The sequence below is a fragment of the Oreochromis niloticus genome, linkage group LG3, assembly GCF_001858045.2.
Source record: "Oreochromis niloticus isolate F11D_XX linkage group LG3, O_niloticus_UMD_NMBU, whole genome shotgun sequence".
NCBI lineage: Eukaryota > Metazoa > Chordata > Actinopteri > Cichliformes > Cichlidae > Oreochromis > Oreochromis niloticus.
Window position 1 is genome coordinate 7,997,790 of NC_031967.2, and position 144,179 is coordinate 8,141,968.

General features: G+C 40.4%; 3 protein-coding genes and 3 long non-coding RNA genes across 8 annotated transcripts; 2 read left to right on the forward strand and 4 right to left on the reverse strand.

The window, feature by feature from the left end:
• The first annotated feature begins 360 nt into the window (after positions 1-360).
• Positions 361-3,938, forward strand: LOC109196169 (uncharacterized). Of its 3 annotated transcripts, none has more exons than XR_002057636.2 (5): positions 361-403; positions 1,527-1,638; positions 2,373-2,522; positions 2,916-2,974; positions 3,913-3,938. It is a non-coding gene; the product is annotated as an uncharacterized LOC109196169 (long non-coding RNA). The 3 variants fall into 3 exon arrangements; XR_003214911.1 differs by lacking the exon at positions 361-403 and adding an exon at positions 1,182-1,441; XR_002057637.2 differs by lacking the exon at positions 3,913-3,938 and having other exon boundaries at positions 2,919-2,960.
• A 3,439-nt stretch (positions 3,939-7,377) lies between these two features.
• Positions 7,378-9,147, reverse strand: LOC109196166 (uncharacterized). Its single transcript, XR_002057635.2, has 3 exons — positions 8,616-9,147; positions 7,799-7,960; positions 7,378-7,557 (listed from the first exon to the last, which is right to left on the reverse strand). It is a non-coding gene; the product is annotated as an uncharacterized LOC109196166 (long non-coding RNA).
• Positions 9,148-19,497: 10,350 nt separating this feature from the next.
• LOC109195270 (up-regulator of cell proliferation) lies at positions 19,498-52,551 on the reverse strand. The gene is made up of 2 exons (XM_019347243.2): positions 52,130-52,551; positions 19,498-22,313 (listed from the first exon to the last, which is right to left on the reverse strand). Exons 1-2 carry the CDS (start codon positions 52,224-52,226, stop codon positions 19,498-19,500), a joined length of 2,913 nt encoding a protein of 970 aa, XP_019202788.1. The 5' UTR covers positions 52,227-52,551.
• Positions 22,978-24,203, forward strand: LOC112842886 (uncharacterized). Its single transcript, XR_003214926.1, has 2 exons — positions 22,978-23,323; positions 23,937-24,203. It is a non-coding gene; the product is annotated as an uncharacterized LOC112842886 (long non-coding RNA).
• A 60,207-nt stretch (positions 52,552-112,758) lies between the features above and the next one.
• On the reverse strand, positions 112,759-118,149 carry LOC102083136 (up-regulator of cell proliferation-like). Its single transcript, XM_019349502.2, has 2 exons — positions 118,109-118,149; positions 112,759-115,953 (listed from the first exon to the last, which is right to left on the reverse strand). The coding sequence occupies exon 2, from the start codon at positions 115,859-115,861 to the stop codon at positions 113,729-113,731; it is 2,133 nt and encodes a 710-aa protein (XP_019205047.1). The 5' UTR covers positions 115,862-115,953; positions 118,109-118,149; the 3' UTR covers positions 112,759-113,728.
• A 2,904-nt stretch (positions 118,150-121,053) lies between these two features.
• LOC109195269 (tenascin-like) lies at positions 121,054-128,288 on the reverse strand. The gene is made up of 5 exons (XM_019347239.2): positions 128,146-128,288; positions 124,737-124,994; positions 124,100-124,357; positions 121,604-121,861; positions 121,054-121,217 (listed from the first exon to the last, which is right to left on the reverse strand). The coding sequence occupies exons 1-5, from the start codon at positions 128,219-128,221 to the stop codon at positions 121,054-121,056; spliced, it is 1,014 nt and encodes a 337-aa protein (XP_019202784.1). The 5' UTR covers positions 128,222-128,288.
• Between the last annotated feature and the right edge of the window lie 15,891 nt (positions 128,289-144,179).

Below are 144,179 nucleotides of genomic sequence, written 5' to 3' on the forward strand. Positions count from 1 at the left end.
GTTGTTCGTATATTTATACATTTCCAAAATCACATTGTAGTGACGTGTACTGAACACAATATAGTACATAATGTAAACAACTACCTGAGAAACAGCAGATACAGCAGATAAATTAATTATAGGCCATTACTTTTGTATCGTTTATTGCATTTATGGAGGGAGAGGTGTATGCTGGGTAATGGCACAGCTAGCGACCGGGTGACTTTATTCACCCGCTTCGGCTGTTATCAGTCCATACAATGGGCGTTATTAGCAGAAATCAGTCCCATAGATGTGGGCCATCCACCTGCTAGATTGTTCAGAAGGTTGTTATCATCCATCCAGATGGAGGATCAGTAACAGGAGCGTGGAAGACTCCAGAATCCACTCTGACTGGAATCCGGTGGATACAGCAGTGTTACAGGTAAGACCATTTAAACGGACGGCATTTATAAAATGACTATTAAAAGTCAGCGAGTGTCAATAATGTTAATGTGGTTATGTTAGTAATACAGCGAGTGCTAATATAACAGCTTTAAGATGCATTTGTAGATATTATTACGTGTTTTACCGTCTTTATGGTGCTAGCTTAAAGTTACGGTGTAAACGTTAGCTTATATTGTAGTAAAGCTGTTACTGTTTAAACGATGTTGGGACAGAAATATTAGCTTCTGTCATGACTGATGAAGTTACTAGTTAATAAAGTTTCCAGTAAAGTGATTAATCGCAGCCACAGATTGACAGTAAATATCTCGATTAGCTTCAATGCATCTGTAATATGTGCAAGTTTCAGTGCTTCGTTTAAACTGTATGATACTTATACTGACCCAGGGTCAGTGTAAATACAATCCTAGCTGTGTGAACAAAGTCTAGCTCCTTTAATCCTGCATGACAAACCTCAGGATGCAGGTTCTTATTACTCTTTCCTGCTGGCACACCTGTCACACCTGAGAGTCAGCTAGAAACTTACAGTGACGTGGACATCATGCAAAGACTGCCAGACTCTGTAATACTGTAAATGATCAGTGACTCAGGTTAACACTAAACTTTAAACAGTACCTCTGTGTCTCTGTGTGTGCTGAACATCTAGGATCGAGTCAGGCTGCATTGACTGTGGGACTTTTCTCTGTTAAAAGCAGGTTGAAGACGGCTCAGAAACATTTGAAGATTAAAATTTAGCATTATGGCTGCTGGTGGTTTGTAAAGCCTCTACTCAGCTGTATTTTTGTTACTAATTTATGTTTGTTGTTGTTTAACACAGATTTCAGAAGAGCAAAGATGAGCACTGTTGCTTAATCCTTAATAGTTTAACTGGATTGGAAATCAAAAAAATCCAGATTCTTCTTCCACAGAAGTTTCATTTGTCAGTGTGGGACTGCTGAGTCACCTGAAGAACTCATTTCAGTCTCCACATGATGTTCATTTACAGAAATGTTTCACAGGAACTGATTCCTCCCAAAAGGTGAACTAGTGTGTTTCCATAGATTATCTCTGTATGAATGTACTTCTTAAATGAAGGCAAGTGTTTGTCCTTTTTTGTTCCTCAGGTACAGTACGTGATATTAAGGGCAGGCGGTCATCACTGGGGGAAGACAAGAAGCAGACGTACTTCCAAGAGGGAGCTGCAGTGAGGACACAGCCTGGTCACTGAGGTCAGAGGTCAGAATCTGAAACAGCTCAGGTTTATATTCTAGGGGTTATAAAAAAATCGAAATGTATTTATAAAGAAACCTTTAAATAATAGTCATAATTATGATTATTATTAGAAATATCAAACATTTAAGTGGATTTTCTGTTACACGTATTGTCTTAGCCCTGCGATAACTGGCAGCCTGTCTTTGTCCTGTATCAGCTGGGATAGGCTTCATCCTCCTGCGACCTTGAATTGGGTACATTAATTATATTGAATTGTATTCCAATTATGTAATCTGATCATTTACAAACTCAAGGTATCCAATCAAAATGTAAGTAATAATGTTAAAAATGTGAAAGCAGAAATAAGTGTGACATGAATGTAAATGTGTTAGCTGACATAGAGGACAGCTACATGTAGTCTGAAAACCTTTGTTGTCAAGTTTGCAGGTCTATCACGAGACATTCTTACATAGAAGAGACTGTTAAAGTCTCTAACTCAGTGAAGCATTATTGGTCCCGTCTGTTTGGATAAATATAGTAAGCTGATGTTTGTGCATTTATTGACACACTTTCTTAAGTGCTTATCCAGTTCAGGATCACAGTGGAGCTGCAGTTGGATATGTTCAGTAAAGAAACCTTACAAAAGTTAACATAAACCTGCATCTCTGTACGTTGTTGTCCACAGGATGAGAAAATCAAACTGGAAGACTGTGGAACATGTTAATAAATGTTTGTGTTTATGCCTGTGTCTTTCACAGGAGGCGCTGAAAGGTTTCCCTAATAGTTCCTGGTGAATCAAAGCAGAACCATAAAGGTTGCTGGACTGCATCGTGGCCTTACCCCTGAGCAGTCATCCTGTTAAAGGAGGAACCAGTTAGAAGCTGTTTTCAAAGCAGATTTCATCTCGAGTAAGCGATTAACTGTTTGTTCATTTGTTCTGCCACTTAAAGAGCATTTAAGGACGTCTTTTGAGTGTCCAGTTGAATTTATTCTGGTGACTCTCATGGTCATTTGTGTTTATGTATATTTAGTAATATCTGTCAGCCATAAAATGTAATATAAATATAAAAATATCTAAATATCTCCTGCCCGTTATATTTTAATGATGTAAGACCAGATGTCTGTTATCGTGTTACATTAGCATTCCTCACATATCAGTGAGATGCTGTACAGTACAATCCTACTGACACAGCAGAGGGATAAGGACGGCTATTTAACATCGTTACACAACACATTCGAGCTGCATGATGCAGACAAAGTGACTAAATCATCTTTTTTGTGGTCTATTGTCTTCAAACCAGCAGACAAAGCCGATGGCAGAAGATGTTTGGAGAAGAACTTCAGGCCGTGTACTGACAAGGTATTTTTTTCTTGTTATCAAAAGACATTTGGAGTGACGGCTTCTACAACTGTGCTGAAGTAAAGCTTACGAGAGGAAAGAGGAAAGAGAAAAGCTCACTTGTTTGAATTTATTTACAATCATAGTTTTTATAAATTCTGACTGTAAACAGCTTTTACAGCTTTGATATTGTTTGACACTCGATATCAGGTGATGGGATTTAATTTAAAGGTTTCTATGTCCCATCAGCCACTTACACTGACCAGTGTCGGTTTGACTGTAACACATTCATTATTTAGATCCAGCATTTCTAAGAGAAATAACTGAATGTAAAAATGGCAGCACTCAGACCAGGTTTAATTGATAGAGATATATGCATGCATTATGAAATGTATGTATCCCAGATCATTTTTATTCATCTAGTCCTGGCAGACCCACCCCTTCCTCCCAAGTAAACTGCAACCCAAAAGAACTAGTGGGGCTATTTACACACTCACAACCAGTGTGGGGTAAAAAGAGCCACCAAAAACCTGTCAGCCTGCACAGCTACAGATGTGCTAAAAGCCATAAGAGTTAGAAGCTGTGCTTATGGAGAAACTTTCTAAGCCTAACAGAGGACAGGTACTCCTGCCCAAATAACATGATATAACCCCACATACAGCCCAGCCATAAAGTGAACCAAGTCATTTAGTTAAAGACAGCATGGGACCAAATGCATGTAACCAGCCTGCACCAACCTGACATTTCTTCCTCCTGAATTAAATGAATGAATGGATGAAAGTTAAATGACTACAAACCTAAAGCCACTAGTTCCCACACTGGAGTTCCCTGACACTGTGTGTTAACTGTACTGAGCTTGTATCAACAGTTGTAACAGGCTAAGCTACCTGAGAGACTGCATTGAACGATTGTTTCTATCTTAATGGTTTCAGCTCATATGTTCTTTTTCCTTTCTGTAGATCAAAGCAGCTCGTGCTCTGTCTGCTTCCATTTTGATGGCAAGAAGAAGAAAAAGAAGAAGAAGAAGACTTCAGCGAAGTGGCGTTCATGGTCTCAGTGGACAGTCATGGTCACACACTGCATGTGGTTTTAAAAGCAACATGTCTGTTCACCACAACAATGGAGATGTGTAATATTAGTGCAGCTACGGTTTGTTCTTGAACATCAGTTCTGTTTTCTACTTTGACCACTTAGACCAAAAAAGTGTTGTTTTCAGATTCTTTCTTATAAATCTGTAAATCACCTGTTCATTTTTTATTACAATTAGTTTCACATAAATAGCAGTGTTTCCTTTATGGTATTTTAATGCTTACACTAGACTGTACACGTCTACATTAGAGACATTTCTGTTACCTATGTATGAGACTGGGCTGCTTTACTACAATTTGGAAATGGATGCAAAATCGTGCTATTGTTTGTTATTTAATATGATTCAATTCAATTCAATTCAATAAAACTTTATTGATCCTGAAGGTTGACCCCGAGGGAAATTTGGGTTAAGGCCAACACAGGACGTGTCTAACTAAGCAAAGATTAATCTGATCCCATTTCTACCTTTCTCTACTGTTTCAACTGTAACTGTCAGGATATATATTTATTCCAGCTCTCACAGGACAAAGGAATGACTCAGACTTGTCAAATATTCTTTGACTTGATAAACAATTTGAAGTTCACAATTTTCTTACAAATAAAATTATGACAAACATGAACAGCTGTGCCTATTTCTGAGACATGAGTTTTTTGAACGTGTTCACATTTAGACAGTCTGCATTTGTAGGCTGAAACTGTAATGGTGAACCTGAGGTGATGGTCAACAGAAGGCAAATATATATAAATATAAAACAATACTGAAGTAATGTGTTTACCCTCTGCAGCGTGTGGACGCTGTGCACACAATCACCTTAATCACTGTAGTAAACGTGCACCGCTAGCTCACGTGACTGACTGTCTCCATGGTTACATCGTATATTATTAGCTATGCAAATAGCTTCCAAAGATACCGCCATAGCTCTCTGCAGCTGTAACACTTTCACACTTTGCAAATCATTTCACGTTTTTGATAGTTATGATGCGAAATATGTTTTTAAAGTCATGCTAGGCTGTTGCTATGGTGGTTGCTGTGGACTAGGGTGGACCGCGCGTCCGATTCCTGTTATTAGCTGTCCGCCGTAGGAAGGCTGCGTTCCGTTTAGAAGTAGCGCCAGGCTGCCGTAACTCGAACTCAAACCCCGCTTTGGTCTTTAATGAAAGGGCTTTTACAGCCGTTCATGACACACACGCACACACATAAAGCACTTTGCCTCACCATGAGAATGCAACTTTACTAAAACCTTTAAAGTATCTGATATAGGATAGAAACATGAAGCAACCAGAGATTTAATGATGAAGACTCTGGGTTCTGTAGTTCACGTTTTACAGTCCTGAATGACCTCACTGCACATCCATATAATTTATTGAAGAGGAGTTTAGAATGCACTTTATATTTAGACTGTTGCTGTTTAATTTTTTACATTGTTACTGTGTTATGTCATGAATAAGGTTCACCTGCTGGGGTTTGATGGATCAGCTGGACAATACAGTCAAAGACAGACTTCATCCATCATATGCAAGAATCCTAGTTGGATTTTTGTTTTCACTCATATTTTAGAACCAAATATTGAAAACAACTGTGACAGAGTGGATACCTGGTCAGGGTGTACATTACCTTGTATTCAAGCATCCCAGGACAGAGCCCTGCCCCACCATGAGCCTGGGTGGATACATGGTTATAATATAAAATGACTGATACTGAATATGAATATTTCATGAAAATCAATTTATAATATGAATTGCTAGGTGTTTGTTATATCCAGCAAGAGTAATATGTCAGACATATGTCTGAATTGCTAACCCTAACCCTAGCTCAACAGACCACAATGCCCTGGACCGTCACTATTATTACATGCTGTGAACATAAGTAGCTTTGATCACAGTTCATGTTGTAAAAGAGAAGGAATATTGAAAAAAAGATCAACATTGTGATATTATTTCTTCCAAACTGACCAGAAACATGCTTGTCAGACTCTCACAGCACAGGATCAGACTCACTGTGCATGACAGCTCAGGCCAATGATGTTTGTTAGATTGTCAGTTGTTTAGTGCTTCTGTACAGTTATGGTCACCATCTCTATTTCAGTATAATTAATATGCAGAAAACACTAAAAGTTGATTGTCTTCCAATATTCTAGCATAATTAAAAAACTTTGACTTACATATTGTTACAGTCCTAATGCCAGTATGATTCTTCATAACTCCTGCTTTGAAATACTGAACTTTAAAATTGACCTGATTAAAGATAATTTACAGTGGCAGTCTGTCAGGATAATTCTGACCATAAGATCACTGTATTAATCTGAATCGTTCTGAAATGTGCTGTGAATGAATGCTGATGCAACTCACTGTGGGAAAGCTGTTAATAAAATGAATCTGTGACACATGCAACACATTCACAGAGGAAGAGGACACAAAGGGAGGACACGCAGAGGCTGTGTTAAAGTCAGAAATCCAAATCTTTAGTCAAAAACAGGCAGCGGTTACAAACAGGAAGACAAGCAGTCCATTAAACAGTCTACAGGGTCAAACATGCAGAGAATTCAAACAGCAGTAAAAAATAACTGGACACTGAAAAACTTAAAGCAATGTTTGACGCAATAAAAGGAAGCAGCGCAGTATATTCACTGAATTACAAAATTACAAAAGAGAAAAACGACGATTTCTAAGGTTTGTTTTCTTAATGCAGGCAGAGTGTGGCTGGTAAAGATGGAAACATACAGAATGTAAACTGTGTGAGTTTGGTGAACTTTGTTAGTAACAAATGAGGTAAAAAAAACAACCCAAAACAGACAAAACACAGAAAGAGGCTCTCAGTATTCATTCATAATTAGAAAGCATCTAAACATTCTGGTCGTGGATTTTTACAGTCTTAGTTCCGCTCGCTGTCATCATTATAATCATCATGATCAATGGCGAGGTCCTGAGGTGGGCGGGGCTGGCTCTGGTGATGTCACCATGAAGGAACAGCATCTGGCACGTGTTGGTGAAACAGCCCAGTACACTGGTGTAGTTTCCTCTCCAGCTGTTTGACATTTGACACTTCAACATTAAGGGGAAGAAGAAGAAACAGTGTTAGGTCAGGTGACCACATGGTTTCTAAAGTAACTGACAGGAAGTAACCAGGCTGTTAGAAATGGATATCATGTTTTTATAGTTACTGTAGTTAGGTAACTCTACTTACCAAAAGCAAAGCTGCTGAATGTTGCAAGAACATGCTCATGTGTGGTGATCATTCAGTGCTGCTCCGGCAGGTTAGACAGTCTAATAGTGATATCCTTCCCATCTGAGAGTTTGAAAACACACATGCATAAATTTAATTGTATTACAGTCAAAGTTGGATGTTCGTTTTTGTCCTTTAAAAATGTTTGTGTATTTGAAAGCACTAACATTTAGGGATGACTTGGATCGTCTCTCTCTAAGAGTATCTCCTTTAAAGGGGAGACAAGTGTATCCACTGATCCACGTCACTTTACCTGGATGATGACTCCTCTCTCCCTCACCCAGAAACACTCCTAAAATAACCAAGCAAATAAATAATATTGAAGATTTACTCACATTACAAAAACATCAAAAACATCTCCCTTTGATTCCATTCCTGCTAAACATCAGGCAACAAATGTCCCAGTAAATCACAGTAAAATGTAAAGCACATGTTTTCTCTGCTTAGTCTAACCTCTGCAGAGCCTCTGTCAAGAAAAACATATCTGTAAGCATAAAACAAATATATATTTCATAACACGTCACTGGACAAACCTCGATCAGTTGATTTCCTCTGTGCAGTGCAGACGAGCATCAGTCAGTAAGTCAAGGTGGTGAGATGGACTCGTGTCCTTTGTGACTCTGCTAGTTCTTCTGAGGAAGCACCACCGTCTCTCCACACCGTCACCATCTGTGAGAACAAACTGCCGCTCTGCTCTGCCAGCATGTAGGAAATCAGATATCACACACACAAGGGTGAAGAAACATTAGAGCTCAACTTTGGATACTTTAGATCAAAACAGATCAAACTAGCTCTTAGTCTCAGCAATCAAACAAACAATGATACCAAACTGATTCTGTATGAATACAATATGGTATTTTCAATACAGGTGTCAAATTAATTAGAATATATATATATATATATTCTAATTTTTTTATTTAACAATTGCAACTAAAAGAAATTAAATATTGAACAAATATATATTGCCACATTCTGCATTCTCAAATACAAATTTCACAAAGTAAATTTTTGATTAACAGAAAAAAAATGAATTACAAAAAATAATTGTATATTATTAAAATATTATGCAACCGTGACCAAAGTCAGAATCATCATTGCAGTATCGTGGACTTACTGCTTGCCTAATAGTGATAAACTTCAGGGGAGATAATTGATGACAGAAAACTGTAAACAACACTGTGAAGCTTCTTTTCTTGTTTCTGTGACCTCAGCACGCTGACAGACTTGAAGTTGCTAAAGATTTTAAAAAGTGATAATTACAGGGAAGAAACTTCTCTTTTTCATCCGTTTAATCAAACATTTGATGCCTCAGCTGTCTCAGTCCTATAGCGTTCTGCAACTACAACTAACCTGAGGAGGCTTGGATTTGGCTGCAGGTGCTCCTGTACATCCTTCTCAGCAGCACACATGTGGGTACCATTTAATCACACTTCGTCCTGAGCTTTGCTTCATCACAAGACTAAAGGTGGCATCCCGTGTCACAGTCTTATCATCATCCAATTGGAGAAGAAACATTTACAGGTCTCCTGGTTTTGTTTTCTGATCCTGCAAAAAGACTGAGGACAACAAAGCCCAGAGAACATGAGATACACAACATCCAACATTCAGACTCAACAGCCTCCATAAATGAAGAGCACCAGGTTGGTTCAGTTATAGTAGATATAAGCATACTTCACATTACTGTGTATGAATAATAATCAAGAGACAAACTTTGAAGATGCAGAGCATGATGTCCCATCATCAGACTGCAAACAAACATCCAGCAGGCTTCTTTGTTGGCAGAGGTGATGATTCTCCCATCAGGGATCAGTAGAGTGTATTAACCTGTGATATAAGCAGCAGTCACTGAAATATTACTGTTTCAGATAAGAAATCTAGCACATAAAAGCCAGGGTGGGAGGGATCTCTACAAACTGACTTAAGTCTGCAAGTGTAAGGCTGTTCCTCCAGCTTCAACAAAAATCTGACTCTCCAGTCACAGACAAACAAAAAACTCCAGCTGGGAGATAGAAAACGGTGTCTGGGTCTTGCTGGATGTTGCTGGTCAGAGTCCACACATTAGCAGAGTGCTTCTTGGTCCCACTGACCCATGTGGACAGCGACTGTGGAGAACTGTTCTGGAAAATGGAAAAGAGAATTAAAATGACAAAAAGCCAAACAGGATTTCCACAAAGACTCTCTTAGAATCAGCAATCAGAAAATCATTGGTTCATATTACAATTAAATATGACCAGGCTCCTTAAATGTAAGCAGTTAAGATCTGATTTGATTTACATCCTTCACACAGCACATGTGTCCAGGCTGTCAGGTAAACATAGAATTAATCTCAGGTAACATGACTCAGAGTAGAGATTCAGTAAGAAAGATTGCCAGCTCTAATATTATTACCACACAATCCAAGGACACACCAACAGCTCAGATTTCTAGAAGTATTTAAACAAATGTCAGTCTATCCATTCATTTTCTTCTGAATATTCAATTCATGTTCACGGTGGGGGGGGGGTTGTCATGGAATTTTGTAAATAAAGTCTGCAACACAGAAAGAGCTGTGATCAAGCTATTTATTACTGTGCACAGGAGAGCCAACACACATCAAATATCACAGTTCACAGTCATGTCAGCTCTGCCAAAGAAGTTGTGCTCCTACTCCTTTATGCATTCCAAGGAAGAGGGAGGACGTTACAAACTGATCATACCACACTTCACGCGTCTCGTTATGAAACCTAACGGATCAATGGTTAAGCTGTTTTGTGCCCTTGGCCTTATCAGCACCTGTAAAGGGAGTAGTTTTCTCAAACTGCTGATGCTGAAGTAAGTTCATCTAGTTTTAGAAACTTTCACTGAACAGTCTATAAGAGTGTCACAACTAAGCATATGCATAAGCACTTAAATACTTTAAATGAGAATAATAGAACATTTCTATTACAGGAGCCAGAGCCTGTCCCAGTAGTCATAGGGAGAGCAAACCTGGACAGGTACCAGTCTGTCAGAGGACTAACAGAGAGACAGACATCAGAGTAACAAATCGATTTAAAATTAATGTAAGCTTGCTGCAGCTGTATGTATGAACATGTGTTTCTGTGCTCACAGTCCACCTCTCAGGAACCTGCAGTTCATTTTTAGTCTACTTTAAACAGACCTCACAAAAGGCTGATGTGGCTGGATCAGTAGTCTGATTTAAGTACGATACCTTTGGCCAGGGATTCATCTGGTACATCGCTTCACTGCAGTCTTACATATTATCCCCACACCTGAATAAAAAATACTGATATTTACAAATAACAGATTCAGCTGATGCAGCCTGACTCAATCTGATTCCAGATGTTCAGCACACACAGAAACACAGAGGGACTGTTTAAAGTTTAGTGTTAACCTGAGTCACTGATCATTTACAGTATTACAGAGTCTGGCAGTCTTTGCATGATTTTCCACGTCACTGTAAGCTTCTAGCTGACTCTCAGGTGTGACAGGTGTGCCAGCAGGAAAGAGTCATAATAACCTGCATCCTGAGGTTTGTCATGCAGGATTAAAGGAGCCAGGCTTTGTTCACACAGCTAGGATTGTATTTACACTGACCCTGGGTCAGTATAAGTATCATACAGTTTAAACGAAGCACTGAAACTTGCACATATTTATTACAGATGCATTGAAGCTAATCGAGATATTTACTGTCAATCTGTGGCTGCGATTAATCACTTTACTGGAAACTTTATTAACTAGTAACTTCATCAGTCATGACAGAAGCTAATATTTCTGTCCTAACATCGTTTAAACAGTAACAGCTTTACTACAATATAAGCTAACGTTTACACCGTAACTTTAAGCTAGCACCATAAAGACGGTAAAACACGTAATAATATCTACAAATGCATCTTAAAGCTGTTATATTAGCACTCGCTGTATTACTAACATAACCACATTAACATTATTGACACTCGCTGACTTTTAATAGTCATTCTATAAATGCCGTCCGTTTAAATGGTCTTACCTGTAAACACTGCTGTATCCACCGGATTCCAGCCAGAGTGGATTCTGGAGTCTTCCACGCTCCTGTCAGTGATCCTCCATCTGGATGGATGATAACAACCTTCTGAACAATCTAGCAGGTGGATGGCCCATATCTATGGGACTGATTTCTGCTAATAACGCCCATTGTATGGACTGATAACAGCCGAAGCGGGTGAATAAAGTCACCCAGTCGCTAGCTGTGCCATTACCCAGCATACACCTCTCCCTCCATAAATGCAATAAACGATACAAAAGTAATGGCCTATAATTAATTTATCTGCTGTATCTGCTGTTTCTCAGGTAGTTGTTTACATTATGTACTATATTGTGTTCAGTACACGTCACTACAATGTGATTTTGGAAATGTATAAATATACGAACAACAGGCTCTTGCGCGGAAATCTCTTTTCGTCGATAAACAACGTTTAGGGAGCTCTATAGTATTCAATGAGAGGACCCTGCACGTCAGTTCTCGACGCCAGGGGGGTACCCTGCGCGTCGATAAGTGAAGCAGAGGGAGCCTGACCGTGCGTCACACATTTGACGAGTTGGGAGTGAGAACGTGTTGGAGCCGCAGGTTGCCGACCCCTGATCTAAAGGGTTTAACAAAAAGGGGGAGCTTCCTCCTCGAAAATGAAATGTCCCCATTTTATGGGCTCGGGTGCTTAACTAGTTAAAAAGAACAAAAAAACAAACAAACATCTGTCTCCTATTTTTTTGTGTGTCACACAGGAAAGAAGCATCAATATCTGATGAGAAGACATTAATTTGTTGGTGTTTGTGGTGTTTGGTGCAGTTTTCCTGTTTTCTGGGTTGTTGTTTATTTACAGTGGAGATGAAGATCTCTAACAAGTTGATTTGTTCACATTTGCACATCTTAATTTTTAAGAGGAATGTGTTTGTTGAGTTTGTACACTATATGCATGTAAGGCAACCGTTTCCTTTTTCACTATTTTTGTGGTGCATTTTTCTCTTTTAACAAAAAGGGGAACAAAAGAAATTTAAGTCGTCCTAAGATGATTTGTTTAAATGTTTACATGGTCTTACTGAGGTGATGCAAAGTGAAACATACTTTCTCTTTTTTGGTAATGTGCTGGAAAAGCTTGAAAATGGACCTTGAATGTGCTTAAAAAGTGCTTGAATTTGACCCTGAAAAATGCGTATGAACCCTGCATATATTGCAGTATTCACAGTTTATAGTAGGAATTTCATGCCAACAGCTATTCTTTATTTTGTTTACTGGGAAATGAAATGCTGCCAATTCCCAAAGCTGGTTTTCAGCTGCACTTCTTGTTGTAGACTTGTGATGCACACAGGCTCTGTTCCAGCACTCAGCATGTTCTTCCTTTTTTTCTCCACCAGGGGGAGTTCCTAAACTATGACATCCTGATAGGAGTGAACCAGGGAGAGGGGCTGAAGTTTGTGGACGACAGTGAGGACAACGACGGCATCTCAGCTGCGGCGTTCGACTACACCATCTCCAACTTTGTTGACAACCTCTACGGATACCCAGAGGGTGAGGACGCCACCTCTGTACACTGCCACTTTTTCAGTTATTCCATTTTACAGCCTCCTCTCACTTAACTGCGTTTTGCAGCAGCATCAGGTTTTGTCTTATTAGGAGCCGCATTAGTTGGTTTGTTAGTTTTTTTCTTTTTGTTGTATTCATTAAAATAAACAGATAATCGTCAAAATGACAAATGTGGGCAATTATCAAAGCATACATTACAGTTCTGACAGCTTGAGTTCACATGAATTTTCAAAAGAATATCAAAACCTGTGAAAGTGCTTTAAGCGTTTAAAACCTGCGAGTAGAGAATGGAATCAGTAAAATGTAAAATGTGAAGTGAATCAAACAAGACAAGCGTGCTAAAGAGAGCCACCCATCCACATCACGGCGTGTCTGCGCCTTAACCTTTGAGGCTCTGTGGGCAGTAATGCTATCATCCCCCAGGTAGTGGGCTCCCAATCTCAGCGTCGTTGTTTCTGACAGATCGGCCTGCGAACCCCTCACAGCCGGACCACAGTCACAGTACAGACATGTTTGGATAATGCAGCCATGCTTCCTCTCTACTGCCTGTCACTCCTTCTGTTATGTGAAAGACTTTTTTTTCCTCTCTAGATTTTTCACTCGCTTCCTGGCTGTTGGTTCATCTCACCAACGTGTGCTTTGGTTTCATATCTTTCGATCAGACCGATCTCTTAAAAAATGTCTCGCACTGCTGTTACTTTACTCTTAGCAGTTTTTCACTTTTATCTTTCTTCCCCTCCTGTGCTTCTTCACCAGGCAAAGACATCCTGAGGGAGACCATTAAGTTCAGGTACACAGACTGGGCGGACAGGGACAACTGCGACATGCGGCGGAAGTAATAGCAAATATATTTCTTGTAGTTTTTAAAATCATCCTTTGAAAGGAAATTGAGTAAAAGTGAATACTGGAAGGAGTTCTGTGCCCTGAACTGCTCACATGTCCGCATTTCATCAGTGATGTCATGTCCCAGGGATCGACGGATAAAATCTTTAACAGCAGGCTTCAAACACTGGTTGGTGAATTCTTCTGCCTTCTTCTGACACTGGTCTTGTTTATAAAACACATCTTTGAAATCATCACTAAACCTTTCTTTGTTTTCAATCAAACATCTGTATGGATCATTTTCTTCATGCACTTTCTTAAACTCTCTGGCTGCAAATCCACAGATGTGCAGTTTTAGGGAAACTTCAAACTCAATGTCTGTTGCAACATCCGGATTGTTATCAAGGTTCTTATCAGTGATGTGTAGGATCTCCTTCATGTATGTGTCACAGTACATTTTTTTCCTCCTCACTTTTTCTCTCACCAAGTGAGTGCAAGCATCTATGATGCTGTCAGCCAGTTTTTGTGCAGCCATTATGTAATCTTGAATGTTCAAAAACATACTTACGTCCTCACCTCTATTTGAGTATCTTTCAGCTGTATATCTGAAAGGCCCCAAACCACAATCCTCCAGCCTTTTTTCTAAGAGTTCTTGTGAAACATCCCCTTTGTGTTTCAGGCTCTCTCTCAGATAAGATGATGCATTGATGAAAATTTGTGCAGCTTGCTTTTCAGAACAAGGAAGTCCCTTCAGCATGTCGTTCCACATTTTGTGAAACTTATTTTCAAGTTCTATCTCTTCCATCTGAACATTATTTTTCCAGCATTCATGAACCAGTCCCCAAACTGCATTTTCACTCTCTTTTATGTGATTCTCTTTGATTTGATCAATTTCTGCCATTCCCCCTCTGATTTCTGCTGCTGCTGTGAGCTGATTAAAAACAGATTTCTCTATTTCTTTTTGAAGGTTTTTTACACTGATTAAGAATTCCTCTCTGTATCCTTCAACCAGATAAACATGACCCTCTGTTTGCTTGAAATACTGTGTCTGTCACGGTTTGCCGGGGCAAGCCGTGTGGAGATAAATTAGGACCCTAAAAGCAGCAACTCAGGTGCAGGTGAGTATTTATTAAACGGGGGTGGTAAACTGAAGTGGAGACAAACAAAAGCGACGAGGGTGAGCATGAACTACAAAAACCTAAACTGGGAAAACTAACAACACAAACCAGAAACGAAGAAGCAGGGAGGTCCGAGGAAATCACACATGGAGAGACGCAGGGAGATCGAGGGGAAACAACACAGACGAACCAGCAATCACTAAGACAAAAGACACGACTAAAATACACTCAGAGAACACAGGGAGATTACACACAGGTGGGGGACACAGCTGGGAGAGATTAACATGACGAGACAAGGGAGGCAAACTGAAAACACTCACATCAGACGCAGACCTTCACAATAAAACAGGAAACACATACACACAAAGACACAGACTAGGAAATGCAGACTTAACACAGGAGTAGACGGCAGAACGGAATAACACTAAACAGGAGGAAGAACAGAACCAAAATGACACTAATAGAAAACACAAAACGCTGGGTCAAAAGGACCCAGGATCATGACAGTACCCCCCCGTCAAAGGCTGGCCCCAGACAGCCCAACAAGGAAACAAAACAGCCAGAAAAAACAACAAACAACCCGACCAGGGCGGGCGGTGGGGGTCCAGGACGGAGGGCTCGAGGCAAAACCAAAACAGGAGCACAAGGAAGCACTAAACAAAACACAAGTCCCAAAACCAAAAGAAAAGAAACACACCAGAGCCCAAGAAAACAAGTCCAAAAAAGAACACCTCAGGCGGCCGGCCGTGAGGACGGCAACGTGGACACAGTTCAGGGGGCCGGCCAGGGGGGCCGACAGCACCGGAGCCCAAACAGTTCAGGGGCCGGCCGTGCGGAAGGCAGCGGCGGCCACGTGGAAGCAGGTCAGGGGGCCGACCGTGAGGACGGCAATGGCGTCGTCGTTGGCGAACGACGTGATGGAGCCGGTCCGGAGGCCGACCGTGCGGAAGGCAACGGTGGCGACTCAGGCGAAGGGAGTCTGGGGGCCGCCCACGACGGTGATGGCGCCTAGCCAGAGGCCTGGAAAGTGGCCGGGTAGCTGAAGGCGAAGACACGGAGGCTGGACCAGACGGGGCTGAAGACACGGAGGCTGGACCAGACGGGGCTGAAGACACGGAGGCTGGACCAGACGGGGCTGAAGACACGGAGGCTGGACCAGACGGGGCTGAAGACACGGAGGCTGGACCAGACGGGGCTGAAGACACGGAGGCTGGACCAGACGGGGCTGAAGACACGGAGCGGAGGCTGGACCAGACGGGGCTGAAGACACGGAGGCTGGACCAGACGGGGCTGAAGACACGGAGGCTGGACCAGACGGCGTAGCTGATGAGGCTGCTGCAGCTGGCGTGGACCAAGAGGCTGCAGGCGACGGCGTGGAAGCCGGAGACGGAAGCGCTGCAGGCGGCGGCGTGGAAGCCGGAGACGGAAGCGCTGCAGGCGGCGGCGTGGACGGTGAGGCTGCAGCTGGCGGCGGCGTGGAAGCCGGAGGCGGTGGCGCTGCAGGCGGCGGCGTGGAAGCCGGAGGCGGAGGCGCTGCAGCTGGCGTGAATGAAGAGGCTGCAGGCGGCGTGGAAGCCGGAGACTGAGGCGCTGCAGCTGGCGTGAATGAAAAGGCTGCAGGCGGCGTGGAAGCCGGAGACGGAGGCGCTGCAGCTGGCGTGAATGAAGAGGCTGCAGGCGGCGTGGAAGCCGGAGACGGAGGCGCTGCAGCTGGCGTGCATGAAGAGGCTGCAGGCGGCGTGGAAGCCGGAGACGGAAGCGCTGCAGCTGGCGGCGGCGTGGAAGCCGTGGATGAAGAGGCTGCAGGCGACGGCGTGGAAGGTGAGGCTGCAGCTGACGGCGGCGCGGAAGCCGGAGACGGAGGCGCTGCAGCTGGCGGCGGCGCGGAAGCCGGAGACGGAGGCGCTGCAGGCTGGACGGATCCCTTGGACCCTCCAGCGAAGACTGATGACGAAGGCCGGAGCGGTCCCTCGGACCCTCCGGCGGAGACTAGAGACGAAGGCCGGAGCGGTCCCTCGGACCCTCCAGCGGAGACACGAGACGAAGGCCGGAGCGGTCCCTCGGACCCTCCAGCGGAGACACGAGACGAAGGCCGGAGCGGTCCCTCGGACCCTCCAGCGGAGACACGAGACGAAGGCCGGAGCGGTCCCTCGGACCCTCCAGCAGAAGCCAGGACCAAGCCAGCAGCCACGAAGGCCACTAGCAAACAAGAAAGCAAAGGGTGCTGTGCTGAGCACTGGCTCTGCTCAGACAGCGCTGACACGGAGTTATTCTCTGAGGGCTGCTTAATCTTCAGAGGTCCAGAAACAGCTGGGGACTGAAACCTAGCTTCTGGGGAGGCCCTGGAGTGCATATCGGTGCCTGAAGCAGCTAAAGTGCGAGAAACTCCCTGGCTGGAACTTAGACTTTCTCCCTGCATGGAGTGAATGAGTGAAACTGGTAATACTGGAACCTGTACTGCAAGTAACGGTGACACTGGAGGCACAGGGACCTGAACTACAGGAGCCTGACCTACAGGGGGCACTGGAGACCGAACTGAAAGCGATACTGGAGACACTGGAGGCACAGGGGCCTGGACTACTGGAGGCACAGGGGCCTGGACTACAGGCGGCACAGGAGGCACTGGAGACTGGACTACAGGCGGCACAGGAGGCACTGGAGACTGGACTACAGGCGGCACAGGAGGCACTGGAGACTGAACTACAGGCGACACTGGAGCACTGGAGGCACTGGAGACTGAACTACAGGCGACACTGGAGGCACTGGAGACTGAACTACAGGCGACACTGGAGGCACTGGAGACTGAACTACAGGCGACACTGGAGGCACTGGAGACTGAACTACAGGCGACACTGGAGGCACTGGAGACTGAACTACAGGCGACACTGGAGGCACTGGAGACTGAACTACAGGCGACACTGGAGGCACTGGAGACTGAACTACAGGCGACACTGGAGGCACTGGAGACTGAACTACAGGTGACACTGGAGGCACAGGAGACTGAACTACAGGTGACACTGGGGGCACAGGAGACTGAACTACAGGTGACACTGGAGGCACTGGAGGCTGGGCAGCTAAGTGAGGCACTGGAGGCTGGGCAGCTAAGTGAGGCACTGGAGGCTGGGCAGCTAAGTGAGGCACTGGAGGCTGGGCAGCTAAGTGAGGCACTGGAGGCTGGGCAGCTAAGTGAGGCACTGGAGGCTGGGCAGCTAAGTGAGGCACTGGAGGCTGGGCAGCTAAGTGAGGCACTGGAGGCTGGGCAGCTAAGTGAGGCACTGGAGGCTGGGCAGCTAAGTGAGGCACTGGAGGCTGGGCAGCTAAGTGAGGCACTGGAGGCTGGGCAGCTAAGTGAGCTACTGGAGGCTGGGCAGGAGTGGCGGAGCGAGGCTGGGACGAGGAGGTGGGGAGTTTGTGTAGCTCTGAACGTGGAAGTCCCAAGAACAAAGCAAAGGATTGCAGTGGAGTAAGCCCAGTGTCTTCCACCACATAATCCTTCCTTCGCCGCTGCTTGCTCCTCCTGCAGGGCCTGACTTCTGAAAGCAGCGGTGGAGTGACACCAGAAATCTGAGCTGAGAGTGAGTGAGCAGCTGACACTGGTGACTGAGCTGAGAGCGAGTGAGCAGCTGACACTGGTGACTGAGCTGAGAGCGAGTGAGCAGCTGACACCGGTGACTGAGCTGAGAGCGAGTGAGCAGCTGACACTAGTGACTGAGCAGAGGCATAGCTGTTCACTTTAGTCTCTGCCACACAAAACACAGCCCCGGAATAAACAGTTCCACAGTCCGAAAAAGAAACAGAGTCCTCACTCACCACAGCCGGCGATTTAGAAGTCCGAACGTCCGGCTGTGGGGTGGCGCGCCAGCGGCGCGATCGACGTTTCCTCCCCGCAGATGGCTCCGACGGGCCGGGCAAGATCACCTCCGACGAGTCGGGCAGCGAGGCAGGGGTGGCGGAGAGAAGGTGTGGTGTGAGGTGGAGAAAAGCTTGCATGGTCGGGGAAAGAGACTCCAATAGCCATGGCAGGCCGGAAAAGAGCCGTTGTAGCCGGCTTTCCACTGCGCGGCGAAGCTCTTCTGGGGGATGCTCCAGCCACAGGCCGAGAAGATTCTCCACAGTGTAGGTGATGTCGTCCCGAAGCTCCTCGGACGGATTTGTTGCTGCTGGGTCCATGGTGGCTGGTTCGTACTGTCACGGTTTGCCGGGGCAAGCCGTGTGGAGATAAATTAGGACCCTAAAAGCAGCAACTCAGGTGCAGGTGAGTATTTATTAAACGGGGGTGGTAAACTGAAGTGGAGACAAACAAAAGCGACGAGGGTGAGCATGAACTACAAAAACCTAAACTGGGAAAACTAACAACACAAACCAGAAACGAAGAAGCAGGGAGGTCCGAGGAAATCACACATGGAGAGACGCAGGGAGATCGAGGGGAAACAACACAGACGAACCAGCAATCACTAAGACAAAAGACACGACTAAAATACACTCAGAGAACACAGGGAGATTACACACAGGTGGGGGACACAGCTGGGAGAGATTAACATGACGAGACAAGGGAGGCAAACTGAAAACACTCACATCAGACGCAGACCTTCACAATAAAACAGGAAACACATACACACAAAGACACAGACTAGGAAATGCAGACTTAACACAGGAGTAGATGGCAGAACGGAATAACACTAAACAGGAGGAAGAACAGAACCAAAATGACACTAATAGAAAACACAAAACGCTGGGTCAAAAGGACCCAGGATCATGACAGTGTCAGATTTTCTAGAAACTTTTTCTCCCATGTGGACAGCAGTGTTGAGGCTTCACTTTTCAAACATTTGAGAAATTCATTGATGTCAGAAGATTCAGATTTTACAGCAATTGTACCAAAATTGGAAATTCTTGTTTCTGCGTTTGTTACCCAGGTGTACATTTCTTTTTTGAATTCCCACTCCCATTTGTCCAATTCTGCACAGAGGCTTGTGTATGCATCAGCTACAAGGCTGTTTCTGAAGCTGAAGATGAAGTTTTCATGTTTTACTGCAGTCCACAGACTTGTCACCCACTCTTTAAACTCCATGATATCATTAGCAGATGACTCACAGTTTCCCAGCAGTTGGATGATGTTTTTCTTGAGCTCATATACAGCCTCACTGTACCCTACACTGACTGGTGCCATTGGTGGGTTTCCATTCCAGAGTCCAGGAATGTACCAGTTCCCAGTGTCTGGACTGTACTCCATCACATCAGTGAAGCTCTTGTTCTCCTCTTTCTTTTCCATTCTGGCTGCTGCCTGGGTCGTTTCATTTAACTGTTCCAGGAGCAGTTTCCTGTTTCGTAAGTTCTTCTCATGGGCTGAAACATCGGACACATTCTGGTGAACAAACACACATTTAGGCTTTTTGCCCACCTCCTTCATCCTGAGAAAGGCATGCACAACTATTTGTAGGATGTTCTTCATTTCAGTTGAATTTTCCATTGTAATATTGACAATGGTGACATCACTCAGCCCCACAACAAGTGTAGCAAGCTCATTGTCGTGCTCAAAGCTGTTGTCTAGTTGTGCAAGTTCTGGTGACTTTAAGCCCTCAGTGTCAATGATCAGCATGAAGTCACAGTTTAGGACTTTTTTCATGTCTTCATTGATTTTGATGAGCAACATAAAGGCACCTCGAGTACATCGACCACTGCTGACTGCAAACTGCACTCCAAACATGGTGTTAAGGAGAGTGGACTTTCCTGTGCTCTGAACTCCAAGAACTGTGACTACCAGGATCTTTCTGTTTGGAGACACCAAGTCACTGAGCTGAGAGAGAACATCACTCACCCATCTGAGAGGGATGTTGGATGCATCTCCATCTACAAGCTCAAGAGGAAATCCATCAAGCAACAGTTTGGGCAGATGCTGCAGCTGTTGACGTGCTGGATCTGTTTGTGGAAGGGACAGTGAGGCTTCATAGATCTGACCCATTTCACGGAAGAAGTGTTCAGTCCCCAGTGAGCTGTTGGAAATTTGTCTGTCAATCTCATTTATCTCCTTCTTGTTCTCAGAGTTCTTGCATTTTTCTTTATATTTCTCCTGAAGTTCAGACAGTTTTATACGAGACAGGTTATCCAGGTTCATTCGCATCCATTTCAGGAAATAAAACCTCTTTGTTCCTGGGCTTGATATTGCATTAATGAAACATGTCATAGCTGTCGACATCTCATAAGAGTTTTGTTTTTTTCGTAGTTCTTTTTTCCTTTTCTGAAGTTCGCTTTTGTAATCTTGTATATTTTCAGACCCGATATGTTGAAGTCGAAATTCTTCCTTCTCTAACCAGGTCAGTTCTTTCCATATTTCACCTTGCTGTGGAAGCTGATCTTCTTTGAATCTATGGATATGTTGAATTTCAGCAGTGATGGCTTCTGCATTTGTCTTTGCAGTCTGACACTCTGGAGATTCTTCATCAACCAGGATCCCCAGTTCATGGGCAATGTCTGCCATCTGCTCTATTGTCATCTTCATCTTTGAGTTCCTAACTACATCTCTGACTGTTTGTCTCAAACTTTTCACAAAGTCTGCATCATTTCTTTGTTTTGTCTTAATAATGATGTTGGTTTTGGTCAAGCCCATTGTCTGCACTAGTTTTTTCAAAGAATCTGTACTGTTGTGCTTGCTCACATTATTACCCACTAAGAAGATCTGTGCCTTGTGTTGTTGGTTGGTAAGTAGACTGAGCTCAGATTCAGAGTCTAAATGGTCAAAGAACACAAATATTGCTGCAGATGTCTGACACAGAAAGGAGTATTGTGTTTGAAAGCTTGCAATGTCGCCACGAAGGTTAGCTACAGCCACTGGCTGACTGACAATATCAATGTTTGCTTTTCCACCAGGAAGATACCAAGTAATTTCAGTCAGTCCATTGGATGTTCTTCTTGGACTGTCACCACACTCCATGTTGTAGTGAACAAAGGTGTCATGGTACTGCTGAGAATTGCTCAGAAGCTTATTGAGAATCTCTGACTTGGACAAGGAGCACTCACCCAGTCTGACAAAAGAGATCATTGGAAGTTCAGAGAGAACGATTCTGTCTTCAATGAAGCCCTTGGACTCTGACAGAGACTGAGGTCTGTACTTTTTAACAATGTCTCTCATGGCCCACAGCATGAGTGTGCACTGATTGGTGTCACAATTGGGAAGCAGCAGAGGAACAGAGAACTGACACATGGACATTTTTAGTGCGATTTCCTGCTGCAGAAAACCATCAGAACACAGAAAGAGAGCAGTGATGATGTCAAGAGAGTTCACCTTGTCATCTGTGTTTGTACTGTTAAATAGATTTTCAAAGGATAACTTTGCATTCCCTGATGTATTGTCATTGCATGAATTACAAACTGAGGTACATTTCACATTCCTAGCTGTCACATTAACCATCACCAGTTTCCTTAGAAAATACCAAGGAAGGTCTGATTTCTGATTCCCAGGTTCATCAATAAGAGTCTTCTCATCAATCTCAAGTATTTTTCTCAGTTGTATCTTTTTTCTGTAGTACTGCCCCAAGCCCAGATCTTCCAATAACCTCGCCAGCTGTGTCTCTGTGGATAAAAAGATGGTTGTTATTTCTGGAAAAACAACCAAGTCAGCTACATTGGGATTGGTTTCATGTAGTTTTTGTCTACTATATTTGAACACTCAAAGCGCTTTATACAACATGCCTCGTCAACACATATTTATACAATCACTGTTTTCTACACGTAAATGCGTTCTGTCTAATCTTCACACTCTAATGAACACAACAGAGAGCAACTTGAAAGTGTGTGTCTAATCATACATTTCAGTTTCACAGTTGCTACAATGAACAAACCCAGTTAAAACGTAACTACCTACTCTGTCTACTATCTACTCAGGTTTTACTGAATACACAGGTCAACAATTTATTTGTTTTTGTAATTATCAGAAACCACAATTCAGTTTTCTAAACCAGTTGTTCATGCAGATTTCAGATGTGCTTTCAGATTTTTCAGTCACGTCAACTTTTAAAAAAAATTAGTAATATTAATTTGCAATGGATTTGCATGTGTTAGGCGCACACTGACGCACACTGTGGCATAGATATAATGATCATTGTCAGTGACTTGTGGATGCCAAGAAAGTTTTCACAGAGCCACTCTGAACTCGGCTGCTGAGAGAGTTTGTTTGAAGCCTTTATCCTGCAAAACAGACTTGATCTGCGGACCTATAAATATCCCTTCCTACACAGCAAATTCAAAAGTGTTAAATGTATTGGTGTTAGTAGTCTTCTTGCAAAAGTAGAGTTAATTTTACTCTTAGTAGAGTCACATTCCTTTAATGTAACTCTGAGGTGTAAAATTATAGTAGTTAAAACCGAGTGTTAAAAATGAGTGTTTCTATGTCAAATCTGGAGGTGTTACAATGGAAACCTTAACTCTTGAGCTCTTAACTCCGAACTCCTAGAGGGGCTATGACACTAATAGAGTAAATTCACAGACTCCGCCCCCAGCACCACAGATTCTGATCCAAGCTTAAGTGAAGCCGTTTAAGAACATTTTTGCTCTACATATTTCTGAGTTGTTTGCCATGCTTGGTAAGTCATTTTTTCAAAGATTGTTTCACTTATTATTATTAGCTTTTACTTCTGTGGCTCTTTGGAGTTGAGACAAAGCTGTGTGAAAGGCATTAGCCATGTTGCTCGGTGATAGCATGATATTCTGTTTTAGCTAGCTGAAAGGTATTGTTTGCGGGCAAATACTACAGCCTTGAAAAAAGCTTGCATGTGAATTTTCAGTCAAATTTTTGGTCAACTTAAATACACCTAAAACAATGTCTAGAATGTGAAATGTTGGTATAATGGTGCTACTTGAAGCCTGAAAACAATCTCCTATAAAAACAAAACAAAACGAGCAAACAGCAGTAGCTGCTGTTTGCTCGTTTTTTTCTATATATGTCCTGACTGGGTTCTATGTTAGCATTTAGATCCCTCCAGAGTTTTGTGCACACGGTTTAGGTAAAAATGAAAAAGGTTGACGTTTTAAATTTGGTTCGGTATTACCTGTTGTCTGTGTCCTTGTCTTTTGGGAAAATACTTTACACAAGTAATGGCTCAAAAATGATTCCTTTTTCTACAGTGCTGCAATTGATTACCGGATTATTTGTGCAATTAATTAGTGTCAACTAATTTTTTATCAATCTCCACACAGAATATGCCGTGAATATGAAGGTGGAATATGGGGGAGAGCAGAAGTGCGTTCAAGTTCCACAAAGTGATGAATGAAGGACATGCATATTGTATTGAAGAAATGAGTGATGAGAATGCTGTTATTTATTTGCATTTACCAGCTCACCTATGTCAGACTTTTTGATAAACAAAATTCTAATGAAAGTGAGAACATGTACATTGTTACATCTTTCAGTAAATGTTTTGAAATTGTGGTGCACAGTTCAGAATAAATGTTTTTCAAAAACCATTGCATCTTTTTAATGTTTATTTCCAAAGGAATTTCTAGAATTTCAGAACAGTAGAATTTTCACTTTTTAGAATTAATTAGAAGATAACTCCTATGTAGTTAAACTAAAATACTCTTTGAGAGTTAATATATAAACTCTTAACACCTAGTTAGCATTAGTAAGTGTTAAATTATCAACTCCAGATAGATTTGGTGTTTAACACTGAATCAGAGTTAACTGACCAACTCTCCAAAAAGAGTTAAAATAACACTCTCTGGTGTGGACCCATATAGACACTTTAATAGTGTTGAAATCAAATCTGATAGTGTTAATTTGGACATGCTGGATTTGCTGTGTACATTTTTGCAGTGCTTATGTCTGACCAAGAAGCAGAAACTTGACACTCCTTTTTCATGGCTCATAGGCATCTTGTGGCTGTCAGTTAGGCTTGACATAATGTTCTGCAGTAGATCAGCTGTCCCACAGCCAAAGGAATCAGCAGAATTTGGTAAATCCTCCTTCCATTCCCACCAACATACCAATCAACTTCAGATCACAACAGATGTTCCACTCATGAGTTTTATACACAGCTGACTCAAGCAGTGTCTTCATGTTGTCATAGCCCAGATAGCAAGACGACATTGAATCTATGTTGATTTTTCATCCGAACCGTCGTATATGGTCGGGTTTGAAATGCCAATGTTGTAACAACATTGAAATACTGTGGTAAACCGACGGTCTTACTATAGGGACGTTGTAACGATGTTGATTCACCTTGTTTTTTTGTCATTGATATTTGATCTATTTATAGTCGACCAGGTGACAACAACAACGTCGAGAAAACGTCTATTTATAGTTGACGATCATTCGGCTCCGGTCACCATCAAAAACCATCGATTTGTAGTTGAGCATTAAATTGCACTGCAACTGATCGGGTATAAAGTACCAGAGAAAGTAGATTTATTGTTCATTTGTTATCAATGACTTGGTCTAATTCACCAGCTTTAAAAAATCGTGTCTACGTGCAATTTATGTATAGTTGACCGGGAAATTAAAGCAGCGATCACTTGGACTATTCCGCAGCACCCCTCTCACATTGGTACATCCCCCTCAGGTATTCATTGACTTCTACAGTAGAGCGGGACATTTGATTTACTCTCAGCGGAATTGACCGGAGAAGGCATCAGGTCATGCACTGCACTGGCCTGCACCACGATTAGTATAAGGTAAGAATGAATGATTTTTTTTTCCTACTCGTTATTTCCATGTTTGCATTTGAATAACAGTAAAAAACTCGTTAATGTTGTACATTAACGAGTTTTTTACTGTTATTTACGAGCCGGAAATTGTGTCTACTTCTTACAATCCGGCAACAAATAAATTGCACTGCGAACAAAGTATATCAACACAGAAAACATTTTCGTTTCATAATTTCTTCGTTATATTCCCTTACAAAGCTAGCTTTAACGCTTCGAGGTTTCCTTTGTTCTTGCCGTTGCCTCGGCGCTTGACCCAGACTTTCGCTCTGTAGTTGCTTAGTACTACAAAAAATTCTAAATCTGTGATATATGATTGATAAACATAAAGTTAACTGTATAAACGTGTTCAATGACTTTGTTACTTTTGATGATTGGAGAGCACTCGCTTCAATTCGCACACGAAAACTTTAGACTCAGTTTGAATGCTCACGTGACTTTACGTTGCACGCGTATATGACTTTCCGTTTGTGCCTTGAATAATGAATAAGGCTACGTCCACACGTACTAGCGTATTTTTGAAACCGCTGATTTTTCTATGCGTTTGCACCTTTTGTCCACACGTAATGTATGTCTGGCCGTACATTGTGTTTGTATTTCCAGGCACATTTCACGAAGCAGAACGCAGTCTTCAGAGATATCCACGTGAACGCTGTGATACGTCTGACCTTCAGTCCGAAGAAGAAACCCAGACCAGTCTTAAAAGAAAGCACAAGTAAAACCCTTTTATTCACAAACATATCTTTGATTGTTAAGAATTTCTGATCTTGTCTTTTATACATATCTGTGGTGCTTGCATACTGCAATATCACCACATAATATAGTCCAAAAAGTGGAACTCTGTAAACTTTTTAAAAATGCAAAGCCGTGTACACTTGTGCACTTCAAAAATTCATTGTATACTGTACCTTCTTGCACGTCTCTGTTTCCTGTGTGTGTTGTTAGAAATCAAACTAACTTTAGGAAACAATATGCCAAAAGCATATTTACAATTACTTAAGACCGTTTTTAATTTCTTTTCTTTAGACCAAATCCCCTGTACACATATATGGACTCAGAGGATGAGCAGCCTACAAAAAAACGGTTTCCCCAGGCCCCTTGAGTGAAAATACCAGGTAATAAAATACTGTCTAGTGTCTGTGTACATATCTGTGTCTGACACGAGGAAACTTTTTTGACAAGTTGTCTGTATTCTTAAATACTTAAAAAATCATCTTTTTCTAAACAGCCCTCATCACTCCAGTCTGCCCCCCAGCCCACTGATAGCAACCATCATAATGCCCCACCCAGCTTCCGGCACCTTTCGCCACTCCGGCACAAACCGACACAGCTTTGCGATCTCGCCAGCATGCAGAGTCTGATGTCTTCCCTATAGATGGTATGCTTTTAAAAAAGCTTTAAAGCTGCATCACAATGTCATTGTACTCTTATCTAAAAAAACCCCCCAATTTATACTCCTGAATGTCATCTTGTTGTGATTTTATTTTTCTTCTGTAGATTCCAGAGACTCTGTGAGGCCACTATTACAAGGCAAGTTTGAAAATCTTGGAATTTCACAGTTTACATGGTATAACAAATATATGTGACAGGCAAAAACTAGTAAACACTTTTAGCAGTTACAAGAACTAACAAATGAATATCCAACAAAAGGGAATAGAAATACATTGTACTGCCAATACTTTGGTTTATTCTTTGTATGACTTGAAAATCAGGCTTTAGGGAAAACTAAATGACATGTTTCTATCATCAATTACATGAAGTAAACACACAAGCACTTGCATACACATTTAAGACATGAGACACGCTAATTCCATCTCATAAAATGTGTCTATAGGTGAGACGCTTTGCGTTGATTGGTGCTGCTGGACCACACTGGAGGTGCGAGTCCGCCGTGTAATGGTTTATGCCATTACAAAGGAGCTGGCCTCTGTACTCAACTGGGCAGGGGGAAAAAAACCAAGGACCAGACAAAGCAAAAAAGGGCATTTAAAGAGACAGTGCTGTGCAGATGCATATTTGGTAAGTTTTAACATTTATTGTAGTTTTATGAGCCTAAAGTGAACAATAAAGGGATCAATTGATGTGCTGGGTGCGTTTCACATTTCCTATGTCTGTTTTTTGCTATATTACTTTGTCTTTCTTAACAAGACTTTCATGTCCGGTTAATCTGGAGATAGTCTTTGGTCTTCGGCTTGTTTTGTCCTCGGGTTGTACACTTTGTACAGCCCGAAGACCCCATGTTTTCTTTTCTTTTTCTTTTTTTTTAAAGGATACACGGCACACCATGCTAAGACATATCACATTTTCAGCTTATAGCTCTTTGGGAATCAAATGCGGCAGTTTGCTGATTTCCGCCTGGTGACTTTCATGTTTATCAGCCTAGGAGTTTACATACTTTCTCCCTGCTGAAGACAATTAACAAGAGCTTATTCATGTGCTCTAATTCCCTTTTTTTGTGTGTGTGTCTATTTTTGTCCTAGATGGCCTGGCACAGCAGGTAGGGGCGAACTCTATGTCTGAGTTGGTCTTTGCTCAAGCAGTCCAGAAATGGCTCAGATATGCTCCAGATCGTACGGGTGGCGCGCAGGACACACATCATCCATCCCCATCCCGGAGTAAATAATAAAAAGTGACGTGAAACATAGAAATGTAAATAGGAAACTTTGTCTTTTAATAAAGTATTTTGCAAATGATACATGTCTATTGACCTTTTTTGTTTTTTTGTTTTTTTTTTTTCAATAAAAAGCAACTGTACGAAAGAGGTGGAAAATCAATACCATAGCTCAACAGTGTTTCAATATCAGAATCTGACATTGTTTCAATGTCAACAGTGTTAGAAAATATAACGTCGAATCAATGTTAGGTTTCAACATTGATTCAACATCAAAACCTGACGTTGTTTCAACGTTAAAAATGGGTGCAAGAGTGACGTTGGGTCAACGTCACACTTCAACGTTGCTTCAATGACGTCGCCTGATATTGACTCAACATTGTTTCAATGTTTCCTTGCTATCTGGGAGGACTCCTTTAGATGAACAGAATGGGCATTTGGGACACTTGGTTTGTCTTTTCCGTTATGAAGTAGGACTGCCTTCAAGCTTCTTTGTGAAGAATCAATAAAGAGATGACATTGAGCTGGAAAACGCTCTTGTGACAAACTGCTGGAGAGTCTGTTGATGTCATGACAATAGCACAGTGAGCCGTGAGCAGTGAAGAACGCTGTCAAGTTATCACTTTGACTTCTGTAGTGAGTTACAGCAACACCCTTGGCCAGCAAATGCTTCTGCTTAAGCCTCAAAGCAAGAAGTTCTGCTTTGTCTTTCATCAGATTTTGATCACAAACAACTATCAGCTCTACTTGTGTCAAAGTCTCTTGTTTGTAAATCTTGGTTGTAAATCTACATCGGGCACCTAATCAGGATCTGATGACCCTGGACTTTAACCAGATGCACCTTGACCGTGTTCCTCGTCACCTTCTACAGAAGCTACTCCATCATGTGGTGGTAAAGGAACAGGCAATGAGTCATCATGAAGAACAGGCCTTATTGCAGAATTCAGGCTGCAATATACAATTTTGTTCTTATTTTTGGCTGAGAATCCTGTTGTATTCACACGGCAAAACTGGCAATCAATGAGATGATTCCTGCCACACCAGGATTGCAGATGGCATTGCTGCCATTCAGTGATTTAGCCAGTCACGCAATCCATTGGAACAACTGTTGCAGATGACATGTGGAGCCCAAGATTTATCCTGGTCACCCAGCAGACAGCCAAAGTACAATTTGTGTATCTTCTTGTATGTCTGTGATAATTGGGCAATGTTGTGCTGTCATTGTAAATCAACCACACACATAACAGAATCTGTCTGGATGATTAATTTTTAGGCATGTTAACAACTGAAATCAATCACAATTAATGGCCTTTGTAAAATAAAACACAGGGAACTGTTGTTAAATCTGGGAATACGCTTAGGCTAATTATACCAACTATCATGCAATATATAACTAGCTTCATCACAAAACCTGCACATGCCAGGGAAAACTAAACACAGATTTAAAATTAACATGAAAAACACTACAAAACCCACACAAATTTATCTGTGATGATTTTGAACTGTTGACCTGTGTTATCAGCTTGGTTGGGTGCTGGTCAAACCCAAACACAAGGAGGTGCACATGTTCAGTGCTATTATTTGTGAATAGCCTGTTGGCCTTTCATACACTGCACAACATGTGTTTGCATGCAAAATCACCATCAGATTTTTATGATGTATTTTTGATGTATTGGCCAATTATTACCATGCACATGTTGATCACTCATATTCTAAATCAACAAGGTTGTGCTAATATACAGCCTGAATACAGCCACACCTCCATTTCTCTGTACAGGGAAATACATTTACCTGGAGGTGAAGTTATAAGATTGGTTACTGAGCTATAAGCAAGACTCCTGTAATTTAAGGCAAAAAGGAAGGAGAAAGTGTTAGATTTGTATTGTGATTGTCATTTATGCTTAGAAATATCTACTTATATATTCTTAGAGTTTTATAATTAGGTGTAGATTGGTAGAGGTTTGATCCTTAATAGTCTGCAAGCTTTGTGTGCATTCCAGAGCTCTCTGACTTTCACACCCACATTTTAAGAGCATGGGAGAGGTCGTACCTTGTCTTATTGTTTTATGGTAGGATAAACTGTTTTAGGCTAAGTGCCTTTTGTTTAGATGGACGGCTCTGGGGAGTCTTCCTGGGGTCACAGTTTGACCCCCACACACAGATACACACACACACACACACACAAGGTATTCTTTATTCACATGTATACCTATATAAGATGTCATATGTTAATGAACCTATGCATATTCATGTAACCACAATAAAAGAGCAGTGTTACGGGGGAGCGGACGAGAGCAACTGGGGTCAAGCGAAGGAACGGCGCCTGTCCAGTTCTCTCCCGTGCACGAGAAACATAAAGAATGTTGCCTACTCGTGTCTTGCTTGCTGTGTAATTACATTGCCTTCAACGTTCCGGCAAATAGGGTTAAGCTATAAACCTATCATTAATTGGTCCTTCAACACCGGATCCCTGGAGTCGGCATTCACCGAGGAGAGAACCCTGACGTCAGCGAAACGTGAGAATTTGTCATCGGGCTGGTGGATTAGCTGTCTGTTTTCTCTCTTCGATGAATGACGATCGGCGGGATCCGAGGCTGATATTACACGCTACGCAACACCGAGTAAGTTTCAAGTCTTTGCCACTGTGTGCGGCAAAGCACGCATCCACTGTGTGCGGTTGTGTTGAAAGTCTTTGCCACTGTGTGCGGCGAAGCACGCATTCACTATGTGAGACTGAGTTGAAAGTCTTCATCACTGTGTGCGTTAAAGTGCGTGATCACTGTTATGTAAGTCTTAGTCACTGAGTGCGGCAAAGCGCGCAGCCACTATGTGAGACTGCGTTGAGAAAATAGGCCTAATTTTTGTTGTTTGTGAGCGAGGATATTTGTTGTTGTTGTGTTTGAGTGTGTTTGTGTGAGTGAGTGCGGAGTAAAAGTAATCTGCATTAAGCTTAGGGTTGCTCAAATTCTGTACAATGACATATGAGATGAAGTAGAGCTGGGCGATAAAACGATAACGATATGTATTGCGAAATAACTTTTTCTCAATAGAAAAATTAAACTATTGCGATAGGCCTCATCTCTCTTGTCCTCTTTAAAAAAAAAGAAAAAAAAAAAGAACAGCCAATCCAAATTAAGTAGCGCAGAGCCGAACCAATCACAGCCGCAGCGTCACGTCACGTGACTTGTTACGTACAGCACAAGTGCCAAGGCGCACATGTGTATTTGTTTTTGCAGCCGGGCTGCCCGGGTAATGAAGGAAAGGAGTTTGCCGACTAGAGAAAAATCAACCGAGAGCGTGAGCGAAGGTTACCGAAGAAAAAACAGATGATGGTTCCAATGCCGGAGAGCTTGTCGGAAGGGCCACAGAAGTTCCGTAGTGTGAAGGTATTTCGGCTATTTCAAGTCTGACAAAAAACAGAGTAGCGCACTGTAAATTGTGCCGAAAGCAAGTCTGGAAATACAAAATGCTCAATCTCTGACTGAAAGCGCTAATTCGTCATTCGGCTTTTGTCAGACTAAAGTCACTGTTAAAACTGTTTGAAAAGCTAAGCTATACAACAAGGAGAGATTGAGAATTTCCTTTTAGTTCTCAGTTTATTTGATATTGACAAAAGTTAGTCAATTTTGTCTGTTCTTCTGTAAAACGACCTAAGATTTATTTTTAGAATTAATATTTTGTTTCTAAGTGGAATTGACAATTTAGTAGTCTGTTTTGTTTGTTCTATTTTGAAACTTAAACGCTTTAGCGGCTGCCTTTTGTGTAGTTTGCAATATTTGCCTTTATTTATCTGAAACTGAAGTCTTATGTTCCTTAAGTACATCTGCCCTGTTGAACTTATTATGGGAAATAAATATTTTAATTAAAACAAGCTGCTAATTATTTCACATTTTACTTGTGAGCAACGGCACATTTAAATCTTACAAATATAGTTATTTGGCTTATATCGTGATATATATCGTTATCGCCTGAAATGAAAAAAACATATTGTTAAGGGAAAATTCCCAAATAGAAGGCTGCCAAAGTAAAACAGAGACACAGTGAGACAATATAATCAATCACATGTACATGGGTGAATCGTCTCAAGAGACAGTCACACAGTACTCTTCTTTATTGCAGGTTATATAGGCACGTAGGTTACCCAACAGGCGGAGGCAGTCTCCGCCTGTTCTCAGAATATAGATTGCAAATGCATATCTTGCTAAAGAATAGAGATTGCTTAACAGACAAATGCATATCTTGCTAAAACGTTCTGTTCATACTATACTAAACATTCTGTCCGTACTATACTAAACGTCTGCTTAAGTGGCATTTTCCGTTCCTCTTTACACAGGAACTTGTCTTCACAGGCATTTGATAAGCATAGGCAAGGCTTCATGTTTATCAGAGTGAATCGTCATTCAGAGTTTACACAATCACAAGCAAAGCATATCAGAATAATAAACAAAATCTTTTCACATTTCCCTCCTGTTGTTTAACTTTCACACTAGTTAAAACACCATTGGTTTATTATCTGTGCATGATTTCTTGCAGCGCATTTTTAATCAGCACGTCATACATTGGTGTATCACAGTATTTCAGTGTCAGGGGGATCATCATCATCTTCGTCCATGGGCAGTGTCAGGTATGCCTGCACATGAACTGTAACAACTTTATTAATCATTGATTGTACACATGGCAAGATACAAGAAGTAAAACAACAGAGTAGGAGTAGAAGAACTCCTACAAAAACCAGTCCTTTTATTAAAAGAGATTTCCAGGAACCACTCAACAGCCAGGTAAGCCAATCTTCAGTGTTCTTGACGTAGTCCTGTTGCTGAGCGTCCCTGAGTTGTTTCAGCGTGCGTAAGGCGTCGGTCATGTTGGAAGAGTGAACATTATCTGGAATGTATGTACAGCATGTGTTGTTAAAGAGTATACAGAGTCCTCCTTTCTCGGCCAGAATCATGTCCAGTGCGACTCGGTGTTGCATCACAGTTATGCGCAGGGCATCAATCTCTTCATTTTGTTGATTGCTGATTTTGCACGAGGCATTCAGGAACAGTCCAAAGCGGTAATCCAAAGTTTCAATTCTTAACATGTTCTTTCCGGTACCCACCCATGGAAACAGTGAGTGGAGGACCTTTTGTCCGGTGGTCCAAAGCTTAAATTCCTCTGGCACATCACTGCCATAGATGGGGTCATGTGGTTGCACTGCGGAGATGTCTCGTCGTCGTCTTGTAGTCTGAGAGCTATTTATAGCTGACATCCTGAAGGTGTGGTCTGAAATGAAGATTGGGGCACAGGTGCCCGTCCATCCGGGTGGCAGTATGAAGCAGGCACGTTGTCCACACAGCCAGGCCATTCCCTGCACCCAGTAGGTGCCGTTGCTGGGCTCGGACGTGTTTACAGGTGCGCCCTCTCCGTTGGCTGCGGTTTGGTTACAGTTGGTGGTGTTGCCTAGGGGTCTGTTACCGTTGTCTTGTCGGTAGCACATGGAGTGGTTCTTCCCTGGGGTTTGGTCCAAGAACACTGGGAAGTGAATGGACGTGTTCCGATTCATCACGTTGAAGTTGATCCAGAAGAGCTGGTCACACGTTCCGTTGTCAAGTCCAGCGTTTTCGACGGTGATTACCTCGTATTGGGGTGGTCCCTGGAAGATACTAAAAAGGTTAAGCGAATAGATGATAGAGCTTGTCTCATTAATGATGATTTTCTTATGTTGATAGCCAATGCCCGCGAAGCTGACAGCGCACTTGGCTTGTGTTTTATTCATGTAGTTTCCATAAAAGGTGGGATGTGTCGAGGTGCATGGCATGTGGGAGCAGACGTAACATGCAGTGTTATTAGGCTCTCCCTTAGTTCTGTCATGTACGTAGCGGTACCATGCGTTATTCATCCATGGCTGAATGTGGTCTTGTGTCATGTCACGGAGGTGTGAGTTGTCATGCGTCCATCTTGTCTGTAGGTGGTGTTGTTCATCTTCCTTTCTTTCGGGTGAGTGTCAATAAACTCACCAGCAATGCAACACTAGCCACTAAAAGGATGAGCGTCTTCATGATGACCAGACACACCAAGTCCTATAGGTGAGTAGACTAGGGGCGAGAAGAACAAGGGCGGGATTTACCCAAACAGCCCTCTCTCCACCTTCCTAGATCACCTACAGGCAGGGGTGTCGGCGTCTTAGGCGTTTAGATTCTCGCTTACTTTCTTACAGTGGCTCTGGTGGATCCAAGATGGTCTCTCTGCTATTTTGCAGGCAGTGGGAGTGGTGAGCAGCACCTGATAAGGACCTTCCCACCTTGGTGAACTCCAATTTTTCCTTTGGAGTACTTTGATCAGGATCCAATCACCTGGTTTCAACCTGCAAGATACTGGAGAAGATTCGGAAGGCAATTTATTGTTTAAAACAATATCTTTGTTTTCCAGCAGTTTTGACATCCATTCTGCTAGTGTAGTTTCTCTGATTGATTTATCTAAAGGTTCACTTGTGATTGGCAGTGGAAATGGTCTGCCATGGATGATTTCAAAAGGTGTAAGTTTTTGTGAACCTTGTGTTAATCTCATCCACATTTTTACTAGGCCTATGCACTCTGGCCACGGCCTTCCTGTTTCTTCCATACATTTTCTGAGCCTCTGTTTTATTGTGCCGTTTGTCCTTTCTACTAGGCCGGCACTTTGGGGATGATAAGCACAGTGATATTTGATGTTAAACCCTAGTGCTTCAGAGACTTTGCTGATTACCTCATTGACAAAGTGTGTCCCATTATCTGATCTTATCAGAGTGGGGATGCCATATGTTGGAATAAAATGGTTACATAAGCATTTTGCTACTGAAATGGCATCTGCTTTCTTTACTGGGTAGATTTCTGGCCATTTTGAGAATACGTCTATGATCACTAGAGCGTATTTTGAGCCTTGGCATTCATTTAGTTCAATAAAATCCATGTGGATTGTGTGAAAAGGATGAGGTGGTGTGGGAAAATGACCTCTCTTTGGTCTAAGATTCCCTTGTACATTGTGTTTTTTTGGCAAATCATGCATGTTCTGACAAATTCTTTTGCTGAAGTTTCGAAATTTAGAGTGTAAAAGTGTTTTGGAGAATATATCTCCTATCCCTCCTGTTGACGCATGGAGAGTAACTCCATGTGTCACTAAGGCTGCTGTTTTGTGTAGAGATTTTTGGAAGTATTGGTTTTCCTTCACAAGTCATCAAGTCATCTCTTAGTTGCGCTCCGCATTTCAGCCATTTCGTTTGCTCAGCTGTGGGAGCTGATTTTTGTTCATCCTTTGTCAGTAAAATTGTTTCCCTTTGTAATTTCATAGGCATTCTTCTGATGTGCTGCACACTTGCAAATTGCTAAATGTCGCATCACATGAGGAGTTTCCTCCCATGTAAATTACTTGTGTTGCATCAATCAAGCAGAAAGCATCTCACAATTTATTGTATTACCAACTAAATTTATTGTCTGGTCACTGCTTGGTCATACCAGACTCTCTCTGTGTCTTTATTTTTCCTTCTCTGTTTTCACAAACGTTTCACCTATTGTCCTGCAAGCTGGAGAGTTAAATGTCAGTAGTGGGTAAATTCAGCAGTTGATAACAAAACTATTAAGTTTTTCCTGTTTTAACACCAATGTGAGATATAGAGGCGCACATATAGTGTGTGCTCTAGTGTAAGCTGCTCTTCATTGCATGTATGTGTTAGTACGCTTGCATGCAGGGCCTCTGGGCCTGTCTCACCCAAAAGGGCATTTTCTTAACAGTTGCCTTTCACTCGCGTGTGTTAAGAAAGGCAAATGTGCTTGTAGCAGTTGTGAGATTATTATGCTGTCATATATTACATTATACCTGTAATCAAAATGAGTGAATCATGATACTGCTGTAGGCCACATCATACTTCTTGTGTAATCAGTATGTAGTTTTAGTTTGCATCACACTTCTTAGTTAAAAGAATTTGAAAATCATTAGATTTATTAGATAGGTTTGTATTATCCTATACTGCTGATTCACTGCTGATTTACTGTGAGTGAGTTACACTGTTTCATGACATTTCATACTGCCGAGTTATGAAGAGAATATTGTATTCAGACAGTAGGGGCCTCTCTCTTTTTTTTTCTTTGTGATAGTAAAGAGAACAGAGCACATGCCACGGGAGCGTCACCCCCACCCTTGGTGGAAGCAGAAAAACAGGGAGCCAAGGTCATAACTCAGGCTCACAAAGAGTCAGAAAGAATGTGAATACTTAGTTTTGTGGCTGTGGAGCATTCTGTATAGCTTCTTTTCTTTGTTTAGTAGCTTTCTGCCTTCACCTGAGGGTGTGCCCTAAGCATGTGACTTCAGGTCTCCATAATTGGAGTTTATTTAAAGATAAATAAGATGATTTCATATATTGCTCGCAGATCATGCACTAGACGATATGTTGCAGTATTAGCCTGCTTCAACACTTAAACAAAACATCACTCTTTGTTTTATTATTATTATTATTATTATCCTGTCTCAAAACAGAAAATGAAATTGTAGTTGTTCTTGGCTGAGAAACACAAAACCTCTCTTTTTTTTTTTCTTTTTTTTTCAAAACAAGAACCTAAGTTTTAATTTCTCAGCCTTGTCACATAAAACAAAACAGACAACCCAGCTCTCAGCTGGCTCTGGACTTATCATCATCAAGGACACATGGTGAGAGCTACTTCAGAAGTTACAGTAGTCATCACTCAAGCAACATTTCAAAAAACAAAAGAACAAAAAACAAAACTCAGCACACTGCACAGAGAACAACAACAAGACATAACTGAAGATGTTGTTCTTGTTTGTTCTCCTTGAATTTTAGAATAAAGTTATTACATCTGCATTAGTAAATCATATGCCTAATCATTATGTGCCACTGTGATCCACAAGTATGATCACAGATTTATTCATTTTTCAAACCAACAAAACAAAAAACAAAGACAAAAAAAAACAAATTGCCGATGGCATGAAGGCTTTACACACATGAGTCAGGACACAAAAAGAAAAGAAAAAGCTGCTTCCAGAAACAAAGCAGAAGTGTGAGGAAAAAACTGAGCTCACAGACAGCTGCATGTGTGACCTTTAATATGCAGCTTCTGCTCTAAAAAACAAATAAAAATGTGTAACTTGCTCATCAGCTTGGTAGTGTCCACATATTTAATTCATTTTATTCAGCTTCTCAAACCTGTAGCTTTAGCTGTTGTATACAGGGTTTGGCTTATTAGTTGTTAGTATAGGTTTGCTCTTCATCTTAACAAAGTCTCATCTAAGATGACAGGTTTACAAGCAGGTCAAGTGTCTCTATGCACCTGATTAGTGTAGTTATTTCCTTATTTTCTTCATCTCCTATATCATTGTACTGAGTTTGAGCAAACCTTAAGCTTGAATCAAACTACTTTTAACAATCTTCCACCTCGCATCATAACTGACTGAGGTGCCTCTTCCTATTAATAGTATGTCATTATTAATGTTATCATTGTATTGTTTTTCCTTTTTTATAACAGCAATAGTATATCACAATACACTACTTTACTACTAATATACAATAGTATATTAGTTTATATTTTATTATGTATCCATCACGGGTCTGTGTGAACCTGCAGCTTCACACCTTCCCAAGCTGGAGACATTTTCCTTGGCTGAACAATGACACAGCCTTAATATACCTTATGCATCTCTCTTTTTTATTTGATATATTTTGTGTGAATTATCTGGTTTCACGCATTCTATTCATTCAGCTTGGTCGTCTTCCCAATTTTGTTTCATTGCTTTAATTTAAGTTAACCTTAATTTAACCTTTTGTTTATTCCACTTCATTCCTCTTTCCATGCTTTAAAATATTACAACTCTTGTGTATGCTTTGATTTCTTTTTAGCATCCTTTTCAGTATTTATTTCTGCTTGGAGGGTTTCTTATAATTTAGTTAATGCATTTTCCTTCCCACGTGGGACATTTAGTTTTCTTTGGATTTCTCCATCTATATGCACTAATTTGTCCGGCGCCTGGACATTTCTTTTCCAGCCACTGCTCGTCAGCAGTGAGTTTTGTTGTTTTATTTCCCATTTTCTTATTTGTTTTATATGTTTATTTCTGCTTATTTTATTTATTTATTTATGTATTTAGCGCTTAGTAATACACACACACACCTGCGGCGCTTTCACTGGCACGAGAACAGAGAGAGGTGGCTGACACGCCCTTCTACTTTTGCGCTATTCTCAAAAGCGGTGTCACCTTTACGTGATAAAACACGACCTTCCTCTCAGTTCACCAGTACTTCAGCAACCGACAGTAAACAAATTAGTGGAATAGTTCAGCCTCCTTATTGTGCTGTAGAAATCAACTTATTCCACCAAAAAAGACAATAAAAGACAGACAGTTTCAACGCGCGTTCACGCTACCAGCTTCCTTAAAGCGAGCGTAGTGCTTCCAGCCTCTCTGGGCGAGCTTATAGGCCTATTTTTACCCTTTCGGGGAGCTACCAATCATTCTAGACGAGCTCAATATTTATTTTACTGCTTCCAACCCTCTTAGGGCGAGCTGACTACCAGTCCTCAAGACGAGCTTTAATGCTTCCAGTCTCTCTTGGACGAGTCTATTTTCTTTTAAGTTTCGTTTTCATTTTTGCGCAAACCTTTATTATCTCAAAGTAGTCTGTCCTACCTTGGCGCTGGTTTCTTCAGATGCACCTGATCAGCCCCCGACGGTGCGGACCGCTTGTAAAACGTTGACCAAGACCCGAATTCACGCTCTTGGGTTTTATCACACACCTAGTGCGTGAGCTGCCGGCAGACTTCAACGTGGGCTTCTCGCACCGACGGGACCTGGTGAGGCGCCTTCTGTGAGAGCTGCTTTAAATAGGCCGTCTCATCCGGCTTCGAAGGACCAAGAAATGTTAAGGGAAAATTCCCAAATAGAAGGCTGCCAAAGTAAAACAGAGACACAGTGAGACAATATAATCAATCACATGTACATGGGTGAATCGTCTCAAGAGACAGTCACACAGTACTCTTCTTTATTGCAGGTTATATAGGCACGTAGGTTACCCAACAGGCGGAGGCAGTCTCCGCCTGTTCTCAGAATATAGATTGCAAATGCATATCTTGCTAAAGAATAGAGATTGCTTAACAGACAAATGCATATCTTGCTAAAACGTTCTGTTCATACTATACTAAACATTCTGTCCGTACTATACTAAACGTCTGCTTAAGTGGCATTTTCCGTTCCTCTTTACACAGGAACTTGTCTTCACAGGCATTTGATAAGCATAGGCAAGGCTTCATGTTTATCAGAGTGAATCGTCATTCAGAGTTTACACAATCACAAGCAAAGCATATCAGAATAATAAACAAAATCTTTTCACACATATCGTGATATGAAAAAATCTTATATCGCCCAGCTCTAAGATGAAGTAAAATAGGCAAATATTTAAACTAATGACGTGCATAGAGGCACTTGACCTGTTTGAAAGACTGTCGTCTTATTATGAGCCATTGTTGAGCTATAGAGCACGCCTGTGAAAACAACTAATATGCTGAACCCTGTATGAAACAGCTGAAAACTACATGATGGAGAAGCTGAAAGTGCAAGTCTTTGCCACTGTGGGCAAAGCACGCAACCACTGTGTGAGGTTGCGTAGCGGTCTCTTCTGAGCTGATGAGCAAGCTACACATTATCAGATCGGGAGCTGGCTGAGAACTCATCAAAGAGAGAGAAACAGAACTATGATAACTCGAGTATGTAGCGTATCCGTGAGTTCAGCTTCTTCTTTCAGATGCGCAGCAGTTTTCCTGTATCTTGATTCATGTGTGTAGAGTGTTCATAGCATCAGCATCATGTTTTTGTTTATTTGCTTTGTTGGGTTGAAAAATAATTAAATAAACTTGTGATCATACTTATGGATCACCATGGCACATGTCATCAGCCATATGATTTATTTGTGCAGATGAAAAAAGTGAGTGTGAATGTGCCTGACGTCACAGTGTGTGTGCGCTGTGTAAAAGTAATTGTCTCCAATTGTGAGAACGGTGATTCTGCAGGTCACCATGTAAAATAAAACAAAAAGTAAAAAAGAGACAAAATCTACATTGTAGATGAAAAATAATAGGAAAAAAGTTTTGTGTCTATTAGCCAAGAAACAACTACAATCTCATTTTCTGCTTTTAAGAAAGGAGAGTTCAAAAAACAGGGAGTTCTGTGTGTTGGTTAAGCAGTGATAATAATAATGAAAATGTCTTAGTTTTGTCACTTTCAGATGAAAAGCAGACCTGGATCGATTTTCCACATGCAGCAGTTGGAAGAAAGTTATAGTTTAACACTATTGGAAATGTTCAGGCCAATTTTTGGCTAACTTATGTACAGCACCATGTGTCCCTCATCCTCACAAGCGAGCTCTCACTCCTCCCTGAAGACAAGGAATGCAGCCCCAAGAGCAATAACATGGCAGATAAAGAGACAGCAGCAAAGTCCTGAGCAAAGAGTCCCAGCAAGCAGCAGCAGTGTGGACAAACAGCATCGGAGAAGAAGAGCAAACCATCATCCTGACTGATTGGATGAATGACACTGTGTTTCCAACAAGCTGCAAATTCACTGTGCTTGTGAAAAGGACTTTTGAGGAGAACTGAGGAAACTGTTGGAGGTTGACATTTGCCACTTTCGGAGTAAAATGGCAAGAAGAGACAGTGGAACACAGGACAAAGCTGAAGAAGAACTGCTGGCTGTTGGACTGTTGAAGTGGGAGAGGACAACAGAGTGAGGGTAAGTGAGAACACAGAGGAATGCTGTTGTTTAATGTGGGAAATCAAAATTTGGGTTAGCAAACCTGGGGAAAAGAAAACTGACTGCTTAAGTTGGAAAATTGTGAAAGAGTCTGAAACACTGCAAAAAGAAACATATACAAAATCACACACACAAGCAGAACATGCATTAACCCTACTAACACAACCACAAGAGAGCCCATGAAGATTAGACAGCATCTTGAGCATGTGAGTCTGTTTATCATCTTATCCAAGTCACTTAGTGTGATGAGAAGTGATGTAAAGACCAGTGGACTCATAGCACGTTAGTTAAAAAAAAAAGATCAATAATAGCAGAGAAGTGTGTAGGAAAGGCAGCTTTAAGAATATGCCCTGCTGGAGATGCAGCTCCACAGACATCGATTTTAAACCTGCCTAATAACACAAACACACATGCAATGAAAATCAGCTTGTTATCTCTCATCAGTGTTAAAATAGTGTAAATTTAACAGACGCTTGTTATCAAATGCTGAATTTATCCAATGCTGACAATTAACTAACTATGTTGCAGGACAACAGTTTAATTTTTGTGGGAAAAAAATTCTGGTTTGAACAACCAGTGATGAGACAATAAATTTAGTTGTTAATATAGTAAATTGGGAGATGCTTTCTGCCTGATTGATGCAGCACAAGTAATTTACTGTATGAGGGAAATTCTATTTTTGTAATAATATATTGAACATGCATTTCTGTTGTCCTGTCATCTTAGTGGGTTAATAGCTGATATGCAAATTGGTTGATGGTTCTTAGATTAATGAAAGGTGACTGAATTCTAGCACGAGTGAATGGGATGTGTTGGAGTTTGTTAGAGTGGAGACTCTAAAACACTGAGTTTCCTGTTGTGATGTGCGAGTGAATCCTGCACCCAGATACACAACTCTGAATACATGAGAACAAACATCTTTTGTGAAATGTATGACAACATGTCACATGTTTTATGATGACGGGGAAAAAGGAAAACTAAATAAAATTTGTGGCCTAAATGAGTAAAAAGTACAGTCCTGGGGATTAAAATTCACAGCTAATGAGACATGAGGCTTATGTTGTGTGTTGTGCGGCTGATGGTTCGTTTTGAATTAATCTAGCTGATGATTTTTCTTTTGTTGTGAAGTTGAGCCTGACAATTAGTATGATGGTATGATAAATCATGCTAATGGTATGATTTACCCTCCTGAGATGAGGAGCATGTGTCATGACTTAACGAGGCCTTTTTATTTTGATACTTTCACAGTGCACTGAAAGTTTTGTTTGATAATCTCTGTTTGAGCAGATCTGCACGATTAGAACAGAAGCGCTATACGACACGTCGTCGAGAAAATTGTTGCAAGTGAGTTTCTCCACATTAAAATGGGCTCAGGAGAAAGTCACTTATCTGGGACAATTAGAAAATAAGTTCCTGTCCAAAAGGATTCAACGAGAAAATCCAGTCTAAATTCTTTTCTTTTTGAAATGACGTCATTTTGCTGTGAGTGGATGCTAAAGGCGACGATAGGTTCCACTGTCAGCAAAGAAAGAATGAATGAATGCATGAATGAGTGGAAGAGAAAAAAAAGGAAAAAACACTGACTGACTGGTAAAAGCGGACAGAAGCTGACAGACTGACTGACATCACTGTGCGAAGTTAACCCCCACCTGACAAAGGTGCAGATGAATCTATGTGTGTTTCTTTTTACAGGAGCAGAAAGATGACAGCAACATCTTAGGTTGCGTGAGCTTTGGCTGTACCGATTTAACCTTTTAAATGCCACTTTCTGTGGCTGTGAATCTATCAGGGGTGTTATTCACTACCTTGTGTTGCTCACAGAGGTAACTGTGAAAAAGTGTGTATACACCTGCGCAGCGCTAACATTTCTACAGCATTACAGTTCTTCATGTGATTTGATCATGTGATTTATACCAAGATAGCTGGTTGATGTTTTCTACTACAGGATTTCTGGGTTTATGTATGAAGAAAACTGTGTTTACAGGTTATGAGTTGGTGATGCTGTTACACTGTGTTGTTGGGAAAATGTTAAAGGTTACTTTGACGATGTGAATAACATGTGAAACATTCCCTGTGTTGAAACTAGTGTCACTTCTTTCCACAGCTATGGATGGCTAACTTTATGGTCTTTTTACAGCACCTCTGGACCCTGTCAACTTGTGCCTGACCTCCAGGATTGTCCATGTGTGTTGCTAATGTTTGTTTTTCTAAGAGTGCATGTAGAGGATTCAGCAGAGACGGACAAGTAACATGAGAAAGCAAATAAGAGATGTAGTTGTTATGTTTACATGCACTGTTAAGATGTGAAGGGTTGCTTTATAGGGGGACTGAATATGAACATATACTCAGTTACCAGTAGGGGGCTCTGTGACTGATAGAGATAGGGAGAGAAGAAGAGAGTGTTGTGATGTGTACTGGATGGCTAACGACTGCTAATACACGTTCCGTGATAAACTAAGCTCTGTCTCCGTTCTTTTGTCGAATACACCACAAATTGGCGACGAGGATGAGTGCATCAGTTCCAAGTCCACCATCTTTTCTTCCACATGTGGGTGAGCCGCCGATTCCATTTACTACGTGGCGGAAAATATTCGACAATTACATGCTAGTAATCAATGCCACGGGAGACGCATGGCCGGATGCTAGGAAACGCGCTGTTTTACTACACTGCTTGGGCCCGGAGGGACAGCGGTTATTCTACACGTTACCGGAACAAGGTGATACATATGATGACGCCATGAGCGCACTGGTGAAGCACTTTGTGCCGAAAGTGAATGTCGTGGCGTGCCGTCATACATTCAGACAGCGTATTCAACGAGCGGATGAGACCGTTTCTCAGTATGTGGTGGCTCTGAGATCGTTAGCCTCATCTTGTAACTTTGGACAAATGGAAAGTGAAATGATAAGAGATCAGTTAATCTCCAACGCTCATCTCAGCGCTGTGAAGGACAAACTGTTACTGGAGGACGATCTCACACTGGATAAGGCTCTAACTATTGCAGGCCAGGTGGAAGCTGCAGTCAAAAACGCTACTCTACTCTCCACACCCGGCTCGTTTCCGACCGCGCCAGTTCAGACAGTCGACGCGGCAAATTCCCGCTCTCACCGGAAGAGAGGACCTCGCCCTGCTAAAGGCTGCGCTCCAGACCAGCGCAAATGGGGAGGTTCAAAGCAGCAGCAGCAGCAGCAGCGGAAGTGCTTCAGGTGTGGTTCTCACAAGCACTTAGCTAATGATAAAAACTGTCCGGCTGCTTCTTCAAAATGCAATAACTGCGGGAAAAAGGGACATTTTGCCAAGGTATGTCAGTCATCAGTCAGTGAAGTGAGAGAAGTAGTAGTTCCAGAATTGGCAGTACTGTGCGTGCAAGATGCTAAAATGGTGGCAGCTATTCATGATAAGCTTACCTGCACTGTTGACATTGAAACTGTACAAAGTGGTTCTCAAACAGTAGAGCTGATAGTGGACACTGGAGCTTCTGTGTCTATTCTGCCAGAAACTATCTACAGACAGTATTTTGCAGACTGTTCACTGGTGCGACCTAAAGTCAAACTAGTTACTTATGCTAAAGATGAGTTAGCTGTGATGGGTTGTCTGCCTGCCTCAGTTGCACTACATGCACAGAATGAAAAAGTTCCTGCTTCCTTCTACATTGTCAAAGCTGGTTCCCCGCTACTAGGCCTCGACCTCATTAGAGCACTGAACGTCTGCATTGTCGGAGGCAAAGTGGACCGCATTCAGGATGAAACTGTGGATGAGCCTGATTCTACTAACCAGAAGTCTGCTGTATGCAATGTTGAGCCTATTCCACCAGCTCAACTTGGATGTGTTAAAGGGTTCATCCATAAAGTACAGGTAAATAACAATGTGCAGCCTGTACGTCAAAAGCTGAGACGCCTGCCATTAAGTGTACGTACAGAGGTATCAGCGGAACTCTCTCGCTTGCTCAAAGCTGGCATAATTGAAAGGATCGATGCAGCTGAGTGGGTGAGTCCTCTGGTCGTGGCACGGAAGCACAAAAGGGAGTTGAGACTGTGTGTTGACCTCCGTGAACCCAATAAAAGTATCATTGCAGACTGCCATCCTCTTCCTCATATGGAGGATCTGTTTTCTGAGTTGGCGGGTGCCACTCACTACAGCCAGATTGACCTGAGCTCAGCATACCACCAATTACCTTTGCATCCGGAGAGCCGCAAGTTGACTGCTTTCATCACTCATGAGGGACTGTTCCAGTTCACCCGTGTTCCATTTGGCCTAGCATCAGCACCGTCGGCTTTCCAGAAAATGATGCAAACAGTCCTGAAAGATCTGCCTGGTGTTCGCAACTACTTGGATGACATCATTGTCTATGGAACATCAAAGGAGGTGCATGATACACGCCTGCAAGCTGTTCTCCAACGTCTCAGAGACGTCGGCCTGCAGATTAACACTGGGAAAAGCTCCTTCTGCCAGTCACGCATTACATTCCTGGGCCATGTAATCTCAAAGGAAGGCCTACGTCCAAGCCAACATCACCTTACTGCTATTGCTGAGGCTCCTGCTCCAAAGGATATGGCTGCATTGCGCTCATTCCTGGGTTTGACATCCTGGTTCAGTAAATTTATTCCAGATTATGCTACTCTGGTGGAGCCACTGCGACAGTTGCTGAAAACAGACATGAAGGCTGAACTCCAGTGGAATGAGGCAGCACATGAGAGCTTCAGTAACCTAAAAAAACTCCTTCTGAAAAGTCCTGCACTTGCCGTCTACGACCCTGACTTACCTGCTTTTATCACCACAGACGCATCAGACTACGGGCTAGGAGCTGTGTTGACCCAGCTGCATCCAGATCAAGTGGAGCGGATTGTGGCGTTCGCCTCCCGAACCCTGTCTCCTGCAGAAAGGAAGTACTCCACCACAGAAAAGGAGGCATTAGCCTGTGTCTGGGCGGTGGAAAGATGGCATACATATGTATGGGGCCGCAGATTCACGCTTCGTACTGACCACCAAGCTCTTACTACCCTTCTCAGCACCAAAGGTATGAACAGAGCGGGCATGAGAATCGCACGATGGTCTGCAAGGTTGATGTGTTTTCAGTACGATGTGCAGTACCGTCCTGGTGTTCAGAATGTCATGGCAGACTGCCTCTCACGGGTTCCCCTGACGTACTCCAGCACTGACATTGATGCTGAACAAGACCTTCTCCTGGAGATAGCTGAAGTTTCTCCTCTTTTGACAGCAACACCGTTGTCGGATTTTAAAGCTGAATGTGAAGACTGCCCTGACCTTTCTCAGTTACGACAGGTTATCCGCTTAGGCTGGCCTAAGGTGAAAAAGTCTCTCCCAGCTGAGATGCAGCCGTATTTCCTGGTGCGACATGAACTGGCTGTGGAATCACCGTTGGTTTTCAGGGGGACACGTCTGGTGGTCCCAAGGTCCCTGCGAGAAAAGGTGATACGCCTCGCACACGAAGGTCACCAGGGCATAGTTCGCACAAAGCAGCGGCTCAGAGAGCTGTACTGGTGGCCATCCATGGATACTCAAGTCCATGCGATTCTGTCATCATGCTCAGTCTGTCAAGCGTGTGACAAAACGGCCAAAACTGTCCCTGCTCCCCTACAGCCGGTTCAGTTTCCAGATGGTCCCTTTCAGCATGTGGCTGTTGACATTGTTGGACCTTTTGACCGTGGGTCGCAGGACTGCAGGTTTGCTATCACACTGGTCGATTACTTCAGCAAATGGCCAGAAGTAGTCCTTGCTTCATCAGCTACTACAGACACTGTTATTAGGTTCTTGTCTTCAGTCTTTGCACGGGAGGGAAACCCTTGTGAGCTTACGACAGATAATGGACCACAATTCACTTCATCTGCCTTTGCTGATTTCCTGAAGGAAAGGGGCATCAAGCACATTAGAACAAGTCTGTACCACCCTCAAGCGAACGGGTGTGTTGAAAGATTTAACAGAGTACTGAAGGACTGTGTTCAAGCTGCACAGGTGTCCCAGAAGCCGTGGAAGCCAGCCATAACGGAGATGCTACAGAATTACCGTGCTACAGCTCATGCAACGACCGGAGCAGCTCCGTTTCAGCTTCTCAGAGGGAAACCAATGAGAACAAAGCTAAATGTCCTGCCAATTCCCAGAGACACAGGACAGTATGACCAAATCAGGGCCAGAGTCTTTCACCAGCAGCGCAGGAGTAAACACTACACTGATGCTAAGAGGGGGGCAAAACCTACCCAGCTTGTGGTCGGTGACAGGGTGCGGATACGTAAACCGTTCCGAGTGGGGAAGGGAGAGAGACAGTTCACTGATCCACTGTCAGTGCAACAACAGACTGGACTGAGCACCTTCATCTTGAGTGATGGAAAGAGATGGAATGCAGCCCGTCTCTCACTCTGCCGAGCAGAGAATGCTGAGCCGTTGCAGGCTAATAAAGAGGCTGAAAACAACACAAGAGAATCTCCTAAAAGACCTTCTGTTCCTAACAGACTGAGACAGTTACCAGCTTGGACCAAGGATTATGTAATGAAATAAGTTTACAAAAAAAAAAAGGGGGAAAATAACACGCTTGAGCTGTTGAATGTAATGTTAAGTTCTATACAGTTAGTTTTAAGGCCAAGTATAATAGATGATTGATTTACTATGATTTAATTTGTGACCTTTCGTGACTTAAAGTTGTTAAGTTACTACAGTAACCTTAACTGTACAAGTATTCACTATAAAGAACGATTTAGGCACCATAACAAGATGGGTATTTTAAGTTCACAGGTATAGTTCAAACACCCAGAAGTATAAGTGAAATAGGTTCAGCAAGCAGTATTAATAATGCTGTCGGGTTGCAAAATCTACTACTGATAATGTTATGTGCAAATAGTAATGTTACCATACTAAGTAAGTTAATACTGAGGTAGTAGAATTCTGTGAGAATGAGGAGAGATGTTATGTTTACATGCACTGTTAAGATGTGAAGGGTTGCTTTATAGGGGGACTGAATATGAACATATACTCAGTTACCAGTAGGGGGCTCTGTGACTGATAGAGATAGGGAGAGAAGAAGAGAGTGTTGTGATGTGTACTGGATGGCTAACGACTGCTAATACACGTTCCGTGATAAACTAAGCTCTGTCTCCGTTCTTTTGTCGAATACACCACAGTAGTGTTTGTGGAATAGTTTAATATGGGGCTCATTAGCTGGCCACTACTGAGCTCCTAGTGATAGTTAAGTGGAGTGACTTTGCTTAAGGGAAGTCACCGATTACATTAATGTTAACTGAGCACATGGGATGATCCATGTCTGAGGCAAATTATGGCAATAATTGTAGTTTACTGATTTGAGAAAACCTGCACATGATACTTGTCCTGCTGATGCTGAATGCTTTATTACTCTTATGATACAATTGTTTATAAGTGTGAAGTTTGATTTCACTTCCAGATCTTGTTTTCCAGGCCATGATGGTGTGTATGATGGCTCCAGGCGGAGCCAGATGTGAAGCAAACTTATTATGCAAAACACACTAACATCTTTTATTGCAGGGTTACGGTGCTGCTCCAGAGGAGATGCCCTGATGTTGCCTGGGACATGATCTAGCTAACCTTTTTCTTTCAGACAGGAATCTAGGTTTGATGAGTTGACTCATGGGAGTGTCCATGCATCAAGAGGAGGGGTCCAGAATTACATGAATTACATAAAACTATGTTTTCTATGTTTTCTAAACTATGTTTTTTATGATTTTTGTGTGATTTGTGTGATTAACAGTTCATTTACGGGTATTAAACCTATGCAAGTGGTGCATCCATGTTCAGATGAGGCTGTGATGGTCCATAAATGAAGCTCACTGAACTAAAGAATGTGGTTTGATGATGGTTTACATGCTTTCCAGATAGAAGATTTTTCCTCCTAGCAAGGGAATACAGGTGCAGCAGTCAGAGTATTGCTGAAAGGAATCTCCTGAGAAATCTTCAGAGGCCCAGTGAGAAGCAACCCATTCCAGGCATAGCGGACAGTCCAGGCAGTGATTGAGGTCAAAGGTCGAGCTGTTTGGGGCCCATTGGGAGATCAGATTCCACAGCCACAGCAAGGACCACGAAGCTGCGTTGGAATGAGAGCTGTGCCAAGGGGGATTTCCAGAGGCCAACAGAGGAGATTGTGGACGACAGATGGGCACCTGAAGGATGAGGGGAGCGTGCCAAGCTCCATCGACAACGCAGGGGGAGTTCAAGAATGGCATCATGATTCTGTGAAAAGCACAGGAGCCAGAAGCTATGGTGGTGATGACAGCAGTTTCCTATGACCATCACCTAATGCTGTGTCACTATACTGTGCATACGATGGCACACTGAAGACTGCTGGGATCATAACAGGAGTAAGATAACTGGATCCAGCACCCGTTCCACAGAGGGTTTTCCTGCAGAGAAACCTCGTTTGGCTCTCAGCGAAGGCGGTCGCACTTTTCTCCTCTCCTGCCCTTATCTTCCCTGCTTAGCTTCTTGTGTCCTTGTCTTGTCTGTGTTTTATTGCTTTCCCTGGAACACTCTCTCACAGTCTGTGTCTAAAACCTAAAAGAGAATTATGGATTTGATCGACTGGTCTCTGAACGCTATTGACACCATCTTCTCAACGAGAAGTCTGGGCTCGGGAGAGCCCGAGTGCCCTGGAGGGACTTTCCCTGCCAGATACACGATGGACGGGTGGCAGAACTGGAGGGTCGTGTGCCTGGCGGGACTGTCGATCGAGGACGCTGAAGATATCTACCTATTCGGAACCATGGTAACAGGGTTCTTGCTGATCGGAGCTGGCTTGGCCCTGGCTTATCGGAAAATTGAGAGAGCGGAGCCGGCTGTCCAAATCCCCACAAGGCTGCCCGCTGGGATTGAAACGATTGGACGAGGTGCGAGTTCTCAGAAAGGGCTCACTGAAAGCAGCAGCATGGTTAAGAGCTTGGAGGCGCTTACGACTGCAGTGAATGCTCAAACTAACACCTCTGAGCGTATGTTGGATTACATCAGGAACGAATCCACCCGAAACAACAACTCTGGGAGGAAGCTGGACTACATCTCGAATCAGTTGGCTGCGGTCGTGAGGTCTCAGGATCTGCTTTGTGAGCAACAGAGTGACAAGATCTCGGGATCGATGGCTAATAACATCTTGGAGAAACTCGAGGCTATAAAAAAGGAGATTGAGAGACCAGTGTCGGAGTGCTAAAAAACAGCCTGAAATTCTTATGAGTTGTTTGCAAAAGAAAAATCACCATCATTATACGGCTACCCCCTTCGGCGCCAGCTGCGGGCTCAAGGCTGGAGCCGATCAAAAACAATCCCTGATAACGACTATGTTGTGACTGTTCCTTCCCATCCCATAAGGCCACCTGGGTTGGCTGGTAGACTGTTTACTTAGCCTGGCAGGGCGAAGGACACTGTCTCCACTGAACTATGGACACGCACACACATACACTTACACTGATAAGCAAACACTGATCCCTCTCCCTTTCCAAACGCCTTCGATGCTTGTTTCCTGCGGGGGAACACGGCGGGCCTATGTGCCACGCTGGAATGATAGCGCTGTGCAGGGCGGCTGCTGTGTTCGCTTCGGATAACTCCTCACCCCCCACCCATCCCCGTGGCTTGTCATGTCCTTCATAATGTTGTGCTGTGGACATTCATGTGCTTTTTGTGCAGAGGAGTTTTTTTTTGTTTCCTGTTCTCATGCTGTCCTACCATGGAAGCACAGCATGAGTAGGGGTCTCTTTTTTTCCTCTTGTACTTTCCCATTGTAATGTACATTTCAATGTTTTTCTCTAATGCTACCAATCTCCGACCTGTATCCCCATGTAATGTCTGTGTTTTATGTGTAAGGTCGGGGGGGTCCCATTTCACTGCAGGGCAACCTGCATGTGACGAATAAAGCTTTGATTGATTGATTGATTGATTGAGAGGATGGACAATGGAGGATATGTATCCCCCACGGGACGGAGGCCTGAAGTGAGGTGATGGGGGTTGGTAGAGGCCATAAAACTAGAGTGCTGAAGAGGTCTGCAGCTTTCACGATGTTGACAAACAACAAACTCAACTGGTATGTTTGAATGTCTATTCTACATACATTTGGACTCTGATCCTATGAACAGTGATGGAAACAACTGGAAGACACATTTATGACGCCCTGCAGAACTTAAACCACTCTGCAGAGAGACGTGTGATTTACATGTCTTGCAGAGGAGCACAACCAAGCTGGAGTGTTTTTGAAAATGTTAATTTCTCTTTTGACCATTAACAATTCATTTGTTCACTTGTAGGATGCAGTTTACCATTGGATGAGATCAATGAGAAATTGGATAACTGCTAATCAACTGCTAATTTGTCAGACTGTATACGTTTACATATGCTGAGTATAAAAATGTTTGCATTGACACTGTCAGGCATGAGGTGATCATAACTGGGGACTTTTCTAGCATACTTGCCAAAAGGGGGGAAATGTTAGATTTGTATTGTGATTGTCATTTATGCTTAGAAATATCTACTTATATATTCTTAGAGTTTTATAATTAGGTGTAGATTGGTAGAGGTTTGATCCTTAATAGTCTGCAAGCTTTGTGTGCATTCCAGAGCTCTCTGACTTTCACACCCACATTTTAAGAGCATGGGAGAGGTCGTACCTTGTCTTATTGTTTTATGGTAGGATAAACTGTTTTAGGCTAAGTGCCTTTTGTTTAGATGGACGGCTCTGGGGAGTCTTCCTGGGGTCACAGTTTGACCCCCACACACAGATACACACATACACACACACACACACACACACACACACACACACAAGGTATTCTTTGTTCACATGTATACCTATATAAGATGTCATATGTTAATGACCCTATGCATATTCATGTAACCACAATAAAAGAGCAGTGTTACGGGGGAGCGGACGAGAGCAACTGGGGTCAAGCGAAGGAACGGCGCCTGTCCAGTTCTCTCCTGTGCACGAGAAACATAAAGAATGTTGCCTACTCGTGTCTTGCTTGCTGTGTAATTACATTGCCTTCAACGTTCCAGCAAATAGGGTTAAGCTATAAACCTATCAGAAAGTTCTACTGAAGAAACCCAGGTATCCAAAGTCCAAGAAGGAAGTCAAAAAAGGCTAATAATTATTATTATCGTTATCATTATTATTATTATTATTATTATTATGGAAGTCGTAAGATTTAAAATCATTTGAAATTTGAAACCATTTACATATAAAGCTTTTTTTTTCTTTTTTTCTTTTTTTTTACACTGTGCGCGTTGCGTCCATGTATTTGTAATTGCATTTTGTGAATTATTAATCTTTTGGAGGCTATTTTTCTTTCTTTTACTTACTGCAGCTGGTCATGATGTAGCTCTCCAGTTCACCAGCAGGAGCATCCAAATGCTGAGGCACCAACTCACTGCTGATATGAAACGATGTTGTCTTCATGCAGCAAGAAGGAACTGTGATAATGATAATGATAATTGAAATATTGATGATATTAGCAATGTTTTTTACTCATCATTTGATATTGTGAAATTTTAGTGTTGAACAATGAAAAGCATAAATCAGATTTTTACCTCCTGTAACAATGTGGTGACAGGTCTTGCAGGTAGAGCACGGTGCTAATGGAGGGTCATTTACTTCCTCACAGTACAGCTCAAAAACTGAGTCCTCATCATTGATTTTCTTTTGACAAATTATTTGAAACACACACACAAATAATATATATTATTACACAGAGATTATGTAATGAGGACATCTTTTTCATTTATTTTACCTCCATCGCTTTTAGAGACTCTGTAAAGATTTAATTCAGCTTCTCTCTGTTGACAGTAAAGATAGCCAAGTATTAAATGTTTTATGCCCAAAGACTATTTCTCACATTTTGAAAAAGAAGAAAAGGAAACTGTGTTGTCTTCTCCTTTAATAAAAAAAAACAACTGCCATTATAACACTGAACATGGTTTTCAGGTTCCTGTGCAGATCTGGGCTCCAAAAGCTGTGGGCCTACATTTCTGCACACATTAGTCTAACACACCATTTCATGATGTATGATAGACTGTGTTCACAACTTTTCTCTAACTATCTTTTTCTATTAAGATAATTTCCATTTCGTCAATTTAATCGCAAGTTTAAAAAAAGCATTCAGATTTACAGTTGAATAATTGAAAATGTAAAAAAATTTAATTGATGTCACTAAAAGAAAATGAAAATAAATGATGATGTTTAAACCTTTTAATTAAAAAAAAATGTCAGTATTTTTTCTTTTATCCGTTGGTGCTGGAAAATCCTGGATTAATTTTTTTTTACTAGTTTTGATCTTACCTTATATGCACATAACATCACAATTTAAAGCAAAGTTTAGACTTACTTGTAAACTTACCTTTATAAAGCAGATGAGCCCTTGATAAACATGATATGTTGTAAAACAGTTTTCTTTCTGAAGTATTTGTAGTCAAATTGATCTCTCAATGCTGTACACAAATGTCTTTCTCAAGGGAAGAAACAAAGCGAGAATGCAGTCCAGGAGCACGCAGCCCTTTTAAACTGCTGGGTGAACACTTCCAGTTTCACTTAGGATCAGCTGATTCATTGTAAAACCTTTCACAGTAAACTTCCTTAGCTGATTTACTGCAAAGTTGTCTGTTGTGTTGCAGATTAAAGACATGAAATATGTGGAATACATTTATTATATATATAATTATAAACTTCAGGGTTAATTTCACAGACGAAAGTAAGAATTACAATAATTTCACATTTCCACAAACACACTTTTATTAAAGTACCATGATCTAACTGAGGTGTGGAAGACAAAATATTTATAGCATTCAGGTCTCTTGTATTGAATACTTTTATTGTTTTTATAATATTATTGTTATTATTTTATGACAGGATTATGATAAAGAGCAGCTCCACATTGAATTTTATTCAAGATGACCTGCTGATGGGGAAGAAAAGTAATTAAAGTGATTTTGGTTGTTGGTGCCAGACAGGCTGGTCTGAATATTTCATAAACTGCTGATCGGTCTTGATTTCTGCTGTGTCATTTAGATGTTAGGGTCAGAACTTAGCACAAAATGACATGAAAGCCTGGATCCATCCTGCCTTGTATCAATAGTTCATGCTGCTGTTGCTGATGTACTTTATATCACTCAGGACCATCTGAGCAGTTATTTAAATGCCGTTGCCTGTCTGAGTGTTGCTGCTGACCATCTCCACCCCTTTATGAACACAGTGCACCCACCTTCAGACAGATGTTTCAAGCAGGATAAAGTTCCATGTCCCAAAGTTTAAATCATCTCAAACTGTTATAGTGAACATTAAAAGGAGTTCACTGAACTTAAATGGCCTCCACAGCCACCAGATCTCAAAACAAGAGTGTCTGTAAAAGTCTGCAGCATCTGTGTGATGCTTTGCTATTTTACTCACTGACTTACTCATTACCCATCATGACTCATTACACTGCTGGGGTAATGTTACTAATTATTTTATTTTATGTTTAAGATTTAGTAATTTGCAGCTGTGGGTGGACAGTGTCTGCAGACTCACATGAAAAGTTCTTAAAAACTTAGAGACTGGAAACAAAAAGATCAAAAGAGGAAAAGCTTATTAGAAACTTTATATATTGGAAGTTAACTTTTAACAAGCATGTAATGATTATATTTAAATTAGGTGGTCTTTTTTTAAAACACATATCTCTTTAGGCCTAAACTGACAGTGCCAATACCACACATTCAGACACAGTAGTAGATGGTGTTTTTAATACTACATGTGTTAGTCTAATTTGGTTGTATGGGATCTACATTGACCTTCTGTCTTTTAAGTTATTATGACTGCACAGCCATTAAGGATCAAATCAGGTTCTAAAAAATGTTCTGTTTTTTCTCCCTCTGCTTGCTTCTTACTGTCTTTGAGGCTCGGGACCAGCACTCCTGCTGTTGGACAGAAAGACATCAACTCAGTGGTAAATATTTTGGTTTTCCAATATATTAGCAATTGTCAGTGACATTTATATTAATCAGGCTGAACTTTAATCATACTTTAGATCAGCCTGTTTTACTTATTGTTTTATTTGTGCTTTGGTTTGAGGAAGTTTCTGTACTGATCTTTTCCTGTCTTCTGTTATTAGACTTGAGATATGACTGCACTATGCTGTTGCTGGTGACTCCAGTTAATTCTACAAGACATGCTGTGTAAGTAAACAAACAACAACAGTTTGGTCTGCATTTCTTGAAAGATCACATCCCCCAAACTTAGTTTAGAGGGTCTACACTGTATTTAGTGAAGTCTGCAGGTTTTCTAACAGCAAACTTTGTTTTGTGCCCAAATCATTTTGCACATCATTAGAATAAAAGTTATTAGCCATGTTTGCATAGCCCTTTTTAAAATGATGCTTTCATGACATTATTGTGTGTCGGGTGGTGGTCACAGCTATCCAGACTGACAACTGGGACATTGAATGTCACCTCTCCGGTGGGGAGGGAGCCTGAGATGTCTAAGTTTGAGTCTGTTTTATACCAAATGCAGGGGAAAAAAATGTTTTAAGAAAGCAATTAAGTTCGTGTTCCAAAAAATATGATTGTTTGCTTGCAGGACACCAGGAGAGATGAGTCCTCCGTCACAGATGGTGTGGTCAGTGAAGATGGTCGCCTGCAGGTTCAAGCTCATTGCATCTCCAACCCACATCCACTGCCACTCTACTTAAGGGAAGTTAAAGACTTTCTTCTGCACCTACATTTGGATCACCTCAATCCATGATAGTCATTCAGGCAGTAATGCCTGGACTGGAAACAAGCCATCCTTAAAATATTACAACATTCCAGCTCATGTGTTGGAATGAAAAACAAATGTGTTGTTTAAATCAGAGACTGCACTTGTGACAGAAAAATAAATATTTTATTTTGATTATATAAGTAATGTAAGTACAAAACAAACTTGTGGTAGGCCTAAGCTTATTTTCAGAATAATTAAATCTGAGACTTTGTTTCATTGTAAGATTATAACAGTGATGGCAATATAATTGTTTGTTGTTCAAGAGAACATGTCCAGTATGTTGGCTGTTATACTTTTTTTGCATTTGAAAATAAAAGTTGGGCTGATTTTAACATCACTACAAAAAGTGTTGTTAATTATTTCTAATCATATTCAGGTTACCACAAATTGTTTTTTCATTTGTTGAGCTTGAAATGTTTGTCAGTAGGTAAACAATTAGTATTGTACAGTCAGAAATATCAAGTTATTCTTAATACTGCAGACTTGCAATGAACAAGTTGTCCTAAAAGTCAACTTAAGTAAGCTTTACTTTGTTTTTTTGAGGCAACGAGTTTGCATAGTTTTTTTGAGTTCTGGGAACTAACAAGGTTGTACAGTGTACTCAAAATGAGTAAGTTGCCCTAACTTAATTATCTTAAGTAAAACTTTACTCAATTTTTTGAGGCAATGAATTTGCATTGTTTTTTTGAGTTCTGTGAACTAATTAGATTTTATAGTGTGGGACGTCCCATTGCTCCTGTTACCTTTCTTCCACAGAAGGGCCGCGTTCCATTTCAATGTGACACCAGCCCCATTTTCTATGAACCGGAACCATTTGGGCTGGGCCCTGGAGTTACTGAAATAATGTTTCTGATCATACCCCCAGTTGCACCTCCAGATAGATTTTTTTCATAGAGGCTACCATATGGGGGCCACTAAAAATATTTGGGTGGCAAAGCAGAATTTCCTGTTTTATTATGCTGTTGTGAAATATGGGTTTCTTGAAAAATATGGCAATAGAGACAGAAAAAAATTATACACCTGTTTGATTTCCTGCTCTAAAAGATATCACTGAAAATAAGTACATATGAAAAACAAATAAGATGTTGAAATCCATAATAGTTCGTTTTAAGCAGTAAATTTTGTGGGGCCCAAAATTTGTTGCTAGTGTAACCGGTGTGATTCTGCATTGTGTCTGATAAAAAAGGTAAAAGAAAGACCTCCAAGTAAATAATTTGCCCACTCCAGCTCCTCTCCCACAGGGGAATTGTAGGAAAGGGCTGGCATTTATTTTTACATTAAACAGAAAGTATGCATTTACACGTAACATATTTGACATAAGATAAAACAAAAACAACAACATGAAATCTGACATACCTGATAAAAAAGGTAAAAGAAAGAAAGACCTCCAAGTAAATAATTTGCCCACTCCAGCTCCTACGACCAAATACAAACAGTGGGGAAGAGGGTTAGCTCAACCCACCACAACTTCCAAGCTAGCAAGGAGTATATATTCATGCTAGCATTTATGGCGCCTAAAACACATTTATGATACACACATACTACACACTTATAACATCTAACAAAAACAGGCTTAATAATGACAATAATTGAACTAAAATCACAATCAGAAACATCCAGGTATGCATTATATGTGTGTTTTAAAGTGTTGGAAAGAAATGACACCCACCTCTCCCACAGGGGAATTGTAGAAAAGGGGAGAGGCAAAAGGGGTACACTGTATTTATAGGATTGCACCAAAGAAGAAGAAGAAAAGAATGAGGAGGGGCTCTAACTGATAATGAACATAACTACAGGCTTGGAGGTCCTAAAAGTCAGGTATAAAAGGAACGGTTTGGGGGTTTAGAACACATTTTGGGTAATTATAACAATGTGATTTATGACCCTGTTACACTAGGTTGTAGGCACAAACCTTGAATGCAAGACTTGGATAATAAGCTAAGTCACTAGAAAGTAATATATAAACAATGCTGACAACCTAAATATCCAAAAGAAATGGTGACAAAAACCCAAACATTAATTATTCAAAAAAAGGTATGAGCCCAAAAATCTCAAAACAAGAGCGAGGTACAGTGATATTTATTAACAGCATGTAGAAGTGTTACTTCTGATGCGTGGAAATCCCACAGTGGAAATATTATTATCATCATTTCCAAGAGTGTAATAATTTTAATTGGAATGAAAAGAAAAGCAGAAGATCGATACCAAAATATGCAGTATCGCACACCACTACCCACAATGCATTGCGGCATGCCGTCAATCCCGAAGCGCGCTAATTTTGAAATAACACACCACGTGATTAAGTTGTGCAGCTGAGTCACGTGACCGCACAGCAACAAATTGCTGCAGAGCTGGGTAAAGGGGGCGGAGGAGAGTGTGTGCGCTGGCTTTTGGGGGCTGGAGAGGACTCGAGCAGAGAGAGCTGCTTTTTCGTGAAACGGGAGTAAAGTAGTAAACTTACAGGATCATATACAACTACCTACTTTTCAATCGATATCTGCATCGATCTACCCACCGTTGTCTCTTGGATTGTAGCTGAGATCAGCGCGAACCACGTGTGTCTCAGCTTCCTGATCTGTTAACTGTGTTTGGAAAGGCTTCTAGCTTAATCACAGAGTTCTCTCGTTTGTGGGCTCATCTAAAGGTAAGCACGAAGCTAACTTTGATGTGGTTTTAGTTTATGTTGAGTTTTTCTCTGGTGAGAATAATAGATTGCTTACTATACATTGAAGTTAGAGAGACTGTAGAGTTTGTGATTGCTTGCAATATTATAATATGGCGTTTGCTAGGGGGTAAGAATACATATAGAAAAATAATCTTGGAATATGAACAAAAGGATGGAGTGCAGGGGAGGAGAACAACCCAACCCCCACCCCAGGGCATGAAGCCACGGGTACAAGCCTGGAGGAGGGCAATCAGCCTTTAGTGGACAATTATGTTATGAAAAATGACGTATTAACTACTACAAAACACTGACCTTTGTGGGAATGCTTGGAGCAGACTAACATGTGAGCTGGAGTGTTCTGCAACGTTATATTTGGTCTTCAAATGGCTGCAATCCAGGCCGTCGGTCAGCTCCTTGTTACTTCGGAAACATGGCTTGAACAATTTCTCTTCCATGACGTAATCCGATAAAAACCGATCTCTTTACCCGTCGGCTTCCCGTGGCTGTCATGCGACTGGCGACTAAAGTTAATAATACAACAGCTTCTTGCCATTATTTGTGTGTCTTTTTATCGCTGTGTGACTGTTTTCATGTGAAAGCCTGCATGCCATAGTACCGCTTGCCACTAGGGCTGGGCCATATTATACCGTTCACGGTAATACCGGTACAATGTTAGGCAACGATAAGAAAATGGAATATCGCGATAGAATATGGGTAAAACGCGCATGCGCATTGCCTCTGTTTTCATACACACATGGCCGAAAAAGCATGGCAGCAACGGAGAATGAGAAGGGAGAAAGCAGATCGTTGAGTGAAACGGATGAACCAGAATTAGTTTGTAAAAATGGTTCCACTTCAGTAATGTGGAGCTGGTTTGGTGTTTGTCCGTCAGATACACAACAAAGCAGATTTTTTTGTAGAAAAAGCAAGCGGGCCGTTGTTATTGCCATATTTGTTGGACTAAGGCACTCATAAATCTGGGAGTAATCTGGGTCCTAAACTCCGTCTCTTCAGGTCCCAAAGTCAAACGAACACTGCAGCATCAATGAGTTAAAAAGTGTCTAAATTCTTTCTTAAATCTCTGAAGGATGTGGCCCTGCCACTACCCGATCTGTACCAGAAACCAGATACAATGCCGGACACTGTTTCTTCTTCTTCGGGGTTTACCAGCGGCTTGTACATGCATGTACATGCAGTGCTGCCGTCTTCTGTTTCAGTCAGTTATTACACTCTTTAATCCTACTACGTATTTCTGCGTCTTTCGGGCTCTTACAAAGCTTCAAAAAAAAATAAAAAAATATATGTATATATATATATATATATATATATATATATATTAGGGGTGCAACGATACACAAAATTCACGGTTCGGTTCGATACTTTGGTGTCACGGTTGGATTTTTTTCGATACAAACAAATGTTCATGCCTTTTTAATTTGTCATTTATTAAAATTATAAATATATATTTTAACTCAAAAGTACAGTTTTTAAATTTAATGTTGCTGAAACAACAAAGTAATAAAAAATAAATCTATCTGATCGAGAAATCACTCATCTTTGGAAAAGAGAGTTTATTACAGAGAAATGGCTCCTTCCAAAATAAAAGCTATACTATACGCTTCTTCTGGGGTACATTCTCAGCAGCATATTAAACATATCAGGTCCCCATAAGGAGAATCATGTGCTAATGACTCGGGTAAAGTTTGTAGCATGCGTACTTGTTGTTTTTGTCTGCTTCCACTTGTCTTTATGTATATATACTTATACTTTTTTTTTGCTGAATAACAGGAGCAGAAGAGTCTGTTGGAGCAGCAGAGGAACAATTTCAGCCATTTGGACTCAGCTCAGCCACTACAGAGGAAAAAATGTCTTCAACACAAAAGGTGAGAAAAACATCACAGTTACACTGTTATTGAAACTGTATGTTCAGCTGGTTGGTTTTTAAAAACCCGTTAACAGCAGCTTTATCTTTTCCATCCTGGGCTCATCCATATATACAGAATCTACATTCAAAATCAGAAACCACAGAAGTCTTGGAGGAGTACACGTCATCAGTGTCCAGCTACATCAACAAATGCACCGATGACGTCACTGTCTCCAAGACCATCATCTCACGACCCAATCAGAAACCGTGGATTACTGCGGAAGTGCGTGCACTTCTGAGGACCAGAGACTCTGCCTTCAAAGCGGGAGATAAGGTGGCGCTTAGCAGAGCTAGGGCCGAACTTTCTCGGGCCATCAGAGAGGCGAAGCGTGCACACGCCCAGAGAATCCACAACCACTTCAAGGACAGCGGCGACACACGGCGCATGTGGCAGGGCTTACAAGCCATCACCAACTACAGGACGACAACACCTGCCTGTGATGGTGACGGCTCCCTTCCAGATGCGCTGAACAACTTCTACGCTCGGTTCGACAGGCAGAACGACGTGGCGGCGAGGAAGTCCACCCCTCCTCCGAACGACCAGGTGCTGTGTCTCACTACAGCTGAGGTGAGGAAAACTCTACGCAGAGTCAACCCACGTAAAGCTGCTGGTCCAGACAACATCCCAGGCAGAGTGCTCAGGGAAGGTGCTGAACAGCTGGCAGATGTTCTCACCGACATCTTCAACATCTCTCTGAGCAGTGCCATCGTTCCCACGTGCTTCAAGGCCACCACCATCGTCCCCGTGCCCAAGAAGTCTTCTGTGTCCTGTCTCAATGACTACCGTCCTGTTGCACTTACACCCACCATCATGAAGTGCTTCGAGCGGCTCGTCATGAGACACATCAAGACCCTGCTGCCCCCCTCACTGGACCCACTGCAATTTGCATACCGCCATAACCGCTCAACGGATGACGCCATCTCCACTGCACTCCATCTTGCCCTCACACACTTGGACAAGAAGGACACACATGTTCGAATGCTGTACATAGATTTCAGCTCAGCATTCAACACGATCATCCCCCAACAACTGATCGGAAAGCTGAGCCTGTTAGGCCTGAACACCTCCCTCTGCAACTGGATCCTGGACTTTCTGACCGGAAGGCCTCAGTCAGTACGGATCGGGAACTGCACCTCCAGCACCACCACACTGAGCACTGGGGCCCCACAAGGCTGTGTGCTCAGTCCTCTGCTGTTCACACTGCTGACTCATGACTGTGTAGCAACACACAGTTCAAATCACATCATTAAGTTCGCTGATGACACGACCGTGGTGGGTCTCATTAGCAAGAACGACGAGTCAGCGTACAGAGAGGAAGTGCAGAGGCTAACGGACTGGTGTAAAGACAACAACCTGTCTCTGAATGTTGACAAGACAAAAGAGATGGTTGTTGACTTTAGGAGGACACGAGGCGACCACTCACCACTGAGCATCAACGGCTCCTCTGTGGAGATCGTTGACAGCACCAAATTCCTGGGCGTTCACCTGGAGAAAGACCTCGGTTGGTCCCTCAACACCAGCTTCCTGCACAAGAAAGCCCAACAGCGTCTCTTCTTCCTGAGAAGACTGAGAAAGGCCCAGCTTCCACCACCGATCCTGACCACCTTCTATAGAGGCACTATTGAGAGCATCCTGACCGGCTGTATCACTGCCTGGTTTGGGAACTGTGCCATATCGGACCGCAAGACCCTACAGCGGATAGTGGGAACAGCAGAGAAGATCATCGGAGTCTCTCTCCCCTCTATTAAGGACATCTACACCACACGCTGCATCCGCAAAGCCACCAGCATTGTGGCTGATCGGACACACCCCTCTCACACACTCTTCACACTCCTGCCATCTGGAAAAAGGTACCAAAGCATTAGGGCACACACATCCAGACTGTGCAACAGCTTCTTCCCAAAAGCCATCCGTCTCCTCAACAAAAAGGAACTGGACTGATACACACACACACACACACACACACTCTATCACTCAGCTCAACTCAACTACCTCAAAGCATTGAGACTGGACTTACACATCAATCTGAAAATGCTCTTTTTTGCACAATAATTTTTATGTTTACTGTTCCTGCACTACCTACATACCAAGTATGTTTACGGTTTCTAAAAACATCTTTGCACTACTTACTGTTAAGGTTCAAAAATATTGAGAGAGGGATCTAAAAATAACACAGATCCAGCCTGGTGTGCTTAGACGGCATTTTAATGAACACATGTGTGAGTTCAACAACCCAATCAGTATTGAACTGTCTTTACCATATTCAGACAACAGTTTTATAGGGTTAAGATAGTACAGCCCCCTTTTCTGTTGCTAGGCAGATTTAATACAGCATACGTCAGTGCCTCCTAGACTAAAGGTCACACTCGAATCATAATACTCAAACCATGAAGGAAACTTACTTAAAATGAACCTAAATGAACCTTAAAACTTACATAAAAGGATATAAGTGATAAATGACACAAACTTAAATCTTAGCTCTAAAGGATATAAGAATATAAGGATATAACTCCAGGCATCTGACATGTAAGCAGGTGTATTGCAATTCCTTTCAGAGCTCCTGTTCTTCTCACCTTGTATTGGCTGATCATTCACGCCCGCCAAGAGTTTCTGACCTTCACTTGACCAGGAGCCACAGCTTTTTAATAAGCTCAAATGCAATCATGTATAAAAGATTAAAATCATTTTCATCACCTTCTCAGATCTGCCAATATGTTTGCTCGTCCTAATATATTCTAAAAGCAACCCTAAGCAAAACAATTTGAACTTTCCCCTATCAGTGATCCCTCTAAGTGTGTGTGTGTGGTTACGTGTATGTCCGAACCAAAACTATGTATGTGTACTCTACTGAATACAGTTTCCTGTCCCACTCACAGTACTTGCATTCAGAGTCTGCTTTCAGTTTCACTTCTGCAAGAGCATGCAACTTCAAACACATGTAACTTCCTGTCCCTGCAGTCTACACAGAAACATTTAAGATTATCGAAGCATTAGAAAAGCATTTAAAATTATAGATTCAACTCAACAATTTAAAATGGTTATAACTGGACCTATAATAAAGACTGATATAATACCAATATATTTGAACATCTGAATGCATCTGGGAAAGCAACATCACTATTAACATGAAACGGTAATGATGATTATAAAAATAGCAGCAAATAATAGCAGTAAAATATTTCTATTCTCGATACTCCCTCTCTTGTGGTGGCCCTTAAAAAGGGTCACCACACACTTATAACATTACTCTGACCCTCTCTAGCAATGCCAGCTCCCCCTAAGAACACTCCATGGGTAAAGTCAGGTTCCTCCTTGGTCCCTCTCTTGTGGAAATCTTCTCCTGTAAATGATAGAAAACACTTTCTCCCTACTACGGCTCTAACTTACTCTGTTCCTCAAGTGCTCTCTTTATTCAAACCTGATTCAACCTAATATTACTCAAAACATGAACCTAATTTCGTCTTCGTATTCGTAACACTACTCAGCCTTTGCAAAACTCTTAAAGCACTGCTTGCACGTCTCTGCAGGCTTCCTGTTGGTTCCTTATCTGATCACCCACATCCTGTGCACAAAACTGTCACTGCTGCAAGGGCCTACCTCTCATCTAAAGTCACCTATCACAAGAAAATGTATAGAAAATCACTATAACTGCTTATTCTATTCATTCTACTAAAGGATCAAAGAAAAACAACCACTTTAATCACTAAATGTAAACATATAATCAATAGCTTCCTAAATAAATTTCATCATAGCTAAAAGCTGAACTCTAACTGTATTTTAAAACTCACATTTCCTGTGTTAAAACCTGTTTTAATATATCACTTTATTTCATTTTGCTGCTCTTAATGTAATGATTCACTCTAATTTATACTTTATCAGACTTAACCAAAATGTATAAGCTTTCTCCCTTTGCTTCTGTTTTAAACAAAAACTTGGTCACTTCAACAAGCATTTGTTATTCTGTAACTACATTTTATATAAGAGGACTAATTTAGAGCTGCATGTGTTATCTCACTATTTTACATGTCACACAATTTAGTTACAAGCTAACTCCTATTCAGTTCCTCTTTTCTGTCACTTGTTATTGGGCCAACTCAAATTCAGTTAGAAGCTAAAGGAATTTCAGGCCCTTGGCCTCACCTATGTTTAAACCATATGTGTTTGTAAGCGTGAATGCTGTTTATCCTTCTGTTGCTCCAAGTCAACATCATTTCTACATATTTGATCTCCAATATTATTCATTTGAGTCAGCGACACTTTTAACATCCTCATAAAAGCTCTCCTCTACCCTAGAAATAAATCTATTTACTATCTGTTTCTAAAGCCTTCATTATAACAACTTTATTCTAAAAATCAAAAAGAAATCACACATTTTCTTCTCATAAAATCTTCCCCATTATTATTGTTCCCACAGTTCCCCTTTACGTTTGATATACACTTCTTATTAACACCAGCAATTTATCTTCATTTTAATCCTCTCTTTAGAATTAACAATCTCTGCCTCAGTTTTTCCATATCTAAATTCTCAAACAACCCCAATAGGTATAAAATCATACTAAAACCCATTTTAAATTAAACAAATTAAATCTTAAATCCCTCTCTTTTTTGACACATCTCATGTGGCAAAAAACTCAACATGCTTCACCCAAGCTTAGAAAATTAAAAGGAACAAAGGTTAGTCATATCATTTCTCCAAACACTTCAGCCATCTTCCTCTCCGGTATTTTGCTCCAGCCCTGAAAACCTGTGTTTAAGGAACAAAATTAATTTAATCATTATGTCAAATCTTCTCAAACTCCTGCTCCATCGAACTCTGGATCCTTGGAATTTCCTGAAAACAAAACCTGTAGTTTACATTTCATACTCAACTCTCCCTTTTTGATCCCGTCTATGTCATAACAAAAAATAAACTTAAACAGAACAGTTATTAATCATGAGTTACCCCAGTTAATGGTAACTTGAATCTCATTAAACAATGTTTCCCTTTTGGCATTTAGCATTCTCCCAACAATATAATGTAATCCCATAATCTAACCCCAGTAAAAAGAAATCTTCTCAAAGCAAACATCACTATCCCAAAATCAGCATCCCCAGATTTAAGTCTCCCACTTGTCCTGCTTATGGCAAAAGCAAAACAACGCATCCCCTTTCTTTTCCTCACATGGTAAATTTGTCCACATTTATTCATTCCCACCTTAGTCCAGTCACTCACATTCACTCACACGCATCCACACATGATATTTTTGCTGATACTGCAGCCCTCAATAATGAAATGCTCCACATCAGCAAAATGAGCTCAATCATTTGTTTTATTTCATTTTCCTTTTTAGGAAAATAGTTCTCTATACTTTTGACTGGATTGAATCGCTGCAATCCTAAAATTAAGCAGAGACTCACCGCCAATTAGGTCTCCTTTTCAGCCAATTTATAATCGGTAAAGCCCACCTGATTTTCGTACTTGATAATTTTGTCAGCGCCGTCAGTTCACTCTCTTCCAGGCCTGCTTAGAACAAAAATGAAAAAGAGAGCTGATTATTAGCTCATCAAAGTACAAAACAAAATCACCTGACAGGTTTTTCCTAAGTGCACTGTTACAAAAACTATGGGCCCTTTTAGACATGTCCATGTTTATCAAAACTCCCTCTATTAAAATGAAAAACAACAGCCCCAAAAAATCTTAAACCATCTTAAATTTCACCCTTTCAACACACCAAAAACCTCGTCAAAAGATCAAAGACCGTTTGCACAATGTCTCCCTTCCTCACTTTGCCATGTGTTCATTCAGCACAAGATAAAAACCAATTTCAACAACGTATCATCCTTAAATTATAAATTTCCTGTCCAAATCTGCCCCTCTGAGCAGACCTGACCACCGTAATCAAATATCCTGATACTTTACCCTTATATATTTTGCCAAATGATCTTCAACAGCCACCGCTCTCTCTTCAACTGAAAGCCTCCGAGACACACACACACAGGAAGTGTCTTTGCTCCACCTAATTTGCATAGACTCACTGCTCAACAGCCAACTTGACAAGAGAAATACATATTTAACCCTTATCACATTATTGAATTATTTTCATTTTCTTTCTATACTAATCACTTACTTTTATCAATCAGTGCAAAAGCACTCCCAAGTCACTCTTTTAAAACTCCTTTAAGTCTATTTTATTAACCATTCACACCATTCTCTCACTCATACAAGCAGCAAGCTGATCTTCCTTGCATATGCTTGTGTTCTTAGCCAGGTTTTCAATGTCTCTATGCATTACTCTTCATGAGCTTATCTCTGTAAAGTCAGCGCATTTTCTGTTTGTATGTGTGATTTTTATAAATGTTTCTTTGTGATCTTTGTGATCTTGTAAATGTTTCTTTTGCAGTGTTTCAAACTCCTTTTGACAGGGTGTGTTTTCTCTCTTTGACTCATCACTGGTCATTGTTAATGACATTTCCCCTTCGTCTGTGCCCAGTGGCCTTACCTGTTAAATCCCGTCTCCTCCAGTGACTCCAAGGTCACTCCGGGACTTAGGTTCAAGCAATCGTGACTGCGCCTTGCCTTAGGTTGTCCCAGGGTTTCGAGGTGGGATCTTACCCGTCATGGGCTGTCCAGCCTTCCATGCCCGCCTACTACAGGGGCCAACTGGGCAAGGGTGTTATCAGGTCTAGGGGACACACTAGTTCTGGAAATTAAAGGAGTGTAAACTGCTTTCTTTATTTCATGTATGTATTAACTTTCCAACAATAATTTCACATGTAACAATTCGTGTACGTGCGTTTTCAATTCATTAATGTAATTGTTAGTTCATGTATTTATTTCTCTCGGTCTGTCTCTTTTCTAAAACCTGTAATTAATATAATTTTATTACTTTATTACTTTTTCTTAAAACATGCATTCGCTTCATCTTCTTAGAATTTAACTCTGTCTATTTCTCTGGGTGCTCCCCTGACATCATCAGTCACACACACACCTTCCTGTTTCTGCAGGCAACAGGCAGACTCTGTCTCCCTTTAAATTTCACAGTCTACAAACAATCAGTAATTCTACTAAATCTTGATCCAAAAACAATACACTTTCATTTCATTCACACACATTTAACTAGAGCTCTTTCAAACATCAGGACAATTAACACTCCTTCACACACAGGACCATTCTTTAGGTCAGTTTTATAACATCAGTCACCCAATAATCTCTTAACTGGGTTTACCAAGTATATATACTTATGTGTTTTCAATCAGAAAAAATAAACTCAACCTCTCATAACCTCACTCATGGATTTCTTGAATTAAAAGCACTTTCAAACTTTAAAACATCCTACTTTACATCACAAAAAATATATTTCACACTCTTTTATTTCATACACACTTTTTAAATGTTCTAACCTCTTACAGACGCCATGAATCGTCTCACACACTGCCTTTTCTCTCTCAGAGAACTCATGCAGAGTCACTCAAATCAAATACTGACAGCATTCACTCGGTTGAAATCACACCAAATACACTTTCATACCAGTATTTTGAGCATGCCTTCCATAATCAGAAAGAGCAAGTAAAGAAAAAACTGAAACCTCTCATCATCCTCACGGCTTCTCACCACACACATAACTGAAAAATAAAACACACCACCATTTATTGCTCAACATATATACATCTATCAAAATTCAGTCAATTACTATACATCCACAGTGATATATTCAAACTGTATTTATACTCTCGAAACTGAAACCACCCTCTCTGCGCGTCACCGCTGCTCATTTGCATTTACACACACCATCAGTGCACATCCGGCTGAGCATTGCTGACACAGAGACTAATCTTACTCATAGATCTCATATTTTATATTACAGACGTCTTATTATTTACAACTGCACAGATTTTTAGGCCTTTAAAACACCTACCGAATTTCGACAAATTTAATAATAACCGCCCTGCGGAAAACTCCCTGAGTTTTTTGCGACCAATTTAGCCCTTGTCCCGTCCCCGACGGTGGCCCGATTGCTAGTGCCCTAACAGAATTTAAAAGCGTGAACCAACCCAGACTCTGCCTGAAGCTCTATTTTGGGGCATTACACATCCCAGGCTTCCCCGAAGTTTTAAGTTAAAGTTACACGCCCGAAACCGGGTTTCTACTGACCAAAAAAGCGCAAGTACCGTTTCAAACGGTCAAGTGGTCCAACCACTGGCTTTTCTCAGGATGCCCTGTACCCCACGGTCAAGCCAAACCGAGCTAACCCTATTCGTCGATAGGTCAACGATGCGCGTCCACATCGAGGAGGGATCGCAACGTCCGGGCTATGCGCTTCTTAACAGACGCCGCTGTCGTTCTAGAAGAATTTAGAGTAATTTGAAACAACAATCTAAACCCAAAACAGGATTAAGATTAAGGACAACCCTCAACAGTTTTGGAGGTTCCCAAGTCCTCCTCGAATGTTGCCCGAAACTATCCCTAGTCATCGCTAGGTGAAGGATAGATTTCTCTATCCAGCAGGGAGCGTCACCTCCGAGAAAGTTCTTAAGGGTTGCATAACCAATGGGACTTGAACCCACAAAATGACCAAATTCCCTACCACACTAAATTAGCAGCTCCAACTGCTTTAAATACACTTATTCTCTTTACTCTTTACTTATTTTCTCTTATTCTCTTTACTCAGTACTGTCACTTATACTTCATTATCATTACTTCAACCGGTAAACCTCATAAAAATTTCAGCAAACTCAAAACAGACATTCACCAGTAATTTTCAGTGAGTAGACTTCAATTTTGTCATATCCAATTCTAGCACATTTTGGAAAATTCAACAGGTATGTGCCTTACCTTTTGTTTAAGCCGGCTTGTCTCTCACTTCAGACCACTGACTCGTATCTGCCCATCTAATCACCACGGATCCTGGATCTACACCAAAACTCCCTCTTCTCTCACCCGGAACGAAGCCCCCAAATGTTAAGGTTCAAAAATATTGAGAGAGGGATCTAAAAATAACACAGATCCAGCCTGGTGTACTTAGACGGCATTTTAATGAACACATGTGTGAGTTCAACAACCCAATCAGTATTGAACTGTCTTTACCATATTCAGACAACAGTTTTATAGGGTTAAGATAGTACAGCCCCCTTTTCTGTTGCTAGGCAGATTTAATACAGCATACGTCAGCCTAAACCACAAATGTTCTGTCAACAACCTTTAACATAATTTTAAAAGAACATAGTCTTCGGGTCGGTGCTTCCCCTCAGCTCGTCTTCGCTGTCGCTCCATGAGCGCCTCCTTATCTCCCCGAATCATCAGGTGCACTTCCTGTAACAGACTACCACGTACGCCTCGACTTTGCAGTTATAAACTCTTACCTAAATGAGTCTATCTGTGTGTGTGTGCACGTGCGGGGGCGCGTGCGTGCTGTGTACTGCGTACGTGTCATGACCTTTCCTGCCCTCTGGCTCACCTCACACCTCTATCAGACATAAGGCCTGAGCTTTTTCACAGATACACTATGAGTGCCTCCTAGACTAAAGGTCACACTCGAATCATAATACTCAAACCATGAAGGAAACTTACTTAAAATGAACCTAAATGAACCTTAAAACTTACATAAAAGGATATAAGTGATAAATGACACAAACTTAAATCTTAGCTCTAAAGGATATAAGAATATAAGGATATAACTCCAGGCATCTGACATGTAAGCAGGTGTATTGCAATTCCTTTCAGAGCTCCTGTTCTTCTCACCTTGTATTGGCTGATCATTCACGCCCGCCAAGAGTTTCTGACCTTCACTTGACCAGGAGCCACAGCTCTTTAATAAGCTCAAATGCAGTCATGTATAAAAGATTAAAATCATTTTCATCACCTTCTCAGATCTGCCAATATGTTTGCTCGTCCTAATATATTCTAAAAGCAACCCTAAGCAAAACAATTTGAACTTTCCCCTATCAGTGATCCCTCTAAGTGTGTGTGTGTGGTTACGTGTATGTCCGAACCAAAACTATGTATGTGTACTCTACTGAATATAGTTTCCTGTCCCACTCACAGTACTTGCATTCAGAGTCTGCTTTCAGTTTCACTTCTGCAAAAGCCTGCAACTTCAAACACATGTAACTTCCTGTCCCTGCAGTCTACACAGAAACATTTAAGATTATCGAAGCATTAGAAAAGCATTTAAAATTATAGATTCAACTCAACAATTTAAAATGGTTATAACTGGACCTATAATAAAGACTGATATAATACCAATATATTTGAACATCTGAATGCATCTGGGAAAGCAACATCACTATTAACATGAAACGGTAATGATGATTATAAAAATAGCAGCAAATAATAGCAGTAAAATATTTCTATTCTCGATATTACCTAGTTAGAATAGTTAGTTTTAGTTAGATAGTTAGTTTTTGTTAATTTATGTTGTAATTTATGTTAGGTCAGCCTGCCCTGTCTCGAGCTAGCTAGTTTAGTAATTTTCTGTTAATTTATGTTGTAAATTTATGTTGCATGTAGCACCTTGGCCCTGGAGGAACGCTGTTTCGCCTCACTGTGTACAACTGTATATAGCTGAAGTGACAATAAAAGCCAACTTGAACTTGAACTTGAACTTGAAGTCACAAGAAAATACAAAGATCATATTTTATCTACACACATTGAAACAACAATATCATCAGTTGAACTCAAAAAAATTTTGTGAAATAAAAGATTTTCTCCGCTGATCAATATTTCCTAATGTCATTTTAATTATACCTCTCACATTACAATGATGTGTCACATCATTGTAATGTGATACTATCACCAAAAGGTGGTGGTAACACGCCAGCAATGTTTGTTGACATGTTTGATTCCACTGACGGAGGGAGTTTCAGTTTGTTCCACAACTGCATTTCACTCACTGCCTCTGTTTGTATCTCTGTCACTGCAGGACCAGCATGGAGCAAGAAGTCAGCACTCTCAGGAGGCTGACAAACCTCACAGAAGAAAGGGAGAGAAAACGTACAGCTGTGACTTGTGTGGAAAGTGTTTTACCCGGGCAGAAAACTTAAAAAGACACCAACTCATGCACAGTGGAGTTAAAGCGTACAGCTGTGACTTGTGTGGAAAGTCTTTTGCCCAGGCTGGAGGCTTAAAAACACACCAACTCATCCACAGTGGAGTTAAAGCGTACAGCTGTGAGTTTTGTGGAAAGTCTTTTACTCAGGCTGGAGCCTTAAAAACACACCAACTCATCCACAGTGGAGTTAAAGCGTACAGCTGTGACTTGTGTGGAAAGTCTTTTACCCTTGCTCAAAGCTTTAAAAAGCACCAACTCATCCACAGTGGAGTTAAAGCGTACAGCTGTGACTTGTGTGGAAAGTCTTTTACCCTGGCTGGAGCCTTAAAAACACACCAACTTATCCACAGTGGAGTTAAATCTTACAGCTGTGAGTTGTGTGGAAAGTCTTTTACCCTTGCTCAAAGCTTAAAAAAGCACCAACTCATCCACAGTGGAGTTAAAGCGTACAGCTGTGACTTGTGTGGAAAGTCTTTTACCCTGGCTGGAGCCTTAAAAACACACCAACTTATCCACAGTGGAGTTAAATCTTACAGCTGTGAGTTGTGTGGAAAGTCTTTTACCCTTGCTCAAAGCTTAAAAAAGCACCAACTCATCCACAGTGGAGTTAAAGCGTACAGCTGTGACTTGTGTGGAAAGTCTTTTACCCAGGCAGAATACTTAAAAACACACCAACTCATTCACAGTGGATTTAAACCTTACAGCTGTGACTTGTGTGGAAAGTCTTTTACCCTGGCTGGAGGCTTAAAAACACACCAACTCATCCACAGTGGAGTTAAAGCGTACAGCTGTGACTTGTGTGGAAAGTCTTTTGCCCGGGCTGGAAACTTAAAAAAGCACCAACTCATCCACAGTGGAGTTAAACCTTACAGCTGTGACTTGTGTGGAAAGTCTTTTACCCAGGCAGAAAACTTAAAAACACACCAACTCATTCACAGTGGATTTAAACCTTACAGCTGTGACTTGTGTGGAAAGTCTTTCACCCAGGCTGGAGCCTTAAAAACACACCAACTCATCCACAGTGGATTTAAACCTTACAGCTGTGACTTGTGTGGAAAGTCTTTTACCCTTGCTCAAAGCTTAAAAAAGCACCAACTCATCCACAGTGGAGTTAAAGCGTACAGCTGTGACTTGTGTGGAAAGTCTTTTACCCTTGCTCAAAGCTTAAAAAAGCACCAACTCATCCACAGTGGAGTTAAACCTTACAGCTGTGACTTGTGTGGAAAGTCTTTTACCCGGGCTGGAGCCTTAAAAAAACACCAGCTCATCCACAGTGTAGTTTAAGCACACTACTGTGACTTGTGTGGTAAAGCTTTTGCTCAAAGTCGAAACTTACAGAAGCATCTAGTTACCCACTCTGGAATTAAGGCGTACAGCTGCGATTTTTGTGGAAAAAGGTTCAGTGACAAACAGTACCGAAATATTCACCTACGGATTTGCACTGGAAATTATGTTTCCTGCTGTGATCAGTGTGGGAAACTGTTTACAACAGATGCACAGTTACAACGACACATGTTTAGCCACTCTGAGGAGAGACCTTACAAAAGTGACCTGTGTGAGAAGACTTTTAAAGTTCCACATCACCTGAAAAAAACACCAACAGATCCACAACAGAAATTAACTCTACAAGTGCAGTTACTGTGAGGATGTATTGATTTTTTATCTTGTAATTTTAACCTGATTGTTTGGAACAAGTCTGATCAGTAAACTTATGGAGTTATACTGAATGAACAGTTTGGAAAAATGAAGAGTCATTTTTGCTCGGTAAGCTGAGTGTTATAATGTAAACAGTAAAACGTAGTTGGACATTGGCAGAGATCACTTACGCTGTCATTGTTTAGAAGCAGAGCAACACAGATGGATCCAGTTCTCAACCCTGTCGTCACTGTGGTGGTGGGAAAACTTTTCTCTCTGACTTTTGTGGAAAAACCTCCAATCATCAACGGGACCTTAAACCACGCCAACGTAGACACACTGGAGACAAAATGAACTACTGCAAAGGATGTGGGAGAGGCTTCCACACACCAAGTACATTAAAAATACATGAACTCTTCCACAGTGGGGTCAAAAAGCACATCTGTGACCAGTGTGGGTCATCCTTCACCACTGCACGTGAGCTTAATTTGCTTAATTAGCAAATCCACACAGGAGAGACACCATACAAATGCAGACACTGTGACAAAAACTTCTCACAATCAGGTCATCGTAACAAACATGATTGTACACACATGGAAGCGAACTTCAGCTCTGACCAGTGTGACAAGAGCTTCAGGAATCTCAGTTCATACTCCAAACACAAACGATTCCACGCTGTAAATAAACTGTTTCACTGTTACCAATGTGCAAAAACATTCACTTCATTATCTGCTCTGTGCAAACATCAGCCTGATCATGCAGGACTGAAATCACTGGATCACAATAAACCTGAAGAGAGAGAAAGATCCTCTTCTGGCTTCAGGGTTGGACTTAAAAACCTTGAGATCGGGCTCCACAGAGATCAGATGGAATCTCCTGTAAAGAGTGTCAGCTGATGTCACATTTGGATCTGATGAGGTAGCTCTGATTTCTGGACCTGCGGTATATACAAATACAGCCCATTTACCATTTATATCAAGTTTATGTTTTTTCCTTTGAGGGATTTTAATTCTCTAAAATGTTATCCCTGTTACATTTTAATCTTTGTTCCCTTTGGACACAGTAGTGTTTAGTAGTTGTACATGTTACTGTATTATTAAAGTTTTTACCAAACTGATATTGTATCAAAATTACTGATATGGATATATATCAATTTCTTTCATTTGAACTTTCTTAGTTTTTCCAAAATTAACTTCTTTTTTTTTAAATGTATTCATTTTAAAGAAATGTTAAACGTTAAAAACAGCAGCACACATAAGGACCCTTTTGTTAATTCAAATTCTATTAAACATCTATTTTTGGCTCCTCCTTTCACTTTAGTGTATTTACTGTATCCTTGAAGTCCACATGTTGTTTTTTTAATGAATTCATTTTGATCCACATGTTCTGCAGCTGTTTTCTTGTTAATTTGAAGTTTGCATTATGAAATCCTGATAATGTTAAAGCGTTAGTTATATTTGATGAACTCTGTGTAAAGTTTGTCTTATTAAACAGTTTGGTGTGAAAAGTAAAGAAATGGTCTCAGAACAAGAAGTTTGAGCCCTCACTTCAGATTCAAACTAATTTAACTGTTTTCGGTGGTACATGTGGAGGTTTATCAGAGGAGGAGTGTCTGAAAGTCTCCTTATATTTCAATCGCATCGCTATAAGTGCAGTGTTAATTTCTGCCGATAAGTTCCACTTTGTTCTTACTGTTTGCTGCGGTGATGACGTCACATGCTTTTACGACGGTCCTGCCGTATCACGAGTCGGAGGAGCACTAGGCATGTTTTTCTCCATGAGTGCGGGGGAATAGCGATCTCCAGCCGTGTGCCTTCCTGTGCAAATGTGAGTCAAAATCCCTCCAGTTCTACGAGTCTATTTCCACTTATAGCACGGGTTGTACTTTGACGTTAATTACAGGGGGTTTATGCTAGGAGATTTATCGAGATTGGTAGAGGCATGTGACTTACCACCGTAGCATTTGTTGTGGGTTGGATCTGTGCACCGCAGTTGGGTTATTTAACCACTAGAGGGCACTGAAGACCATATAATTGCTGACTTTTCCTAATTTGGGGGCATTAGGTCTTTTCTGTTGCCTGAGATATGCAGATATTCTTGTTTCCTGTCTGTTCAAATGGGATTGTGGGACTTTCTTATGTCAGAGCATTCAGCTGATTATTTGTGTTACAGTTCATTATATTGGCATGATGTTGGGAAGTGACGATTGTTATATTTACATGTGAAAATTGTTTCTCCTTGTTTCTTGTGATTCAGAACCACACGTCTGTCCACCCCTCCCACATTCGTTAAGTATGCCTACTGCTGTACTGTTGAGCTGCTGTTAACTTCCATTAAAGTATATCCGGACATCACTCTCTGTGCCCCACTCTCTGACCGGAGTTTAAGTCCTGAGGGAGCTATCATCCCAGCATCCCAGAGATAACTCTCTAACAAGTGGTCCTTTGAGCCGGATAGATAGCTACACTGAGGACGACATGGAGTTTAAGCACCAGGATATCCCTGACATATCCATGCGACGGAAAACTCAGCAGGAGAGACATCTCCCGGCTTACTTTGATGATTATGAAGTTGAATATCAACCCAAATCAGGTACATCCACTGATAAACCAACAGCAGGTGCAGAGGCAGGGATGGCTATAGATCAGCGCTCTGCCAAGCAGCGCTCGACCTCTTCATGATCACATGCCTCAGGTTCTCAATGCAGCAAACCTAGATCCCAGTCTAGTGGACACTCACCTTCGGGAGGCTCTATCATCGCAGGGCTAACTGATTTGCAGACAGCGATGTTGGAAGAGAAGATGAAGGGCATGGAGCTAGCAGAATTGCAGCGGCAGATGATGGAAGAGAGTCTAGCTGAGGAACAGTGTTTAATCTTGGATGCTCAGGCCCGGGAAGCCCTCAGTAAGAAGGAAGAACTATACATGCAGCAAGAAAGGCAAAGACGTCAATTAGACGAAGAGGCACGTACTGCTCACAACACCAGAGAATCTATTACCAGACGTCTATCAATGCAGCGTCGACTCAAAGAGAAGGAGATGGAGCTAAAGAAAGCTTCCCTCATTGTTGCTTTTCTTCGTGATCAAGAAGATGGGCTGCCACCACCTAGACCTTTAAATAGCTGTGAGTATGACTCGGGCCTTCAGGCTTGCATCAGTGGTGTAAACTCCCAAGTGAATCTGTCGGAGCAGCCAGCACATAACGGACAGCGACGTAATATGACCAGCTATGCGAATGCTTTCCCACTTTTGATCTTGCCAGTGGATGCATCAGTACCAGATACGCAGCCCTTACATCCCACCAGCTCCTCGGCTGACCTGGAGCCAGTATCTGAACCTCTCCATGGGTGTTCAACGCAACATATCAGTCCTGCTATGGATACTCCCTCAGCTGGTCATCAGTATGGTCAGCAGCTAGGTGGAAATCACCCCCCTATTACCTACTCGACTCAGACTCTCCGACCTGCAGCAGAGGACAGCTCTAATATCCCTAACCGACAATCACAGCCTCCTGGAAAGGTGAAACATCAGGGATGGCTTCCTCCAGTGCCATACTCAACACCCAGTCAGTTTCTACCGCTTCCTGATTTACAGTCCCGCCTGCGGGATAAAGTCGGACCAGCTGGCTGTGGGCCCACGGCGCCGTCTTTACAGTCAGAGATACTGTTGCCACCTACTGACAGCAATGGCAACAACTTGATGGAACTGCTAATTGCCAGCTCGTATGGGATCCCCAAGCCAGCACTACCTTCTTTCGCCAGTGGTAAGGAAAGTGATTTTGCACTTGTTAAGATGGCTCTGGACAGTCTGCTTGGCAGCCATACTCATCTCACAGAGCAGTTCAAATATCAAATCCTTCTGGAGCAGTTAAAACTACCAAGTGCTTACAAACTAGCACAAGCATCTATGCATGATCCCCTGCCATATACTACAGCACTCCAGGCTCTCCAAGACAAATATGGTCAACCTCGTCAGCTCGTACAGAGTGAGCTTGGATCTATCCTGAATTCTCCCCAAATCCGGGTGGGGGACCCAGAAGCCTTCGACAATTTTGCTCTGGATGTGCAGGCTTTAGTAGGTATGCTTCAATCACTGGAAGGTGAAAACGGATATGAACTGCGATGTGGCTCTCATGTCGATAAGTTACTGAGTAAGCTCCCAGCAAGCTACAGAGATGGGTTTGTTGAGTACAGCCTCAGTCGTGGGATACTGAGAACTGGAACTGACAAGACATATACCCTGCCAGATTTTTCGGCCTGGCTCCAAGTGAAGTCGCAGGCCAAGCGCATAAGCAATAGGGCAGCCGACATGTTTCAGGACCAGACCAGACAAGGTCAGAAAGGCAGGAAAAGCCAAAGATATCCTTTCACTGTGTATTACAACACAGACAACAGGAAGGCGAATGGAGCTCATCTGGAACCAGGTCATCGGACACCTCCCATTAAAGGGAAGATTAAGCCAAAACCTTACTGTCCATACTGTGACACCTGTGAGCACTACCTTAATCTTTGCCCCAAATTTAAGACACTGTCCACCACCCAAATTGCAGAGTGGATCAAAGATAAAGGTTGTTGGCGTTGTGGACGGAATCACGCACCTGATGTGTGCACCCTGAAGGCACCCTGTAAAGTGTGCAAACAGCAACATCTTACAGTGCTGCATGAGGTTTGCCAACAGGAGCCCAGGAAAGTCCTGATGGTTGGCACTGCCCCAGATACGTCCACCATCTACATTGATCACCCAAACCGTCCTCATAAGGTCCTGCTAAAGGTTGTGAAGGTGTATCTGTACAATGCTGAGTATTCATTAGAGACCTTTGCTGTACTAGATGACGGTTCTGAACGATCCATCATCCTACCACCAGCCGTGCAGCACCTCAATGTAGGGAAGGAAGCCGAGACACTTCCATTAAGAACTGTTCGTCAGGATGTGATTCACCTGCAAGGGGCCTCGGTCTCCTTTGAGATTTCCCTTGCCCATGATCCTAAGGTGAGATACCACATCCATCATGCCTTCACTGCTGACAAACTGGGCCTCTCTGAGCACAGTTATCCAGTTAAGGCACTCATGCAAAAATATGCACACCTGCAGGGACTCCCACTTTCCCCTGTCGACAGGGTGCAGCCTTTAGTCCTTATTGGCTCACACTTCCCTCATCTGCTTGTCCCAATGAAACCTGTACGGTCTGGCCCTCCTGGGGGTCCATTGGCAGTCTGTAACCGCCTTGGATGGGCTCTGCAGGGTCCAGCTAACTTAGCCCAGTTCACTGTGGAAGAGCAACAGTGTCTCTTTACTGGGTCCCCAAGCAATGATCTCCTTCAACATGTAGAACGATTGTGGAAGGCGGATGTACTCCCATACACAAATGTGAAGACCGCAACACGTTCTAAGGAAGATCAGAAAGCACTTGAAGCTCTTGAGCAGCACACAACCAGAGTGCAGGTGGAGGGAGTGACAAGATATGCAACGCCCCTCCTCCGTTGCAAAGACAGTCCTCGCCTCTGGGCACCCAGGCTGGCCTTGCTACCACAGCTACGGAGTACTGAACGTCGGATAGCGAGAGACCCAGGGCAGGCTAAAACCTATTGTCAGGAAGTGCATAAACTGGAGGTGGTAGGCTATGTTGAAAAACTATCACCTGAGAAGGTGGATTGTTCGGGCGAGTCATGGTATCTACCCCACCATGTAGTTCACCACAACAACAAGGCTAGACTTGTATTCAACTGCTCATACCAATACAACGGGCTAAGCCTCAACAGCCAGTTGCTTCCAGGTCCAATTCTGGGACCTTCACTGCTTGGGGTCCTCCTCCGCTTCAGGGAGCATACTGTGGCCATAAGTGGTGACATCAAGGCAATGTTCCACCAAATTCGGTTGCTGCCCGAGGACAAACCTCTGCTCCGCTTTCTATGGAGGTCTATGAGGAAGGATGAGGAGTGTTAAGGTTCAAAAATATTGAGAGAGGGATCTAAAAATAACACAGATCCAGCCTGGTGTACTTAGACGGCATTTTAATGAATACACATGTGTGAGTTCAACAACCCAATCAGTATTGAACTGTCTTTACCATATTCAGACAACAGTTTTATAGGGTTAAGATAGTACAGCCCCCTTTTCTGTTGCTAGGCAGATTTAAACAAGGCATACGTCACTCCAAAACCACAATGACTTTTAACATAGAACATCATCTTCGCGTCGACGGCAGAAGCTTCCTGTCACCCCGCCTTCGCTGTCGCTCCATGAGCGCCTCCTTATCTCCCCGAATCATCAGGTGCACTTCCTGTAACAGACTACCACGTACGCCTCGACTTTGCAGTTATAAACTCTTACCTAAATGAGTCTATCTGTGTGTGTGTGCACGTGCGGGGGCGCGTGCGTGCTGTGTACTGTGTACGTGTCATGACCTCCCCTGCACTCTGGCTCACCTCACACCTCTACATAAGGCCTGAGCTTTTACCCCGCTACACTATGAGTGACTCCTAGACTAAAGGTCACACTCGAATCATAATACTCAAACCATGAAGGAAACTTACTTAAAATGAACCTAAATGAACCTTAAAACTTACATAAAAGGATATAAGTGATAAATGATACAAACTTAAATCTTAGCTCTAAAGGATATAAGGATATAACTCCAGGCATCTGCCATGTAAGCAGGTGTATTGCAATTCCTTTCAGAGCTCCTGTTCTCCTCACCTTGTATTGGCTGATCATTCACGCCCGCCAAGAGTTTCTGACCTTCACTTGACCAGGAGCCACAGCTCTTTAATATGCTCAAATGCAATCATGTATAAAAGATTAAAATCATTTTCATAACACAGGTTTTCCTTCTCAGATCTGCCAATATGTTTGCTCGTCCTAATATATTCTAAAAGCAACCCTAAGCAAAACAATTTGAACTTTCCCCTATCAGTGATCCCTCTAAGTGTGTGTGTGTGTGGTTACGTGTATGTCCGAACCAAAACTATGTATGTGTACTCTACTGAATACAGTTTCCTGTCCCACTCACAGTACTTGCATTCAGAGTCTGGTTTCAGTTTCACTTCTGCAAGAGCATGCAACTTCAAACACATGTAACTTCCTGTCCCTGCAGTCTACACAGAAACATTTAAGATTATCGAAGCATTAGAAAAGCATTTAAAATTATAGATTCAACTCAACAATTTAAAATGGTTATAACTGGACCTGTAATAAAGACTGATATAATACCAATATACTTGAACATCTGAATGCATCTGGGAAAGCAACATCACTATTAACATGAAACGGTAATGATGATTATAAAAATAGCAGCAAATAATAGCAGTAAAATATTTCTATTCTCGATACTCCCTCTCTTGTGGTGGCCCTTAAAAAGGGTCACCACACACTTATAACATTACTCTGACCCTCTCTAGCAATGCCAGCTCCCCCTAAGAACACTCCATGGGTAAAGTCAGGTTCCTCCTTGGTCCCTCTCTTGTGGAAATCTTCTCCTGTAAAGGATAGAAAACACCTTCTCCCTACTACGGCTCTAACTTACTCTGTTCCTCAAGTGCTCTCTTTATTCAAACCTGATTCAACCTAATATTACTCAAAACATAAACCTAATTTTGTATTTGGTTTTTGACTTTTATTTTTATATCTCATTCAACCGTACTCAGCATTTGTAACACTCTTAAAAGCACTGCCTTTAAGAGGATCAAAGGAAGCACGTCTCTGCTTATGCTTCCTGTTGGTTCCTTATCTGATTATCAGCATCCTATGCACAAAACTGTCGCTGCTGCAAGTTCCTCTCACAAGAAAATGTATCAAGAAAATCATTATACCTGCTTATTCTACTAAAGGATAAAAAACAACCATTTTACTCACTAAGTGTAAGCACATTATCAATAGCTCCTAAATAAATTACATCATAGCTAAAAGCTGAACTCTAACTGTGTTTTAGAACTCACATTTCCTGTGTTTATCCTGTTTTAATATATCATTTCATTTCATTTTGCTGCTCTTATTGTAATGGTACATTCTAATTTATACTTTATCAGACTCAACCAAAATATATAAGCTTTCTCCCTTTGCTTCTATTCTAAACAAAAACTTAGTCACTTCAACAAGCATTTGTTATTCTGTACCTGCATTTTATATAAGAGGACTAATTTAGAGCTGCCTGTGTTATCCCAATATTTTACATGTCACCCCCTTTAGTTACAAGCAAACTCCTATTCAGTTCCTCATTCTGTCATTTGTTATTGGGTCAACTCAAATTCAGTTAGAAGCTAAAGGAATTTCAGGCCTTTGGCCTCAAAACACTTCTAACATCCTCATCAAAAGCTCTCCTCTACCCTAGAAATAAATCTATTTACTATCTGTTTCTAAAGCCTACAATATAACAGCTTATCCTAAAAATCAAAAGAAAAAATCTTCACAAAAAGAAAATCTTCCCTGTTTTCCCCAAAGCATATCCTATATTCCCACAGTTTCCCTTTAAGTTTTATATACAGCAGCGTATGAACACCAGCATTTTATCTTCTAAACCGAATTCAGTTCATTTTAATCCTCTCTTTAGAATTAACAATCTCTGCCCCAGTTTTACCATATTTAAATTATCAAACAACCCCAATAGTTATAAAATCATACTAAAACTCATTTCAAATTAAACCAATTAAATCTTAAATCCCTCTCTTTTTTGACACATCTCATGTGGCAAAAAACTCAACATGCTCCACCCAAGCTTAGGAAATTAAGAGGAAAAAAGGTTAGTCATATCATTTCTCCAAACACTTCAGCCATCTTCCTCTCCGGTATTTTGCTCCAGCCCTGAAAACCTGTGTTTAAGGAACAAAATTAATTTAATCATCCTGTCAAATCTTCTCAAACTCCTGCTCCATCGAACTCTGGATCCTTGGAATTTCCTGAAAACAAAACCTGTAGTTTACTTTTCATACTCAACTCTCCCTTTTCGATCCCGTCTATGTCATAACAAAAAATAAACTTAAACAGAACAGTTATTAATCATGAGTTACCTCAGTTAATGGTAACTTGAATTTCATTAAACAATGTTTCCCTTTTGGCATTTAGCATTCTCCCAACAATATAATGTAATCCCATAATCTAACCCCAGTAAAAAGAAATTTTCTCAAAGCAAACATCAATATCCCAAAATCAGCCTCCCCAGATTTAAGTCTCCCACTTGTCCTGCTCATGGCAAAAGCAAAACAAAGCATCCCCTTTCTTTTCCTCACATGGTAAATTTGTCCACATTTATTCATTCCCACCTTAGTCCAGTCACTCACATTCACTCACACGCATTCACACATGATATTTTTTGCTGATCTGCAGCCCTCAATAATGAAATGCTCCACATCAGCAAAATGAGCTCAATCATTTGTTTTATTTCGTTTTCCTTTTTAGGACAATAATTCTCTATACTTTTGACTGGATTGAATCGATACAATCCGTTTTTAGACAGAGACTCGCCGCCAATCAGTCTCTGATTGTAATCAATTATAATCTGTAAAGCCCACCTGATTTTCGTACTTGGTAATATTGTCAGCGCCGTCAGTTCACTCTCTTCCAGGCCTGCTTAGAACAAAAATGAAAAAAGAGAGCTGATTATTAGCTCATCAAAGTACAAAACAAAATCACCTGACAGGTTTTTCCTGAGTGCACTTACTACAAAATTTCTCCGGGCCCCTCTCAGACATATCCATGTCTTAATCAAACTCCCTCTCTTGAAATAAAACAACAGCCTCCAAATATCAGAAACAATCTCAAAGTTCACCCTTTCAACACACCGAAAACCTCGTCAAAAGATCAAAGACCGTTTGCACAATGTCTCCCTTCCTCACTCTGCCATGTGTTCATTCAGCACAAAATAAAAACCGATTTCAACAACGCGTCATCACTACATTCTAAATTTCCTGTCCAAATCTGCCCCTCTGAGCAGACCTGACCACCGTAATCAAATATCCTGATACTTTACCCTTATATATTTTGCCAAATGATCCTCCACACCACCGCTCTCTCTCGAACTGAAAGCCTCCGAGACACACACACACAGGAAGTGTCTTTGCTCCACCTAATTTGCATAGACTCACAGCTCAACAGCCAACTTGATAAGAGAAAAACATGTTTAACCCTTATCACATTATTGAATTATTTTCATTTTCTTTCTATACTAATCACTTGCTTTGATCACCCAGTACGAGAGCACTCCTAAGTCACTCTTATAAAAACTGCTTTAAGTCTATTTTATTAACCATTCACACCATTCTCTCACTCATACAAGCAGCAAGCTGATCTTCCTTGCATATGCTTGTGTTCTTAGCCAGGTTTTCAATCAGTGTCTCTATGCATTAGTTCATGAGCTTGTCTTTGTAAAGTCAGCGCATTTTCTGTTCGTATGTGTGATTTTATAAATGTTTCTTTGTGATCTTTGTGATCTTGTAAATGTTTCTTTTGCAGTGTTTCAAACTCCTTTTGACAGGGTGTGTTTTCTCTCTTTGACTCATCACTGGTCATTGTTAATGACATTTCCCCTTCGTCTGTGCCCAGTGGCCTTACCTGTTAAATCCCGTCTCCTCCAGTGACTCCAAGGTCACTCCGGGACTTAGGTTCAAGCAATCGTGACTGCGCCTTGCCTTAGGTTGTCCCAGGATTTCGAGGTGGGATCTTACCCGTCATGGGCTGTCCAGCCTTCCATGCCCGCCTACTACAGGGGCCAACTGGGCAAGGGTGTTATCAGGTCTAGGGGACACACTAGTTCTGGAAATTAAAGGAGTGTAAACTGCTTTCTTTATTTCATGTATGTATTAACTTTCCAACAATAATTTCACATGTAACAATTCGTGTAGGTGCGTTTTCAATTCATTGATGTAATTGTTAGTTCATGTATTTATTTCTCTCGGTCTGTCTCTTTTCTAAAACCTGTAATTAATATAATTTTATTACTTTATTACTTTTTCTTAAAACATGCATTCGCTTCATCTTCTTAGAATTTAACTCTGTCTATTTCTCTGGGTGCTCCCCTGACATCATCAGTCGCACACACACACCTTCCTCTCACACACACAGCAGCACAGTATTTCCTGTTTCTCTTTCCTGTTTCTACAGATTAATCAAACACTTGTTTTTTTTTTTTTTCTCATATTTACAATCTACAAACCCTCTTTAGTTTTACTAAGTCTTGGTCTAAAAACAATACACCCTCACTTCACTCACACACATTTAAACAGAGCTCTTTCACACATCCAAACAATTAACCAAGTGTATATACTTATGTGTTTTTTTGAACTGAGAGAAAAGAAACTCAACCTCTCATACCATCACTCATGTATTTCTTGAATTAAAAGCACTTTCAAACTTTAGAACATCATACTTTACATCACAAAAGAAATATATTTCACACTCCTTTCTTTCATACACACTTTTAAAGGTTCTAACCTCTTACAGACGCCATGAATCGTCTCACACACTGCCTTTCTCTCAAACTTCCATTTTCCACTCACTCAGACAGATCACACAGAGTCACTCAAATCAAATACTAACAGCATTCACTCGGTTGAAATCACACCAAATACACTTTCATACCAGTATTTTGAGCATGCCTTCCATAATCAGAAAGAGCAAGTAAAGAAAAAACTGAAACCTCTCATCATCCTCACGGCTTCTCACCACACACATAACTGAAAAATAAAACACACCACCATTTATTGCTCAACATATATACATCTATCAAAATTCAGTCAATTACTATACATCCACAGTGATATATTCAAACTGTATTTATACTCTCGAAACTGAAACCACCCTCTCTGCGCGTCACCGCTGCTCATTTGCATTTACACACACCATCAGTGCACATCCGGTAGTGCACTGACACACAGAGACTCCTCTTATACAAAGATCTATTATTTTATATTACAGACGTCTTATTAATTACAACTGCACAGATTTCTTAGGCCTCTTAAAACACCTACCGAATTTCGACAAATTTAATAATAACGGTCCGACCGATAAAGTCCCTGACTTTTTTGCGACCAATTTAGCCATTATCCCGTCCCCGACGGTGGCCCGATTGCTAGTGCCCTAACAGAATTTAAAAGCGTGAACCAACCCAGACTCTGCCTGAAGCTCTATTTTGGGGCATTTCACATCCCAGGCTTCCCCGAAGTTTTAAGTTAAAGTTACACGCCCGAAACCGGGTTTCTACTGACCAAAAACTGCACAATGCCGTCCCTGACGACAACCTGGTAAACTACCAGGGGCTATTTTAAACCAATGGTCCCAAGTCATTGGCAGTGGCCACCTGGGATACCCTCACGCCGGAGGACCCTTTCCCACGTCTGGAAAAGGGAGGGGGTTCCCACCCCTGAACTTGATGCAGTCCTAGAAGCCCTGCTCCCGTCCTAAGATAATTTAATCAAAGTTCTGAAAACACCACCTAAGATCACAAGTAATCTTATCGATGTCCAAGCCCAGCTTTATAGTCAATCAAAACTGCATATTCACAGACATGCCAATTACCTATCATTCTAAGCTTCACTTAGCAGTCCAACTGCTTTAATTCTCTTTTCATTCTTTCATTCTCATTACTCAGTACTGTCACTTATACTTCATTATCATTACTTCAACCGGTAAACCTCATAAAAACTTCAGCAAAATCAAAACAGACATTCACCAGTAATTTTCAGTGAGTAGACTTCAATTTTGTCATATCCAATTCTAGCACATTTTGGAAAATTCAACAGGTATGTGCCTTACCTTTTGTTTAAGCCGGCTTGTCTCTCACTTCAGACCACTGACTCGTATCTGCCCATCTAATCACCACGGATCCTGGATCTCTCCATCTATACCAAAACTCCCTCTTCTCTCATCCCGGACGAGCCCCCAAATGTTAAGGTTCAAAAATATTGAGAGAGGGATCTAAAAATAACACAGATCCAGCCTGGTGTACTTAGACGGCATTTTAATGAATACACATGTGTGAGTTCAACAACCCAATCAGTATTGAACTGTCTTTACCATATTCAGACAACAGTTTTATAGGGTTAAGATAGTACAGCCCCCTTTTCTGTTGCTAGGCAGATTTAAACAAGGCATACGTCACTCCAAAACCACAATGACTTTTAACATAGAACATCATCTTCGCGTCGACGGCAGAAGCTTCCTGTCACCCCGCCTTCGCTGTCGCTCCATGAGCGCCTCCTTATCTCCCCGAATCATCAGGTGCACTTCCTGTAACAGACTACCACGTACGCCTCGACTTTGCAGTTATAAACTCTTACCTAAATGAGTCTATCTGTGTGTGTGTGCACGTGCGGGGGCGCGTGCGTGCTGTGTACTGTGTACGTGTCATGACCTCCCCTGCACTCTGGCTCACCTCACACCTCTACATAAGGCCTGAGCTTTTACCCCGCTACACTATGAGTGACTCCTAGACTAAAGGTCACACTCGAATCATAATACTCAAACCATGAAGGAAACTTACTTAAAATGAACCTAAATGAACCTTAAAACTTACATAAAAGGATATAAGTGATAAATGATACAAACTTAAATCTTAGCTCTAAAGGATATAAGGATATAACTCCAGGCATCTGCCATGTAAGCAGGTGTATTGCAATTCCTTTCAGAGCTCCTGTTCTCCTCACCTTGTATTGGCTGATCATTCACGCCCGCCAAGAGTTTCTGACCTTCACTTGACCAGGAGCCACAGCTCTTTAATATGCTCAAATGCAATCATGTATAAAAGATTAAAATCATTTTCATAACACAGGTTTTCCTTCTCAGATCTGCCAATATGTTTGCTCGTCCTAATATATTCTAAAAGCAACCCTAAGCAAAACAATTTGAACTTTCCCCTATCAGTGATCCCTCTAAGTGTGTGTGTGTGGTTACGTGTATGTCCGAACCAAAACTATGTATGTGTACTCTACTGAATACAGTTTCCTGTCCCACTCACAGTACTTGCATTCAGAGTCTGCTTTCAGTTTCACTTCTGCAAGAGCATGCAACTTCAAACACATGTAACTTCCTGTCCCTGCAGTCTACACAGAAACATTTAAGATTATCGAAGCATTAGAAAAGCATTTAAAATTATAGATTCAACTCAACAATTTAAAATGGTTATAACTGGACCTGTAATAAAGACTGATATAATACCAATATATTTGAACATCTGAATGCATCTGGGAAAGCAACATCACTATTAACATGAAACGGTAATGATGATTATAAAAATAGCAGCAAATAATAGCAGTAAAATATTTCTATTCTCGATACTCAGCGTGTACGAGTGGCAGGTTCTGCCTTTTGGTACAACGTGCAGTCCTTGTTGTGCCACATATGCCCTCCAAAGACATGTCAGGGACAACAGCCGGGGTAATGAAGATATCTTGGGCATGGTGGAGAGGGCCTTCTATGTCGATAACTGCTTGCATAGTCTCCAATCTGCAGAGGAGGCTAAGACACTCATAGATCGGATGCAGGAGTTACTCGCCAAAGGGGGATTCGAGATTAGGCAATGGGCCAGTAACATTCCATCGGTGGTGGAGCACCTGCCAGTTGAAGCCAAAGCAGCCAGCACAGAGCTTTGGCTCTCCCAGCACAGTGAAGACCCAGAAGAACCAGCCCTGGGCCTTCGTTGGAACTGTCTCACTGACCGCCTTGGATACAGGCATCGATTTGTGGAGTATTCTTTGCCCACACTGAGAAATGTTTACCGGGTGATGGCATCGCAGTATGATCCTCTGGGTTTCCTCATATCCTTCTCAACTCGAGCAAAGGTTCTAATTCAGGATCTTTGGAAGGCAGGAGTTGGATGGGATGAACAAATCCATCCTACGGCCCTACTAGACAGATGGACACAGTGGGAGAAGGAACTAGTGTACTTGCCACAGGTGGAATTACCAAGATGCTATGTCCCACCAAGAGCAGACACCGGGAGACCAGGTAGAGGGGCTCACATATTTTGTGATGCCTCCGAAAGAGCCTATGGAGCAGTAGCCTATCTGTGAACACAGGACTCCCAAGGCGACGTCCACGTGGCATTCATGATGACGAGGTCAAGAGTAAGCCCCCGGAAACAGATTTCTATGCCACGTTTGGAGTTATGTGCAGCTCTTGCCGGAGCCCAACTGGCTAGAGTACTGGAGACCGAGCTGGCATTTCAACCCAGTGACATCACCCTATGGAGCGACTCAACAACAGTTTTGACCTGGATCCAATCTGATTCATGCCGCTATAAGGTCTTTGTTGGTACCAGGATTGCCGAAATACAAGATCTTACTGAGGTGTCAAGTTGGAGATATGTCAACACCAAGGACAATCCGGCTGATGACCTCACGCGAGGGAAAACCCTTCTCGAGCTGAGTCAACCAAACCGTTGGACTCAGGGCCCACCTTTCCTTTTAACGAACCCTGATACCTGGCCAACTCTCCATGAAGGTGAAGGTCAAGAAGACGATGGGGAGCTGAGAGGAACAGCATTCTGTGGAACCACCACCACATGCAGTCCACAGCAAACGGTGCCAATTTCCAGTTTTGGCAAATGGAGTGAAGTGGTTAAGGCTACCCATCGGATCCTTCATGGGGCGGCTGCTGATCACGAAAACCATGTCATGACTGCTACAGATGCATCAGCTGCTGAGCTGCATCTCCTGAAACAAGCTCAAAGTGATAGCTTCCCCGAGGAATTACAGGCCCTGGCTGCTGGTAAGGCAATTCATAAGCAGAGTCGCGTGCTAACACTTGCTCCAGAGTATGACCCGGCTATTGGGCTGATAAGAATTGGGGGAAGACTCAGAAGAGCAGAAGGTCTGGACTTGGATGCCATGCACCCCATAGTCCTTGACCCGCAGCATCCGGTGACTAAACTACTGATCAGACAATATGATGAGCAGCTGTTGCACCCTGGGCCAGAATGAGTGTTCGGCGAGATGAGGATATTGGATTCTCCGAGGAAGGGAGGCAATCAAGCGGCACCAGCACAGCTGTAGTGAGTGTCGAAGGTGGCGAGCCAGTCCTGATACACCCCACGAGGCTGCGCCTATACAAACCACCCTTTTGGTCCACTGGAGTTGACTGCTTCGGCCCTTATAACATCAAAGTAGGACGGCGCACCGAAAAGCTTTGGGGTATCATATTCAAATGCATGACTACGAGCTGTGTGCATCTTGACCTGTTGGACAGCATAGATACCGATGCCTTTCTCATGGCTCTGCGTCGGTTTATTGTACGCCGGGGCAAGCCATATGAGATCCTATCTGACTGTGGTACCAACTTCAGGGGAGGAGAGACCGAACTGCGGTCTAGTTTCTCAGCTCTTGAAGCCCTCATTAAAGAGCAGCTGGCGGAGCAGAGGATTGAGTTCCGGTTTAATCCACCAGGTTCCCCCCATTTTGGAGGTACTTGGGAACGGGAGATAAGATCTGTGAAGACAGCTCTTCAAGTGGTGTTGGGAGGCAATATGGTCACAGAGGCAGTTTTGCAAACTGTGCTGATCGAGGTGGAAGGGATCATTAATGCAAAGCCTCTTGGGTATGTCTCTTCGGATGTAGCGGATCCGGATCCAGTCACACCCAACTTATTGCTAATGGGGTGACGAGATGCATCACTCCCCCAGGTTATTTATGCTTCGAGTGAGATGCTGGGAAGACGGCGATGGCGCCATAGTCAGATTCTGGCGGACCATTTCTGGTCCAGCTTCCTGCGTCACCATCTGCCGGATCTTCAGAGGAGACAAACATGGCAGGGGGAAACTGACAACTTGACCACAGGACTAGTGGTTATTGTGGTTGACTCACAACTACCGCGAGCGCAGTGGCCTATCGGAAAGGTGATCAAGGCCTGTCCAGGGCCAGACGGTCGGGTGAGAGCGGCTGAGGTGACAATCAAGGGGCAGACATATCTTCGAACAGTTGCCAGATTAGTCAGACTCTCAGCCTGGGAGGATGATGAGGACTGTAAACCCAATGATGCTTAGACTTTCGGTTGAAGAGCAAATTTACTACTTAAATTTGGGGGCGGCTGTGTCCGAAAGTCTCCTTATATTTCAATCGCATCGCTATAAGTGCAGTTATAAGTGCGGATTGTGGGACTTTCTTATGTCAGAGCATTCAGCTGATTATTTGTGTTACAGTTCATTATATTGGCATGATGTTGGGAAGTGACGATTGTTATATTTACATGTGAAAATTGTTTCTCCTTGTTTCTTGTGATTCAGAACCACACGTCTGTCCACCCCTCCCACATTCGTTAAGTATGCCTACTGCTGTACTGTTGAGCTGCTGTTAACTTCCATTAAAGTATATCCGGACATCACTCTCTGTGCCCCACTCTCTGACCGGAGTTTAAGTCCTGAGGGAGCTATCATCCCAGCATCCCAGAGATAACTCTCTAACAAGTGGTCCTTTGAGCCGGATAGATAGCTACACTGAGGACGACATGGAGTTTAAGCACCAGGATATCCCTGACATATCCATGCGACGGAAAACTCAGCAGGAGAGACATCTCCCGGCTTACTTTGATGATTATGAAGTTGAATATCAACCCAAATCAGGTACATCCACTGATAAACCAACAGCAGGTGCAGAGGCAGGGATGGCTATAGATCAGCGCTCTGCCAAGCAGCGCTCGACAATATTTTTACGGACCGGCAATAAGGTGTCGCGGATAAATACAACAAAATAAAACTAGTGCCGGTACCGAAAAAAAGAAGATTTATTCATAACACACGTGAAAAGACCCAGGAAAACCGAGTTAACGATAAAAACGATAACAAAATAACGCTGAAAAACGATAAAAACCCTGAAAACCACACATTTCACACCTGAGCCTCAACTCTCGCGGCCCGGTACCAAACGACTCCCGGGGGGAGGCCCGGGGGGTTGGGGACCGCTGCCTTAAGGGGCATTAACAGGGAGAGGGGGGCACAAAAAATACTTTTCTTTCTTATTCTCATTTAAAATATCTAGCTTTTATTAAATAATTATCTGAATCTTGCGAACAAAGTTTTTATCTGACATAAAATGTATAGAAATCATACATATACCAACAAGACAGTGTACATCACTGTCACAACAGCATTTGTTTTCATTCAAAGGCTTTTTGGCTTTAATACCTGGTGGGCCGGTCTCTAGTCAAAATGCCCAATTTTTTTGTCCCAGTCCAGCTCTGCAGGTTAATACTGGCAGTGTCACCATGCCAGCTGACTGTATGTCATCATTAGCCAGTGTTGTTCTTTATACATCAATATTACCAAAGTTTACCATAAGGCAGCATAGAAAGTATTCACTTGCTTTCAGGTTTTATTCAAATGTTAGTCTTTTCAGTTGTTTCCCCCACTTTTTTCCTGTTTCAAAATCAAACACCAGTTTGTAAGAAGATTATCTTCTTTTTGTAATAGGCAGATAAAGTTTTGCATTGGCATTGGCTAATTTGCCAATTGTATGTTAAACATGTTAGTATTTTAATATTCAAAAATGTTTTTGCCCAAAACATATGTGCACTATATGTCAGTAAAAATACTATGCAAATATTGTTGTCCTTGAATGCTGAGTAAACACTGACAAAGCACTGATTGTGTCTCTTGTACTTTATCAACGCAGTGTCTAAAAACTTTGCACCGTAGTGGTTAAAATCTCATTCTAATAAGAGTTAAAAGTGCATTCGGTTATTAGGTTTATAGGGTTACTGAATTATGGTTAACGGTTGGTAGAATTTTTTTTAACATTATCTGCCAATTACATCTGCCACCCTTCTCCAAATCTATGCCCCTACCCGGCCCCCCCAACAAAAATTTTCTAGACACGCACACGCCACTGCTTGGTGGGTATGCAAGTGAAGAGAGAGACTACATCAAAGGACACCATGGTTTCATCTGGATCCAAGGTAAGTTTCTGGACCTTGTCGGTGAAGTCGGTGGAGTTCTTGATGTGGTGTGGGGTGTTTCCCACGAGAGGTGCAAGGATGGTAGCAAGTAGTGGTGGGCGGATCGATCCAAATATCGATAGTATCGGTCCCAAGTCGGCATCGGTATCGGATTGATACTAGCTGGTGAGATCGATTCTTTACTTTGAGTTCTGCTTGTTTGCTATGCTGTGCTTTTGGCAAAAACAAAACAACCAGGTCGCTGGACTCACCGCTCCTGTGTCAGCGGAGAGCAGGCACATTTTGCTCCCTCTCCCCCACTCTTATGTTTCGGTGTTACACTGACACATCACGTGACTTAGACACTTTGGGGGTTGTTAAGTTGTTTACATATTCATTATATATTTTTTTGTTGTTGTTTTTGTTGTTGAGAATTTTAATTGTAATTTTTGTATTATAGTTTATCAACAGTATTTGTTTTAATTTGTTTACTGGTTTGCGTGCACTTAAGATTTTAAAAAAAAAATGCTTTTCACATCACCACCACCAAACCTGCAGCGGCATCGCAGAACACGCCCTGACTGACAACTGTATAAAACAAAAACAACACACAAAGCACAGAGCGCACAGTTGTAAATTCCCCCTAATTTTGGTATGATCCGAGCTCAGGCACTAGGCGACTGAGCACAGCACCCATGTGAGCGAGGGGGGAGAAGCTACTGCCTGCGAGTTTGCTGCAGACAGAGGAGAGCTTAAGTTTGACCAGGTACCAAAGCAAATCATTCGTACTGTACAAATAATGTAAATATGACGGTGTATCACAAAAGATTGATATCAAACTGATCACTTGGTTGCGTTACTTGCTCTTCGAGTGAATCAACAAATGGATAAATAAAAAGCCGAACAACAATGCTGATTTTTTTAGAGTCTTAGCTTACATTTCATATTTACAGTTGTTACCCTCCACGGCTAAACAAACTCTAAATCGGTTTCAATTGTGTACTGATGAACACAACAATGGACATAAGGAGCTTCTTTCAAAGAAACAACTCAGGTAGATGTTATTTTATATATTATGCTTTGTATGTTGTTCAGTATATCTATGCAAAACAAGAGGAATTTCAATACACAGCAGTATATTCAGAGTTGAAACCAGATGTTTACATACACTTTAGGGAGAAAACATAAAACTTTTTTTTTACTGTTAAACATCAATTTAGAGTAAACTTGTTTTGTTTTAGATAAATAAATGTTGAAATATCTTTTGAATTAGTTAGAATAAAAAAAGGGAGCTGTCTATTTTTTATTACTTTCATCAAATTTAGGAGTAAATATACACTAAGTTTATTGTTAATTAATAAGAAAACTCCAGACGATTCCATTCTGAGCTGAAGAAGCTTCTGATAGGTTAGTAGAGTCCATGTGAGTAAATTGGTGGCACACCTGTGGACGCATATAAGGCAAAACACAGAGCCTGTTTCTTTGAAATGGGAAAAATCAAGAGATATCAACCAAAACACCAGGAAAAGAATTGTGGAGCTCCATAAGTGTGACTGAATTTTGAATACAAAATACAAAAGTTAACAAATGTGTTTTTTATATTTATCAATCTAAAAATATAAACATTTAGCCTGATTTGATGTTACAATTAAAAAAATGTTAGTGTTTTTATCTGAAGAGTGTGTAAATATCTGGTTTCCACTGTATATTTGATGATGTTGGTGTTTGCCTTGATTGTCAGCACAGAGAGGGAGAGAGAGGAGCAGAGAGGGAGAGAGAGGAGAATGAGGACAGACTAGAGATGGAACAAGAGCAGGTGAGACACACATGTTAGTCAAATGGTTGTTTGCCAAAACTTATCAGAACATGTATCTAGTACCTAGTGTAACTTTTTAGATACCATTTGTTACTTTTCAAATTCTATATTTATTAAGTTATGCAGGCTTATAAAGGCTAAATAATTATATAAACTTTTCAGAATCTAAATAGTGTACTTTGGTAGAATTAAAAAACAAGTGTAGTGCAGGTCTATGATGATTTTTAGTGCTACTATCATCTAGTTTTGATTCTGGTTCTGTTTTGGTTTAGTCCTCAGTAGTCCTGATTTTGAACTGTTGTAGTCCTGTTTTAATTCCGGATCAGTTCTGGGTTTGGTTGAATTGGGGTTTAGTCACTGTGTCTTGATACAGCCCAATTAAAAACTAGTTTAAGGTGATATTTATTTTTTCCTATATGAAGTCATTCTTTTTTGAACAAAACTCAAAACAGAGCCTTATAATCTTTCAGTCATTTCTACCCCAGGGGCGGATCTAGAGAAATTTTCTCAGGGTGGCATGAGGGTGGCAAAGAAATCAAATGGGGTGGCAAAATCAAAGCCTTTTTTCCCCAAACACATATGCAGGTGGTTACATATGGTTATAATGATTCAAATGCAGTAAGTATACACGTTTTTCATATAAATATAGTCTATAACTTAATTATTGTCTGTAGCCCACATAATTACACACTTTAGTTACATAAAACATGTGAGTTTTGATCTTATGTACTGTATAGCCTGTATAATAAATAAACATGTAGCCCAATAAGTATAAAATCCAGAAAGCTACACAACATGGGGCGGTTCATTTACAAACACAAGTCTAACTTAAGTTTCACACTGTTTTTTGTTAGAAAACAATCACGTTGTTACAGCTTAAATTACACAAAATGTCAGAAATCTGCACTGTCATGAACAAAAATTTAAACCTAATTTTTCATGATTTGTTGGATTAACCCACTGAGGTCTGAAATACAACCGACCATGTTTGACTCCTTTTGAGTTTACGTTTGTATTTCACCCTCAAATTGTTTCATTTTATTTTTTTCCTCTTGCCTTGTTTGGTATCATTCTTTTCAGCTCAACTGAATTTAGTTGTTTTTTTCACTGACATACTGCATTAGTATTACTGATCTGAAATCACACAAAGAACTTAAAATCCTAGTAGTATTTTTTTTACTGTGAAAAAAACCCACAGACATGTTGAGTAAATTTTTAGAACTTGAAATGCAAATATAAATTGTAAATTTTGTAAACATATACAACTATTTATCTAAAAATGCAGCCAATACACCTGCTGTTTCTTTTATTTTGTACAACCATTTAAAATATTACTAAAACTAAAATGAGAGAACAGTCAGGTGTTGCAATAAGATGCCCCACAAATGATGTGTGCCAGTAAAAAAAAAGTTTGTCCACCAAAAGACAGAGAAGAACAGCACAGGGATAAACCTGCAGGCCTGACAACAGCAGGTGTATCACTCCGCTGGTTTTCTACTTAGTGACAGTGTTTACGTTGCAAATGTGCCTTAGTGACATTCATTAGTTCCCTCACTGACACACAAAACAAAACGACTACACAACAGAACAGCTACACAAGCCAACACAACACACTAACTGTACACTCCACACTAAACGTCACAAATCTCCCACATCTAAAAACTCGCTCGCTCGCTCGCTCTCTCTCTCTCTTTCTCTCTCTCTCACTCGCTCGCTCTGTCTCGCTGCCGTTACCGTCACTCTAAAAACTCTCCCCTCTCCCTAAACAACCAAATCCCACGTGTTGACTTTTTTAAAAATTGGTTGACATGGTACATTTTTCCACCGATAGGAAAGAGGTGGCTTCTTTTCCTTTCTTTACTGTTTTTGCGCAGTCCTTAGAAAACGCTTAAAATACACACACACACATAAAAAACGTGACGACAGTATTTAGAAAAAAGCATGGATTATATATATTATCATAACTATGGATTTACTGGCCTGTAATTAAAATTTAAAAACTTTGAAGTCTGAACTTTCAATGTGGGCTGAAACAGAGACTCAGCGTGGCTGCAGCTTGTTGCTATGTCAGCTTACATCAGTCATGTGATTTGGAGGTGCAGCGTGTCCCTGGACCACAGAGGGTTAATAACACTCACCTTCCTTCCATTTCCAGAGTGTAACATCCAACCACCTGTGTAAAATCCGAAATTCCCATGGTGTTGTTCAAAATGTGCTCTGGCACAATCATAAACATCACTTGCTACTGATAACAAGAAAAAAGCCGGTCCTGCTATGGGCTGAACCATTTGTTAATGGTGGAGGGGGGGAACACTATGCAATATATTCAGTTTTAGCATTTATATTCACTGTTGACTGTAACTACGCTCAAACTGTTAATGCTATCTTATTTTAATAAACAACACTGTCATATGCAAAACTGGGGTGGCACTTGGGGTGGCAAGGGATCATTTTAGGGTGGCAGTTGCCACCCCATGCCACCCTTCTAGATCCGCCCCTGTTCTACCCTCACTTAATTTCCTTTCGCTGCTCAGCTCTCACACAGTGGCTCAGCTATGCTCCAATCCCTCCATATTGTGGCCAATCACATGCGAGGATATAGGATAATATCATTATGTGAAAAACAGAGAGGGTGAGAGACGCGACAGTCAAGTGGAGCATCCGTCTGTCCTCTCAGTAAGTGAGTGAGACAGTAGACAGCGGTGAGGAGGGCTGTGCGAGTGCAGAAACACATAAATATGCCTGACACCTGTAAACGTAGCAGCATCTGGCTGCAGTTTAAAGACTTTTTTTGTCTTGACTTGGTCTCGGTCTTGATCTCGTCTCAACGTGGTCTTGGTCTTGTCTTGGTCTCGGATTAGGCGGTCTTGACTACAAGTATAGCACAACCTCACGTGTCTGAATTTACAGTTATGTTTTCATTTTGACATACTGTATTAACACAATTGATCTAAAATCAGACAAAAAACATAAAATCAGAGTAGAAAGTTATATTTTTTACTGTAACAACCACAAACATGTTTAATGAATCATATTTCATAACTTTAAATGCAAATATTAATTGTCAATTTTAAAATCCTATGCACAAGTTTTGCAAACAACAAATTTATTTGCATCCATTTACCTTTTACCTTGATTTTTTAAATAACCATTTCAAACTATTTACAGAACAATCAGGTGTTCCGCATTCAATAAGATGCCACACAAATTATTTGTGCCACTCCAAAAAAATTATTTCTGTCCACTATAAAGGAGAACATCACAGCCTGATACCTGCAGGCCTGACTGCAGCAGGTGTATCACTCCTTTTTCTACCTGGAGACAGCAGTCGCCTCATTGTTCTGACACACAACACAAAACTATCCACAACACTACACACTAACTACACAAGACAACACATTAACTACACACTCCAAACACGCTAAACGTCACAAATCTCTCACATTTCAAAACTTTCTCTCTCTCTCTCTCTCCCTCTTGCCGTCACTACTAAAACTTTCCTTTTTTTGTTTTTGTTTTTTTCTCTCATAAGCAGTGAGTGCTTGCTAGCCCTGTCCTTAGACAGTAAACGTGACAAAACTATTGAGGAAAAAACGCCGCGTATTTATTGTTTATCATGACTCTGGTTTTACGTGGCCTATCAACACAATTTATAAACTGGTATATATCACCTTGTTGCTTTGTCTTGAAGTGGTCATGTGATTGGCTTACCACGACTACTTTATTCTTCCTCAGTCAAACAGCAGCACTCATGCCATTGTTTTGCCCCCTTAGCTCCAGGTGTTGTGCTAGAAAGTGATCGGGAGCGCGCAGCTGCTTAAGGCCTTGTGAATTGTTTCTTGTTTCCTGTTTTATTGTGAAGATCCGTGTCTCATGTGAGTGAATTCAGTTTTGCTTCCCCTGTCTCGTCTTGTCAGTTACGTCCAGCTGTGTTCCCCACCTGTGTGTAATCTCCCTGTGTTCTTCTGTTTGTATTTAACTCGTGTCTATTCATGTACTAGTCGCTGTTCTGTCTGTAAGTCTCCTGTGTATTCTCTGTGTGTTTCCCTGCCATCCACCTTCTTATGCATCTGCTCACCTTCCTTCATGTTTGCTGTTTAGTAGTTTAGTTTTTCCTAGTGATGGGCAGATGAAGCTTCATGAAGCACTGAAGCTTTTCATCCAATTGGTTCACCCCAGCACAAAGCTTCTTGAAGCTTCATTTGCTCTAGTAGGACATCTACTGGACGGAAAAATATTAGTTGGCATGAATTTGAAGAGTGTGGCATTTTGCACACAGCCTGTAAATGTCAACAACAAAAGGAGTGTGTAAAACATGTATATTGTAGTGATGGCAGTATACTGTGTATATTTATACTGGCAGTATGGAAAATTATCATTTGGAAATGCTTAAAATGGAAATGATCATTTACAGTGAGGTGAGGTGTGGTTGGGGTATGGACAGTGGTTGTGCTTTTGTAACTTTGAGGTATGGACAGCTACACACTGAGGCTTTGAGCCTCAGTCCTGTCTGTTCACATTTTATTCTGTAAAAACTAAATTTTCACTGCTTTTATGACCTTTTTAGTGGGGAGAACATAGCTAGGATTTAATGATTTAACAAATCTTTTAAATCCTTTGTCCTCCACAATGCTAAATGGCTGGGAGTCCTCAATCACCATGCTAACCAGGTCTTCATCTATTTGAGATTGTTCTCCTGAGGAAAGACAACAAAAACAAAGCACAAATATAAATATCACACACGTAACTTATTACAGTTGTATAATATTGTTATATCATTTAGTAACATTACTGCATGCTATATTATCATGGCATTTGATGGCTCACCTGGTCTTGCTCCACAATCGGTGTTCCCCTTATTCTCATGCAAAGCTCTGTAGTGCCTGAGCATGGATGAGGTGTTGTTGTTATATCCCAGCTCCCTGGCACATAGCAAACACTTCACCTTGTACAAAAGTAAAGACAGCTTAACATAAATTGTATTGCACCATCAGTATTATGAAAATACATCTTCTGTAGAAATTTACATACCTTGTTGGGAAGAATAAGATCAAAATGTTCCCACACAGGGGAGGACATCCTCCTCTTCTTAGCTGGCTCCATTCTCTCCTGACTTTCTCTCCTCACTCTCCTAAACCTCCAAACTGTCTCCAAACTCTCACTAACCACAACTCTCCATCAAACACCCACATTTTTGAATGAAGTCTGAGGGGTTTATATCGCTGTCATAGCTCGCGGCAAAGTTCGAACCACTTCATGAACCAGTCACGTGGTACAGCCGGGCAGCGAGGCTTCGGACGTCATCATTTTCAGCTCCTCCCATAAATGAAGCAAGCCTCGATACGCGCGTCGCGGAAACGCCCCCTCCATTAGTCGACACAAGCTTTGAAGCCTCGATACACAACGTCACATCACTAGTTTTTCCCAGTTTAGATTAACTTTAGTTCTGTTTTGCCATTTTTCACCTTGTGCTTTACTTTACAATAAACCACCTTCATCTCAGCGAGTGCCTGTGCGTAGATCCTGATTGATTTTCTCCACACGGCTCATCCCCTTGGCCGTGAAAGAAAATCAGAATGTGCAGAGAATTAGTAAGGATGAAAAAAGGGCAACTATGAAGAGTGGAGAGGTGCTTGGTCCAAACGACATACCTGTGGAGGTATGGAGGTGTGTAGGAGAGAGGGCGGTGGACTTTTTAAGCAGGTTGTTTTACTCAATCTTGGGCAGTGAGAGAACGCCTTAGGAATGAGGATGTGTACTGGTGCCAACTTTCAAGGGGAGGAAGAAACTGCTGATGAGGTGCCAAAACATGTGTGGTGTTTATCTTATGTTCTGATGGTTCTTACTTATATTATACTTATATTATACTCTTATAATTAAAATAACCATACTTGGGATGGGCAGGCGATTGTTTTCATGTGTCTGTTCATTAGAAACAACAATGGTAAAACATCATCTACCTCCGCTGACTTGTTTATTTCCCCACATAAACATTTCACATTAAGGATGGGTACAGATTGGTGTCATCAACATAACAGAGAAAACTGATATTAAATGTGTAGGAGAGATGACCAATTGGAAGTAGCCAGATAAGAAATGGTAGAGGTCCCTGAGGACACCAGTAGTAAGTGGAAATGGCTGGAATTAGACATTTTTGAGTTGAATTAACTGAGTGCAACTGAAGAGAGAGGACGAACTAGTTCAGGTGTGTGTCAGTAATATCAAGTAAGGTTTGTTATACCTGCATCATTTATATTGTTAAAACTAACTTTGATAACAGAGTTAATGGCATATTTCAACTCTGAAGCAAGTTTTCACATTTGATTTTGATTTGAATCCTCTGTAGACCGCTATCTTCAATCATGTTATCATTGTGAGTCTTAACCAAGTGGTGGATTAGCCTCCACCTCTGAAAAGGATAGAGTGGAGTGAAAAACAGAAAAGTCAGTGATGTACTAATGTAGCAAAAATAGGAAACATTAGAACTGTAAATGTTTTCTTCCTTGTCTGCAGATTAACAGTCCACAGGTTGGGTGCTCACACTCTGATTCGTTCCCTGGAGATGAAGGAGAGAGAGCTCGGAGGACAGCAAGATGGAGGAGTGAAGGAGAAGGTGGTGCAGCTCAGTGTCCAATCAGGAGTGAGCAGTTCTTTCACTGCCTTCATTGCTGTCAACAAAGACAACGGAGAGGCAATCCACGGACCTCATATTCTACCACCCTGTGAGGTTTGTTTAAAGCAAAAAAAGCAATACCATGAAACTGTTAATAACAGGATGTCAGAGTCAATAGAGAAGATTAAAAAGAGCAACTTCAAATCAAACTATTTATGTAGTAGGTGTTTCTTTGCCAATGTCTTTTCCCTGCATTAGAAAGTAATAAGCCAAATAGAAGTACAACACACATCTATGCATTTCCATAAAAACTGACTCTCTCTCTCTCTCTCTTCATGCATCCTTGATTCCTTTGCTCTCATTTCCTTGAACCTATCAGTGTATCTTAGCTCCTCCCACCAGAGAAGTGAGCAAGTGAGGCGAGAAAAACATGTAGAGCGGAGCTAAGAGGCTTTAACAATATCAGACATCCTTGCATTTGTCGTTTTAAAGCAATGCCAGTTAAATATAGCACATCCATCGTTTCGTTACAGCAGACTACTGCTAAAGTATTTGGCTGGGTCCGTGTGATGAGTGAGACTTTTAAGTCTGTGCCAGAGACAGAATAATTCTCTCATCCAGGAAATACTGAATGCAATTTAACAGTTAAGATAACACAGAAACAAATTATTCCCGCTTTTCTTATATTTTGGATTCTACATCCTTGATTCCTTTGCTCTTATTTCCCCAATCATCAAATTGCAGCTCAGTCCCTCACACATGACGAGTGAACAGACAAGGTGACGAAGACATGAAGAGAAAGGAGCTAAGACAAGAGGTATTCATGCCTCCGAGCCATTGAAGCAAAGTCAGTTAAAAATGATGTTTGGCACAGATGCTGCTGATGTCCATTGTTTTGTTGCAGCACACTCCTACATATTTACAGAGTCCTGTTTCCACTCCCTGTTCATTATGTCTCTTTTATACATCATTAGTAAAACACTTTATTCAGGATATAGTAGATCCTCCAGATCTCCCCTTTCCTGTTGCATTTTAGAAACTTAAATGTGCTTTAAGACGGCACATTAAGACTGATTACTGGGTCACAGCCTGCAGCACAGAAAAGAAGGGAAGGCAATGAATAGATAATGAATAGTCCTGTTGTTCATACCTGTTTTAGACAGTAGTGGGAGCAGTTTAATCCTTCACCTGTATTTAGGCATAAGAGAGCCATGTCTGCTTCGGCTATGTACCACAGGCCTTCAAGGTGGCTGTAGTTAAACCTTTACTTAAAAAGCCATCTCTAGACCCAGCTGTCTTAGCTAATTATAGGCCAATCTCCAACCTTCCTTTCATATCAAAAATCCTTGAAAGAGTAGTTGTCAAACAGCTAACAGATCATCTGCAGAGAAATGGTTTATTTGAAGAGTTTCAGTCAGGTTTCAGAGCTCATCACAGCACAGAAACAGCTTTAGTGAAGGTTACAAATGATCTTCTTATGGCCTCTGACAGTGGACTCATCTCTGTGCTTGTCCTGCTAGACCTCAGTGCTGCGTTCGATACTGTTGACCATAATATCCTATTAGAGCGATTAGAACATGCTGTAGGTATTACAGGTACTGCACTGCAGTGGTTTGTATCATATCTATCTAATAGACTCCAATTTGTTCAAGTAAATGGAGAGTCCTCTTCACACACTAAGGTCAATTATGGAGTTCCACAGGGTTCGGTGCTAGGACCAATTCTGTTTACATTATACATGCTTCCCTTAGGCAGCATCATTAGAAGACATAGCATAAATTTTCACTGCTATGCAGATGACACGCAGCTCTATCTATCCATGAAGCCAGGTAACACACACCAATTAGTTAAACTGCAGGAATGTCTTAAAGACATAAAGACCTGGATGGCCGCTAACTTTCTGCTTCTTAATTCAGATAAAACTGAGGTTATTGTACTCGGCCCTGAAAATCTTAGAAATATGGTATCTAACCAGATTCTTACTCTGGATGGCATTACCTTGGCCTCCAGTAATGCTGTGAGGAACCTTGGAGTCATTTTTGACCAGGACATGTCCTTCAATGCACATATTAAACAAATATGTAAGACTGCTTTCTTCCATTTGCGCAACATCTCTAAAATTAGAAATATCCTGTCCCAGAGTGACGCTGAAAAACTAGTTCATGCATTTATTACTTCCAGGCTGGACTACTGTAATTCACTATTATCAGGATGTCCTAAAAACTCGCTGAAAAGCCTTCAGCTGATCCAAAATGCTGCAGCAAGGGTACTGACAGGGACTAGAAAGAGAGAGCATATTTCTCCTGTTTTGGCTTCCCTTCATTGGCTTCCTGTTAAATCCAGAATTGAATTCAAAATCCTGCTCCTCACATACAAGGTCTTAAATAATCAGGCCCCATCTTATCTTAATGACCTTGTAGTACCATATCACCCCATTAGAGCACTTCGCTCTCGCTCTGCAGGCTTACTTGTTGTTCCTAGAGTATTTAAAAGTAGAATGGGAGGGAGAGCCTTCAGTTTTCAGGCCCCTCTTCTGTGGAACCAGCTTCCAGTCTGGATTCGGGAGACAGACACTATCTCTACTTTCAAGATTAGGCTTAAAACTTTCCTTTTTGCTAAAGCATATAGTTAGGGCTGGACCAGGTGACCCTGAATCCTCCCTTAGTTATGCTGCAATAGACGTAGGCTGCCGGGGATTCCCATGATGCATTGAGTTTTTCCTTTCCAGTCACATTTCTCACTCACTATGTGTTAATAGACCTCTCTGCATCGAATCATATCTGTTATTAATCTCTGTCTCTCTTCCACAGCATGTCTTTATCCTGTTTTTCTTCTTTCACCCCAACCGGTCGCAGCAGATGGCCGCCCCTCCCTGAGCCTGGTTCTGCCGGAGGTTTCTTCCTGTTAAAAGGGAGTTTTTCCTTCCCACTGTCGCCAAAGCGCTTGCTCATAGGGGGTCATATGATTGTTGGGTTTTTCTCTGTATTTATTATTGTGCTATCTACTGTACAATATAAAGCGCCTTGAGGCGACTTTTGTTGTGATTTGGCGCTATATAAATAAAATTGAATTGAATTGAATTGCTTTGAGATCAGTTATCGTGATGGATTGTAGCTTTCGAACTTGGATGATGAAATCATCTACTTCCTGCAGGGTTATTGATCACTTTCTTTGATTTCTCAAGTGCATTCAAAATGATTCAGCTGCTGCTAGTGAGAAAAAAGTACAGTAATATCAGTAAACACCACCTCATGGATTACTGACTACCTGACAGGCTGACCAGAGTATGTGAGACTGGGCCGAGCTCTGTCTGATTTAGAGATGTGCAGCAGGACCTCCATGGGTGAACAGTTCTGTCCTGGACTTCATACACTTAGACTTTCAGTACAAGTCTGAGTCAAGACACCTTCAGAAATACTCTGATTCTGCAGAGGCTGGATTTATTAGTGATGGCAGGAGGAGGAGTTCGAAGCACTGATGGATGATTTTGTGGTGTAATCTTGAAACAATCATCAGCTGAAGTACAAGTACCTGGTACTTGTAGTACATTGAAAACAGGCTGAACTGGAAGATCAACACAGAGGCTGAATACAAAAAGGACATGAACAGACTTTCCTCAAGTAGTGAGAGCCTTCAACATGTGCAATCCTGTCTCTGTAAGGCAGAATAAATATGTTGATCATTATTAAATCATTTAGAAGAGAGAGACCTAATGTTTAATTCTTTTCCTGTAACTGTTTTACTCTTTGGTGTAGTTGAGGATGTTTTATTGTTCTTTCTTTGTGACTTTTTATACTGAAATGATTTTTTATGGTTTTCTGTTTGTCTCTTAGTGGTCATGACCAGGACAGTTTCTATGGGGATGGGGTTGCAGAGAGGTGTGTAAGACTGTAACTCTGCTTCCTGGTCCAAGGTCTGGAGATCCACATTTTGGGGTTTTGAATCCATTCAGTCAGATTTCTATAAATGTGCGGTGCTCCATGTAAAGTAGTGTGGATGCCATCTCTCCTGATAAGACCACCTTTTCCCCAGAAAGCTCACATCACTCAGACAGACAGCGTTTTAACGTGAACCTGCAGCTAAACATGTTACTGCTGATCTGATACACTTTACAGTAGATACTGTGGCCCATACCGACCAGTCTGTTTATATATAGGATTATTTTCAACACCTTTCAAACAGGTGTTGAAAATTAATTTAACCAGCTATTTATATTTTGGGCAAGATAAGATACATAATGACTTGACTTATATCCTGTGAATACTGCTTCTAGCAACAAAGAATATGTATATGGAAACAAAAATAACAAAACCTGAAATTAAAGTTCACAAATAAAAAGAGGGTGTTGCGCTAAAGACCTCACTGTGATCTCTGATATCTAGCACACTGCCAGTTGTGGCTTGCATGGAAGACGTAGACTTGTCTGCAAAAACTTGTGAGCTGCAGTGACACAATCAGACTGCAAATCTGTGCATCAAAACAGGTCAAGCCATCAACAAAAAGATAAAGGTAGGTGTTGGAGACCTTTAAGGTGGTCTGAACATAAAATGGTGCCATGAATTGATGTCAGACTGCACATACTGTTGGAGGAAAACAAACAAACAACAACAACAACAACACAACAAAAACAACAACATCAAATATACTCCAAAATTTCACATGAACAACATTTTTTAATGTCCCTGGCCTGCTGCTTTGGGTGAGTCAGGTGCGTCACATTAGGGCCACTAACAATATTTGGATGGCAAAACAGAATTTCCTGTTTTATTATGCTGTTGCCTAATATGGGTTACTTGAAAAAATATGGCAACAAAGAGAGACAGAAAAAAATATACACCCATTTGATTTCCTGCTATTAAAGATATGACTGAAAATAAGTACATATGAAAAACAAATAAGATGTCAAAATCCATAATAATTTGTTTTAAGCAGTAAATTTTGGGGGGCCCAAAATTTGCTGCCCAGCCCCAGCTCCCCCTTTGGTGGTGATGTCCCTGGCTACCACTTGAGAGAAAGCAAGAAAGATAGAGACTGCTGGGTAAGCTACACTGAGTTCTGTCAGTAGAGAGAGAGAGAGAGAGCTGCACACTGTGCAATAAATTCATTAAAATATTTTAGTAAAAACTGCCTCTGCTGTCATGGAGAAAAATAAACAGGCAGGAGTCTCCATCTCTGATTCTGTCTCTTCTCTGTTTTTTTTCTACTTACATCAGAAAATGTTTCATGTGACTTCATCCTTATACAAGAGACACAGCTGTAGCTGTAAAGTTAAGGAAAGTCATCATTTAAAAATGCAATGAGGACCAAGTGTAAAATGGACTGTTGTGACTGGCTGAAATGAAAAGACCCATGAAAATGTTATTAATGTTACCTTCTCATAAAGAAGGAGAACACATTCAGTCCTATTTCCATTTAAATATATATTTTTAAGTAATTAAAACATGATGACACAAACTCCTAGATAAGTATCTTTATTTGGAAATGTGTCATTGTTTCACAGAATAGCATTATCAAGATGTGACGATAGCCATACTGGCCAGCAGGTGTCCCTGTGGTTTCATATTGTTTCAAAATGTCAATACAATTTCAACGCAAATGCTTCAGACATTTCAGTGTTTCTGTTTTCTTCAAGCCTCAGTTTGACCATCAAATTGTGGAGTGTCGCACCAAAGAGCTATATTCAGACTTTGGTGCAACACTCAGTGCTATTTAGACTCAAACATCGCTTCATGTGTGTTGCATAAGTGTATTTTGGACTTCTCAACAATGGAGCCATCAAGGAAGCATTCCCAGGTGCAGGAATATTTTAAGCTGGTGTCACCAAAAAATAGAGAAATAAATTTACTCTCAGTGTTTATTCAAATTAAATATACTTACAGGTCTATATCTTTCATGGGGTGCTTTTGTTACTGTAAATAAATAGAATAATACAATATTATGTGGGAAATAAATAAATGTGAGATGAAAATGATAATGAAACTGATAATATCAGTGTTTGTATTTCCATACAAACACATCACAACTGCCTTATTGCAATATGTAAAAACCATCTTCCCTGCCCAGTATATAATTAACAATCAACAATGTTTCACAATGTTTTATCTTTTTATTATTATTTTCAGGATCGAATTAGTCAGGCAGATTTTTCCAAGATGGAATACACAAAACAAAGATGTGTAAAATGAAGTCAGGCTGTCAGGATATTTGAGAAATTCTTGCAATCATTTTAAAATACGTATGAAAGGTGCATCACACACGCAAGGCTTCTTTTGGCAGTACATAGACCACTGTTGCCAGTAGATGTCACCCGTGAGAGTAATGAATGAATGAAGCTTATGAACCAATTTTTGACACAGTGGTTCAAAAAGGCTCACAGCTTCCCTTATTTTGTCATCACTAAACCCAAGAACCCAAACCAAAGTCCAAAAAGGGGGTGTGTCAGGGAGGAGCACCACACCACAACTGAGCTCTGAGGGCTTTTAGAGATCACTGGCCCCAGGACTTCCACTTCCACTGATGGAAACAAGTCACACACGTGAGCTGCACTGATTTCAGTTGTCTGATGTAGTTTAATTATAATCAGAAACACATTTAATATTATTCAAATAAGTCAGAATTTACCTTTTAGACTTTGAAAAAGCTACAGTTTAGTTTTATGCTACTGTATACAGTACCATTTAAAAATCAGGTGTACCAAACTGACTTCTGCATAACACAACTGATGGTCCCAGCTCCAGGAGGCAAGAAATTTCACAAATGAACCCTGACAAGGTACACATGTGAAGTGAAAACCATTACAGGTGACTACATCATGAAACTCATTGAGTCAACAAAGGAAAGGGTGGCTGCTTTCAGGAAACTAAAATATAAAAACATGTTTAGAGTTATTTATCAATTTTTCATTGCTACACAATTCCACATATCTTGCTTCATATATTTCATGTCTTCAGCTTGTATCTACTATGTAGAAATTTGTAAAAATAAAGAAAAACCATTAAAGGTTTGTCCAAACTTTTGGCTGGTAATGGTGGATATAAAGCATACTGCGTATGACTACTGTGAAACAATTTCATAACCTTGGATCAATGTAGCCTATTAATATTGTGTAGGTTTACAAAAAAGTCTCGCTCTTAAGACTCTACAGGTCCTTCCTGGTTGGGGAGCTGGTGGCAGCTGACTGGTCCCCTCATCATGTGGCTGTTTTAAAAGATCCCTGCCCAGCAGTTGTCAGCGGCAGCAACTAACAGCAGCAGCAGACCCAATCTTGGCCTCCAAACCCTGTGACATCCGTTTTTGTGATTCTTGTGACCTACTGAGCTTTGTACATAGTGTGTAGATATATTTTCACTTGTAAATAGTACGATGTAAATAGACACTGAAACAGAAGGGGTGAGCTGCCTTATTGTTTTCTTGTACCGTTTTCTCCTGTTTATTTCAGTTAGTTGTTTCACATAGGGTTTTAGATAGCGCCTCCTCTCCTGACTTAGCTTGTTTTGATTGTTATTTTGGCCTTTGTTCACCTTTGTTTTCAGTGTAGACAATAAACCACCTTTCACTTAAGAAATTGGTTTTTCTGTGTATGGTTTTGGGGACCAGGGCGGGGTCACTTCCTTTTTTAACAGTTATGCTACGTTCCTGTACCCCTAGACTGGGGCGTAACATCAGATAACTCACACATTCCCTGAGTGTGTTTTCAGTTTGTTTGTTGTTTTATTAATGAGAACCGCACATACTAACTAAATTATTTTTGTGAGACATAAATGTAAATATATGATATATATAAATATATGATCATAAACAAAATCAACGATTGACGTTCTTACGTGACATCTACATTATTAAAAGAAAAATGGAAAGAATAATTTATCAAAGAAAATATACTTTGATTCTTTTATTAAATATGTTAAAGACGAGGTCAAGATGAACACAAACTGCAGTGGTTTTCTTGCCTTATTAGTGTGAATGCTTGTAAAAGCATTCACAGTATTGTTCTTCTAATCTTTATTAATATTATTATTATTATTATATCATATTCCGTACGTTTTTGTGCATCTATCTCCTTCAAAACCGTTCAACTTAGAAAAACCATTCAAACACCGTTAGATTCCTCTTCTTTTGGACATGACTGCTTGTATTTTTCTCATTTATAACATTTATATTTTTAATTTTATTCAACTTTTTTCAACAAAAATTTCCCATGTATTTCAATGGGGAGACCCTTCAAATCCTCATTCAACTTACTCCTCTTTAAACTGTATCTACTTCCACATACATTGACATAGAGCCACCATTCAAACTTTAAAACGAAGACAAGACATTCAACTATTCAACTTGTATTTATCTTTTCAATATCTATTATACTTTTTCTTCAGTTCCAGTTTAAGTTTCATGATGTTTTTTCAGCCGTTTCAGAGTTTATAATGGGTGTGTATGGGACGGAATGTTGGGGCTAGAGTGAGACAGCTGAACTGCTAGAGTGAGAGGAGCAAAAAAATTAATCTTAAAATATTTTTTAAAACTGCTGCTGTGTCCACGGTGTTTGGTCTACAGGTATGATTTTACCCTCAAAACGTAGCCATCGCTGTCCTCTTTCATCCAATGTGTTTACTATTGTACTAGGTGTTATGGTTCTTTCATAAATGTCACCAATGCACAGCCTCCTCCCTCCAACTCCTCCATAGACTCTAATGTTAAAATGGCTCAGAAGGTTCGTTTGAAAACCAGAAGTACAGGCTGTCTTTACACTGTCACCACGTCCATATAATAAACTCCACAAGCATGAAAACTGAGAATTAGGTAGACTGGACATTGCTGTCGCTCACGGTGAAAGAATTTTGTCAATAGGACCTGTACTTTTCATTTGGGAACGATTTGTTTCGACCTGACGTTTCTGTTCATTTTAAGCAGCAAAAGTGAGGTGCATGTCTGTGCGCGTGTGTATGGAGCCAGTGGGTGCAGTCACTATAGCAACCAGGCTCACACCTGCCTGCCTAATGAGCTCTGTCTCTCACTCTGCCAATATTCATCTTAAACACTTCTCTTTCAACTGCTGCTGTGTCCACAGTGTTTGGTCTACAGCCATCATTTTACCCTCAAAACGTCGCCATCGTTGTTCTCTTTCCAACACCGTGTCTTTCAAAGTTCAGACATTTAAAATTTTTAAACTGTGTGGATCCAAGTGGAGGGATCACATTTTAGTTATTCAGTGATTCAAAGAATATGAACTTTTAATATTCATTCAGATGTTTTCTGACTCTAAATTTTCTTTTCTCATTTCTAAGGGTTTTCTAATTTACATTTAAAACATTTTCAGCTTTTTCCCAACTTGTTCTTCTGTGTAAACTGCAGCTTTTAGCACATCAGCACTTTTGTTTTCAGATTAAATTCTGTTTCTTTTTATCTCATTGAAACTTTTTAACTTAGAATTCAGCAATTAATTCATTTCAGTGCATACATTCAGATTCAAGCATTCACACTGCAGTTTCTTCAGAAAATGCACTTTCTAGTTTTAAACTATAATGCTTGAACATACAGGGAGTGCAGAATTATTAGGCAAGTTGTATTTTTGAGGAATAATTTTATTATTGAACAACAACCATGTTCTCAATGAACCCAAAAAACTCATTAATATTAAAGCTGAATGTTTTTGGAAGTAGTTTTTAGTTTTAGCTATTTTAGGGGGATATCTGTGTGTGCAGGTGACTATTACTGTGCATAATTATTAGGCAACTTAACAAAAAACAAATATATACTCATTTCAATTATTTATTTTTACCAGTGAAACCAATATAACATCTCCACATTCACAAATATACATTTCTGACATTCAAAAACAAAACAAAAACAAATCAGCGACCAATATATCCACCTTTCTTTGCAAGGACACTCAAAAGCCTGCCATCCATGGATTCTGTCAGTGTTTTGATCTGTTCACCATCAACATTGCGTGCAGCAGCAACCACAGCCTCCCAGACACTGTTCAGAGAGGTGTACTGTTTTCCCTCCTTGTAAATCTCACATTTGATGATGGACCACAGGTTCTCAATGGGGTTCAGATCAGGTGAACAAGGAGGCCATGTCATTAGTTTTTCTTCTTTTATACCCTTTCTTGCCAGCCACGCTGTGGAGTACTTGGACGCGTGTGATGGAGCATTGTCCTGCATGAAAATCATGTTTTTCTTGAAGGATGCAGACTTCTTCCTGTACCACTGCTTGAAGAAGGTGTCTTCCAGAAACTGGCAGTAGGACTGGGAGTTGAGCTTGACTCCATCCTCAACCCGAAAAGGCCCCACAAGCTCATCTTTGATGATACCAGCCCAAACCAGTACTCCACCTCCACCTTGCTGGCGTCTGAGTAGGACTGGAGCTCTCTGCCCTTTACCAATGCAGCCACGGGCCCATCCATCTGGCCCATCAAGACTCACTCTCATTTCATCAGTCCATAAAACCTTAGAAAAATCAGTCTTGAGATATTTCTTGGCCCAGTCTTGACGTTTCAGCTTGTGTGTCTTGTTCAGTGGTGGTCGTCTTTCAGCCTTTCTTACCTTGGCCATGTCTCTGAGTATTGCACACCTTGTGCTTTTGGGCACTCCAGTGATGTTGCAGCTCTGAAATATGGCCAAACTGGTGGCAAGTGGCATCTTGGCAGCTGCACGCTTGACTTTTCTCAGTTCATGGGCAGTTATTTTGCGCCTTGGTTTTTCCACACGCTTTTTGCGACCCTGTTGACTATTTTGAATGAAACGCTTGATTGTTCGATGATCACGCTTCAGAAGCTTTGCAATTTTAAGACTGCTGCATCCCTCTGCAAGATATCTCACTATTTTTGACTTTTCTGAGCCTGTCAAGTCCTTCTTTTGACCCATTTTGCCAAAGGAAAGGAAGTTGCCTAATAATTATACACACCTGATATAGGGTGTTGATGTCATTAGACCACACCCCTTCTCATTACAGAGATGCACATCACCTAATATGCTTAATTGGTAGTAGGCTTTCGAGCCTATACAGCTTGGAGTAAGACAACATGCATGAAGAGGATGATGTGGACAAAATACTCATTTGCCTAATAATTCTGCACTCCCTGTATATGTCCACTAATGATACCTTTATTTTTGGTTAGTATTATAGTTGGATATGTTATCTGGATTTTTTTTGTGTGTGTGTGTGTGTACACCAGAAGAAGATTAGTTGAAATTCCAGTAATCTCACTGGACATAAAAAGACTCTTTGAGACTTTTTTCTGCCTGCTGTTTTGTGATATTTTTCCAAGCAGCAGGAATATCAGCAGGTACTTTATTATACTGTTCGGCAAAGTCCATGTTGTACTTTGCTATCACATATTTCCAATAGTCTGATGCTTTAAGGCTCACATCTGTATGGATTTTCCAGTCTGGGTAAATTGCCTTGTAACTCTTGTAAGGGTGATATTCATGGTTTATAGCTCTGCAGCGAAAACGCTGGTCACTGATTACAAAAGAAGAGCATATGTCAGCGATAAGTTTTTGTTTATTTGGCCAACTGAATCCTCCCAGACCCTGAGGTCGATGCAGTAGAGCAAAGTGCTCAATATGGGCTCCTCCTCCTGCCTCACAGAGAGCTTTGCAGAATGGACACTGTTTGCCACAACCCATCAGTTTGCTGAAAAGCTCATTCTGGGGCTGCACATGGAGATGCTGTAGTTTCACTTCAAAGTTCAATGTTTGAAACTCTTTTCTGAGGTCTTGTGCCATCTCATTCACAGACACTGTGAGCGAGTCAGCAAACTGTTCCTTGTCAGCATTGTTCAGGATCATGAAAGCACCAAGAGCGTTCTGGGAAATGACCAGTTTATCACCAAGTTCTTTACAAATATCTTCGACAAATGTCTTCAGTTCATCACCCATTCCTCTTTGGGCCTTGTTAATTGCATCATTTATGTTTCTGATACATGACTGAAGATGTTGGTCCTCAAACTCAGATATTGTGGACACAGTTGAGAAGTGCTCCACTATTTGGTTTAGTATCCATGTCTTGACATATTTCTCATATGAGTCAATATAGCTCACATAGTTTTTAAAATCATCTTTTGAAAGTAAATCCAGTAAAACTGAATATTGGAAGGACATTCGTGTGCTGAACTGCTCACATGTCAGCATTTCATCAATGATATCAGCTCCCAGGAAATGACTGATAAAGTCTTCAACAGCAGGCTTCAAGCATTTGTTGGTGAATTCTTCTGCCTTCTTCTGACACTGGTCTCTTTCATGGAACACATCAATGAAATCATCATGAAACTTTTCCTTGTTTTTCATCAGACATCTGTAGGGATCATTTTCATGGATCAAATCTTCATGCATTTTCTGAAACTCTCTGGCTGCAAATCCACAGATGTGCTGTTTCAGAGAAACTTCAAACTTAATGTCTGTCTGAACATCTTGATTGCTTTGTAATTTCTCATCAATGATGTGTAGGATCTCCTGGATGTAAGTGTCAGTGTAATTGTTTTTTCTTTTTACTGTTTCACTCACAAACTGAGTGCAGTGATCTATGATGCTGTCAGCCAGTTTTTGTACAAGCATTATGTGATCTGGAATGTTTAAATATTTAGCCGTTTTGCCCATTGCATGTGCAGCTCTGTGATGTATGTTCTCACTTGTATATCTGAAAGGCTCTTTTTCACAATCTTGTAGACTTTTTCGACTTAATAATTCACATGCATGACTCCCCCTGTGTGACAGATTGATTCTCAGGCAGTGAGATACGTTGGTGAAGACATTTGTGATCTTTTGTTCAGAAAAAAAAAAGTTTCTTCAGTGTTTCATTCCACATCTTATCAAACTCTTCGTCCAGCTCTTTGTCTGTCATCTGGACTTTTTTCTTTCTGCATGTATCTATTAACACATGAACTGCCTTTTCAATCTCTTGTGCATGATTTTCTTTGATTTTATCAATTTCTGTCATCCCCTGTCTGTTTTCTGCTGCTGCTGTGATCTGATTAAAAACGGATCTCTTCATTTCACGCTGAAGCCTCTTTGCACTGTTTAAGAATTCCTCTTTATATCCTTCAACCAGATAAACATGACCCGCTGTTTGCTTGAAGTACTGTGTCAGATTATCTAGAAACTCTTTCTCCCATGTAGACAGCTCTGTGGAGGCTTCACTTTTCAAACATGTGAGAAATTCTCTCATGTCAGAAGATTCAGATTTACAGCAATTGTACCAAAATTGGAAATTCTTTTTTCTGCGTTTGTTACCCAGGTGCACATTTCTTTTTTGAATTCCCACTCCCATTTGTTGAATTCTGTGCAGAGTCTCATGTATGCATCAGCTACTAGGCTGTTTTTGAAGCTGAAGATGAAGTTTTCATGTTTTACTGCAGTCCACAGGCTTCTCACCCACTCTTTAAACTCCATGACATCATTAGCAGATGACTCACAGTTTCCCAGCAGTTGGATGATGTTTTTCTTGAGCTCATATACAGCCTCACTGTAGCCTGCATTGACTGGTGCCATTGGTGGGTTTCCATTCCAGAGTCCAGGAATGTACCAGTTCCCAGTGTCTGGACTGTACTCCATCACATCAGTGAAGCTCTTGTTCTCCTCTTTCTTTTCCATTTTGGCTGCTGCCTGGGTCGTTTCATTTAACTGTTCCAGGAGCAGTTTCCTGTCTCATAAGTTCTTCTCATGGGCTGAAACATCGGACACATTCTGGTGAACAAAAACACATCTCGGCTTTTTGCCCACCTCCTTCATCCTGAGAAAAGCATGCACAACTATTTGTAGGATGTCCTTCATTTCAGTTGAATTCTCCATTGCAATATTAACAATGGTGACATCACTCAGCCCTATAACAAGTGTAGCAAGCTCATTGTCGTGCTCATAGCTGTTGTCCAGTTGTGCAAGTTCTGGTGACTTTAAGCCCTCAGTGTCAATGATCATCATGAAGTCACAGTTTAGGACTTTTTTCATGTCTTCGTTGATTTTGATGAGCAACATAAAGGCACCTCGAGTACATCGACCACTGCTGACTGCAAACTGCACTCCAAACATGGTGTTAAGGAGAGTGGACTTTCCTGTGCTCTGAACTCCAAGAACTGTGACTACCAGGATCTTTCTGTTTGGAGACACCAAGTCACTGAGCTGAGAGAGAACATCACTCACCCATCTGAGAGGGATGTTGGATGCATCTCCATCTACAAGCTCAAGAGGAAATCCATCAAGCAACAACTCTGCACACAGTTTGGGCAGATGCTGCAGCTGTTGACGTGATGGGTCTCTTTGTGGAAGGGACAGTGAGGCTTCATAGATCTGACCCATTTCACGGAAGAAGTGTTCAGTCCCCAGTGAGCTGTTGGAAATTTGTCTGTCAATCTCCTTGATCTCCTCTTTGTTCTCAGAGTTCTTGCATTTTTCTTTATATTTCTCCTGAAGTTCAGAAAGTTTTATCCGCGACATGTTGTCCAGGTTCATTCGCATCCATTTCAGGAAATAAAACCTCTCTGTTCCTGGGCTTGATATTGCATTGATGAAGCATGTCATAGCTGTCGACATGTCATAAGAGTTCTGCTTTTTCCGCAGTTCTTTTCTGTCTTCCTGAAGTTGACTTTTGTAATCTTCTATATTTCCAGAGCCAACTTTTCGAAGGCGAAATTCTTCTTTCTCTAAGCAGGTCAGTTCTTTCCATATTTCACCTTGCCGAGGAAGGTGATCTTCTTTGTATTTAAGGATGTCTTGAATTTCAGCAGTGATGGCTTCAGCATTTTTCTTTGCACTCTGGCACTCTGGAGAGTCTTCATCAACCAGGATTCCCAGTTCATGGGCAACGTCTGCCATCTGCTCTATTGTCATGTTCTTCGATTTCTTAATCACATTTCTAACTTTTTGCCTCAATTTTTTTACAAACTCTGCATCATTTTTCTGCTTTTTCCTAATAATGATATTGTTCTTAGTTAAGCCCAACTTAGTTTCCACTTCATTTAAAGCTTCTAAAGTGCAGCCGTTGCTCTCACCGTTGCCCACCAAGAAGATCTGTGCCTTGTGGTGTTGTTTGGTAAGTAGACTGCACTCAGAGTCCAGCTGGTCAAAGAACACAAAAACTGCTGCAGATGTCTGACACAGAAAGGAGTATTGTGTTTCAAATGAAGCAATGTCCCCATGAAGGTTAGCTACAGCCACTGGCTGACTGAAAATATCAATGTTTGTGTTTCCACCAGGAAGATACCAAGTAATTTCAGTCAGTCCGTTGGACATTGTTCTTGGCCTGTCACCACACTCCATGTTGTAGTGAACAAAGGTGTCATGGTACTGCTGAGAATTGCTCAGAAGCTTATTGAGAATCTCTGACTTGGATGAGGAGCACTCACCCAGTCTGACAAAAGAGATCATTGGAAGTTCAGAGAGAACGATTCTGTCTTCAATGAAGCCCTTGGATTCTGACAGAGACTGAGGTCTGTACTTTTTAACAATGTCTCTCATGGCCCACAGCATGAGTGTGCACTGATTGGTGTCACAATTAGGAAGCAGCAAAGGAACAGAGAACTGATATGTGGACATTTTTAGTGCCATTTCCTGCTGTACAAAACCATCAGAACACAGAAAGAGAGCAGTGATTATGTCAAGTGGGTTTGGCATGTCATCTGTGTTTAAACTGTCAGAATCCTCTTCATTCCCTGATTCATCATCAGACTCACAATCCGATGTACATATCATATTCCTAGCTGCCACATTAACCATCATCAGTTTCTTTAGAAAATACCATGGAAAGTCTGAGTTACTCTTGGCAGGTTCATCAGTGATGGTCATCTTATCAATCTCAAGTATTTTGCTCAGTGACAGTTTCTCTGTGTAGTACTGTTGTAAACCAAGATCTTTTAGTAAGCACTCCAGGTGTGTCTCTGTGGATTAAAAAAGAATCTGTTATTTCTGAACGGATATTTAATCATTTTATAACATTTTATAATAGCACATAAAAATGTACCTATCCAAAATCAGTCTTTTTTTATTCAAGGTCTTAAATACAATCTTGCTTATAGCATTCTGTGAAGAATGAGTTACAATTGTGTACACTTCATTTTTCAAATTTGTTTTGGGGCATTTTTTTGTTAGATTTTTTTCAGTACTTTTTCAGCAGAGGTGAAGTATTTTCTAAGACCAGTATTTAAGAAGTTTAACTGCTATTATATGGGCTATTCTAGAATTACTGGACATTTTCTTTCCCAATCATGAATCGAAAGTAATCCATTCACAAAATTCTAAAATATACAGTTGTTGTTTAAATTGCACTTGTCTTGAGACAATATGTAAATCTAGATGTTAGAAAAGTGTTTCAAAAATGTTATTTAAAATTTGATGATGAAATTTGCATGTCAGTAAAAAAACTATAAATATATAAAACAACTTTCTCAGAAAATGCTAACACTACCATTGAGTTCCAATCTTCCAACTTATTATTCCGTCAACCCTGTTACCATACACTGTAAAAAAAAAAAAAAGTAATATAAAAGTATTTTACTGTGTATTTTACAGTTTTGTACTGTTCTTCTAGAATATCATTAAATTTACATAAATAGACTGTGATTTTACATTTCAAATGTAAATTAACGTAAAATCACTGTAAATGTAATAAAACATAATTTTCCTGTTTTTTAAATGTATTTGTCTGTACATATGCATATTTAGATTGTTAAAATACATTCACAAATGTATCATGATTTCACAAATATTTGTCCATTATTTGAAAGATTGAACTGTTAAATTCGAATGCAACGCTATATAAAATTATACTTTTTTTTAAAATGAAACTTTTTTTTTACATCAAATGATTATTATTATTATTATTGGTATTTAGGGCGATCGTGGCTCAAGAATTGGCAGTTCGCCTTGTAATCAGAAGGTTGCCGGTTCGAGCCCCGGCTCGGACACTCTCGGTTGTTGTATCCTTGGGCAAGACACTTCACCTACCACCTACTGGTGATGGCCAGAGGGGAATTGTAAAGCGCTTTGAGGGTCTCAAAAAGCGCTATATGAATGCAGTCCATTATTATTTAAACCAACTGTTAACTGTATATTTCTGTACATTTGAGTATTATTATTCATATTGCCACATTCATTGACCTTGTTTATAGGTAATTTCATTGTTTAATCACATTAAAGTGTTCTTAATTTAATGTTTAAAAGCACTTGAAAAAGGCAAAATCCCATGTAAAATTAGGGCAACAAAGTGTATTGTCATTACTGAAAATAACCGTATTTTCATGGGAAAGTTATTTTCTGTTATTTTATGGTATTATTTTGGCGCCCCAGCTGCCGGAATATTACTGTTTTTTGGGGATTTTTTTTTTTACGGTGTATGTATGAAAGAAACATTACAAACACATGTTAAAACCATGTAAAATGTTGTTTAACACAATTTTTGTGATCTTGAGTATTTATGTCACTGGTAATTCATATACTACGAATAAAAGAAATATATCTATTCAACCCTGTTATCTTGTGAAATTTTGTTACCCTAATTTTTTCATTAGCATATACCATACCATTGTTTTGATAATATAAATGTTTATCTTAACTTACATGGGTTTCTTTGATTGCCTTTGTAACGGTCTAAATTATTATATGAATATGGATTTCAGCCAATATTTAAAAATAGATACTGAATTTTTTAAAAAGTAAACAAAAAAACCCCCCGAACAACTGGTATTTGAAAAGTTGGGCAAGGTAGGATTTGAAAGTTCCTTAAATTGATATAATGGATCTTAAATGTAATCAGCATTCACTGAATTTCAGAGTTTTAACTTTAGCTTGTTTTTAAATTCTACTCTTTTAGATTTTGGGTTATTGCCAATTGGGTTGTGTGACTGTTTTAGTTGTTACCCAGCTGCTGAGTTTTATTTTAGTGCTATTTAAATAGGACAGGATTTGAAAAAAAATTGTAACTTGCAAATGTGTTCTAGTCTGGTGAATCAGTAGTGAACTACAGGGGATAGCGTTTTTGTTTTGTTTTGTTTTTGTTTTTACTAAAGTGGATATTTCTGAAATATATTAACTCACCAGTGACTGCAGTAATGCTGACTCCACTGCTTCTGACGTTCTCAAACACAGAGTAGAGAGTGAATGTGTATTCAGTTCCAGCAGTGAGAGATGAGACTGTGTGAGTTACTGCACTGTAAAATGTAATATTGTGTTTAATTAAAAATATTAAATAGGCTGAACTCAATTTTTATCAATTTGTTATTAGAACTCAATTTAAATAAGTTACCAGTACTTTTTATGCAAAAACGCTGATAAACTCCATTTATTTGAGTTGTCTTAACTTAGAAAAACTAAGTAAGCTGGAAGTTTTGCTTCTCAGTGCGGAAGGATCAAAGATGTGTTTTGAAAATGCCACGTGACTACCGTCCTCCTCCCTCTTGGATCAGTCCGCATGTTCACGGTGCATTTTTTATGGAATATGTTGAGCAAACCTGGAGAAGCGTCAGCTCAAGATATTACTGTTGTCATTGCTGTGGATCTTTACCTGATACACTGACTTGGTGAGTAAATGTTTACTCTTATTCAAACTGATTTTGTGGCTTCTCTTAGTTTAGCACCAGGTTTAAAATCTTGCTAGCTAGCTAGTGTTAGCCTAGCGTTGCTTCTGCCGCTGGGCTCATGTTACTTAAAAATTAACACCACAGCCTTAAAAACCTTACATAAAACTATGTGGTGAAATTTTCTGTTGATTGTTTGAAATAAATAAGTGAGATAAGAGCCCAGACAAAATTCTTCGGGAGGTGCAGCCGTTAGGGGTAGGGTGGGATGTGGGGGGTGGATAACAGAGCTCTCCGAAAACGTGGAAGCACTTTTGCAAATATGTGATATTTTGATAAATTAAGTAGATATTTGAGCATTACACAGCTACATTGTCGCCTGAAAATATCTTGAAAGGTTATTTTGTGACCCAGAAAGGGTAATCTGGGGAAAAGGAGGATCGCATTTGTCGGCCACGGTTGTCGGAGCCTGTGCGTACTTGTAAGCGCGGCAATGGCGGAGGAGCGCCGCTGAAAAACTTATTACTTTTTCTGGGTCACAAAATAAACTTTTAAGATATTTTCAGGCGAGAATGTAGCTGTGTAAATTTCAAATATCTGCTCGATTTATCAAGACATCACATATTTGCAAAAATGCTCCGACGTTTTCGGAGACATCTATTTTTTTTTCATGCTTTGTAGCAGCTTTAGAACATCTGTGGCATCTATTAATGTCAAATCTAGCCTTTATTTAACGACATAAGCAAACTCTATGTTACAATGATTGCACAGCCATTAAGGATCAAATCAATGTTCTGTTTTTTCTCCCTCTGCTTGCTTCTTACTGTCTTTGAGGCTCAGGACCAGCACTCCTGTTGTTGAACAGAAAGACATCAGTAAGTATTTTGGTTTTCCAATATATTAGCAACTGTCAGTGACATTTATATTAATCAGGCTGAACTTTAATCATACTTTAGATCAGCCTGTTTTACTTATTGTTTTATTTGTGCTTTGGTTTGGGGAAGTTGTTTCTTTACTGATCTTTTCCTGTCTTCTGTTATTAGACTTGAGATATGACTGCACTATGCTGTTGCTGGTGACCACAGTTAATTCTACAAGACATGCTGTGTAAGTAAACAAACAACAACAGTTTGGTCTGCATTTCTCGAAAGATCACATCCCCCAAACTTAGTTTAGAGGGTCTACACTGTATATAGTGAAGTCTGCAAGTTTTCTAACAGCAAAATCTGTTTTGTGCCCAAAATCATTTTGCACATCATTAGAATGAAAGTTCTTGGCCATGTTTGCATAGCCCTTTTTAAAATGATGCTTTCATGACATTATTGTGTGTTGGGTGGTGGTCAGGGCTATCCAGACTGACAAGTGGGACATTGAATGTCACCTCTCCGGTGGGGAGGGAGCCTGAGATTGTCTAAATTGGAGTCTGTTTTATACCAAATGCAGAAAAAAATGTTTTAAGAAAGCAATTAAGTTCATGTTCCAAAAAATATGATTGTTTGCTTGCAGGACAACAGGAGAGATGAGTCCTCCGTCACAGATGGTGTGGTCAGTGAAGATGGTCGCCTGCAGGTTCAAGCTCATTGCATCTCCAACCCACATCCACTGCTACTGTACTTAAGGGAAGTTAAAGACTTTCTTCTGCACCTACATTTGGATCACCTCGATCCATGACAGTCATTCAGGCAGTAATGCCTGGACTGGAAACAAGCCATCCTTAAAATAATACAACATTCCAGCTCATGTGTTGGAATGGAAAACAAATGTGTTGTTTAAATTAGAGACTGCACTTGTGACAGAACAATAAATATTTTATTTTGATTATATAAGTAATGTAAGTACAAAACAAACTTGTGGTAGACCTAAACTTATTTTCAGAATAATTACATCTGAGACTTTGTTTCATTGTAAGATTATAATTGTTTGTTGGTCAGCAGAACATGTCCAGTATGTTGGCTGTTATACTTTGTTGTGTTTGAAAATAAAAGTTGGACTCATTTTAACATCATTACAAAAAGTGTTGTTAATTATTTTTAATCATATTCAGGTTACCACAAATTGTTTTTTCATTTAGTTGAACTTAACATGTTTGTCAGTAGGTAAACAATTAGTATTGTACAGTCAGAAATATCAAGTTATTGTTAATACTGCAGACTTGCAATGAATAAGTTGTCCTAACAGTCATCGTAAGTAAGCTTTACTTAGTTTTTTTGAGGCAACGAGTTTCCATAATTTTTTTGAGTTCTGGGAACTAACAAGGCTGTACAGTGTACTCAAAATGAGTAAGTTGCCCTAACTTGGTCATCTTACGTAAACTTGATCCAATTTTTTTGAGTTCTGGGAACAAATGAGCTTGTACAGAGTACTCAAAATAAATAAGTTGTCCTAACTTAGTCATTTTTAGCTAAGCTTTACTCAATTTTTTTGAGGCAACGAGTTTCCATAATTTTTTTGAGTTCTGTGAACTAATTAGATTTTACAGTGTGGTCCATCTTCATCTGGAGCACTGATGTCTGTCTCTGTACCATTAAAGTGGAGAACAAAGCTGATGTTGTTGTTGACTTTATTCCACTGCAGAGTGATGCTGTTCTCATGATGTTCTACTGGTCTGAAACTGTCAGCATTTGGAAGACCTGTAACAGGAAGGAAAAAAAGACAAATCATTTGTGTAAAGTACATTTCTACTGAACTAATCTTTGATATCCAAACCGGCAACAATTTATCCAGTGTCTGACTACGTTCATCTCCCCCTCACATCATTAAAAAGACCATCCAGTCAACTTTACATAGATTTTATGAGATAACAATGTAAGTATGTTTACTGTAGTTATCTGCTTGTTGAGTTTACCATTAGAATTATTAACTGTATTTGCTGTGCTCAGAGTATATTTTCTGTGAAACAGCACAGTATCATGAAAAAATATTGTAACCTGTGAATATATTCTAAAATAATTCACTGAACTGCAGAGAATGGCTTTCTTTTTGTTACAGTGTGTGTTGTTGAAATAATTGTACTTACCAGTAGCTGCAGTAATACTGACTCCACTGCTTCTGACGTTCTCAAACACAGAGTAGAGAGTGAATGTGTATTCAGTTCCAGCAGTGAGAGATGAGACTGTGTGAGTTACTGGTCCATCTTCATCTGGGACACTGATGTTTGTCTCTGTACCATTAAACTGGAGAGCAAAGCTGACATTTTTGTTGACTTTATTCCACTGCAGAGTGATGCTGTTCTCAGTTTGTCCTGATGATATTAGGCCTTCTGAATTCTGAGGAGCTGAAAAACAAAAGGAGCAACAGTTGACTTGATCAGCTTATTGTCTCTGTTGTTACAGAGAGTGTGTAGAAAAAGAACTATTGGTGATTTTGTATGTTGACATCAGTACATCATGTCATAGTTTTAAGGTGGAACACAAGGTATCTCACTTTTCCTACCAAGAGTACCTCAGTAAAACACATCTGCTCAGGGGCGGATCTAGAGAAAATTTCTTAGGGTGGCATGAGGGTGGCAAAGAAATGAAATGGGGTGGCAAAATCAAAGCCTTTTTCCCCCCCAAACACATATGCAGGTGGTTACATATGGTTAAAATGATTCAAATGCAGTAAGTATACACGTTATAGTCTATAACTTAATTATCGTCTGTAGCCCACATAATTACACACTTTAGTTACATAAAATATGTGAGTTTTGATTCTATGTACAGTATAGCCTGTATAATAAATAAATATGTAGCCCAATAAGTATAAAATCCAGAAAGCTACACAACATGGGGCGGTTCATTTACAAACACAAGTCTAACTCAAGTTTCACACTGTTCTTTGTTAGAAAACAATCACATTGTTACAGCTTAAATTACACGAAATGTCAGAAATCTGCACTGTCATGAACATAAATTTAAACCAAACTTTTCATGATTTGTTGGATGAACCCACTGAGGTCTGAAATACAACCGGCCATTTTTGACTCCTTTTGAGTTTACGTTTGTATTTCACCCTCAGATTGTTTCATTTTATTTTTTCCCCCTTGCCTTGTTTGGTATCATTCTTTTCAGCTCAACTGAATTTAGTTGTTTTTTTCACTGACATACTGCATTAGTATTACTGATCTGAAATCACACAAAGAACTTAAAATCCTAGTAGTATTTTTTTTACTGTGAAAAAAAACACAGACATGTTGAGTAAATTTTTATAACTTGAAATGCAAATATAAATTCTACATTTTGTAAACATATACAACTATTTATTTAAAAATGCAGCCAATACACCTGCTGTTTCTTTCATTTTCAACAACCATTTAAAAATATTACTAAAACTAAAATGAGAGAACAATCAGGTGTCGCAATAAGATGCCCCACAAATGATGTGTGCCAGTAAAAAAAAAGTTTGTCCACCAAAAGACAGAGGAGAACAGCACAGGGACAAACCTGCAGGCCTGACAACAGGAGGTGTATCACTCCGCTGGTTTTCTACTTAGTGACACTGTTTACGTTGCAAATGTGCCTTTGTGACATTCATTAGTGCCCTCACTGACACACACAACAAAACAACGACTACACAACAGAACAGCTACACAAGACAGCACAACACACTAAGTATACACTCCACACTAAACGTCACAAATCTCCCACATCTAAAAACTCTCTCTCTCTCACTCGCTCGCTCTGTCTCGCTGCCGTTACCGTCACTCCCAAAACTCTCCCCTCTTCCTAAACAACAAAATCCCACATGTTGACTTTTTTTTTTTTTTAATTGGTCGACATGGTACATTTTTCCACCGATAGGAAAGAGGTGGCTTTTTTTCCCCTTCCTTTACTGTTTTCGCGCTGTCCTTAGAAAACGCTTAAAACCCACACACACAAAAACGTGACGACAGTATTTAGAAAAAAGCGTGGCTTATATATATTATCATAACTCTGGATTTACTGGCCTGTAATTAAAATGTAAGAACTTTTAAGTCCGAACTTTCAATGTGGGCTGAAATAGAGACTCAGCGTGGCTGCAGCTTGTTGCTATGTCATCTTAAAATAGTCATGTGATTTGGAGGTGCAGCGTGTCCGTGGACCACAGAGGGTTAATAACACTCACCTTCCTTCCATTTCCAGAGTGTAACATCCAACCACCTGTGCAAAATCCGAAATTCCCATGGTGTTGTTCAAAATGTGCTCTGGCACAATCATAAGCATCGCTTGCTACTGAAAACAAAAAGAAAGCCGGTCCTGCTATGGGCTGAACCATTTGTTAATGGTGGAGGGGGGAATCCAATATATTCAGTTTTAGCATTTATATTCACTGTTGACTGTAACTACGCTCAAACTGTTAATGCTATCTTATTTTAATAAACAACGCTGTCATATGCAAAACTGGGGTGGCACTTGGGGTGGCAAGGGATCATTTTAGGGTGGCACTTGCCACCCCATGCCACCCTTCTAGATCCGCCCCTGCATCTGCTATGGCTGTAAGAATTAGTCTGCCTCATCAAATATGTAAATCTTTTTGCTGTGATTTATTAACTCACCAGTGACTGCAGTAATGCTGACTCCACTGCTTCTGACGTTCTCAAACACAGAGTAGAGAGTGAATGTGTATTGAGTTCCAGCAGTGAGAGATGAGACTGTGTGAGTTACTGGTCCATCTTCATCTGGAGCACTGATGTCTGTCTCTGTACCATTAAACTGGAGAACAAAGCTGATGTTGTTGTTGACTTTATTCCACTGCAGGGTGATGCTGTTCTCATGATGTTCTACTGGTCTGAAACTGTCAGCATTTGGAGGAGCTGAAGGAAAAAAAGACAAAACATTTGTGTAAAGTACATTTCTACTGAACTAATCTTTGATATCCAAACCGGCAACAATTTATCCAGTGTCTGACTACGTTCATCTCCCCCTCACATCATTAAAAAGACCATCCAGTCAACTTTAAACACATTTTATGAGATAACAATGTAAGTATGTTTACTGTAGTTATCTGCTTGTTGAGTTTACCATTAGAATTATTAACTGTATTTGCTGTGCTCAGAGTATATTTTCTGTGAAACAGCACAGTATCATGAAAAAATATTGTAACCTGTGAATATATTCTAAAATAATTCACTGAACTGCAGAGAATGGCTTTCTTTTTGTTACAGTGTGTGTTGTTGAAATAATTGTACTTACCAGTAGCTGCAGTAATACTGACTCCACTGCTTCTGACGTTCTCAAACACAGAGTAGAGAGTGAATGTGTATTCAGTTCCAGCAGTGAGAGATGAGACTGTGTGAGTTACTGGTCCATCTTCATCTGGAACACTGATGTTTGTCTCTGTACCATTAAACTGGAGAACAAAGCTGACATTGTTGTTGACTTTATTCCACTGCAGGGTGATGCTGTTCTCATGATGTTCTACTGGTCTGAAACTGTCAGCATTTGGAGGAGCTGTAACAGGAAAAGGGATGAAAAAAAAGCATTTAACCAAATATCATACTAACTAAATGAGTTCTATCTTAAAACATTTTTGTTTGATCATTTGTCCATTTTGTATCGAAGAGTGGGATCTCATCTCCCCATCTTCAGAACATTAGTTACACCCTTTTGCAAATCCTCTACAGTGAAAATAACAGAGTTTTACATTTTAGAGTTAAATGTCAGTCTCATATATTTAATCTCTGTAATATTCTGGATATTTATAATTGAGCTATTTGTAATTATTAGAGCTATTTATTATATTTTGTAACTTTGTAATATATTGTATTATTTAATTTAGTTCACTCTGTTAATGTTCTTATTGTCTTGGAGTAACTGTAACCACATAATTTTCTTATGGATTAGTAAAGTATTCTGAATCTAAACCCACACTCACTGCTTGAGCCATTGTCAAGAAAATAATACTTATTAATTGGAAAAATGATCAATCGCTTAGTATCAGTCACTGGTTGAGTCTCCCAATTGAGCACATATCAATGGAGAGAGTATCTGCCTCGTTAAAAAAAGTATGATACACTTTATTGAAACATGGTCTCCATCCATTAACTCATCCTGACTTTGCTTGTCATTGAATTCCACAATGGACATTATTATTTGTCCTTTCTAAGCTTATTATTGTTACTGACTTTGTCTCTGTAAGTATCTAATTTAGATTATTATTATTGATTTAATTACATAAATTGATTTTTCTGTATTATTATTATTATTATTAATTAAATTATGTATTTTTGCAGGCAGTGAATGATCACTTGAGCACTCCCAGCATTTCCTATTCTTTCTGACTTTATGTTCAGATGTAGAGCACAATAGGAAGTACTGAAGATGTTGAGGGCAAGCTGGGAGAGTGGTGGGGAATCACATTGCAGGACTATCTGTGACTGGCTTGCTTTCCATTGTCCTACCTGCCTTCAATTTTAATGCAACTCACTAAACCTTTCACACACATAGATGGGGCTAACACAAAAGGGAAGGAGTGTATCGCCCTCTTTCACACCTGCTGTCTCTCTCCTTTTCTCCATGGGGGGTGGTTTGCTGTAATGGTGTGGGTACTTTGGCAAACTGACTTAAAGTTTAAACCATTTATTTTACGTTTTCAAAACTTACGTTTAAGTTTTTATATTTGAATGCATTCAGAGGTTTACAATGAAAGCTATGAAAATGAAAATTTTTGAAGAAAGCGCCATCACTTGGTGACACCAAGTAGATAGGCTCCAAGGGAAGGAGGATGGACATCTAGGGGTTGACCTCTATGACCTCTATCTATTTATTGGTCTGCTCTCCTGTAGGTCCATCACTCCCAGGAGGCGCTGTGGGGGTTGGGTGCATTGTGGGTCGGGTGCCAGTCAAGGATTGGGGGGCCATGGAATGTCATCTCTCTGGTGGCTGAGCTGAGCTAGTGGATAAGGTTGAGAGATGCTGGCTAGATATAGTTGGGCCTGGGCTTTGGAACCAGTCTCCTGGAGAGGGGGCTCTTGTATCCCCACAGTTTTCTGGTTGTACATTGGGGTTTTTGCCAGTGGACAAGTTTCCCTGTGGTTTTGGGGAACCACCAGGTTGGGGAACAGGTCCTAACTATCGTTTCTGCTTATTTGTCAAACAACAATTCAGAAGTCACTGGGTGGTGTGCTTGAGGGTGCTATTGAGAAACTTCAATGCTCATGTCGACAATTGTAGCAAAATTTGGAGGGGTGTGATTGGAAGGAATGTATGAAATGAATTTTCTGTTAAAAGTCGCACGCGACTGCCAGGCAGTTCCAGCACACCCCACGATATACGTGTAGGTGTGCCAGGTCTGTCCTGCATGATTCCTTCCCTCGCCTCAAGGCGCTTTATATTGTACAATAGATCATACAATGATAGATACAGAGAAAACCCAACAAATATATGACGCCCTATGAGCAAGCACTGTCGCCAAAGTGCTTGCTCATAGGGCGTCAAATGCTGTGCAAATGCTGTCATGGTCCGGGTGAGTGCTGGGTTTTTTTTTCCATTGTACCAGTGTTTCCACCTCGGGGCGGAGCCATGGTTTCTACTCGCATTGGCAACACCTGTGCATAATCAGTCTGTGAGGATTTAAGACCAGTGCTCACGCTCATTCTTCGTGAGATTGTCTGCTAACCATAGTCAGTGAAGGTTGTCATATTCAAATAATCTAGTTACTGCTAGGTTTGGATGACCCTTTTGTGAGCAGGAAGTCACACAAACACACCCACATTCACACACACTCACTCATTTGCACATACATACACATACACATAAATACACACACACACACGATCGCACATGCATACACCCATACACTTAGTGCCTTAGTTTTATGACACACCATAGGGAGGTTTTACAATGAGTGTTTGTGTAAACTGTGTGTCACAGAATAAAAGGCTGCAGAGGGGTGCTGGTTCTTTGGAGTCGTTTGAGACTGAGGACAGAGATGCTGCCGTCTGGCTCCCCTTGCTAGCATGTGAAAAACCGGTTGAACTGTTCTGTCTTGCTTTGTTCACAGGAATAAGTCTGAACTAGCGGGCCTGCTGAAGCGCAGACCCAACAACTTCCCTTAATACATCTCCTTCGGGTCTCCGAGTTTTGTCTGCAATTGAGTCCACTCCTCCTTTCTGGCTGCGCAGCCGTGACAAATGCACCATGCAAAATAATACCAGACCCATATTAGTATTTGATGGAATATCAAAAACCTACCCAAAATAAATTAATTAAAAGCTCAAAATAGATTAGAGGCTAAACAAATAGCCTGTCAAACAAATTAAAAATTAAACAAAAAAATTTGTTTTATCCAAATTCTGAAGAACCAGTCACGTAATGTGTGCAACTCAGATTTTCTTATACTCTGTGTGACTTGGAGCAGCTGTATCACATCAAAGTTGCAAAAAAACTTCTAGTTATTCATCATTTTAATTACTTTTTACTTTTTACATTTTTGCCATATAAAAAGTTATGCCACTGAAACCCACTGTCGTCCTGAGATTTTAAAACATTCACTTGTGGATCTGTTTTTCACATTGAAATTTGTGTTTATACTGAGTCCATGTATTCTAATTTTATGAGGTATTTTCTTACCTTTTTCTAAATATGTGTATTTTTTACTTACTTGTGTGTGCAAGGCAGGGCACAGCAGATTGAATTTTCTTTTCATCCCCATTTTCTTCTGGATTCAGGCAGGACATTTCTTCCAAATGTTGAGACACTAACTCACTTCCGGTATTAAACAATGTGGTCTTCACATGACAACAAGGAACTGTGGAAGTAATAATAATGTGGAAAATGATAATGATCATAGTGTGTATATGTATTATTTGTATGTTCTCCTTAAATATGAACAGACCAATCTTGATGAAGCAAAAAAATTATTTAGAACTAAGTGCTAATATTGTTTGACACTGTCATCATCACATTAATCTTGATTTTCAGGCTCCTTTGCAACCCGGGGTCCTAGTACCTGTGGCCTTATACATCTGCATACATTAATGATTAATCTAACATACCATTTCAAGATACATGATATCATCTATTCAATACTTTTGTCTAATCAAAGTTTTAGATTGTGGTGAAATTTTTAGGCCTTTTAAAACAGTCAGAGTTTACAATTATTAAAAAAGTTGCTGTTAAGTTTGCCATCCAACTCCTACTTCAATGCAATTAAGCATGTATAAAAATAGCTAATACTGAAAGAGACATGAGAAGCAGAAAAAAATATAGTTTAAGCTGAAACCCTCTTGTCTCTCATGAACTTGTGAAATAGCAGTTTTGTTCTCTAAGCACAATGATCATCTTAAAATCTCACCCACTATTGTGTCATAACAATGATTTACTATAAAAAAGCTATTCCCGAGTAGTAATATAGGTAATCATAATTGATGGGGCAGTGTGGCAAAAATAATAAGACATAAATAAATAAAACAATAAAACAATAATCAGCCTAATGCTGGGAGAGGCTGCAGCCTCCAATGCCCCTAAGATGGTGAGGTGATGCAAAGGTAGAATGATATTGACGTTGACTTATTCAAACTTATGGTCTTAAGAGAGTGATATTATACCCCTTATGTCAAATATTCATGAGCTTTTTGAGTGATAGGTTGAAATGAATTATTCATGAGGTTGAAAATGAATTATTCATGAGCTCCGGAAGTAATAACGGAAGTAATAACGGAAGTAATTAAAATATGATATTCATAAAAATATGATATTCATAAAATTATGATTTTCATAAAATTATGATATTCATCCAAAATATGCTAGTTCATTGCTTTTCTTCCCCCCCAAAAAAGAACTAATTGATTATTTTAGAAAGTTTTTATATCAAATAGCATTCTTTTATTTTTAATCCATTAAAAACTTTTTCCTTTTTTTTTTTTCCTAAGGAAACGCCATCTGGTGGTGGGTCAGCGCATGACAGCGCATGAGTGCGCAGTGCGCGCACCCCGCGCCTGTGTGTCTGTGCGCACTTGTGCCCATGCCTGACTCAGTATCGTGCTTGTGTGTTTCTCAGACTGTGCCATGTTTGTGTGTGAAAATGTGTCAAAACAGAGTAAAAATGCTTAGTTTAACTTGTGCTTTTGTAACGTTCAGTATGGCCAGAAATACAGGGTGCATACCTCGGGGGAAAACTTTATTTCAGTTTATTTGCATTTGTTTAATCCGAACAAAGAAATTTAAAATCAAAGTCCGAGTCACAAAAAACTCTCGCGATCATAAACGCACCGCGGCTCCCAGCGGCTTCCAGCAAAAAACAAACAAACAAAAAAAAAACCCTCCTGAAAAACAAAAAACCCCTCCGTATTTCTCCAAAACCCTAGAATAACTTGTTAGCTACCCCTCTATTCCCAAAACCTTATATTCGATAACAGGGGAAATCCTGAAAAAAAAAATCCTTAGTCTTTTTTCTTCAAAATAGCCCTCTCACTAGCTCTGTCTCAAATTCAGCAAAGTCTAAGTTCTTACTCGCACGAAACCGAAAGCAGCTTCACCTCTGATCACACACACACTCAATTCCACTCACTCACCTGTAAGCCAACACATTAAACTGAAGCAAATTTGTGAAATTCCTGAACAATATGCTTTGTGCAGTAGCAGTAGTACTAGAACTAGTACTAGTAGTCCTAGTATTGTGCAGCAACCAGGCTTTAAGAGTGATCACTATTCTGGCTTGCAAGTGGTGAAAACATGTCACAGTCTTAGCTGCAAATCAGAAATTTTGGTAAATTTAAAAAAGGAGTTTAAACTTCAGGTTTGGCATAGACACAGACTTTCTTAATGCCACACTCGGGAAATTCACATGTTACACATGATTTAGCTCACGTGCTAAATCCCCAGAGCAATAACCCCATCAGCATCCTTAGCCTGAGTGTTGATCCTTCAGGTGAGTGAGTGGAGTTGAGTGTGTGTGTGATCAGAGGTGAAGCTGCTTTCTTCAAAGTCTCATCAACAACATCTTTAGAAACAAACATCAACAACCAGGAAGAGTCTAAAAGCACTGAAAATGAAACAGACCATTTACCATACACTGAAAAAAAGGCCATGTTGGATTTACTTGATTCAATAGTGGACATTGGTTGCACACAAATGTTTTGCTTTGGCAGAAACTTAAACAATTGAGTTCAATCAACACAACTTGTTCATATTCAATAAACCTGTGCATTTTGTGTTCATAAAACACAATTGAAACATGTTTAGATGAAGTAAGTTGAGCTCTTGGAATATTTTAATCCTTCACAATTTTGTCATTTTATTTCAACACTATTCAATAACTTTTACCCCAATACTACTTGGTCACTTAAATACTACATGTTGTCTTCATATTACATAATATTCAACAAAGTCTAGATCCTGGTTACCATAAGAATTCAATGGATCTACAACAACTACCATCCTATCCTGGTTGCAGGGGGGCTGGGAAATAACGCTGAAGTGATAGGTTTCAAGGCAGGGTACACCCTGGACAGCCCACCAGTCAATCACAAACAACCATTTGCACTTACATTGACAGGTAATTTAGAATCGCCAATTAACCTAACTCCAACAACTGCATGGCTTTTAACTGTGGGAAGAAACCAGAATACCCAGAGAGAAACCAGTGCAAACTAGCCAGATTGTGGATTTGAACCCAGGATCTTCTTACTGTGAAGCAACAGCACTAACCACCATGCCAACAATCCAGACTTAACAGAAGTAGGAAAGCTATGATTTCAAGGCTTGATGCAGAAGTTTTTTGTACGTTTTTGTCCTTGACAGGTTAAACCACAATAAATAGCAATAGCATACACGTGGTGTGTGTATAATTGTCTGCCTCTTATAACTCCAGTGATTTTCCTGCAGTTTGACATCTCGTGCGATCTTGTGAATTTCATGAGTTCAGCAACTAACCACTCTTACTAGATTGTATCATGTCATCTCAACAAGGACAAATTAAGTTGTTGAATTTCGTACAGATCCTTCATGATTTAATTATGTTCATAGAAACATGAAATTATTGTGTTTAAATTACAAGTTAGACTTTTTTAATGTAACAACCACCCAATTTACTTTTTTCGGTATACCAAAAAAAGTAGAAGCGGCTGCTCGATTTGACTGAGATGGATGCCTTCCTGAAACCACGATCCAAAGCGCACGAGACTGAAAGTTATTGACTTACTTCACTCGAACATGATATGAACAATTTAATCTAGCCTCTCTGCATATCATGTAGTTTCTAGACTATATAGTTACACTTAACTTTAAAGCATGATGCACTTATGTTAAATACACGCAAGATGCTTACGTAAATCCAAGAGTTGGCCAATCCCTTTTTTTCAGTGTACCCAGCACTGAGCTCCTGCACAGTCAGATGGAGTGAAACATAAGGTCCCAGTGGTGTTCTGTTGGATTTAACAGGTGAGCGTTGTTGCCAGTCAAAACTTTCTTGGAAAAGCATTGCAAGAATCCATGTAATTATTTGTTTTACCCCATTCAAATCTATTGGTTTCATGACATCGAATAAAATAATTTTGGAAACTCATTACATCAAATAAAACTTTCTTGGAAACCCGAGAGCAAAGAAAAATTAAATGCTACTTGTACTATGGAAAATCAGTTTCATAAATGCTACATAAACAGAGCTGAAGAAGACTGTGTTTGTAAAAACTAGCGGTAACGTCTGAGAATTATAAGACAGACTGTTTCTGCTATCGAAACAATTTGTGTTGTTAATCCTGAATGATTCACGGTGACAACATCGTAAGGTCATTTTACTACACACACACACACACACACACACACACACACTTGGAAAATCACATAGTTTGACCATAAAATCCCAGAATAATTAGTATTTGAGAATGTGGCAGCAACATCATTAAAGAAAAAATGTCTTTCCATGACACTTTCATTTAAAAATATAAAAATGTGAAGTTTTTTGTGTAAAACATTAAAACAAACAAAAAAACTTAATACCTTAAGAATCTCCTGATGAAATTTGTGAATATCTAGATCAATGGTGTTTCCATGTGAGAGTCTATAGGGCATAGACTGAGGCTGGGTATTAGAAATACATGATGGTAACATGAGACATGTTAACTTTGAGAACACTAACATCTAGATTAAGGTGTGAGAAGTAAATGCATCACAGAAGCTAAAAAGGAGTTCCTTGTCTCTAGATTAGTTAATATGAATTGAAAATAAACTGATTTGAACAGGTTTGATGCATTATACAAAAAAAGGTTGATGAAATTGTTCACATTATCTAAGCAAGAGTCACTCGGAATCTCAAATGTTAAAGTACACTTACTGATTGTACTTTTACTACATGAGCTAATGTAGATGCTCTAAAAGCACGCTGACTGAAAAAGAAGCACACATTTGGAGAAACTGTGCTGTAACTTCTCATACTGTGAAGTTTTCTGACAAAAGTGAATTGAAAACTTATGCTGTATAGCTTACTAAGGGGTCCTGTGATGGGCCATGTGCAATTACACAAAAGAACAAGTTAAATTTCACAATAACACTGACTGGAGAAAAGCCAGTTTGGGATTCTAATTGAAATTACAACTGTAATCAGTAAAATCAGTGCTGTGATAGTTTAAGATCAAAACCTGATTTAAAACACAGTCTAACATCAACATTCTTGCCCCTGAAAATAGGCCAGGATGGCTGAAAAATGTACTTTAAAATGAGATTTTCTTTTTGTTTCATTGGAACAGTAAAGTACCATAACAAAGAAATGAGTACACCTTTGTAGATATCACTGATATGGAGTTTTTCATGTTTTACATAAAGACTTAGGGCTGCTAGTTTCCTAGTGGCATTTTCTCATTTAAACCATGGTGACTTAAAAGTTTAGCAGCAAGACACTTGTTTCCTTTGTCCCATCAAACATTTCTTTCAGCCATCTGTGTTTATCAGAGCGATATGTGACTAATTTTTTATTGAATCACCAGAAAGTACACAAACACAAGATTAAATATTTTATTTATTTATCAAAGATACATAATTACACATTGATACAATGAACAAGGTGTCTATAAAAATTACACATGGTGTAAGAAAAACATTATAACATACAAATAAGTATTTTATGATAATGTGACATAGTTCAAAAGCATAAGAATAAAAGTTTTAAAAAAGTCATGTTCTTTGATGATCACATTACATGTATCACATTTTTTAAAGCATAACGTAGGGAGCAGAGTGTTCACAAAAACAGTTTTATGATTACTTTTTCTACAGTGCTTGCATGCCTCTTGCAAAACTATGTACTTTTCACCATAAGACACAATGACTCACGATTATCTAAGACCAGCCATGAAATGTCTGTCGCTTCATTACAATCATTTGTCCCCGCTGCTGCCCTCAGATCCAGTCTTCTGTACTGGGGGGTAAAATTGTTTTTTTGGTGGTTCGTAAAAAAAATATCTCAAAAAGCGATGTTAGTGAGGGGACCAGAAACACTGGGTTGCAGAGCAGTTGGTAAGGACTTGTATATTTCTGGAGAGTCTGCAAAAGCTGTCTTGCTCGTGCTCCTGATTGGATATGTGGAGCCCGGCTCTGATATCTCACTGGTGGCAGCTAAAGGTAGGCACGCCTTGGAGGCGGAGTTGGTCTCGGGCGCAATCTTTCAAACGAGCCTCACGGCATTTCAGGCAACCTCAGGCCGGAAACAACATCCGGTCACTCGCGGTCAAAATCCACGGAGAGCTGGTGTTTCGCAGGGATCAGGTTAACACATCTGGCTTAAATGAGAGTCTAAAAAATATAAAGAAAAACAAAAAGAGTTTTAAAACACGCAAACTAGCAAAATATCAAAGGAGCATAACATAACAATAACAAGATGATATGAGATACCTGATGAGGAAATGATAGGTGATGTAGACATGTAATGTATAAGCTTTGACGGGAGTTAAACTGGATCTTATATATATTTTTAAAGTGTATTGTACGTGGGATAGGCTCCAGCGCACCCCGCGAGCCTGAAAAAAGGATAAGCGGAAGCGAATGGATGGACGGATGGTGTATTGTACGTGTTACAAACCAATGTGATATTTTTTTAAATGAAAGGATTGAGAGAATGGTAAAAAGGAAAATGCAAAAATGTAGTTAGAGAGGAAGATGAACACTTACCCAGTGATATGCACATAGGGAAAGCGAGGCGAGTTGTTGTTGATCCCTGGTTCTCGGTTGTTGCGAGCTCGTTTCCCGCAGGCTCTTCTGCACTTCGGGCGTAGCGATGAGACCCCAATTAGACAAAGTAAAGGCGATCCGCGGTGTGAGGGGACCAAAACTTTCACCTCCTTTTAGCTGGTAGAAATAGATTTCTCTTAGGCTGAAGGCATAGCCCCAAAACCCACCGGTGTTGAGCCTGAATCTCTCTTGCATAGGGTTTTTTTTCCGGTAGAAAAGAAGAGTTACATTTAGGCCAGGGGCGATTCTAGGATCAGAGCTTTGGGGGTGCTGAGCACCCAGAGAGCTGCCCAGCCAGGCAAGATAAACTTTACACGTCACGATGAGACTTCTTCCCTGTCTCTGTCAGTCCAGGCATCCTTAAATGTCTCCAGTTGTCCCGACTTCCCTCTGACTGTCTCCTTGGTGCATTTAAACCCCTGTTCCTCCCTGTCCTCATCGTCTGTTGTCTTCATCTCCGCTATCAGTCATCAGAATTTTACCATCTCTGTGCAAGTCTGCAAATTTCTTTATTAAATCATAAGATTCTTAAATTCAACAAGTCTCTCTGCCTGGGTCCTTGTCACAAAACATGACATCACCGTTTTGTACATTTTAACACAATTTAATCCCCACATTTGTGAAAGAAAAGCAAAACACTTTTTTGAGAAGTCTGTAACAAAACCATCAAATCTGATAAAGGTTATTTAAATGATGCTCATAGTGAGTAAGAAGTAAACTGAGTGCATGTTTTGGACAGAGATTCACTTTTAATGTGTATGTATAATGTAATACAGATACATAAAAAACACTCCCAAAACAGAATAAATTATTACAAAATATTAATAAAAAACTATAAAAATGGAGGCAACTTTGCCTGTGGTAGAATGTATACAATGTATGAAAAAATCTTTACTGCAGATACTAATTTAACTAATTTAATAATACTAATTTTGTGTTGTAAGATTTATGAGTTTCATGCTTTCATAGTGGTACTTGGGAGAGCTTGACATTTTTCTCAGGTGGTACACACTGTAAAAAGTTTGAGAAACACTGATAAGTGTTTCTCTGCCGCATAAGTCTGTATGCGGCAGTCATACAGACAACTGGACAATCCAAAAGTTGGCCTACCTATTACTGGCTGAGGTTTTAGTAGAGTTGTGGCTGAACCACATAAAAATATATCATTAATTTTAATCTCCCCAATCAATGACAATGTTATGTTGGAATGTTGTTAAAGAGGGTCAAAAATGTTTCAACCCAGTTTGTTTTGCAGATTCTGTATAGCAGCTTTAATATAGGGAGGACACAACATCCTGATTGTATGAGTAAAATCAGTTTTTTTCTCTTCGTCAGTTTAATAGTTTCTGTTTTGCCTGTCACTGTTCCCTGTCTGTTTTCTTACCTGCTTCTTCCTGACCTTGTACTTTCTCCTCACGTTCCCCTCTTTCCTCTCTCCCTCTTTGGACTGACAATCATACACAAATAGATTGTATTCAATTAGATGAAAAAATTACATTAATATGAAAAAAATAATTATTAAGATCACTAACGAAAAGTCCTCTCTCAGTGTACTTACATGAACATCTAATAAAAGATATAAAATATTGAAACACTGATCCAACATTATCCTTTATTGATGGATCATTTGTTCTTACACTTTTACCTGAATGTGGCTCCTGTTTTTGAAAAAACTTCCTTATATCCATTATGAACCTGGCTGTCTCTCTGTACACACACACACACACACACACACACACACACACACACAACAGGAGTTATAAGGTTAATGGGCATTCAGTCAGTTAGCTAGTTAGTATCCATTTCAAACAGGACAGTGGTAACAACAGCAGGCTACAGACAATTTTAAGTTTTAGATTTTAAATAGGCTGTATACATTTCAGTGGGAGCAACAGGACGGTCAAATGTCGCTGAATTTACTACAGAGTAGGACGGATTGTAGGGTAGTAAACATCATTGGAAAACACGTTTTCAACACTGCAGGTTACCTGGTGTAAGGTTTTTCAGCTCAAAAGAAACATGACTCCTATCTAACTACATAAAGAGTAACTGAAGGTTAAATGCTGCTAATATGTCCTGTTTTAATCCAGGCACTCCACCTCCGCTCCGCTGCATCTCAGCTACCATCGCTCTGGCAGCAACGACCCTAGAGCCAGAGTGGGGGCCAGCTGGAACAAACCATTTTGGGAGGGGGGAGGGGTTATCTATACTTTTGTTGTTAAAATGTTCCGTCTCAACCAAGTACTGTATGCTTTTTATATTTTTAGTAGTGTGTCACACAAACAGCAAATATTGTCAAAAAAAAGTAAGAAATCTTTGGGGGTGCTTTAATTCATTTTGGGGGTGCTGAAGCACCCCCCAAAATGGGCTAAAATCGCCCCTGATTTAGGCCTAAATGTTAAATTATTTAACCTGAGTGAGAGCCAGCTGTCCATGCTTCCGAAGTCAGATGGCTTGTGAGAGACCGAAGAAAGTCTTAACCTCTGCGGGAGATCATAAAAATCCGAGCTGAGTGCGATTGGCTAACCGGGGGTGCGAGTGGAGCCGCCCCTTTGTTATGTGATTGGCAGCGGGGCAGTTAGGTACACCTGGGAGGCGGAGTTGGTCTCCGGCGCAAATTTCGAACGAAGACAGAGAATCATTAAGGATCAGATACAGCGAGAGTAAGGCTACGTTCACACTGCAGGTCTTAATGCTCAATTCCGATTTTTTGATCAAATCCGATTTTTTTGTCTGCCTGTTCACACTACACATAACATGCGACATCAAACGCGCTCTAGTGTGAACGCTCAATGCGGCCCGCATGCGCAAAAGAAGATGTCACACACAACTCGCTCTTTTTAGACCCAGAGCAAACAATATTGTTTGACTGATTGCCCTTAATATAAAGACTTCGGACTTTATGTTTCCAAATTTTTGCTTTAAGTTATTTTGTTATTTACATAATAATACAAATAACCTAATAATGATCCTTTTTGCTGTTGGGGAGCGGTGCTTCAAAGGATAGTTGCAGATTTCTGTCAGAATCTGCAGAAAATACAGTAAAAATAAAATGTTCACATTTCTCCAACGTGGTCTTCCTAACAGTTTCACCGGATGGCAAGAAATCGTTCGCGATGTTTTTTTTGTTTTTTTTTCGTTCGCGATGTCCTATCGGGCGCTTCTCCGGCGCTGATAATTGGCGTCTGTCTTGTGTCAGTGACGTAAAAGACGGATTTAATGCGACTTGACCGTTCACACAGCAGTCGCTTCCTAAAACATCGGATACGTATCGGATTCAGGACCACATATGAAAGTGACCCAGATCGGATTTGAAAATATCGGATTTGTGCCGTTCACACTGTCATACCAAGATCGGATACGGGTCGCATAGGGGCGAAAAAATCGGATTTGATGCGCTTTCGCCTGCAGTGTGAACGTAGCCTAACAGTGGAAAAACTGTTCTCTGGCTGCGGTTCGGTGCGAGTAAGAACTTAGACTTTGCTGAATTTGAGACAGAGCTAGTGAGAGGGCTATTTTGAAGAAAAAAGACTAAGGATTTTTTTTTTCAGGATTTCCCGTGTTATCGAATATAAGGTTTTGGGAATAGAGGGGTAGCTAACAAGTTATTCTAGGGTTTTGGAGAAAAGGGTTAGGGTTTTTTCAGGAGGTTTCCTGGTTATTTTACCTAAGGATCGCGAGTAAGAACTTAGACTCTGCGCTGAATTTGAGACGGAGCTAGTGAGAGGGCTGTTTTTGAAGAAAAAAGACTAAGGATTTTTTCAGGATTTCCCCTGTTATCGAATATAAGGTTTTGGGGAATAGAGGGGTAGCTAACAAGTTATTCTAGGGTTTTGGAGAAATACGGAGGGGTTTTTTGTTTTTCAGGAGGTTTTTATGTGTGCCTATGCCAAGAGGCACACATATTACTATTCCTCGGATTTATTATTCTTATTATTATTATGTGTGCCTATGCCAAGAGGCACACATATTACTATTCGTCGGATTTATTATTATGTGTGCCTATGCCAAGAGGCACACATATTACTATTCCTTGGATTTATTATTGTGTGGATGCCTAAAAGGGCTTCCACACTATTGATTTCCTGTTTCTCTTTATTGTGTGGATGCCCTAAAGGGCTTCCACACTATTGAGTTCCTGTTTCTCTTTATTGTGTGGATGCCCTCAAAGGGCTTCCACACTATTGAGTTCCTGTTTCTCTTTATTGTGTGGATGCCCTAAAGGGCTTCCACACTATTGAGTTCCTGTTTCTCTTTATTCTTTATTGTGTGGATGCCCTCAAAGGGCTTCCACACTATTGAGTTCCTGTTTCTCTTTATTCTTTATTTTTGTGTGGATGCCCTAAAGGGCTTCCACACTATTGTGTTCCTGTTTCTCTTTATTCTTTATCTTTATTCTTCTAGTTGCTCCGTTTTTTGGCACTTAACTACTCCCTCAGTTTTCAGCCGATTTTCTCCGTTCAAACTCTAAAAAATTCTGCTCTTTCTGCTAACGACTGCTATGACTTTTGGTGCTCATAACTTCTATACTTTTTGAGATATTGAATATTTTTTGCAATATTTTTGCCCATTGAAATGAATGGAACACATTATCAATGTGGTCACTTATTTCTGATCGCCGGGCTGAGCTGTGTTTTAGCTCAGTGAGATGAGCAGCAGTTCTAAGACTGGGAGGCCCGGGTTCACTTATGGCAACAATTTTTTCAGTTCACAGTTAAACTTTTTTTTAACTGTTTTCAACACAAATTTGAGCATCTTCAGCCCCTTTTAGCAAAATTTTCAATTTTTCTGCTGTTTTCAGAAAAAAAACCTCTTTTCAGCAGAAATTCTGCTCACTCACCTCTTTTCAGCACAATGTTCTGCTTCTTTCCGTCTTTTCTGCAGAAATACTGCTCATTCTTCAACCCTTTTCAGCAGAATTGTGAGGTTTTTCACCCCTTTTCAGCACAAATCCCATCTTTTTCAGGTGATTTCAGCAGAAACCTCTTTTCAGCAGAAATTCTGCTGATTCACCTCTTTTCTGCAAAATTTTCAGCCTTTTCTCCTCTTATCAGCACAATTCTCAGCAGCTTCTGCTCATTTTAGCAGAATTGTCCATCTCTCCACCTTTTCTTTTCGAGAGTGACTTTGGCTCAGTGAGATGACTAGCTTCCTTGAGACTGGGAGAGCCAGGTTCAAATCCTGCTCATGGCAACATTTTCTTTTTCACCACCGTACAACTTTTTGCAACTTTTCATCCTTTTCAGCTTTTCAGCAGACAGCTTCAGCGTTAAGGCATCCACACAGCATTTTCGCCTGCTATGACTTTTGGTGCTCATAACTTCTATACTTTTTGAGATATTGAATTTTTTTTGCAATATTTTTTGCCCATTTCTGCCATATCATCAGTGGCGTCACTGATTTTCCTTGCCGGGATGACCTGTGTTTTAGCTCAGTGAGATGAGCATCCGTTCTCAGACTGGGAGGCCCGGGTTCAAATCCCTCTTATGGCAACATTTCTTTCAGTTAACAGTTAAACTTTTTTAACTCAATTTCAGCTTTTTCACCCCTTTTCAGCAAAATTTTCAGTTTTTTCACCTCTTTTCAGCACAATTTTCAGTTTTTCAGCTCTTTTTTAGGAAAAATTTCATCTCCTTCACCCCTTGTCAGCTACAAGCTCAATTTTTTTCAGTTGTTTTAAGGAGAAATTTCAGTTTCTTCACCTCTTTTCAGAACAAAGTTCTTCTTCTTCACCTCTTTTCTGCTAATTTCAGCTTGTGCTCCACAGTGCACATTTTCCTTCTCATCATATCTGTGTTTGTGAGCAGACCTCATTTGGCTCAGAGGGTTGAGCAGCTGCCGTGAGACCCGGTGGCAGAGGTTCGAGTCCTACCTGTGACAGTATCCTGATGAAGCAGACAGAAGCAGTACCTCTGATTGGTGAATTTGAGCAGAACCAGGTTTTTCTGCCTCTTTTCAGCAGAAATTCTGCTCATTCAACTCTTTGCAGCGCAACGTTCTGCTTCTTTGCCTCTTTTCTGCAGAAATTCTGCTGAGTCACCTCTTTTCTGCAAAAGTTTCAGTCTTTTCACCTCTTATCAGCACAATTCTCAGCAGCTTCTGCTAATTTCAGCAGAATTGTCAGTCTGTACACCTCTTCTTTGTGTAAATGAGTTTGGATCAGTGAGATGAGTAGCTGCTTTGAGTCTGGCAAGGCTGGGTTCGAATCCTGCTCAGGGTGACATTTTTTTTTTCACCACCATGCAACTTTTTGCAACTTTTCATCTTTTTCAGCTTTTCAGCAGACAGCTTCAGCGTTAAGGCATCCACACTGCATTTTCGCAGGAAATGCAAACTTTTTCTAGTTCTTTATTATGTGTGCCTATGCCAAGAGGCACACATATTACTATTCGTCGGATTTATTATTATTGTGTGGATGCCCTCAAAGGGCTTCCACACTATTGAGTTCCTGTTTCTCTTTATTGTGTGGATGCCCTAAAAGGGCTTCCACACTATTGAGTTCCTGTTTCTCTTTATTCTTTATTATACTTTATTCTGGTTGCTTCCGTACGTTTTTTGCCGCTTAACTACTGCTTCAGTTTTCAGCCGATTTTCACCGTTCAAACTCTATACTGTTCTGCTCTTTCTGCTGACGTAGGCTATGACTTTTGGTGTTTATTACTATTATACTTTTTAAAATATTACACTTTTTTCCTTTAATTTGTCCCATTGAAATGAATGGAAATCTTCGGAAATTCTGCTAAAACGTGCTTGTTTTTGAAACTTAACTACTTTGTCATACTTTCACCTAGAAACTCCATTCAAACTTTAAAATGTTCTCAGATTATTGGGCTATTCCTGTCTGATTCAGCTTTTTCAGACCTTCTACCGTTTAAATCTTATCTCTCTTTAAGTTTTCAGTTGCAAAATTGTGATTTTTCAGAAAATACATGCGTTGTTATGGTTGCTATGCAATTAACTCAGAGTGGACAGTGAAACTTTCTGAATTTTCACCACTTGTCTGAACAACTTCATGCTACTCGCTCAATTTCCACTCAACCCCCACAAATTATACATCAAAACGTAGGTATTTTGGCTGGCTTTCAGAAAATGTCACTATCATTCTTGTGGGACTTATAGATGTTTTGCAAATCTCCTTAGAGTAACATAAAGTCTGAAAACTCTCCATAGAAACTCAATGGAGAGTTTCTTCAAAATCAGCGCTGGAATTCTCTAATGAGAGGCATTTTCAAATCGTCATATCTCCTTAACGAAACAAAGTTGAGACATGAGGCTTGTGCAAATATATCTTCAGACACTCCTGATGCTCACAATTCAAGAAGTTTTTTCTCACCTATTACCGTTCTGGAATGAGTTAGACTTGTTTGAGGGTAGGAAATTCATCATTCGCTCAGATCTGTTCAGATTTCAAACTCTGGAAAAGCGGCACTTTTTTCTCTCGTCATATCTTTTTGATGGATTTCCACAGAGACCTGAAAATTTCCATGACTGTTCACCAAAGCCTGCTGTTTCTTACAGTGAAAGAATGATTTTGATGCTCCATATAGATTTAGAGTTACAAAACGTTGTTTGAGGGCAAGTCAAGGCAGTTTTGCTTTGCCTCTACTCAGTTACAGTGTATTACAAGTCATATATCTTCAATAATTTATATTTTATCTCTGAATTATGAAGACCTGTAGATTCCCCCATCTCTTCTGAACAAAACGGTGTCAGAATGAGCGTTCTAGCCCCTACAGTTAGGAAATTATGGCCATTTGTTCAAGGGGAGTCCTGAATGTGAGAAATACACTGAAGAAGACTCATACTTCTCTCTGTGTCTGTGTGTGTAAGGGCTGATTACAGCAGGTGCAGCCAATTTAACTGACCTAGATATACCAAGCCCAGACTCTTAACAGCCACTGTTCCCTTTAGGCTCTGTGTATGTGTGTGTGTATCAATATTTCTCCCATGTTAAAGTATTACTCCTCCATAATAGTATTTCTGCTAAATCAAAGTACTTCTACTACATCTTAGTACTTCTGCTCAATCATAGTAATTCTGGGTAATCATAGTATTTTTGCCAAATCGTGGTATTTGTGCCAAATCATGGTTTTTGTGTCAAATCATGACATTTCTGATATGTTATAGTATTACTAGCAGGTGGAGGTATTTCTGTTATGTTATAGTATATGTGCTGAATATAGTATATCTGCCAAATCATAGTATTTATCCCAAATCATAGTATTTATGCAAAATTGCAGTATTTCTGCTAAAAAGCAGAAATAGTACCTTTTAGCAGAAATTTCTGTCAAAAGATATTATTTGTTAAAACATAGTATTTCTGCTAAATCATAGTATTTGTGCCAAATCATAGTATTTGTACTAAGTCATAGTACTTGTGCCAAATCATAGTATTTGTACCCAATCATAGTATTTCTGCCATATCATTGTATTTGTGCCAAATCATGGTATTTTTTTGCCAAATCATGGTATTTGTGCCAGATCATGTTATTTGTGCCCAATTAAAATTTCTGTTATGTTATAGTATTACTACTAAGTCGTAGAATTTCTGTTATGTTATAGTATATCTGCTGATTATAGTATATGTGCCAAATCATAGTATTTATAGCAAATCATAGTATTTGTGTCCAAACATAGTATTTCTTGCCAAATTGTAGTATTTCTGCAAAAACATACTATGTCTGCAAAATCACAGTATATCTGTTATGTTATAGTATTGGTACTAATGCATAGTATTTCTACCAAATCATAGTATTCCTTCAAAATCATAGTATTACTGCAATTTCATAGTATTTGAGCGAAATCGTAGTATTCGTGCAAAAACATATTGTCTGTTAAATCACAGTATATCTGTTATGTCATAGTATTACTACTAAGGCATAGTATTTCTGCCTAATCATGGTATTCCTTCAAAATCATAGTATTACTGCAATTTCATAGTACTTGAGCAAAATCGTAGTATATGTGCAAAAACATACTGTGTCTGCTAAATCACAGTATATCTGTTATGTTAAAGTATTACTAGTAAGTCACAGTATTTCTGCCAATTCGTAGTATTTGTACTAAATCATGGTACTTGTGCCAAATCATAGTATTTTTTGCAAATCATAGTATTCGAACCAAAACATAGTAGTATTTGTACGAAGTCATAGTATTTCTTCTAAATCATAGTATTTCAATCAAATCTCAGTAGTTGTGCTAAAACGCAGTATTATTGCCAAATCATAGTATTTGTACTGAAACATAGTATTTGTGCCAATAAGAGTATTTCTACTAAATCATAGTACTTGTGCCAAATCATAGTATTTCTGCCACATTGTGCTAGTTGTGCAAAAACATAGACTGTCTGCAAAATCATAGTATATCTGTTATGTTATAGTATTACTACTAAGGCATAGTATTTCTACCAAATCATAGTATTCCTTCAAAACCATAGTATTACTGCAATTTCACAGTATTTGAGCGAAATCGTAG

What these genes read in the sequence shown, in the direction of transcription:
- LOC109195269 (XM_019347239.2), bottom strand. Translation starts at nt 128,221, where the DNA reads ATGTCCTGCCTGAATCCAGAAGAAAATGGGGATGAAAAGAAAATTCAA. An exon ending in GCCCTGCCTTGCACACACAA is followed by an intron (nt 124,995 to 128,145) that starts GTAAGTAAAAAA and finishes TTCCTGTTACAG; the next exon opens with CTCCTCCAAATGCTGACAGT. An exon ending in CAGCATTACTGCAGTCACTG is followed by an intron (nt 121,862 to 124,099) that starts GTGAGTTAATAA and finishes TTTGTTTTTCAG; the next exon opens with CTCCTCAGAATTCAGAAGGC.
- LOC102083136 (XM_019349502.2), bottom strand. Translation starts at nt 115,861, where the DNA reads ATGACCATCACTGATGAACCTGCCAAGAGTAACTCAGACTTTCCATGG.
- LOC109195270 (XM_019347243.2), bottom strand. Translation starts at nt 52,226, where the DNA reads ATGAAGACAACATCGTTTCATATCAGCAGTGAGTTGGTGCCTCAGCAT. An exon ending in CTACATCATGACCAGCTGCA is followed by an intron (nt 22,314 to 52,129) that starts GTAAGTAAAAGA and finishes TTTTATCCACAG; the next exon opens with AGACACAGCTGGCGAGGTTA.